Raw genomic sequence first — 144,179 nt, forward strand, 5'->3', positions numbered from 1 at the left:
TAGCATATAATGCAGCCCCCCCCATAGAATATAATGCAGTCCCTAACAGGATATAATACTGTGTGTTTATAGTAACCATATATATATATATGCGTTACACCGTACATACATAGATACACATACATATACTGTACATGCAAACACACACATACTGTACATACATACACACAGATTCACATACATATACCGTACATACATACACACACATACTGTACATATATACACACAGATTCACATACATATACCGTACATGCAAACACACACATATACCATACATACACACAGATACACATACCGTTATACATGCACATACTGAACATACACACACATATACCATATATACAAACTCACACATACTATACATACACACAGATACACATACATATACCATCATACATACACGTACTATACATACACACACACATATACCGTACATACACAGACATACCGTACATACATATACCGTATATACAAACACACACATATACTATACATACACACAGATACACATACATATACCGTCATACATACATATACTGTACATATACACATATACCGTACATACACATAGATGCACACACATATACCGTACATGCATGCACACATATACCGTACAAACATACAGATACACATACTCGTACCGTACAAACATATACACACATACCGTACATACACACTCATATACCGTATATATATATACACATATACTGTACATACACACACAGTTATATACACATATAGTATAGACATACCGTACACACATATACATACACATATACTGTACATACATGCACATAAACATACATATACACCATAAACTGTATACATACAAATATATCTCATATACACAGATACACACATATTATACACACAGACATACACATATACTGTACATGCATACACATACAGTAGATACACACACACTGTACATACACAGATGCACATACATACATCTACAAGCATATACATACACACATGCTAATCTTGTATATCAGGTGATCAGATGAGCCCTGGAGGAGGTCAGTTCAGTTGGAGAGGGCTGCAGAACTCACTGTGGGGGAAAGGGCACAGAGCAGGCAGGACTGATATCAGCCCCCTAGTGCGGCCGTGTGTTGTCCTGTGCAGTGAGCTCCTCCCCATCTCTTCACAGTGAGGAGATGCCACAGCCTGCTGGGAACAGCACATTGGAGGGAGCAGAAGACACACTTTAAAGGTACCTTCACACTGAGCAACTTTCCAACGAGAACGACAGCGATCCGTGACGTTGCAGCGTCCTGGATAGCGATCTCGTTGTGTTTGACACGCAGCAGCGATCAGGATCCCGCTGTGATATCGCTGGTCGGAGCTAGAAGTCCAGAACTTTATTTCGTCGCTGATCACCCGCTGTCATCGCTGGATCGGCATGTGTGACGCCGATCCAGCGATGTGTTCACTTGTAATGAGGGTAAACATCGGGTTACTAAGTGCAGGGCCGTGCTTAGTAACCCGATATTTACCCTGGTTACCATTGTAAAAGTTAAAAAAAAAACACTACATACTCACATTCTGATGTCTGTCAGGTCCCCTGGCGTCCACAGGGTTAAAACTGCTTTCGGCAGGAGCGCTTGCTAATGCTGCGCTGCTGCCGAGAGCTTCCTGCACTGACTGTGTCAGTGACGGCCGTAAAGCAGAGCACAGCGGTGACGTCACCGCTGTTACTGCCGGCGCTGACACATTCAGTGCAGGGAAGCTCTCGGCAGCAGCGCAGCATTTGCAAGCGCTCCTGCCGAAAGCAGTTTTAACCCTGTGGACGCCGGCGGGGGACGTGACAGACATCAGAATGTGAGTATGTAGTGTTTTTTTTTTTTTTTTACTTTTACAATGGTAACCAGGGTAAATATCGGGTTACTAAGCGCGGCCCTGCACTTAGTAACCCGATGTTTACCCTGGTTACCCGGGTGCTGCAGGGGGACTTCGGCATCGTTGAAGACAGTTTCAATGATGCCGAAGTCCTTCCCCTGATCGTTGGTCGCTGAAGAGAGCTGTCTGTGTGACAGCTCCCCAGCGACCACACAACGACTTACCAACGATCACGGCCAGGTCGTATCGCTGGTCGTGATCATTGGTAAATCGTTTAGTGTGAAGGTACCTTAAGTCCTGCTCTTCCTCCACTGCTGTCCCTGACTCCCTGTGTGCTGTGCGGCGGGGCCTCTGACTGTAGGTGAGTACTCACCAGTCACCATTGGGACACGCCATGCAGGAGAACAGAGAGACAGCAGTCAATGAGTACTCTCCTCAGTCTGGCGAGGAAAGCGTTCATTGGCCAGCATCTCTCCCTGCATGACATGCCCCCCTTTGAACTCCTGCACTCCGTGCACAGCTCTCTCCCTGGCACTGGGTGTTAGCATGATTACAGGAGGGAGTGATAGGGGCCCAATGCTACATGATACGGGGCCTGCCTGCAGAGACCACCCTCCACCTCTCGGCCCCAGAGCAGTGGCACCAGCGGTATATCCGCCCCTGGATGGGGGCCCCTAGGGCTGCGGGGGCCCTAGGCAGCTGCCTAGTCTGCCTGCCCCTAACGCCGGCCCTGGGCAGGAGAACTTTAGTGGGATCAACTAAACTTTCCACAACTAGGTTCATGACTCCAGGTTGCAAAGATGTTTTTGCTGGCTAACTTTCTGGCTCCAGTGATGAGTCCCATTCCGGCTGTCCCATTCACACAAAAAGCATGGGTACTTTGTGTATCCTTCTTGCAGCCCAAGGAGCAAAGGGAGAATTTTCAGATCATCCTGTCATGGTCCAGTCCAGAGTTTATTTTCATTTTTCCTCTTTTGTGACTGGTCATGCGGGGGTTAATCTTATCAGCCTCGTTCTTGAGCTAGCTGGGCTATTTCAGTCCCTCACTGCCTGCCTACCACTGTTAGCGATAGTTCATGCTTCCCAGCTTGAGCCCCTGACCTGTATCCTGATCTTGGTGATCCTTGTCCCTCTGTCTGCCCATACCCGTGTATGACTCGATCTGTTCCCTGGACTTCGGCTTTGGTTTTCTGTCTCTGATACCACGTTACCCTCCTGGTTCTGACTTTGCTTGTGTCCCGACTTTCTCTTACGTCTCACAATTTGGTTACCACGATCCCGGTAGGTTCTGACGTCTTGCTTGTCCCCGACTATTCCCTGCTCGCCCCTTCTGTACCACGCTGATATTCTTGTGTATGACTTTAGGCTTGTATGACTTCTCTCGTTACCTGTGACACCTGTGCCTGAGCTCTATGTTACTTAGCTTAATGTTTAACCTCTCTTCCCTCACCAGCTACCACTGGTGGAGGTTTCGTCACATTATCACTAACCAACATTTAAACGGGATTTTGCATTTTTTTTTCTCTGGTCATGGATCCGCTGCATAACTTGGCGGATCAAGTGTCCAATTTGACACAGATGATGCGGGATTTTTCTGTGAGACATCAGTCCCTTGTCACGTCTCAAACCCACCTACAGAAAAAACTGACTGAGACTGTTATGACTGTGCAGGGTAACACCTCTCATGTTGTTAGTCTACCTGGTGACTCTGTGGATGTTGTATTGCACTCTCCAGAACCCTCGGTTAAACTTCCTGACACGTTTTCTGGTGAAAAGGATAAATTTCACATTTTTAGGGAGAGTTGTAAATTATGGTTTTCTCTTAGACCTCGATCGTCTGGGGATGAGACTCAGTGGGTAGGGATTGTTATCTCCCTACTTAGAAAGGGTCCCCAATCCTGGGCTTTCTCTCTGCCCCCTACTGCCCCTGAACGGAGGTCAGTGGATAGGTTCTTTGAGGACCTAGGACTTATTTATGACGAACCGGACCGTGTCAGGGTGGCAGAGGACATCATTATGGATCTGGTTCAGGGGAAGCATTCAGCTGAATGGTACAGTTCCGAGTTCCGTCAATGGTCCACTGAGGTATCTTGGGATGACTCCGCACTGAGATGTCTATTCAGAAAGGGACTATCGGATTGCTTGAAGGACGCTCTGGCTCTCCATCCACCTCCCAGTTCTTTGGAGGAGGCTATGACTCAGGCTATCCGTATGGATCGGAGGCTACGGGAAAGAGGTCATACGCAATGAGGGATTCCGTTGTTTCCTGTTAACCCTGATGTTTTGCTTCCATCTGAACCTATAGAGGGGGGAGCCACCGACTTCAAAGAGAAAGAGAGGAAATGGCAGCGTGATGAAAAGCTGTGTTTTTTCTGCGGAGATCCCGGACACTGGAAAAAAGACTGCCTCTCCTGTCCTTCGTCTAACAAGCGGCTGAGTCTGGGTGATCATCGTGGAGGTCACTCAGACTCTCAGGTACCATTTTCTTCATTTGCAAAGATACTGTTAAAAGTGGATCTTGGTGTGGAGAACAGCTTGGTTCATACTTCGGCTTTTGTAGACTGTGGGTCATCCCTGAACCTTATTGATTCTAAGCTGGTGGCCCGCTGTAGATTAGGGACAGTTAGATTGGAGACTCCCTTAAAAATTGTGGCTATTGACTCTACACCTCGCATAAAGGATGGTCTCCATTTTATTTCTAAAGAATTCACCCTCAGGGTGGGGGCCCTGCATTAGGAACGTATGACATGCTTTGTTTTGGATAACCTCCCTGCTGGCCTGGTGTTGGGGTTTCCCTGGTTGCAACGGCATAACCCAGTTATTGACTGGGGGTCCCGGGATATTGTTAAATGGGGACCTAATTGTTCTGAAAATTGTCTTGCTACTGTGTCTATGTCATCCGTCAGTCTGGAGGGTATTCCGGAGTACCTGAAGGACTTTGAGGATGTGTTCTCCGAAAAGCAGGCTGAGGTTCTACCACCACACCGCCCATTCGATTGTGCCATTGATCTTGTTCCCGGTGCCAAATTGCCCAAAGCCCGTTTGTACAATCTCTCCGGCCCTGAGCGGGCTGCTATGAAGGAGTATATCTATGAAAGCCTCCGTAAAGGGCATATTCGGCCATCTGTCTCTCCCGTGGCGGCGAGGTTCTTTTTTGTTAAAAAAAAAGATGGCGGTTTACGCCCATGCCTGGATTTTCGAGAACTGAATAAGATCACTGTGAGAAACACTTATCCTCTCCCACTTATACCTGATTTGTACAATCAATTGTCGGGGGCTAGGTGGTTTTCTAAGTTGGACCTCAGGGGAGCATACAATCTTATCCGTATGCGGGAGGGGGATGAGTGGAAAACCGCATTTCTCACTTCTGAAGGTCTGATTGAAAATTTGGTCATGCCGTTCGGTTTGACAAACGCACCAGCGGTATTCCAGAATTTCATTAACCATGTTTTTTTCTGACTATATTGGGCGCTTTGTGGTAGTTTATCTTGATGATATACTCATATATTCCTCTGATAGACTAAGTCACATGAGTCATCTTCGTGCTGTTCTCCAGAGACTCAGGGAGAACTCACTCTTTGCCAAACTGGAGAAGTGTTCATTTTTCACTCAAGAATTGTCCTTTCTAGGGGTCATTTTGTCCACTGAGGGGTTTTATATGGACCCTAGGAAGGTACAGGCCATTGTGGATTGGGTGCAGCCCAGAGATCTCAAGGGTCTTCAGCGATTTCTAGGTTTTGCCAATTACTACAGAAAATTCATCAAGGGGTTTTCCCAAGTGGTCAAACCTCTCACTGATCTCACTCAAAAGGGGCTGATCTCAAAAACTGGTCAGCTCCAGCTGTGGTGGCATTTTCTTCATTAAAAACCTGTTTCATGACTGCCCCTGTACTGATTCAACCTGATTTATCTAAACCATTTATCATAGAGGTGGACGCCTCTGAGGTGGGGGTGGGAGCTGTGTTGTCCCAAGGTCCCACCACATTAACTAACTTAAGACCCTGTGCCTTCTTTTCGAGAAAATTTTCCTCTGCTGAGAGGAATTATGATGTGGGTAACCGGGAGTTATTGGCCATTACATTGGCGTTTGAAGAATGGAGGCATTTTTTGGAAGGGGTGGTCCATCGTATAACTGTCATTACTGATCACAAGAACCTGTCTTACATCGAGTCCGCCAAACATTTAACTCCGAGACAGGCACGGTGGTCACTTTTTTTTCCCGATTTCAGTTTTCCATCACTTTCAGACCAGGGTCCAAGAATGTGAAGGCGGATGCCTTGTCTCGCAGTCTAGATCCAGTATCACCGCCTGAGCCTCCTTCCTCCATTCTTCAGCATGGGGTGGTGGTGGCTGTGGTGTCCCCGAAATTGGAACAGGAGATTCGTGAGGCCCAATCTCTTGCTCCATCGTCCTTACCTGAAAATAAGCTCTTTGTGCCTGTCCAGTATCGGTTGAGGGTGCTTCAGGAGTTCCACGACTCTGCTTTGAGTGGACATCCTGGAATCTCGGCCACTCGTAAAGCCATCACTAGGCTGTTCTGGTGGCCCTCGTTGACTTCTGACATCATAGAGTTTGTGTCGTCCTGTGAAACTTGTGCTCGTGCTAAAATCTCCCACAACCGGCCGGCCGGGGAATTGGTACCACTGCCAATTCTAGATAAAATTTATGGACAAATGAGTCCATGGTCTATCACTGATCTTCCCTCCTCTAATGGAAAAACTGTGATTTGGGTAGTGGTTGCTAGGTTCAGTAGACAAGCACATTTTGTACCTTTAACTGGCCTTCCTAATGCTGAGCCTTTATCCAAACTATTCATTGAGCATGTTATCCGGTTGCATGGGGTGCCTGTCAGTGTGGTGTCTGATAGAGGGGTGCAATTTGTGGCAAAATTTTGGAGGGCTTTTTGTAAAAGGCTGGGCATCAGTCTAACCTTTTCATCGGCCTACCATCCCGAGACCAATGGTCAGACTGAAAGGACCAATCAGTCTTTGGAACAGATTTTACGGTGTCTTGTTACGTCTAGACAGGATGATTGGTTCTCTGTAATTCCTATAGCGGAATTCGCTTACAATAATCGTGTCAATCAGTCCACTGGTACTTCTCCATTCTTCTGCAATTATGGATTTCACCCTCATTTTGGTCAGTTCTCCTGGCTGGATTCGGGATGTCCAGGGGCTGATTCGGCCTTTCTGCGCTTGGGGGAGATCTGGAGAGAGGTCCAGAGAAACATTGGGGAGGCTCAGGGTAAATATAAATTTTTTGCGGATAAACGACGTTCTGTGGGGCCGGCCTATCAGGTGGGGCATAAGGTATGGTTATCCACTAAAAATAAAAGGCTGAGAATTCCCTCTGCTAAGTTGGACCCCAAGTTTATTGGTCCATATGAAATTTTAGAGGTGATTAATCCTGTGGCCTTTCGTCTGCGTTTGCCTCCGTCTTTGCGGATCCCCAATGTGTTTCATAAGGCACTTCTGAAGCCGTCGGTGCCCTCCTCTGCTGAGTCTCCTTCGCACCCGTCACCTGTTGTGGTAGATGGCCAGACCGAGTACGAGGTGGAACAGGTGGTGGATTCTCGTATGCTCCGCCGTTCACTTCAGTACTTGGTCCATTGGAGAGGTTACGGTCCTGAGGACCGGTCATGGGTGCCGGTGCCTTCGGTCCATGCTGATCGCTTGGTCAGGGCCTTTCACGCTCGTCATCCAGGGAAGCCTGGGGGTCCGGTGGCCCCCCATTGAGAAGGGGGTACTGTCATGGTCCAGTCCAGAGTTTCTGGCTCCAGTGATGAGTCCCATTCCGGCTGTCCCATTCACACAAAAAGCATGGGTACTTTGTGTATCCTTCTTGCAGCCCAAGGAGCAAAGGGAGAATTTTCAGATCATCCTGTCATGGTCCAGTCCAGAGTTTATTTTCATTTTTCCTCTTTTGTGACTGGTCATGCGGGGGTTAATCTTATCAGCCTCGTTCTTGAGCTAGCTGGGCTATTTTAGTCCCTCACTGCCTGCCTACCACTGTTAGCGATAGTTCATGCTTCCCAGCTTGAGCCCCTGACCTGTATCCTGATCTTGGTGATCCTTGTCCCTCTGTCTGCCCATACCCGTGTATGACTCGATCTGTTCCCTGGACTTCGGCTTTGGTTTTCTGTCTCTGATACCATGTTACCCTCCTGGTTCTGACTTTGCTTGTGTCCCGACTTTCTCTTACGTCTCGCGATTTGGTTACCACGATCCCGGTAGGTTCTGACATCTTGCTTGTCCCCAACTATTCCCTGCTCGCCCCTTGTGTACCACACTGATATTCTTGTGTATGACTTTAGGCTTGTATGACTTCTCTCGTTACCTGTGACACCTGTGCCTGAGCTCTATGTTAATTGTGACAAGCAAGATGTATCAAATCAAGATACTTCAAAGCAATCTCTAGTAAAGAATATATGTAAGTAGCCGAGAGAGTCCTTTATAAAATAAACTAAAACATAACCTTTAATACTGCTGTTATAAAAACATTTTTATGGACAATAAACGTGATAAAGTGCAAACAGTGCATACCAGTGCTCAATAAAAAAATGGTTTTGTCTCACCAAGTTAGTTGTTAGTTCCTGGCAGGAGCCTATTGTTGCTTGACGGGGGAGGGGGAAAGAAAGTAATCACTATACTACCCCGGTCGTGCCCCTGTGTTGCTCCTGCCCTGACAAGGGCAGTACCCAAGTCAGGCTAAATGCTTGTACCCACCACACAGAAAAATTTAACTTCCCTACGCGTTTCCTCTCACATCAGTGAGACTCATCAGGGGAACATACAAAATTGTGGGATATTATATTCAAAAGAAATGCCCCTCCATCGGGAGGTGACTGCTATGTGTCCGATGCATCCGGTTCTCGGCATGGACTTATGGTAGGGTGAGACACAGGACGGAAAAGTTCCCCCTTAAATAGTTTCCTCCTTTTGAAAAGATGGTTAAATGGCGTCCTACCTTTGTTTCCATAGGGCCACGTGTTTTTTTAAAAGCAAACGTGGTGTTCCATGGCGTTGTATCACCATAACTGTGAGTATACATTTCCGGTGCCGGAACTGTTGTATCAATCATGTCTGCGTTCTCCAATGCAGTGCGTGCATTCAGGAAAACAATCCGCCGCTACTTCCGGTTTGCGCTCCCCGGACCTCTGCTTAATGCGCATGCGCCATCCAAATAAAGAAAAAGAAAAGTGACTTCCTGTATAGCGGAGTCCCGGTCTCCTTGGTAACGCGCGTGTTCTAGCGCTTAAGGCCATTACGTCTGCATTTACAAATAAACTGATTATCGGTAATACATGAGAACGTATTGTGTGAGCGTTCAACACCTCTAGAGATGTCCCTGTTATTAATGGGTCATTTCTCCTGTGTAAAGTGCATGTATGCTTTATCAAAAAGGAGAGAAGTAAGCTTCTGCTGTTATTGCACTACACATATGGACATTATAGGAAAGATACCTGGTGTAAATAAGGAGGCCCATATATTTATATAATGATCATATCCAAATATTGTTACCTTAATATTAATTATTAATATATCCAGATAATATGTTCTTGTACTTATTAATAAAGTGATATAATAGATAACCCAATGACTCCGATGTTGCTCAGGAACAATGCTCTAAATGTAGCAGCGCCCCAATGTCCATATGAATGCCATTTTAGGCTAAAGGTAAAATATTACACACAATGAGAGTTTGAATCTTAATCGGTAGAGGCACGGTAGTCCTATATAAAACAACTACCTCAACCCCACGGGACAAATCTAGGCTTATGTCTCACGCTCTGATCCTTGAGTCCAACTATATAGGATCAGAATTTGTAAAACAATTTCATTCAAGGGACACGAGGCAGATATTCAATATATTCGAGGAAAACCATATAAAAAGAAGGGAAAAAGACAATCCTGATAAAAATGTCCATAAAAGACACACAATTCTCAATTTATGCCACATGCGTCAGGGCCAGAGATATGGATATGTAAAATATAGCAGTGGCTAATATCTTACTAATTCCGTCCTAGTAGACGATATAGAATCTGTTTCATTGGCTCACCATTCCCAAAAGGACTAGACCCAAAACACCAACCTATAAATTGCAGCAGTAAAAACAGAATTTTTACAAAACTCGCGAGGTATACTGTTCGTATTCAAAGGAAACAGCTGTAGCTCAATTGCTCGTTTAAGCCATGTGGATGACACGTATTGAGGCGAAATATCCACCTAGATTCTCTTTGAAGCAGAATCCTGTCATAATCTCCACCCCTTCTTGGTGGTGTCACTTTCTCAATGCCCATAAACTGTATGGCCCTGACATCCCCAGTATGTAAACCATTGACGTGTCTTGCCACAGATGTATCTCTTTTATTGCGGATGTCGCCCAGATGTTCTCCTATCCTCCTCCTAAACTCTCCTATGGTTTTACCCACATAGGCCTTGCCACATCTGCAAACAATACGATAAATTACGCCCTTAGTTTTACAATTGATGAAGTCTCTGATCTCAAAAGGCTCTCCAGCGCTTTCAAAATTCTTGCCCACCAAAATGTGCTCACAGGCCATGCATTCCCCACAACGGTAGCATCCCTTAGTTCTAGCCGGCAACCATGTTCCCCTAACCGTAGGTGTAACAAAATCGCTATGTACCAATCGATTTCCTATCGTCCGGCTCTTTTTGTAGGTAATCTGTGGTCTCTCGCCCACAAAGTCTTTGATGTCCTCATCCATCTGGAGGATGCCCCAGTATTTCTGGATTACCTCTCTGACCATATTAGCACCGTTATCAAAGGTACAAATAAGTCGAGCTTTCCCTGCCGAATTCTCGATTCTTTTTTTGGGGACCAAAAGTCCTCTCCTATCTTGATTATTTGCATGTCTAAACGCCTCTCTGAGTACACCATCGGGATAGCCTTTACAACGGAACCTTTGACGCAGGTCATCCGCCTTGATTTTAAAATCTTTCTCATTTGAACAGTTTCTTTTCAACCTAAGGTACTGGCCCTTAGGTATACCTTTTTTCAAGGAATAAGGGTGGTGACTGTCCCACTTTAGTAAAGAATTTGTGGAGGTCGGTTTACGAAAAATGGTAGTCTCCAAAGCATCCCCACTTTCTGATTTCGTAATTAGGACGTCCAGAAAGGCCAATTTTTTTGAATCAATTTCATACGTAAACCTCAGGCCCATCTCATTGTGGTTCAAAAGGTCAATAAGCTCCTCAAATTGAGGCACAGTACCCCGCCATAGAATAAAAACATCATCTATGAACCTGACCCAAAGATCCACATTACTAGTCAGGTTCATAGACTTCTCAGAGAAAACGATGGTGTCCTCCCACCAGCCCAGGAACAGATTTGCGTAACTTGGCGCACATGGATTGTCCATAGCAGTGCCCCTGAGCTGGTGGAGGACTTTACCATCAAAGCAAAAATAATTCTGGTGCAAGACAAAATCCAGAAGGGACATGACCAACCTGTTGTGAGGGATACATTGAAGACCTCTTGTAACCAAAAAATGTTCAACACCTCTCATGCCAAAATTGTGTGGAATAGAGGAATAGAGTGCCTCAATATCAATACTGGCCAGGAACACACCTGGTTCTATATTGATATTATCGAGTTTACTTAATAGGTCAGTCGTATCTCTCACATATGATGGTAGAGAGCTCACAAAGGGTCTGAGTATCTCATCAAGGTATGTACCTACATTATGGCTTATACTCCCTATACCTGACACAATAGGTCTACCCTTAAGGGGGCAAACCCCCTTATGCAACTTAGGAAGTGCATAAAAAGTGGCCGCCACCGGATGTTTAGGGAGAAGAAAGTCATATTCTGCCTGACTGATCAATTGATTAGTCTTAGCCTCGTCAAGGATATTTTTCAATTCATTCCTAGTTCTCTCCATTGGATTGTTAGGAACTCTGGCATATGTTGTTGAGTCACTTAACAGGGATAAGCACATCTCTCTGTACCCATCAGTATTCATTATAACTATATTACCCCCCTTATCGGAGGGTTTAATCACTATAGATGTGTCCCTTTCCAGAGTATGGAGTGCTTCCATTTGTTCCTTTGTTAGGTTGTATCTGGTGCGCCCCTCCTCTTTTTGTTTAATCTCATTGGTAGTTAAATTGAGGAACACATCTATAGCGGAAATATCACCCCCTGGGGGTGGCATCTTAGTGCTGGTTTTTTTCAGTAATGTAAACGGACCCTGACCAGTTACAACTGATGGAGATTGGTCCAAATCAGCGAGAAGCTGTACTTCATGGAGCATGTCAACTGGAATATCAAGACCCGCACATATCTTCCTGTTCTGTTGTTTAAAGTGCTTATGCCATCTTAATTTTCTGACGAATAAATTGATATCCTTGATACAATCAAAAGAGGAAAAATTGGTGGTGGGGATAAACGATAGCCCCTTACTCAATACAGTCATCTCCGGCTCACTGATTACTCTGTCTGAGAGATTAACCACTTGTAATTCTAATCCTTGTTGAAAGGATTTCTGCTCCTCAGAGAGTATGTGTTGTCTAAAAAACCGGGCCTGGTATATGAATGAAAACTACCTCCCCTAGAGTAGCCTCTATTTTTACCCCTTTGGCGACCACGTATTTGCCTCTGCCTTGTTTCTGTATCTGAAAACTCGGTGTCTGTGGAGGAAAGGTCTGTTTCTCTTTCCACCCTTTCCAAACGATCTCCCAGGACCTGATAGATTTTATTCTCCTTAAAGTCCTGGAGATCCCTCAAATACTGTTTGTGTTTCCTTTCTTTCAGTTTATATTGAAATTTTTCAATTGAGTTTTGTAATTGAGTTTCCTTAATACTGAAGTCACTTTCTCCTTTAAATTTAGTTACTATCTCAATCTGTTCCTTCAGTTTGATCTCTAATTTTTCAAAATAATTTTTTTCCTCCGTAACTAACAGATTCATAAATCTCAAAGAGCTATTGGTTGCCTCTTTCTCCCAACGGCTCAATAGCTCTGGATTTCGACACCGGGGTGCTGGCAAGAGGGTAATACGTAATCCCCTAGGTACTATGTTGTTTTTGATATATGTGTCTAGGCTCTGGATTTCCCACCACGAGCTCGTATGTTCTTTATATAATTTATTCAAATCTTTAAAAGCTGCTGCATATGTCGGAGTATACTTCTTCTGAGCAAAGGTTTTCTCAGAGAATATCTCTTTGGCCTCAGTGAGCCACAGGTTAGTGTCAGGTCCTGCCGATAAGAACCCGGCCATAACAGAGAAATATAGACAATTGTGACAAGCAAGATGTATCAAATCAAGATACTTCAAAGCAATCTCTAGTAAAGAATATATGTAAGTAGCCGAGAGAGTCCTTTATAAAATAAACTAAAACATAACCTTTAATACTGCTGTTATAAAAACATTTTTATGGACAATAAACGTGATAAAGTGCAAACAGTGCATACCAGTGCTCAATAAAAAAATGGTTTTGTCTCACCAAGTTAGTTGTTAGTTCCTGGCAGGAGCCTATTGTTGCTTGACGGGGGAGGGGGAAAGAAAGTAATCACTATACTACCCCGGTCGTGCCCCTGTGTTGCTCCTGCCCTGACAAGGGCAGTACCCTTGTTTTTATAACAGCAGTATTAAAGGTTATGTTTTAGTTTATTTTATAAAGGACTCTCTCGGCTACTTACATATGAGCTCTATGTTACTTCGCTTAATGTTTAACCTCTCTTCCCTCACCAGCTCCCTCTGGTGGAGGTTTCGTCACAATCCCATATTGACCATGCTTGATCCTCATAGATACTTTTCTTGAGAATAATGTCTTCATTCTCGTAGCTTTCCTTCAATTGAAAACAATGTGATACAGGGACTGAAGCGCCCTTGCTGCCATTGTTCAGTAGAAAAGCTTGTAGACTTTTTTGATGAATCAATAAAGAGTCTCAACTTGTTCACATTGTACAATACACTAGAGCACTGTCTTGAGAAAAGTAAGGAAGGAATTCCTTTTCTCTGCTTTTTCACCATGAAAAACAGGTACCAGGAGCTAGCAAGTTCTTTTCCTATAGTCTAGAGCCTAAAAGTTCAGCAGAATGTTTAGGAAGGTCCAAGTCCCTGACTAAATCATTTAATTTGAATTGTGAAAAAGCTGTGGCTGTTGGGTTTAGCGTGAAAATCTTCCTCAGAATCTTGCTCTTCATGTTCTGAATCTTCTGAAATCAGGTGTATCTTCAAGTTTCTCTGGAGGTGAATGGACAGGTGTTCCTGGACCGTGAGTCACATGGCGAATCGCTGATGGGGGTTCTGGTTATATAATTTCCTTCCTATTTTTAAAGGGAACCTGTCAGCAGGATTGTGCACAGTAACCTACAATGTCAGGTTGGTGTAATGTGAATATATAAAATGGCTATTTTGAGTCCATTTTGAAATATACTGAACGCATTCAGACCATTACAGAGCAGCATTTCTTGTAATACATTTACAGACAGACAATGCTCATTGTGACCCAATCCTGAGAACTGTTTATTTATTGTCTGAAGACCTTTGAGGTTACAAACAGTTTTAAGTTTGTTTGTTATTGTAAAACAAGGTTTATTTAACCTCTGTCTGTGGTAGTTTTATCTAACCCTTGTGGGCTTTTACGTATCTATGGGTTTATGGCCCATTGTCTGATGATTCCATGGTATCTCAGTCTCATCCCACCTTGAAAGCTGGCCACTTGAAGAGCAGGATGAAACCAGAGTTACACATAGTGAAAATCACTATATAAGACCAGAGTAACATGACTAAGACAGAAGCATAAGCTGGTGTACCTGTACTTACATGTACAGTGTTGTGATACCTGCATAATTGGGGACGCCCATGCAGTGTTGTGAATTTTCCAGGGGTTCTCTGTCTTGGTGTTGCTTCTCTGATTTTCCAGACGGATGATGTTTAAAAGCTCCTTGGTGATGGATGATGTGAGTATGTGTACTTAATCATTATATGAATTTAATCCTTATACTGTATGTACTTTGTATCTTAAAATATACAAATGTGTATGCAATCATACTATCCAATCATATTATTCCTTTAATTTTGTATTTTGAAATAAAATTGTGTTATATCACAAATAGTAGCCTTCTTTAAAGCCGTATCCGAACCTTAGTGTTAAAAACTTGGCAATACAGTTGGCGACAGTATACTGATTAAAATGATACCTTAGCTGATGAAATCTGTCTTGTGATTGTTGTTTAATCTTTATTTGCAGCTTTGAGTTAATGATATGCCCGTGCTCCGGGGCGGCCTGTGGGTGATCTTCATGTGGTGTTCTAATTATGTATTCATGTGTATGGCTTCTGACAGGTCACTGAACCTGCTACTGCGCAGGCGGCTTCATCTTGGAGGAGGCAATTTTTTTTTCTCTAGCAAGGTGGCGCCGCAGGCACCTGTGCAGTAGCAGCTATCGGATCGCTGATAGCTGCTACTTCACAGGCGCCAGCAGCGCCATCTTAGTGGAGGCAATTGTTTTTTATCTAGCAAAATGGTGCCATTTTCAAACTTTTGTTTTAATGAATTTATGGATAAGATGAAAGAAAAGGATTGCATACACATTATTCATCATGCTGCAGCGCAGGCGCCACCACCAGCGCCTGTCTGCAGAAGGGGATTATTTTTCAAGATATATACAGCTCTGGCAAAAATTAAGAGACCACTGCAAAATGTTCAGTTTGTCCGATTTTTCTCTTTATAGGTATATTTTTTAGTAAAATGTAAATTGTTCTTTTATTCTATAAACCTCTGACAACATCTCCGAATTTCCAAGCAATAAATTTTGCATTTTTTTTCTGAAAAGGAGAAATGGTCAAATAAAAAAAAAACAAAAAAACAGTGCTTTCAGACCTCAAATAAGGCAAAGAAAACAAGTTCATAATCATTTAGAAACAACAATACTAATGTTGTAACTCAGGAAGAGTTCAGAAATCAATATTTTGAGGAATAACCATGATTTTTAATCACAGCTTTCATGCATCTTGGCATGCTTTCCACCAGTCTTTCACACTGCTTCTGGCACAAAAATGTAAGCAGTTCTTCTTTGTTAATGGCTTGTGACTCACCATCTTCCTCTTGATTACATTCCAGAGGTTTTCACTTGGGATCAGGTCTGGAGATTGGGCTGCCCATGACAGGGTTTTGATGTAGTGGTCTCTTAATTTTTGCCAGAGCTGTATATATGATATTCATTATGCAAAGTAGGAGGCAGGTATCTGAGGGATCAGTGACCTGTCAGAAGCCATACTGATGAATATCTAATCAGAGCACCACATGAAGACCCCCCACAAGCCGACTCAGAGCACGAGCATATCACTAACTCAAAGCTGAAAATAGAGGTTAAACAACAACCACAAGACAGATTTCATCAACCAAGGTATCGTCTTAATCAGTGTCACGTTGTCCACATGACAGTGTCTGTAGATTACTGTCCACAATCCTGCTGACAGGTTCCCTTTAAGGTTGAATCCTTCCACGTTGCACTTACAAAAGTAGCAGTCATGACTATAATTTTGCGGTCAGTGAGTCTTTTAGGGAGTGGATTATCAGTGAATAAAATTCCTTATAGACTGGTTTGTGTTTAATATAAACGACTTGTCAATTTAGGTCCTCAGTGAGTTATAGGAGGTGTGATATAGAGTCTTTCCACTGAGATCTATGGATTAATAAATAAGTATATGCACCCTAAGTACGCACATTATTAATAGACTTAAGTTGTTGGACTAGAACTCCTAAGGGACCACTATTTATAAGGAATAGTTGAACAATTTTTCCTCACTTGTATCTAGAATGTCACTAGTTATTTGTCTTCTGATTTGATTCTTAATAGGAGAATAGAATTTTTTGTATATACTGTATATTTATCTCTTGTTATGGGAGAAGATTTCTGTGAATAATGGTGTAAATAGTAAATATTGCATATTTTAAACTAGATGGGCATTTCCTGAAGGAAATACATGGTGCTTGAACAGCGCTGCCAGCTTTACAGCAGCACTTTTCACACATGGGACCAGGGGGGCCACTTACTTTTCCACACCCGGGACCAGGGGAGCACTTACTTTTCCACACTCGGGACCAGGGGCGCACTTACTTTTCCACACCCGGGACCAGGGGAGCACTTACTTTTCCACACCCGGGACCAGGGGCGCACTTACTTTTCCACACCCGGGACCAGGGGAGCACTTACTTTTCCACACTCGGGACCAGGGGCGCACTTACTTTTCCACACCCGGGACCAGGGGAGCACTTACTTTTCCACACCCGGGACCAGGGGCGCACTTACTTTTCCACACCCGGGACCGGGGCACACTTACTTTTGCACACGGGGCCGGGGGCGCACTTACTTTTGCACACGGGGCCGGGGGCGCACTTACTTTTGCACACGGGGCCGGGGGCGCACTTACTTTTGCACACGGGGCCGGGGGCGCACTTACTTTTGCACACGGGGCCGGGGGCGCACTTACTTTTGCACACGGGGCCGGGGGCGCACTTACTTTTGCACACGGGGCCGGGGGCGCACTTACTTTTGCACACGGGGCCGGGGGCGCACTTACTTTTGCACACGGGGCCGGGGGCGCACTTACTTTTGCACACGGGGCCGGGGGCGCACTTACTTTTGCACACGGGGCCGGGGGCGCACTTACTTTTGCACACGGGGCCGGGGGCGCACTTACTTTTACAGACGGGGCCGGGGGCGCACTTACTTTTGCACACGGGGCCGGGGGCGCACTTACTTTTGCACACGGGGCCGGGGGCGCACTTACTTTTGCACACGGGGCCGGGGGCGCACTTACTTTTGCACACGGGGCCGGGGGCGCACTTACTTTTCACACACGGGGCCGGGGGCGCACTTACTTTTGAACACGGGGCCGAGGGGCGCACTTACTTTTGCACACGGGGCCGGGGGCGCACTTACTTTTGCACACGGGGCCGGGGGCGCACTTACTTTTGAACACGGGGTCGGGGGCGCACTTACTTTTCACACACGGGGCCGGGGGCGCACTTACTTTTGCACACGGGGCCGGGGGCGCACTTACTTTTGCACACGGGGCCGGGGGCGCACTTACTTTTGCACACGGGGCCGGGGGCGCACTTACTTTTGCACACGGGGCCGGGGGGCACTTACTTTTCACACACGGGGCCGGAGGGGCACTTACTTTTCACACAAGGGGCCGGGGGGGCACTTACTTTTCACACACGGGGTCGGGGGGCACTTACTTTTCACACACGGGACGAGAGGGTGTCATAGTCACTTTATTCTGATGTTTGACTTTGATAAATGATCATGTCCTAAAATGGACACCGTACATTTGCATAGCTGCCATCTTTGGAAGGTCAAGTTGGGGGTAATGGAAAGTTCGCCATTATTTCCTATGGGAAATTTGTTTTTTAAAATGCGATTTAAATAAAATCTACATATCGGATCGACTATAAAAGTCATAGCACACCTGTCCCCACCGAGGCCTTCGAAACGCCGCCTGAACGGGGTCTCTGCGCCGAGCGGTTCGGGCCGCATTAATTGCAGAAAACGCGGAGAAGAATAAGAAAATATAAGAAATCGGATTACAATATGTTGCTTGAACCTAGGAGGTTCAAGCACCATAATTAAATATTAAAAGCTATGTTTCAAATTACTCCAATTGGATCAGACAGTGAACTATTAATAATTTTTGGAAACACTTTTTTGATTGATTGTCAGTGAATTGCTCTGTGATGCTTTAACCAAACTCATTGCTGTGCAGCTGTGAGACAGGCTGGTTGGTGTCCAGGATGTGAAGACATGCAATGCTATGTCCGATATACTAAGAGGGGAGTTCAGAAGTAAGATCACCATCTGAAACTTTTTCAAGTAGATAATGTCCATGTTGTAGTTAGGGGTTATCTTCAAGTACAGGCAGTGGCGTACGTAGAAATCATGGGGAATCCCATGAAAGCAAATAAAAACTTTATATTCATTGCGGTCACAGAAGAGAATATCTCACAACTTTACAATCCTTTCAAAGTATTTTTTTTCCTATTGAAGCCCCTAGAATCCCCTTCCATTTCCCCCATAAAGTATGATATCAACAAAAGTGCCCCCTAAACACAGTTTGATAGCCCCACAGTGAATTCCTTCACAGTACCCTACACATGCACAGTATGATGACTCTACTGTACATCCCCCTGCCCACTTCTCAGCAACGTGTGGTGACCCCAACACAGTATGATGCCCCAAACTGTTACCCCAACACAGCCATCCACATAATATGATGACTTCCACACAGCCCTCAATACCGTATAATGATCCTCCATACAGTTTAATGGCCCCCATGCCTGTCCCCACAGTATAATGACCTTTATACAACCCTTCACACAGTATGATGGCCCCAACACAACACTCCACACTGTATAATGGCCCCAACACAGTCAGTGTATAATGGCCCCAACACAGTGGAAATCAGTAAAGCTTTTGACAGGGACACTCAGATACACTGATTTTACTGTCAATACTCCATGCTGTGTTTTTCTTTCTTAGATGTAAATATTATATTGAGTGGCTAAAGTGGATTAATGGATGATTGAGTTTGAATCGAATTTCCAGACATTCAAAATTTCATGTGATTTCAAACATTTTGATATTCGATTCACGGTTCGCAAAAAACATATTCCCTGTCACCATTTCTATGACTTCTAATGGATCATGATTCCTTGAACAGCAATGGTCAGTACCTGGGTCATCATAGATCATGTAGAGCACAGTTTGTATGGCAGAGTCATTTTTGATCTCCAGAATCACTGGGTAAGTCTATCTCACCTGTAGAGTGTAAGCTCTTATGGTCAGCTGGGTCCTCCCTCTCTTCTGTAGAGTGTAAGCTCTTTTGGTCACCAGGGTCCGTGATTTCTCTTCTGTAAATTCTAAGCTCTTATGGTCAGCGGGGTCCTCTCTCTTTCACATGTAGAGTGTAAGCTCTTATGCTCAGCACAGTTCTTACTATGGTCTCCCTCATATATATTCTCCGAGAAATTACAAGTTTTCCAGTAGTGAGATTCTCGCTAATTTATTAACCATGAATTGAATTTTTTTGGCAAAATTTGACAAAGCAAGCAAAGTCTAATTTCATAGGATCCACTCATCTCTTGTAAATATGGATTATGCCCATTCTTATTACCTAAAAATATACATTTATTATTACATTAAGGAATAAAAAATACATACTAAGTCAAGAACAGAATTTCTCAACATTGAAATTGTAACACCAATAAGGAAAAGTCATCAAATAATGAAAATCACTGAATCAATATACGTGGTAATGATATGCACATAAGGAAAAAATTAAAACCCTTTTTTTTTCAAAATATCTTGATTTAATCAGTATCAAGTATAAGCACCAAATGCAGAAATACCTGCATTTACAAGCCTGGCATGTGATCGATAAACTTATTAATGACTACAATTTCAATGTTGAGGAGTGTATATAAAGTTAAATCAATGTGTACACTGTACAATTATCCAATATACAGTGACCACTCTCCGAGAGACACCCTGATCCAGACTTGATTTCCTATGACCTATTTTCAGTTACACGATATATAATGCGTTCTACCCATCCTTATGATGACGACCAGCGCTATTGAAGACCATTTTTCAATGCAATTTTAGATGGTTGTTTCAAAATGGTTTAACTATATTTTCTGTATCAATACCTTATTGTTTTCAACATCTCAATGCATAGTGCCATAAAAGACTACCTAACAACAATCCGACCCATTGGCAGGCTTGCTTTTGGTCTGCGTAGAGTAGTTGATAGCATCATTAATGCATTCATATTATAAATAGTCTCTACTATCCCCTGTAAAATGACATGAAGTTAGTTTGTGAATTAAGATATATAGGGTTAATATTGAGCTCAAGTTCTTGTAGGAATCTTTCAATTTAGGTCCTTAATTGAACAAAAACAGCTTCGGATGTCAGGTCAAGTTACAAACTTCTCCTTTTTTTGTAGTAATGACACTTATGAAATAAATCACCTGTATCTAAGCAACTAATCTCATAGCAACTTGAAGCACCTTTCCTACAAATAGGGTTGGTCATATTTTTTTCCACAGTCAGTATATTAAAGGGGTAAGAACTTCAGAGGCTTTTCAGAGAATGAAGACCTGCCCTTTGCACACAGGTAGGGCTCACTCTCTTTACTGCTGCCTATTCTACTGCTTCCCATTGAAATTGGTATAAATGTTTTTAATCCATTTAAAACTAATATTTTATATCGACTGAGAAAACATTTTTAACATTTTTTTTTCCATTTAAGAACAAAGTATGTTATTGACTTATTATAGAGGTAAGGATGTGTAGCTCCGTAGACAACTGAATACGTTTTTGTTTATTCCTCTCTATATTTTTCTGTATTTTGCTTTCTATAGTTTAATCTCTGAAATCGCTACAGCACATTTATAGATAAATGGTTGCAGTTCTTTTTCAGAGTTGTAATTATTTCTAATGTTTTTTTTATATACATTTGGTTAAAACCAGATATGTTTTCTTTTTAGCAGAACGTTGGTGTGATCTGATCACATTATGCTTTGTAATAGAAGGCATGTATTATAGACATGAAAATATGAAATATTGTGTGCGTAAAATGAAAAAATACATTAGAAATTGGTTATTGTAGTGCAGATTTCAGCAATATGTGCCAAAACTATTTCTTAATTATTATGGAGCTGCTGAGAAGTAGATAGCACAGTCTACAATGATTAAATCAATTTATTCCAGAATATTCAATTACATTTTTGGATAAAGAATGGGTCTAATATTAGAAATCTCATAATTATTATAAATGTTGTGAATATATAATGCACACATACACTCATTTACATTTATACCAATATAAAAGTTATTACAAATTTGATCTAAAAATAAATCACTCACTGACCAACATTGTAGTTTTAGTAGCTACAATAACATTGATCCTGACATTTTTGCATTGACTTCCTCAAAGTGATGCCAATTTACAATAATCTTTTATGCATTTAGTGCAATAGAAGTAATTTTATTTAGTTTGTGATACAGAGTAAAACTATTAACACCTCATTATTACATTGTCTGAGTTTTCTTATATAATCTTTCTAACTTGACCTGAAAACAAAAAACCCAAATCTCATCAATATTCTACTGGGAAGGTTCCAAGAAGCTGAAATATCGACCAGTTTGGAGCATCCTTACACTTCAGATCTTTTTTTTTTTTATCTGGTTCAGTATATATTTAAAAGGACTTCTGATACTTGAACCAAAATTATAGTTTGGGTAAAAAAATCCCCCTTCAAATGTCAAATCTCTGTTATTCTATTCTAATTATTATTCTTACCTTCATCTTTATGATAGCATTAATTGACGCTGTAGGCTTCCCAATGCGTTGCAAGTAAAGAGAAAAAGTGGAAGAGAGGGGTTAGTAGCTATTCCAGATCTATTGGTGGATCTTCCATTAAAATTCTCTCTTGGTACCAAGAGGTCAGCTGAATGGATTTAGTTCTAGAAAAATTACATTCAAGAAATGAATCCATAATCCAGCAATTTAAGTTTATTGACATCACAAACTTGACTCTCACATCCTTCAGGCTAGAAAGTGAAATTTGGACCCCTGCCCCTATATCTCTCACTGGTAGTTTTTCTCCATTTTCTCCAGCATGTATCTAAAGTACTAGATAAAAACTGAGCTCATTCTTCTGCCCCGGGATGGTGCCTAGCCGTCCAGCTCTTTATTTGTTGGACTGGTTTGAGACTCAGATCTCAACTTTTGATGGAAATGCTATCCGGAAAGGGAAAACATCTTATATCATCATGATAATGTAAGACATGCATCATTATTCTTCTGCGTCTTAGTTCTGCTCCTAAACCTTCCTGTATCCAACATTATATTTCACCATGTAATATTATATGAAGGAAATAAGCAGAATAGAGACTTTTTATCAAATTAAATGTGGATTTTATTTTAATGTTCTAGGTGAATTCCTTGATCAATATTTGTAATAAAGTTTGAGGAATTAATATATTTCTGCTATTGAAAAAGCTATAAATGAGAATATATTGTGGAAACGTTTGATGTATGCATAATAAGAAAAACATCATATTACATAACTCAGATTTTTACTATAGACATACTTTTTGAGATTTCAGGACTGGGAGTTGATAACTGTTATTGAGATTTTAGGGTAGGGGGTGTAGTTTTTTTTATGGGACATTTCCACTTTTTAGTTTTTGTGCCTAGAATACATACACTATGTTGCTATTTTATGCATAACACTTTGTGCTTGTGCAGAGAACGTTGAAGTTGGGTCAGAGTTTACCTATAATAGCTTCAATAAATTCTCTCCATATTAATGCATGACAAAACTACTTGAGGAAGAGTCAAAAATCCTTCATCACAATGTCAACTAGAGAGTAAGTAATAAGAGTGCTATAAATCAAAGTGGCAGGAATAAGGTCAGCAGAACAGAAAGAAGTTCTTTAAGACATTTGCGTACTGTTCAATCTATGTATTGCATGCACGCCACTGAGTATATGAGGGCGATACAAAGGAAGCATGAGCTCTTTTCAGAATCTTGGGGAAATCTTACTCAGGGTGACCATTAATTATAATTCTTCGCAGTACAGGTGAGGGAATGGTTTACAGGCACACAGCTATGACACAGTTCTGAGCTGAAGTTGATCACGGTGGTTTTATTCAAGCTTCTTTTCATCACACAGAATTACTTCTCTTCATGCAATGCTTTATCAATATATGAAAGTCTCTTCACAGATAACTTCTCTTGAAACACAGTGTCTTACCGTAAGCAGAACTGTACCTTCCTCGTGCAGTGAGGTGTGGAGAGGAGGATGAGTCCAGTGCTGTAGCTCTCTCAGTTCTATCTTGAGGTAATAAACATGCTCCTGACTGTCCTGACTGCTTCTATGATTACAGCATTCGCTTCCCATGAAAAACTGGTTTATACAGCTTGTCTGATTTCAGTCTGACAGGAAACTCTGTAGCACACAACTTACTCTTAGATGTCCAGGACACAATAACAACTTGCCCAGTATCCCCTAGGGCTGAGCTAACCACTTCCTGTCTGCTATAATCATTTTAACCCCTATAGTTGCTGGATGATTCATAATCAATAGTGCAGCTTATATTTGTCACATATGGAGCTGCTGTTCAGTTTTCTACCAAACTGGCTAGCAAAGAAAAATAAATTAAATTAAAAATGCAAACGTAAAAAAACTTATAAAACGTGTATTTCAATAAATAATTAGGTTTTGTTATATATAAACATGTTTTTATTGACATGTGGAAATTTTACAAACATTTTAATGAAGTAATCAATGTGTTTGACATTGTATTACAATTTCCATTTTGTACACTAACAACCAATGTTTTTTGAGTAAAATTCTTTACAGCTCAATTTAAGATGAGTAATTATTCAAGTGGTAGGAAACAATAGGGGGACAAAAACAAAAGGTTAGGGGGACCTTTGTTTTTCCATACTTCCCAGAGAAAAGTCACAAATACAAATCTCTCTAAAGCTGTGTTCACACTAGGTGTTTTTCAGCTTTTTTAAAATGCTTTTTTTATGCAAATTTACAGCTCAGATTGAACAATGGATGTGGCCCACCTAAGTGTGAAATTAAACAATTCATGAGCATTTAAATGACAGACCAAAGGGTGAAAGTAAGGAATGTCCTGCAAACTCAATGCACTGGCAGTATCTTAGGTGAATTATTAAAGACCAATTTACTTCCCCCAGCTGTTACATTTGCAAAAAATGCACCAAATCCAGGATTTTTGACGCCACTTTGATGCTACGTTTTCTGGCAAGAATGTAGGTTTTGCTGCAGAAAAAAACACTGAAAAATGCTTAGTGTTATTCTAGGTTACTTGTTATTCTTAAATTCATCTTTTCAGTATCATTAATTGATGCTGCAGGTTGGAACTATTCCAGATCTATTCCAGATCTATTGGTGGATCTTCCATTAAAATTATCTCTTGCTATCAAGAGGTCAGCTGAATAGATTTAAAGAAAAATTATATTCCATTTGTATTTATTATTCATGTAGGCATCAAATATCTGCAATTTTTTCCCATCTAGTGCTTTACAATTCAGCAGTTCATATACAACAGTCATAAGCAACAATGTAAAAAGATAATACAATAATTAAAGCAAAGATAGTGGCGACCCTGCCCATGACTCAACTAGAGATTCCTTTACTTAATTTCACCTCTCATCAACTGAGCAGCACCTTCTCTTCCAGTCTTCTCTGTCAACTGGGCATCCATGCTGATTGATAGCCTTCTCCCAGCAGGGAGTGGCTGTTAAATATTTATTTTGCAATCAGCAAGGAGGAAATAGCTAACTGTCACAAGAAGCTCATTGTTGTCTTGAGATGGCCATCCAGAAAGCCATGAATGAGGCAGTAATGCCTACTGTTAATATAAATGTCAATAAAAATTGAATTAGAATTTCCTGATTGTTCTTTCAATAATGATGGCAGCGTGATTCATAAAGATTGATGATTCAGAATTCTTACAGCTAAACATAAAAAGTACAATTCTCCACGAACCAATTTTGTTTCATCACCACTTACCAGTCCTTCTTGATTTTTTGCAATTTGCAACTTAAGGAGTTCTCCAATGCATAGCTTTCTGAACTTCCTCAACCCTGTAAGGAATTGGTGATAATGGTTAACCACAGTCAAGGCTTTCTACCTTGAGAAGTTTTACATCCTTTGTTCAACCTTAAGCACCATTCGATTTTTTTCTTAATCCACAGAGGTCAGATAATTTGTAGTATGTTTCCCTTTAACCGACAGTATTTTCTGGCACAGATCTCTAATATAGTCAGTCTTAAGGCTTAAACTTCTAATGCCAATAGATGAATCCTAAGAGATTATTGCCTACCTTTTGTAAATTGAATTTAAAGCGTTAGTCCTCCACTACTCTGTTAAAAAGATGAGCGGGGCTGGTGACGTCACATCTTCTCGACCTACCGAGAGGCATGCACAATTGGCAGTTATTGTGCACCTGTCCCATTCTAATGTCCCACTTCTCTTTGGATGTGGAAAACAGCAAAGCAGGACTAATGCTTTAATAATAACTAAGTATACAGTTTGATCTCATTAGTGGTGGTTATGTGCATATGAACGATAACTGGATAAGTGACAGGTACTTGGTTGCCAACCATCTAGAGATTACAGGATAGCCCGTAAAAATAGGACACTTTTTTGACCTCTCTGTAAAAAATGTTTAAGGCGTCCTTGATTTTTTTGAAGCTCAAGAAATGTATAAAGATTAGCTCAAGAAATGTATAAAGATTATTTTTACTGTAATTTTACATTCATAGTGAATGCAGATAATGTATTTATATCAGAATTATGGGCTGTAGACATGTATCACTTTTAATTATAATGATTTGTTATAGTTTTCCAATGTGTCCGTAAAAATATTGTCTGTCCATGATTTTTTTAATAGCTGTCCAAAAGAAATAAAAAATCAAGTTGGCAGCCCTAGACCGGTGTTGTCATCTATTCATCCGATCTAGTCCCATCTGCAATAAGGATTCTCCCCTGAAGAGTATTAGATGAAACATGTTGGAAGCATAGTAAGGACACTGTAGGCTGATTGTAGTCGAAGGGCAGCCGGGTATGGGTGTCCCTCAGAGTGGCAGCTATTAGGGTGAGCAGGGATAAGTTTTAATACTGGGCCGATTAGAGACTGTGGTCCTGATCCTGAATGCTGTTCTCGGGGCTCCACCTGATAAATCAGTTTCTCATTGAAGGATTTGGAGGAGACCAAACCAATTCATTTCCTTTGAACATGGATCTAATCAATGCACTGCTCATTATATTGTTTATTGATAATCTGTAATCTGAGTATATTATCTTTTTAATCTTGTGTTGGCCTTGTCCCTTGATGAATTTGATATCTATGATTAACCACGAAATGGTCGCTATAAAGCTTTATACCAATTTTATGACATTTTCACTGACTAGTGTTTTATGAAGGGACTATTAAACGTTAAGTTTTAAAGTGTCTTTCTTCTGGATCTATAGTCAATTTGTTTTGACAGGTTGTTCATTTGCTGGATTAATAGTGGTGTGTAGTCAGAATTTTATAAATGAAAACAGATTGACATGCTTATTAAAAAAGGTGAATATTCACGCTTACATTTTTAGCTATTTTTGTTACCTAGAACACATGAGGATGTGAAATAATAACATTTTGACCTATGAAAAATCTTAAATAATCTTTTTAGGACAGCAAATGTTAAACATAGGCAATAAAGAAGTGTGATATATTTTTTATTCAATAAAAAGATGTAAAAAAAACCCCTCAATAATGTACCAAGTGCTGAGGAAAACTGTCATAGAAGTTCCTCCTTAATTGGTTTGAACTTGAAAATCTTATATGCAAAATTCACAATGCCTTCAGTTGCATCGCTGTAAATGACTTGTCAAGGGCATCGTCCTCCTTCACAGATGGCACATGTATAATCAAAGTGAGATGTGTAGTACAAAGTTGATGAAGGAATGTTATCTTTCTGTTTTGGCTAAATTGTCTTGCTATCAAGCAGATTCCCAAAACATCAAAAGGTTAAATTCCAACACTATAGGGCTTGGATCTAATGTTGTATCATCTGTTTGTTGTCACTTGGGGTTTTTAAAAGTCCAAGGTGATTAGAAGTTAATGCTCTCTACACCTATACATAGGAGAGAATACTGCCCTGGAAAGACATGATTACAGAGGTTCTGAACCCAATGCAGTACAACATCACTGAGGTTATGCCCAGTGTGGCTCCAGCGACAGCTGCTTCCATGGTGGTTTTCATATTTCTGCTTATACTTATTTGGAGTTATGAAGAAACGTCATCAATACCAGGTAAGAGAATTGGGACTTGATGTAAAAAGGTGTCAAATTGCATTACTACCAGCACTGTGATAAATGGGTTCTTTCATGTTTGGAAGTTATCCCGTATCAATCAGATAGGTGATAACTTCCCAGTCGATGGGACCTATCACTGATCGTGAGACTTCGGCTCTGAAGAGCCCCGTGTGAGTTGAGCAGTGGTCAATGAAGTGCACATCCTCTCTATTTATTCATAATGGGGCCGCCGAAGATAGTTGAGTGCTGTGCTCAACTGGTGTTCAGCACACTTATAAAAATAAATGATAAGAATGTGTACATGATTGACCACTGTTCCATTCACATGAGGCTCTCTTGAGCACTGGTTCTTGGGATCGGTGGGAATCCAAACAGTTGAACTCCCAGCGATTGGGAAATTATCCCTTCTTTCATACATTAATAAATGGATATAGCTGCAGCAATGGTAAATTAATCAGATGTTATAGTTGGCAGTCATGGGTCTACTCTGCACTGCAGGTAGACCTACTGTATCATTATATAGCTTGTTTGGGCTTATACATGGTACAATGTATGGACATCCATATATGAGTCTCAAAAGGCAGCTTTTGCCCATCTGTATATTACATAATAGTAATGCTACATGCCCACTGCAGTGGTTGGTGCAGGGAAAAGGTCTCAGAGAAAGTAGAGATGTGGCACTTTGCTGCTCTCTGGGTCAGTTTCTCTATAGAAAGAGATAATTTTTGTGTAACAACCCACTGACATCCACTCAAAATCTGAAAGTGCAGGTGTGACTCCAGTTATGCCATTGTCTGCTGATAATAGTTGTAGGGATTGTCATTCCCTGAAGAAAGAAATAGCAGCCCAGCATGAGAGAAGCAAAACCAGAGCCACTCTTTGTAAAAAAGTCCCATCGCCATCAGTGATAAAGCTAAATCCATCTTAATATGTATCTATCCTGTTACCATTGCACCTTTCTGTTTGCTGGCCAAACCATATTCCCGATTTACTGTAACATTACTTTTTCTATAGGTCCTGCCTATTACCTGGGACTTGGGCCACTCATATCCTATGGAAGATTTCTGTGGACAGGAATTGGGACAGCATCAAACTATTACAATGACATGTATGGAGAATTTGTCAGGGTGTGGATTAATGGCGAGGAAACCCTCATCATCAGCCGGTAAATGTGCACTTGTTATAATTTTGTAGCTATTGCTCAATATACTACAGACATGCATATACATCATCTACTGAATGACAACACATATCTAGATGTTCAGCAGCCACCTAAACCAGAAATATTAATATATATTCAGCCTGCGGGAGATAAAAGCCATCAGTTTCATGCTTTTATTGATGCTTACTTAATATTGTAGGCCAAAATGATTATTTAGGAGATTGGTATTGTCCTAACTAATAATATTGCTCTAAATATCACCCTGAGGTTGACATTTTAAAGGGATTGTACAGTTAAAACAAGTTATCACATACTGTTTCTGCAGGATAGATAATAACTAGCTAATCGGTGGGCGTCCCACTGCTGGGATTCTCATTGCTTGGTAGATCAGGGAAAATTATTCCCATTACAAGATGTTGTGACATGTCAGACGCCCAACAGCCGCTCCATTCATTCTCTATGGCGCTGTTGGAACGTACAGAGCTCAGCAGCCCCATGGACAATAAGTGGAGCACAGGTGGCACATGCGGGCTATGGCTCCATTCTTCTGGGAATAAAAGTGTCCCATTTGGACAATCGATCACCAGTGGTCGGACCTCCACCGATGAGTAAGTTATCGTCTATCCTAAGGATGGGTGATAATTTGTTTTCAGCAGACTAGCCCTTTGAATATTTCTCTATAACTGTTTGCTGCCAGGGAATGGAGATATTCATGGTTTATATACCGTCCTGCTCACACAGCTGCAGTTTGTCATAGTGTTTCAGAGTAGGTGAGTCCATGACCATAGAAAGATATGTGCACATCCTGTATTACCTCACAGAGGATTGCCTACACTGATACACTGTAGCTATATGAGACCAGCCATAGGGTAATGCCTCCCCGGAGGGCCTGTCAGATTCCCAAATGACAGACATCTATTACCCCAGTAAAGGTGGGGCTGCACCAGGTGATTACAAATTAGAAATCCTGCTCCCCATAGATAGGAGTAGATTTATGAAACTCTGTTTGTTGCCCATAGCAACCAATCTCAGTGCAGCTTTCATTTTTCAACAGCAGAATATGAAATTAAAGCTATACTGCAATTGGTTATGAGCAACAAACACAATTTCATTTTAGACACAAATTTCCTCCAGTCCGTCTCTGAGTTCCGTACATTATAGTGGATCCATTCATGGATTCTGTCAGTTTGGGAGAGAGGCCACAGTTGGCCACAAACATTAGAGGAATAGTTGGCCAAATCCACTGATTTTATCTATATTGGACAACTATTTAATCTGTGTACAAGAGTCTGCCCAATGGCAAAAATGAAAACGTTCACATTTACTTGGGCTGCGCTGCAAGAATAAAGAGCCTTGGGATTCCAAATCAGTTTTAATTAATACCAATGCGCTTGTCTGCCGAACTGGCGCTGTTCTCAAGGTATGAAAAATGCGCTGGTCCGGCACGGAAACTAGTTGATATTAAGGAAAACCAATTTGGAATCCCAAGGCTTTTCATTCTCGCAAAGCAGCTGTCACAGGTTCCATTTTTGCCATTATACATCGGAAAGAACTATTTCCTCCGGCCGCAGGGCAGCAGTGGCTTTCCACACTTTTATAGATGTTACGCCTGCACACAACACCATCAGGTGAGTGCTACCATGGCTTCTACTTATCCTTTGCCAGACGGTGTTGCCCTATTTTGTGTGCGCTTCTGCCCCTCTCCAGAGCTTCTCACCCACTGGTATATGTAGGTGGAAATAAAGAACAAGCCTTTTTTATTTCAATATTCACCATTTTTCATACACATGCAGTGCTGATAGGGCATCTGCGCCACTGCTACATCCAAAAATCATCTTATTTCCATGGACTCTTTGCCACAGGTTTTTTTAGCAAGTACATTGGCATTTTTTTTTTAAAAATTTATATTCAAAACGGCGACTATAATGGCGAGAAAGCCACAATAAAATGCATGTATATATGTGCAACAGTAATGTAGTGCAGGCAATAGAAAAACAAGCAGGTGGAGAAATGGTGTCAACTTCTGGGAAACATTAACACATGTGTATATTCAAATACAAGAGGAGTCAAACATTTTCTACACTTCGGTTAAAACATATGTTGGTCGTGCTATCTTATCAGCGTTTTCCATACGAGGTCGCCGTCTTCCCAGTCACTGCTGTGTACAGTCGGACGTGTTATGTCAGTTCATCAGCCAGGGTGGTGAGAGAAACAATGATTGCCACGCTTGTGATTTGCATGAAAGAGGAGCAGCGTGCAGTAATTCGTTTGTTGTCATCTGACAGTGTGTCCGCTGCCAATATTTATCGAAGACTTTGTGTACAGTATGGAGAAGTGTCTTGTCGTGAAGAAGTGTGTATGATTGGATAGAGAGGTTCAAGGAAGTGTCAACCACAAAGAAGGAGTCAGATGCCCATCCATGCGCAAGACTGAGGACAGCATTAAGCGTGTGCGTGAATGGATTCTGTTGGATGTACGAGTGACAGTGGATTATCTCACCTGGATGAATAATAATATGTATAAAGTGTATGGGAGCCTAAAGGCTTTATGAAAGCTTACATTTTTACAGTCCAGTGACTGTTGTGGTCCAGAACAGTCCTTCCCAAACCCCATCCTCATGGACCCCAATACATCATGTTTTCAGGACTTCCTTAATATTGTGCTGCTTTAACCCTTTTATCACTTTAGACATACCCATATGTCTTGGTTGGGAAGAACTTTCCGACCTTGGACGTATGGATACGCCCTGGCGATTTTTCGCGAATAAGAGCCGTGCGTGTGCATGATCAGTATTCAGCAAATCTGACATCCGGCTCTCACTACCAGGAGTGGTGCCCAGACTGCTCCCAGCAGTTTAACCTCCTAAGTACTGCGATCTATATTGTTCGCAGGATTTAGAAGGCAGGGAGAGAGTGGGGGCTCCTTCTCCTCTTCGATCGGCACCCCAGCGAGGTCCTCCTGAGGGGCCGAACAATGCCTTGGTGACCCGACGTTGCCATGACAACATCCAGGTCACTAGGGCTAGCAAGCTAGTTCAATCATGTGCAGTGCATGGTTTAAATAGCTTGTGTCAGTACATCACTGACTAAAGCATTGCAATGCTCGTGCAAAGTGATCACACTGCAAAAAGTGAACGTCCCATAGAGGGACTAAGTAAAAAAGTTAAACAAATGTGTGAAAATATATAAAAAAAAAAATAAGAGTCGCAAAATTATATATTTTTTTACCATTGTTATTTAAAAAAAAATAAATTTTATTTTAACTTTTTTACTTAGTCCAGCTACGTGTATGTTTATAATATATATATATATATATATATATATATATATATATATATATATATATATATATATATATATATATATATATATATATATATATATATTATTACTAGAGTTGAGCGACTTTTACCTTTGTCGGACCGAGTCGGGTTTCGCGAAACCCGACTTTGTCAAAAGTCGGGTCGGGTGAAATCGGCCGATTATTGCGAAAAGTCGGGGGCCGACTGAAACACGAAACCCAATGCAAGTCAATGAGGAATCAAAATGGGGAATCAAAGTCGGCAGTGAGTGGAGGACAGGAAAACACCTACAGTGCCCATTTTAATGCCAAAAACATCAATTCTTATTACTTAAGCTTGTCAATCTTAATTTACTTTATAATAATAGTTAGGCATTGAAAACTGGGGGTCATTTGGCTAAAGTTGTGGGGGGGTAGGGCTGGCTCAAGATTTTCGTGGGCCCAGGAAACGCGGAATACGTCACGGAGGTGGAGCAGGGAGAGGTAAGTATTTCAACTTTGCAAGTGCTGTGATCCTGAGCAAGCAGGGGGGGCCCACTCGTTGGCACTGGCACAGGGCCCCTCATAGTACGGCGATGTGTTTGACGGTGGGTGGCGCCTCCCACTGGCAGAGAGACTTTTGCATGCTATGAGGGGCCCTGTGCCAGTGACATCGCCAACGAGTATGCCCCCTCATCTGATGAAGGAACCTGCACTTTCATCTGCACCTTCCTCTTTGTCCCCGTGTAAGGTGGTATAGTATGCGGGAAGGGGAACCTGACTTTCAGCAGGGTCAGATTCTGGCTGTGTAGAGTGCAAGGGGAATGTAGTGGTCTGGGTCAATGTACCAGCAGACTCATCTAGCAGTGGCTGGGCAATGGGCAGGATGAGGAGGAAACACAGATATAGACCCAAATAATAAAGTAGGCTAAATGCAGTTCAAAATTGGTAACAGGACTAAACAGGCAGCATTGCTTTGTTCAGTGGAGGAAAACTGTAATGAGTGGCAAACACAGTTAGTAGGCCCAAATAATAAAGTAGGCTAAATGCAGTTCAAATGTGGTAACAGGACTAAACAGGCGGCATTGCTTTGTTCAGTGGAGGAAAACTGTAATGAGTGGCAGACACAGTTAGTAGGCCCAAATAATAAAGTGGGCTAAATGTCTGCCAAAAAATTGTTCATAAATAAACAGGTGGCATAGCTAGGTACAGGGGTGGGCTCCTCTGCTGAGTAGCAGACAGTGGTAGTAGGCGCAAAGTATTAACTGGTCTAAATGGAGGCCAGGGCCCCTGTATATTTTAACCATCATCTATCATTTCAACAAATTTGTATTGGCATTGCCATTGAAGGATTTAACAGCACAGACTACACAGTGGTGGAGCAGGGAGAGGTAAGTATTGCAAGTGGTAGAGCACTGTTCGAGCTGGGGGGGAACACTCTCTCGTGGGTGGCGGTACTGGCACAGGGCCCCTCATATTACGACGGTGTGTCTGACGTTGGTTGTGCACCACCACCGTCAGAGACACTTCATTGTACTATGAGGGACCCTGTGACAGTGCCATCGCCCAAGAGTGGGCCAACCCACCTGTCCAGGCAAACGGCACTCGCACGGGTGCTTGCGCCAGGTGGTGACCACGGCCCTGTGGGGGGAGTCAGCCCATTTAGGGAGGTATAAAAATGGCCTATGGTGGACATTCAGCAGCTGCAAATGGAGGAATTGGAGAAGTCAGTAAACAAGGTAGAAGGTGTATATAAACTTGTTGAGAATTTAACCCCTTTACCCCCAAGGGTGATTTGCACGTTAATGACAGGGCCAATTTTTACAATTCTGACCACTGTCCCTTTATGAGGTTATAACTCTGGAACGCTTCAACGAATCCTGGTGATTCTGGCACTGTTTTCTCGAGACATATTGTACTGCATGATAGTGTTAAAATTTCTTTGATATTACCTGTGTTTATTTGTGAAAAAAATGGAAATTTGGCAAAAAGTTTGAAATTTAGCAATTTTCCAACTTTGAATTTTTATGCAATTAAATCACAGAGATATGTCACACAAAATACTTAATAATTAACATTTCCCACATGTCTACTTTACATCAGCACAATTTTGGAACCAAAATTTTTTTTTGCTAGGGAGTTATAAGGGTTAAAAGTTGACCAGCAATTTCTCATTTTTACAACACTATTTTTTTTTTAGGGACCACATCTCATTTGAAGTCATTTTGAGGGGTCTATATGATAGAAAATAACCAAGTGTGACACCATTCTAAAAACTTCACCCCTCAAGGTGCTCAAAACCACATTCAAGAAGTTTATTAACCCTTCAGGTGTTTCACAGGAATTTTTGGAATGTTTAAATAAAAATGAACATTTAACTTTTTTACACAAAGAATTTAATTCAGCTCCAATTTGTTTTATTTTACCAAGGGTAACAGGAGAAAATGAACCCCAAAAGTTGTTGAACAATTTGTCCTGAGTATGCCAATACCCCATATGGGGGGGTAAACCACTGCTTGGGCGCATGGCAGAGCTTGGAAGCGAAGGAGCGCCATTTGACGTTTCAATGCAAAATTGACTGGAATTGAGATGGGACGCCATGTTGCATTTGGAGAGCCACTGATGTGCCTAAACATTGAAACCCCAGACAAGTGACACCATTTTAGAAAGTAGACCCCCTAAATAACTTATCTAGATGTGTGGTGAGCACTTTAACCCATTAAGTGATTCACAGAAGGTTATAATGCAGAGCCGTAAAAATAAAAAATCATATTTTTTCACAAAAATGATCTTTTCGCCCAAAATTTTTTATTTTCCCAAGGGAAGAGAAGAAATTGGACCCCAAAAGTTGTTTTACAATTTGTCCTGAGTACGCTGATACCCCATATGTGGGGGTAAACAACTGTTTGGGCGCATGGGAGAGCTCGGAAGTGAAGGAGCGCCGTTTGACTTTTCAATGCAGAATTGACTGGAATTGAGATGGGACGCCATGTTGCGCTTGGAGAGCCACTGATGTGCCTAAACATTGAAACCCCCCACAAGTGACACCATTTTGGAAAGTAGACCCCCTAAGGAACTCATCTAGATGTGTTGTGAGAGCTTTGAACCCCCAAGTGTTTCAGTACAGTTTATAACGCAGAGCCGTGAAAATAAAAATTCTTTTTTTTCCACAAAAATTATTTTTTAGCCCCCAGTTTTGTATTTTTTGCAAGGGTAACAGTTGAAATTGGACCCCAAAAGTTGTTGTCCACTTTGTGCTTTGTACGCTGATACCCCATATGTGGGGGGAACCACTGTTTAAGTGCATGGCATAGCTCGGAAGGGAAGGAGCGTCATTTGGAATGCAGACTTAGATGGATTGGTCTGCAGGGGTCACATTGCATTTGCAGAGCCCCTAATGTACCTAAACAGTAGAAACCCCCACAAGTGACCCCATATTGGAAACTAGACTCCCCAAGGAACTTATCTAGATGTGTTGTGAGAACTTTGAACCTCCAAGTGTTTCACTACAGTTTATAACGCAGAGCCATGAAAATAAAAAATCTTTTTTTTTCCACAAAAATTATTTTTTAGCCCCCAGTTTTGTATTTTCCCAAGGGTAACAGGAGAAATTGGACCCCAAAAGTTGTTGTCCAATGAGTCCTGAGTACGCTGAAATCCCATATGTTAGGGTAAAACCCTGTTTGGGCGCACGGGAGAGCTCGGAAGGGAAGGAGCACTGTTTTACTTTTTCAATGCAGAATTGGCTGGAATTGAGATCGGACGCCATATCAAGTTTGGAGAGCCCCTGATGTGCCTAAACAGTGGAAACCCCCCAATTATAACTGAAACCTAATCCAAACACATCCCTAATCCCAATGGTAACCCTAACCACACCCCTAACTCTGACACACCCCTAACCCTAATCCCAACCCTATTCCCAACCGTAAATGTACTCCAAACCCTAACCCTAACTTTAGCCCCAACCCCAACCCTAACCCTAACTTTAGCCCCAACCCTAACTGTAGCCTTAACCCTAGCCCCACCCCTAACCCTAGCCCTAACCCTAGCCCTAACCCTAACCCTAGCCCTAACCCTAGCCCTAACCCTAGCCTTAACCCTAACCCTAACCCTAGCCCTAACCTTAACCCTAATGGGAAAACAGAAATAAATACATTTTTTATTTTTTTTTATTTTTCGCTAACTAAGGGGGTGATGAAAGGGGGTTTGATTTACTTTTATATCGGGTTTTTTAGCGGATTTTTATGATTGGCAGCCGTCACACACTGAAAGACGCTTTTTATTGCAAAAAATATATTTTTTGCGTTACCACATTTTGAGAGCTATAATTTTTCCATATTTTGGTCCACAGACTCATGTGAGGTCTTGTTTTTTGCGGGACGAGTTGACATTTTTATTGGTAACATTTTCGAGCATGTGACAATTTTTGATCGCTTTTTATTCCGATTTTTGTGAGGCAGAATGACCAAAAAACAGCTATTCATGAATTTCTTTTGGGGGAGGCGTTTATACCGTACCGCGTTTGGTAAAATGGATAAAGCAGTTTTATTCTTCGGGTCAGTACGATTACAGCGATACCTCATTTATATCATTTTTTATGTTTTGGTGCTTTTATACGATAAAAACTATTTTATAGAAAAAATAATTATTTTTGCATCGCTTTATTCTGAGGACTATAACTTTTTTCTTTTTTCTTTGATGATGCTGTGTGGTGGCTCGTTTTTTGCGGGACAAGATGACATTTTCAGTGGTACCATGGTTATTTATATCCGTCTTTTTCATCGCATGTTATTCCACTTTTTGTTTGGCAGTATGATAATAAAGCGTTGTTTTTTGCCTCGTTTTTATTTTTGCGGTGTTCACTGAAGGGGTTAACTAGTGGGACAGTTTTATAGGTCGGGTCGTTACGGACGCGGCGATATGATATAATATGATACTAAATATGTGTACTTTTATTGTTTTTTTTAAATTTAGATAAAGAAATGTATTTATAGGAACAATATTTTTTATTTTATTTTTTTATTTTTTTTTTGGAATTTTTAATTTTTTTTTACACATGTGAATATTTTTTTTTACACTATAACATTGCCCCGGGGGGGGGGGGGGGGCATCATGTTACAGTGTAAGATCGCTGATCTGACACTTTGCTGTGCACTGTGTCAGATCGGCGATCTCACGTGCACAGATCCAAGCTTCCCGGCGCCTGCTCTGAGCAGGCGCTGTGAAGCCACCTCCCTGCAGGACCCGGATGCCACGGCCATTTTGGATCTGGGCCTGCTGCAGGGAGGAGGAGGTAAGAGACCCTCGGAGCAACGCGATCACATCGCGTTGCTCCGGGGGTCTCAGGGAAGCACGCAGGGAGCCCCCTCCCTGCGCGATGCTTCCCTATGCCGCCGGAACACTGCGATCATGTTTGATTGCAGTGTGCCGGAGATTAATGTGCTGGGGCGGTCCGTGACCACTCCTGGCACATAGTGCCAGATGTCAGCTCACGGGGGGAGCGCGGCCGATCGCATATGACGTACTATCCCATCTGTGGTCATACCGGCCCACCCCACCTCGACGGGATAGTACGTCTAATGTCAGAAAGGGGTTAAAGCTCCCTTTTTTTTGGGGAGACTGAACCAAAACTCAGGCCCTGTGCATAAAACAACACAATGTAAGTGGCAGAAAGTGGCTGGCTGATATACGACAAACTAACAGGACTGAAGTATATCCACTTTGTGAGAATTTGAATCTCACTTTTTTTTTTTGGAGACTGAACCACAACTCAGGCCCAGTGTATAACACAACACAATGTAAGCGGCAGAAAGTGGCTGGAAGATATATGAAAAAATACAAGGACTCTAGTACAATTTCAATTTCCCTACAATGATCTCAGGACAAGTATGGCAGCAATAAAAAGGACTGCTGCTCACAAAAGTGTGGACAAATAAACAAGATAACTGTGCAGAAAGGAGCAACAGGATTTTTGCTTTTAAAAAAGCAGTTGGTTTGCACAGCAGCGGTGCAAACAGCAATGCAGCTATCAGGGAGCCTTATAAGGCAGTTTAATAAGCTGCAGAGCTGATGCACAAAGATATAGCCTCGACTGTCCCTGCAAAAAAAAGGTGGTGTTGGACAGTGGAAATCGCTACAGCACAAGCAGTTTGGGGGTTAATCTTCCCTCCCTAACTATATTCCTTCTTCTGATGAAGCTGCAGCAACCTCTCTCTATGCTAAGATCAGCAGAAGTAAGATGGCGTTCGGCGTTCACGCCCCTTTCTAGCCCCTGTGACCCCGCAGAAAGCAAGCCAATCACTGTCATGCCCTTCTCTAAGATGGTGGGGACCGAGACCTATGTCATCACGCTGCCCACACTCTGCGTCCTCCTTCATTGGCTGAAAAATGGCACTGAAAGCGTAATATGAAACGCTACTTTTGCTCGCAGATTGCCGACCTCATGGCCGATCCCACACTAGGATCGGGTCGGGTTTCATGAAACCCGACTTTGCCGAAAGTCGGCGATTTTTGAATTTGTCCGATCCGTTTCACTCAACCCTATATATTACCATAAATAAATATTTTTCTGAAAATAAATTAACAAAAAAGTACACAACAATCCAACCTATAAAACTGTCCTACTAGTTAACCCTGTAGTGAACATCGTAAAAAAAGAGGAAAACACGATAATTTTCATCATGCCACCGAACAAAAAGGGGAATAAAATGCAATAAAAGAAAGAATGTAAATAAAAATTGTATACCTGAAAATTTCATCTTGTCCCGCAATAAACAAGTCGCCATACAGCTCCATCAGAGGAAAAATTAAAAAGTTATAGCTCTCAGAATAAATCAATGCAATTTTTTTCTGTAAAATAGTTTTTAATGTGTAAAAGCACCAAAAAAATTGTAAATGTAGTATCACTGTAATCGAACTGACCCAAAGAATAAAGCTGCCTTATCAATTTTATCACATGCAGAACGGCATTAAAAACAAAACTAAAAAAACAATTTCTGATTTGCTGTTTTTTGTTCATTCTGCCTCCCAAAAATCAGAATTGAAAGTGATCTAAAAATGTCATGTGCCCGAAAATGGTACCAATAAAAACGTCAACTCGTCGGCAAAAAAACAAGCCCTCACATGACTCCATTGGCAGTAACATGGAAAAATTATAGCTCTCAAAATATGGCAATGCATAAAAAGCGTGTTTAGTGTGTGATAGCAGCCAAACATAAAATACTATATAAATCTAGTATTGCTGTAATCGCACCAACCCGAAGAATAAAGTCGTCTAATCACATATATTGCATAAGAAACGGCAAAAAAAATAAACCAATTCTTCACTGGAGTTTCCGTGTAAATCTCTGAAATACGTGATTCAGATTAAAACCTCGGCAGACGATTCCCTATAATGAGGTAGATGGAGTCACTTTGGATGTTGTCTGGCCTATTATCCGGCCGTGTCCTTTTTAGTCTTGCATAAAAGTGTGGTCGGCCACAGAATTGTGCACCTCTGAAAAGGAGGGGACTGCTGAACAGAGACCAGATGAAGTCCTAAGTAACGCTGCTGCCTCATTTTGAGTAGCTCCCTTGGGTGTTTCATCTGAATCACATAATTCGGAGATTTTGAAAGAAACCCCAATGTAAGTGTTCAGTGTAGAGTGCAGGATAAATGTGATCCCAAATATTATGTAAAATGTTCCCAACTCAATCCACAAAAAATGCAAGTCCCCACTAAGGTCTGACATGTGTTAATGGAAATATAGGGGGCTTCCACGTTACTGGTAGTACGAAGGATCTGGAAAAGCACTATGGCTCCTCACCCCCCTTCAAAAATGTAGAGAATTCTGCACTCCCAAATCCAAATGTCCCTCTCCCTTCGGAGCCGCACAGTTTGCCTAAACCACATTTAGCGTTAACATGTTTGGCATTTTTGTAGTGATAAGAGCCTGCATAAATTAGGGTTGGCGGATTGCACTAAGTAAAATTAATAATAAAATGCAATCGCAACCCAAGGTCCACTGTGCAGAGATGAATAACTGCTGCTTGAGGACAATGACGGAACACACAGCGATTGCTTGTACACACAGAGTCAACGCCACTAAGTGTGAACAGGAGGTGAGTTCCAAGCTCTGTTACTCCACAGAGGGAAACAGCACAAATGAGTACTGAGTGCTGTGTCCAGTTAAACGTCACTGAACAAGCACATGGACTGACCTCACACTGCAATAGAACCATGTCACTCGCACACAGAAATGAAAAAAACAGCTCTGCAACTGAACTGTGCCGCTCGCACACAGAGACGAAAAAGCAGCTCTGCAACTGAACTGTGTCACTCGCACACAGAAAGGAAAGAGATGTTCTAAATGTAATACCTTGACTAGGGTTGTGCTTGCTCTGGAACTCTACTGTGCTAACCGCACACATGTAGGAACCAGATGCTAAGCCAATGGCTAATTGCCCCCACTGATGCTAGCTGCCTACCTACAGTCACTGGCCACTTTATTAGGTACACCTGTCCAACTTCTTGTTAACACTTAATTTCTAATCAGCCAATCACATGGCGGCAACTCAGTGCATTTAGGCATGTAGACATGGTCAAGACAATCTCCTGCAGTTCAAACCGAGCATCAGTATGGGGAAGAAAGGTGATTTGAGTGCCTTTGAACGTGGCATGGTTGTTGGTGCCAGAAGGGCTGGTCTGAGTATTTCAGAAACTGCTGATCTACTGGGATTTTCGCGCACAACCATCTCTAGGGTTTACAGAGAATGGTCCGAAAAAGAAAAAAAATCCAGTGAGCGGCAGTTCTGTGGGCGGAAATGCCTTGTTGATGCCAGAGGTCAGAGGAGAATGGGCAGACTGGTTCGAGCTGATAGAAAGGCAACAGTGACTCAAATCGCCACCCGTTACAACCAAGGTAGGCCTAAGAGCATCTCTGAACGCACAGTGCGTCGAACTTTGAGGCAGATGGGCTACAGCAGCAGAAGACCACACCGGGTACCACTCCTTTCAGCTAAGAACAGGAAACTGAGGCTACAATTTGTACAAGCTCATCGAAATTGGACAGTAGAAGATTGGAAAAACGTTGCTTGGTCTGATGAGTCTCGATTTCTGCTGCGACATTCGGATGGTAGGGTCAGAATTTGGCGTAAACAACATGAAAGCATGGATCCATCCTGCCTTGTATGGAGCATCTTTGGGATGTGCAGCCGACAAATCTGCGGCAACTGTGTGATGCCATCATGTCAATATGGACCAAAATCTCTGAGGAATGCTTCCAGCACCTTGTTGAATCTATGCCACGAAGAATTGAGGCAGTTCTGAAGGCAAAAGGGGGTCCAACCCGTTACTAGCATGGTGTACCTAATAAAGTGGCCGGTGAGTGTATGTGTACAGTCCCAAAGCTAGACAGGCACACAACACATGCAGACAGAGTGGTAGGGTATCCACTGGCAACTGCCACACAAAAGTGATACCTAGTGCACCCCTGAGAGCCTTTTATACACTAGGCTCTTGACCAGTCGAACAGGACCTTGCCCATGGACCAATCCGGAGCTGACACATCATCAGAGCAGCTGACGTCCGTCCACCAATAGGAAGACGCCACATCACAGACATGCTCTGTAAGGTGATTTCTGGACATACTCCAGAGCGTAAGGTCGTCGCTGCCTATCGCTGGTTACTATAGACTTGGCTGGAGAGCAGGCAGTAACAAAGTGAACACCAGAAGCCTGACAGTGAGACCAATTCAAAGCTGAATGGGAGACCGCAGAGGTAGATAGAGCTTGGGATCTATCCCGTGCAGCAGGAGAATCCTGACACCTAACAGCGTGTCTCCAAAAGCATGAGCTGGGCATAACGTAGTGGGCACTATAACATTATGTGACTGCAACGTATGGGCACTGCAATACTAGAGTAGCAATTTTCACTCAGCAGCATCCACTGCTGCTTGTTACTGAAAAACACTCATGGAGTCAAAATTGTTAATACACCTGTAGATAAATTCCCAAAGTAGTGTAAATTCCAAAATGGGGGTATTCTGCTCTTATAGGTCCTTGGGGGCTCTGTATATGGAGTCTGCAAGCTATTCTAGAAAATTCTGCGCTCCAGGAGGCAAATAGCGCTCTTTCCCTCCCAAGTTTCATGAGAGATTGCACAACACATTTTGGGGACCATTTTCTCTTATTACCCTTGGAAAAATAAAAAAAATGGGGAGTTAAATAACAGTTTTCTGTGAAAAAGTAAATTATTCATTTTTTCCTTCCACATTGCATTAATTCCTTTGGAGCACCTGAAGGGTTAATAAACTGCTTGGATGTGGTTTTGAGGACTTTACAGGGTGAAGTTTTTATAATGATGTCATTAGGTATAACACTGGCAGGGGAATACACCTGTATGTTGCAGATACTATAATGCGTTGCAAATGTGGCTTGTCTGTTAATGTAGGTGATGTCTACCAACATGGGGTAGACAGATAAAACAAAAAGACATGACTTTATTCTGGTTATTATACAAATAAAACCAACCTATCATAATTACTGTAAGACATATCAACAACAGAAATATAACATAAAAATCAGTGTAAGACAGAAGGTGTATTTTGGTATTTCTGACTAATTCTCTCCTGAGTTTAATATTTCTTTGTATAATAGCTCATGATTTATTCCCTTTGAATGGATCAGAAAGAATTGCAAAACAGGAAAGGATCAAAAGTGGCAGCATCATGATCTCCCCATGTCTGGCATCAATTGGCACCAATTATATGTATAACAGCAGCAAGACTGCAAAAGAGGAGTAAAAATTATACCAAGTTGTCCTTTACTATTACCGTAATTAAAATAATCAGAGACGCCATAGAGCTCGTGCCCAGGAAAAAACTATGGGGAAGAACATGACGGCCCGTCATTTTGAACTTTGTGCACAATTATTTGTCAATCATCAAATATAAAGGAAAGAATGTGTTAATCTATCTCAATTCCATTTATTTCTAGGATAAACACACCAGTTGCTGAAATTATTTGCCTATCACGACAATGCGGCCTCTTACACATATCCAAACTGTGTGCATTGTGCCTTAAAAGGAACTTATCATGTAAAAAAAATGCTATTAACCTGCAGATATGGGGAGTACTGAAGCCACCCGGTACCGGCACTGAGAGCTCCACCGCCAGGAGAAAATGAACTTTATTCCACCTGGCATCCTTGGGCTTTCAGTCAGAGACTTTTCAGCATTAGGTGCGGCTGTCAGTCAGTGTTGGGTGGTGCAGCTACAGCCGCTGCTCACTATGCACCAAGCGATGACTGAAGCTGTGCTAGCCGCACCTGTCATGGTTCCCAATGGCAAGGGAACGTCAGAGAACTTAAATAACAGACTAGCTCTTGGGTGATGGAATCTCGAGCTGACCGTGAGCTAAACCTACCACACAACTAACAGTGGCCGGGTGACGTACCTACGTTTTATCCCTAGACGCCCAGCGCCAGCCGGAGAACTAACTAACCCTAATAGAGGAAAAAACAGACCTGGCTTACCTCTAGGGAAATTCCCCCAAAAAGGAGACAGAAGCCCCCCACATATATTGACGGTGAGTTCAGAGGAAAAGACATACGCAGTATGAAGGTAGGTTCAGCAAAGCGAGGTCCGCTTACTAGATAGCAAGAAGATACAATAGGGAACTTCACGGTCAGCTGAAAACCCTATTAAAATACCATCCAGAAATTACTTTAAGACTCATGTGTCAACTCATGACACCGGAGTGGTAATTTCGGCCCACAAGAGCTTCCAGCTACAGAAACATACCATAACTGTGAACTGGAACAAAAATGCAAACAAACTTAGGACTAAGAGTCCAACTTAGCTGATAGTAGTCTAGAAGCAGGAACATGCAACAGAAAGGCTCTGGTTACATTGATGGCCGGCACTAGAATAACTGAGCAGCAAGGCTAAATAGGATACTCCCACATCCTGATGGAAACAGGTGAACAGAGAAAGTGAAGCACACAAGTCCAGTACCACCAGCGACCACTGGGGGAGCCCAAAAACCAAATTCACAACAGTACCCCCCCCTCAAGGAGGGGGCACCGAACCCTCACAAGAACCACCAGGGCGATCAGGATGAGCCCTATGAAAGGCACGGACCAAATCAGAGGCATGAACATCAGAGGCTGTCACCCAAGAATTATCCTCCTGACCGTAGCCCTTCCACTTGACCAGATACTGAAGTTTCCGTCTGGAAACACGGGAGTCCAAGATCTTCTCCACAACGTACTCCAATTCACCCTCAACCAACACCGGAGCGGGAGGCTCAACGGAAGGCACAACCGGTACCTCATAACTGCGCAATAATGACCGATGGAAGACATTATGGATAGAAAAAGATGCCGGGAGGTCCAATCGAAAGGACACAGGGTTAAGAATCTCCAAAATCTTATACGGGCCGATGAACCGAGGCTTAAACTTAGGAGAAGAAACCCTCATAGGGACAAAACGAGAAGACAACCACACCAAGTCCCCAACACGAAGACGAGGACCAACACGACGACGGCGGTTAGCAAAATGCCGAGTCTTCTCCTGGGACAACTCCAAATTGTCCACCACCTGTCCCCAAATCCGATGCAACCTATCCACCACAGTATCCACTCCAGGACAATCCGAAGACTCCACCTGACCAGAAGAAAAGCGAGGATGAAACCCCGAATTGCAAAAAAAAGGAGAAACCAAAGTGGCAGAACTAGCCCGATTATTGAGGGCAAACTCCGCCAATGGCAAAAAGGCAACCCAGTCATCCTGATCCGCAGACACAAAACACCTCAAATAAGTCTCCAAGGTCTGATTAGTTCGCTCAGTCTGGCCATTAGTCTGAGGATGGAACGCAGACGAAAAAGACAAATCAAATTCTTGTGATCGGTCAATACCACCACCTGATGTCTAGCCCCCTCAAGCCAATGACGCCACTCCTCAAAAGCCCACTTCATAGCCAAAAGCTCCCGATTACCAATATCATAATTTCGCTCGGCGGGCGAAAATTTTCGAGAAAAGAACGCACAAGGTCTCATCACGGAGCAATCGGAACTTTTCTGCGACAAGACCGCCCCAGCTCCGATCTCGGAAGCATCGACCTCAACCTGAAAAGGAAGAGTAACATCAGGCTGACGCAACACAGCGGCGGAAGAAAAGCGGCGCTTAAGCTCCCGAAAGGCCTCCACAGCAGCAGGGGACCAATCAGCAACATCAGCACCCTTTTTGGTCAAATCAGTCAAAGGTTTAGCAACATCAGAAAAACCAGTTATAAATCGACGATAAAAATTAGCAAAGCCCAAAAATTTCTGAAGGCTCTTAAGCGAAGAAGGTTGCGTCCAATCACAAATAGCCCGAACCTTGACAGGATCCATCTCAATGGAAGAGGGGGAAAAAATGTACCCCAAAAAAGAAATCTTTTGAACCCCAAAAATACACTTAGAACCCTTCACACACAAGGAATTAGCCCGCAAAACCTGAAAAACCCTCCTGACCTGTTGGACATGAGAATCCCAGTCATCCGAAAAAATCAAAATATCATCCAGATACACGATCATGAATTTATCCAAATATTCCCGGAAAATGTCATGCATAAAGGACTGAAAGACTGAAGGGGCATTTGAAAGACCAAAAGGCATTACTAAATACTCAAAATGGCCCTCGGGCGTATTAAATGCGGTTTTCCACTCATCCCCCTGCTTAATTCGCACCAAATTATACGCCCCACGGAGATCAATCTTAGAGAACCACTTAGCCCCTTTTATTCGAGCAAACAAATCAGTCAGCAGTGGCAGAGGATACTGATATCTGACTGTAATTTTATTCAAGAGTCGATAATCAATACACGGCCTCAAAGAGCCATCTTTTTTAGATACAAAGAAAAAACCGGCTCCTAAGGGAGATGAAGAAGGACGAATATGTCCCTTTTCCAGGGACTCCTTAATATATTCTCGCATAGCAGCATGTTCAGGTACAGATAGATTAAATAAACGACCCTTTGGAAATTTACTGCCCGGAATCAGATCTATGGTACAATCGCAATCTCTGTGAGGAGGTAGTGAACCAAGCTTAGGCTCCTCAAAAACATCACGATAATCAGATAAAAATTCCGGAATCTCAGAGGGAATAGATGACGAAATGGAAACCAAAGGTACGTCCCCATGAGCCCCCTGACATCCCCAGCTTAACACAGACATTGCTTTCCAGTCAAGAACTGGGTTATGAGATTGTAACCATGGCAATCCAAGCACCAAAACATCATGTAGATTGTACAACACAAGGAAGTGAATCGTCTCCTGATGGTCTGGATTCATACGCATAGTCACTTGTGTCCAGTATTGTGGTTTATTACTAGCCAATGGTGTAGAGTCAATACCCTTCAGAGGTATAGGGACTTCCAGAGGCTCTAGATCAAACCCACAGCGCCTGGCAAAGGACCAATCCATGAGACTCAAAGCGGCGCCAGAGTCGACATAGGCATCCGCGGTAATTGACGATAATGAACAAATCAAGGTCACAGACAAAATAAACTTAGACTGTAAAGTGCCAATTGAAATAGACTTATCAACCTTTTTTGTACGTTTAGAGCATGCTGATATAACATGAGTTGAATCACCACAATAGAAGCACAACCCATTTTTTCGCCTAAAATTCTGCCGTTCACTTCTGGACAGAATTCTATCACATTGCATATTTTCTGGAGCCTTCTCAGAAGACACCGCCAAATGGTGCACAGGTTTGCGCTCCCGCAAACGCCGATCAATCTGAATAGCCATTGTCATGGACTCATTCAGACCTGTAGGTGCAGGGAACCCCACCATAACATCTTTAATGGCATCAGAGAGACCCTCTCTGAAATTCGCCGCCAGGGCGCACTCATTCCACTGAGTAAGCACAGACCATTTACGAAATTTTTGGCAGTATATTTCAGCTTCATCTTGCCCTTGAGATAGGGCCATCAAGGTTTTTTCAGCCTGAATCTCTAAATTAGGTTCCTCATAAAGCAACCCCAAAGCCAGAAAAAACGCATCCACATTGAGCAACGCAGGATCCCCGGGTGCCAATGCAAATGCCCAGTCTTGAGGGTCAACCCGCAGCAAGGAAATTACTATCCTAACCTGCTGTGCGGGATCTCCAGCGGAGCGAGATCTCAGGGAAAGAAATAATTTACAATTATATTTGAAATTCAGGAAACGAGATCTATCCCCGGAGAAAAATTCTGGTATAGGAATTCTAGGTTCAGATATAGGAGCATGAATAACAAAATCCTGTAAATTTTGAACCTTCGTAGCAAGATTATTCAAACCTGTAGCCAAACTCTGAGGATCCATTTTAATCAGGTGAGATCAGAGCCATTCAAGGATTAGAAGGAGAGAGAGAGACAAAGGCTGCAATTAGAGCAGAAATGCAACTGAGTGAACTATAGAGCAAGCTCAGAAGAAAAAAAAAAAAAAAAAAATCTGCAGACTTCTTTTTCTCTCCTTTCTTCTGCCAACGGTTTTAACCCTTGGCCGGCCATACTGTCATGGTTCCCAATGGCAAGGGAACGTCAGAGAACTTAAATAACAGACTAGCTCTTGGGTGATGGAATCTCGAGCTGACCGTGAGCTAAACCTACCACACAACTAACAGTGGCCGGGTGACGTACCTACGTTTTATCCCTAGACGCCCAGCGCCAGCCGGAGAACTAACTAACCCTAATAGAGGAAAAAACAGACCTGGCTTACCTCTAGGGAAATTCCCCCAAAAAGGAGACAGAAGCCCCCCACATATATTGACGGTGAGTTCAGAGGAAAAGACATACGCAGTATGAAGGTAGGTTCAGCAAAGCGAGGTCCGCTTACTAGATAGCAAGAAGATACAATAGGGAACTTCACGGTCAGCTGAAAACCCTATTAAAATACCATCCAGAAATTACTTTAAGACTCATGTGTCAACTCATGACACCGGAGTGGTAATTTCGGCCCACAAGAGCTTCCAGCTACAGAAACATACCATAACTGTGAACTGGAACAAAAATGCAAACAAACTTAGGACTAAGAGTCCAACTTAGCTGATAGTAGTCTAGGAGCAGGAACATGCAACAGAAAGGCTCTGGTTACATTGATGGCCGGCACTAGAATAACTGAGCAGCAAGGCTAAATAGGATACTCCCACATCCTGATGGAAACAGGTGAACAGAGAAAGTGAAGCACACAAGTCCAGTACCACCAGCGACCACCGGGGGAGCCCAAAAACCAAATTCACAACACGCACCACTATGTCTGAAAGCCCAAGGAGGCTGGGGGGAATAAAGTTAATTTCCTCCCAACAGCGGGTCTTTCAGTAAGGGCATCGGCCTGCTTCAGAATGCTATTAACGTTCAGATTAACCCCATATCTTTAGGTTAATAGCGTTTTTTTAAATGACAGGTTCCCTTTAAGCCCCTTATAGACATTACCTGTTGATTTCAGTGGGATCGGCCAGCAATCTACTGTGTTTGGTGGCCTCCTGGCTCTTCCTCAACAAACAATGGAGATATAAGGATCGGGTGGTATTGATTCAACTGTACAATTCTATTATTCTGCTGTGAAGTAAACTGCTGCCAAATGATTCTAGCAGCAGCTCACTGCATTCTCCCCATGGAAGTCACATGGCCCTCAGATGACAGTTATCTATGGTGCGTGACCAGCTTTAAAGAAACAGTTCGTACAATTTTGTTGTATTTAAAGGCTTTGATATTCAGTCTGCAGTTGCTTGGTACCTTTATAGCACCACTCCAGCATTTATTTTTCAGCGCTGGAATGGCGCTTTAAATGTAAGCACCCATTCATATCCTCACCTTGCGGTGGCTTCACTGTCTTTCGCCACCGCTTCGGTCCCACGGCACCATCTTGTGCCCATAACATCTGACTGGCCGGCAGTCAGAAGTTACATCGCAAGAGATCAATGCAAGTCTATGAGACCCAAATCAAGGCTCTCATAGACTTGAATTGAAAATTGAACTATGCGCAGTTCCATGAAACACTGGAGCGACACTGGAAAAGGATGAAAGCAGCAGCAGGTGAGTATGAGACAGGGGGCACAGGAATTACATTTAAAGCACCACTCCAGCGATACAATAAAAAGAACACTGGAGTCGTGCTTTAGTGTTATGTGTAGTGATGGGCGAACACCGTGATGTTCATGACCGGCGGGTTCGGACGAACATTTCGGCAAAGTTTGGTTCGGGTACCACAGCAGTACCTGAACCTGATCCTGATGAATGGGGAGCTCGAACATCTGTTGTTTGCCAGGCTGTCATCTGCATGACAGCAAAGCAAACAGTACCTCTGATCGACAGTAACATTATTACCAGTGGTCAGAGAGCTGCGGTTCCCACGCTGTCAGATGACAGTGTGAGCCCGGTCACAGAGGCGTCGGCTGATGAGAGAGTACTACTCCCATCGGCCTACACCTGCTGGTGCTAATAACAGCGAGAACAGGCGTGGCTGATGGGAGGTTTCATAAATAAATAAAAAGCCGGTTTAAATAATTAAAAAAAATGGCGTTGGGATTCCTCTATTCTTGAAAACCAGTCATGATGAAGCTGATAGCTGAGGGTTGCAGCCCACAGCTGTTAGTTTTGCCATGTTAGTTATCAAAAACAGAGTGGAACTCACATTTTTTTTATATTTATTTATAATGCCGGCTGATGAATACTCTCAGCAGCTCTGACATTGGAATAAAAATATTGCAAGCACATACCCCTAGGGAACATTCCCACGTTCAGGAATTTCTGCGGTTTTGACGCTGCGTGTTTAAAGCATAGTGAATAGGATTTCTAGAAATGTGCACCTGTGGATCACCTGCGGAAACTGACACGGGGCGCGTCTTTCAGGACTGCTGCATGTCAATTTCTCTTGTGGAGACGCTAGTCCCAGCAACAGATATTACTTCAATAGAATGTATTGAACGTGATAAATCTGCATGGTTCAGTGAACAAATACGGATTTACCTGCGTTCAACAGACTGCAGCGTTTTGGACGCAGAGAAAGCTGCTTCCAAAGCGCTGCTACATCCGGAACGTGGGCACATCGCCTCTATATAGAATTGTTTACATCCAGTAACTTCCCTCTGATATTTTGCCAATTACATCTTCATCATATTGTCAATCCTTCATGTCATCGTCCTAATGCCGTAACTCGGTCACTGCATTGACTGCCGCACTGATCACGGCGCCCCTGAAAATGATAAAACTCACATATATGTACACATTTGTTTCTTGAGTAAGAAATCCCTAGTACTCCAGTCAAAAATAAATTAGTACGGGGAAACCAAATTACTAATCATGTATAATTGCCCCGCAATATATGGGGCAATTATACATCTTGAGTAAGAAATCCCCCCACACTTCACCACTGAATACAAACATGCACTACATCTAATGTATAATTAGTTATTATGCGACACGCCATTCCAAATGTAAACTGATAATCTACCCCTCTGCTCCCCAATAATTATAATTAGCTACATTTACCCACCCAATAAATGTATAAATTAATTAGCCCATGTACTTTCCCCAAATTCATTACCAGTCACTCTCCTATGTCCTCAATGCCCCACCACTTTGCACCTCCTGCTCCCTCAATTCATTATTACGTCCCCCTCCAATTCATGAAGTCATCATGTCCTTTCTCCCATCCTCCACCATCAATTCCTTAACATTTCCTCTCTCCCAACCTCCTCCCTTAAAGGGAACCTGTCATGCAAAAAAATGCTATTACCCTACAGATAAGGGGTTAATCTGCAGGATAATAGCATTCTGAAGCCATACAGCTGCCACACTCACTGCGGGAGGAAATTAATGTATTCCTCCTGTTGGGCTTAGGCTTTCAGATATAGAGACGTGACCAGCATGGCTTCAGTCACCGCTCAGTGCATGGCATTGAGTGGCATCTGTAGCCACACCCCTGGCACTGACTGACAGCCAGAGCAGCATTAGCGCTATCATAAGAGCCAGCTGTCAGTTGGTGCTCTAATTAACCTGCAGATTAACCCCATTTCTGCCCATGTCTGCTGAGTTTTAGCCTTTTTTTCTGTCACAGGTTGCCTTTAATTCACTATACTTTCCTCTCCTCACCCCATACCCTCTATTCATTATACCGCTCTCTCTCTCACCCCCATTTAATTTATTCTATTGCGAAAAAAAAATGCTTTTAATACTCACCTTTCCATATGATCTCCTGCAGCTACCTTCTTCTTGAGGCTAGTGCAAACATGCTGGTGCGGTAAAGTCATTGCGCCAGACCTAGCTGAGGTATTATTATTTATTATTATTATCTATATTGCCATTTTTTCCATGGCGCTTTACGTGCGAAGATATTTGCGCAGGCTGATGTAATCGCACCACCATGTCACAGGAAAGGCGACAGGCTATCCACTAGAGCTGTGCTGCCATTCTGTATTGCCATCAGTGGAGCTTCGGGAAGGATTTGAGCCCCGGGCAGTAGCCCAAGTTGCCCTCATTATAATCCGCCTATGTGACCATGTTTATAAGCTTTTGTGCAAGCTGAAGTACAGAAGCAGAACTGTACAAATAATAACACAAAGGACACTTTTGATACCTGAAACACAAGGTTTTACCACATTGTGATTTATTAAATGGTTTACTACTCACATCTATAACAGCAGTTTTTGCTTCTTCAATCATACATATGTTATATACTGCTGAATATGATACTTATTTCCCCACAGATCTTCAGCAACATGCCATGTGATGAAGCACAATCATTATGTGTCAAGGTTTGGCAGTAAATTGGGATTACAGTGTATTGGCATGAATGAAAATGGGATTATATTCAACAGTAACCCAACTTTATGGAAAGTCATACGGCCTTTCTTTAACAAAGGTAAATATTTGAAAGCAACTGTAGAACAATAATAATACATTTCAAATACATTTTGTTTCAATCTGCTATGAAAAAGGAGCAAAAGAAAATATTTTGGAAAGAGTAAAGCCAAAGAACATTTTACTGATTTCCAAAAGCACCCTCGAAGATAGGACTATGCAAAACATAACTTTCAAAGTTAAAATTTAGGACAAAATGTAAATTAGGAATACATAGCGATACAGACGACTTGATGGACAGAAAGAAGTAAAGGGGTATGACAATGCCACCTGCTGGCAATGGTTGACACTGCAGCACATTCAAGTCAGCGCAGTATATCATATTAAAATCTAGAAAAATAGACTGTAACTATAAAAAGTGCTTGTCATTAAGCAGGGAACCATGAAAAATATTTACAGTCTTATTCAGTATTTTTACTAGTGTCATGAAATCAGATTTACTTGGTGTTTTCTGCTATTGACAAAGTATTGTTAGAGATGAGCGAACCCTAACTATAAAGTTTGGTGTTCATACCAGACACTGAGCAAGGGTGAGAGATTTTCCAGCTCCAAATTTCAGTTCCCCATTGATTTCAATGGCGTTTGGGTACAGTTCTGGTCCCCAAACCGAACTTTGGACTAAAGTTCAGTCCAGAACCAGAACTTCCGTGGCTCCACTCATCCCTATATATTGTAGCTATCAACTGTAGGACAACTTCTGTTATGAAATCTGCTTTCATAGCAGCAATTTTCATGCTTGTGATTCACCACCATTAGCCTGTGCAGAGATCCAGCCCCTGGCGATAAAAACTGATCACTGAGGGGCATTCAGACACCTGATTCATAGGGATTAGCTGATGGCTAGCCCAGCAGGTCTTATCTAACCAAACCTCTGCAGACAGAGAGCACTGCTCTAGGCTAGTTTCACATTAGCGTTTGCAGCAGCTGCGGAGGGCTGCGGACTTCCTCCGTGAAGCCCCGCCCTCGGCCGCTAGCTCCCCCTATTTCTGCATGCGGCCGGCATGCGGCCTGTCTACCTATCTTTAACATTAGGTACGCAGGTCGTGCTGCAGTATGTGGATGCTTCCGCATGCGTCGTTTTGACGATGCGGAGACCAGCGTAGGACGCAGCTTGTAGCAATTTCTTTTTTTTTCCGCATCGTCAAAACGACGCATGTGGAAGCATCCGCATACTGCGGCATGAGCTGCTTACCTAATGTTAAAGATAGGTACGCAGCCCACATGCTGGCCGCATGCAGAAATAGGCGGAGCTAGCGGCTGAGGTGCGGCCTAGGGCGGGGCTTCACGGAGGAAGTCCGCAGCCCTCCGCAGCTGCTACAAACGCTAGTGTGAAAGTAGCCTTATGTGATGTTTGTTAATCCAATTCATATAGCTTTGTATATGTGAGAGCTGACAAAGGGTTCATTTTCTTCAACACACTTTGTCACAGGGAATTTGTGTACCCTGCGATTATGTGTGTTCCTGAATTCCACATAAATATGTTTATAAAACCCTGTTGGCTCTTTCAGACTTTCAGTAGATTTTTCACTTTTCTAGAATTTACCATTTGACAATGAAGCACAAATCATCCGGGAGAGAAGGAGCATAATGCAATCAGCATAGCAGTTGTATAAAGCACCAAACTCACACAAGCCGAGTTTTACCTCTAGTTGGTTATTTGCATTCATAAAATTGAAAAATGTCTTTTCAGAACATTCTCTGATCACTGTATATGCGGATTGCTTTTTTTCTTTAAATGTGAAATGTTTAATAAATTTAGTGGACAACTGAGCAGTCAGTCACATTTTATGGTTAGTTAGGTTAATTTGTTTCCTTATTTGAATTGGTTTTCCAGCCCAAAAAATGAAGCTAAATTTACTTAAATTAGTAACATTTACAGCTTTATAATCGAGTCCACATCTAAAAGGTACCCTGATCTTCACCTTAAAGTGAACCTGTCAGCAGAATTTTGCTAAGTATACTACAGGCATTGTCATGTTGCCGCTGTTACACTGATTAAAATGATACCTGGGGTGAAGAAATCTGTCTTGTGGTTCTTGTGTAATCAGTGTTAGAAGTTTACAGTTAATGAGATGCTCGTTCTCCAGGACGGAACTGTAGGTAGAGTCTTATCTTCCTGCTCTAGGCCAGAGAGACCAAGATGAGACCAAGAAGAGTCCTGCCCACAGGTTACCCCTAACTACAGTCTGTCTCTCTCTCTCTGTGTGTCTCTGATGAGGAACATGTTTGTGCTTCGGGACGGCCTGTGGGCAGGTCTTTCATTGGTTTCTCTGGCTTAGAGCAGGAAGATAAGACTCCTCCTACAGTCCCGCCCCAGAGATTGAGCATCTCATTAGCTGAAAACTTCTAACACTGATTACACAAAGACTATAAGATGGATTTTTTGACGCAAGTGTCATTTTAATCAGTATAACAGTGGCAACATGACAATGTCTATAGTTTAATTAGCAAAATCCTGCTGACAGGCTGGCTTTAAGCTCTGGTTCCTGTGTTGGCACATGGCCAGAGCTGGGCGCAAAAAGGCTGGCTAATTACTAATTTCAATACCTAAGCTACACCCCTTTGTTGCTGTATGTCAGAGAATGGGGCTGAAATGGACAAAACAACTCCCCTTTCACCCCAGTGTTGCACAGCCTACAAAAAAATATTAAAAGTATAATTGCAGATGTCATTCCTTCAAGATTCCATTACAGTGTTGTACTATAATGCCACCACATAGATAAACATTAGCATATTAAATAGAGTTGACCCATGAAATTAAATATGCATATTATGTGACCATTTCCTTCATGGCTCCTTTAGAAATTCAAAATTGATTGGTGGTTGATACAACTGCAACAAAAAATATAATACAGGTGCCCAGATCTAGTTCAGTAAAGTGACCAAACATACACCACTTCCACTGCATGTTTCGGCATTAAAGGGAATCTGTCACCACATTTGACCCATCCAAACTATTAATATGAGCATACAGGTTATATAACGCTGAAAAAAAGGACCACCTGTGTGTCTCATATCTGTTTCTCAGCATACCTTGTGGCTGAGAAATCATCTTTTATCACTTTTTATAATGACCGCAGGGGCAGATGGTGTCTGAAAGATAACTCTGTCCCCAGAGATTATTTTTACATGAAAGGGAGTTATCAGTGTAAGACAAGTAACCAACACAGAACTTGTCTTCTGCTCCTTCCAGGGATCAGGTTTCACACTGGACTCAAACTCACATCTCTGTGTTATAAGGCTGCTGCTCTACCACATTGTGTAACAATTTATTTTTATGGTGCCTGTATGCTGAGGTGAAGAATTTTATTTTCTATAAAAGTAGTAAAAATAATAAGCAATTACAAAAATGTTATTTTTTTTGTGTGTGCGAGTCCCCTCAGTTTCAAACCCACAACCTTAACATTACAGATAGACACTTAAAGGGAGCCTGTCAGCATCAGCAGGATTTTGCTAAGTAATATGCAGGCATTGTCATATTGACGTCGTTATACTAATTAAAATGTTACCTGGGTTGAAGAAATCCGTCCTGTAGTCCTTGTGTAATCAGTGTTAGAAGTTTTCAGTTAATGAGATGCTCGTGCTCCGGGGCGGGACTGTTGCTTGAAAAAAGACCTATTTGGTCGAAACGTTGCTTCACTATGGCAGAATAAACTTATCTTCTTGAATTACTATACCTGGATGGAGCGCTGTTCTTCTACTATGTAGGCAGAGTCTTATCTTGGTGCTCTATGCCAGAGAAACCAAGAAAAGTCATACTTTCAGGTACGAGCATCTCATTAACTGATTACACAAGAACTACAAGGCGGAGTTCTTTTTTTTTTTTTACTTAGCAAAATCCCGTTGACAGTTTGGCGTTAAGTTGCTGACCCACAAGCTCTGACTCTGAAGATGGTAGAATTTTGTGTACTTGATCTGTATTGCAGGCTCTGACTACAGGCAGATAATATTGATAGAAATACACTGATGTGTACAATGTATGTATTTAAGAATAAAATATTTTTTCATCCCATAAAGTCGCTTAAAAATAATGAAACAATTGAATAGGTGTGGCCAGGGGCCTGACGAAAATTTGCTGTGCTTTTTTTAGCATGTCACATGATCTGTCCCTCTTTCTGTTCCTTAAAAGTTGGGAGGTATGCAATGCATATGACACTGGTAACTCCCTCTTATATTTAAAATAAGCTCTGGGGGCAGAGTTATTTCCGGGCACCCTCCTCCCAGGAGCCTGGAAGAGGTCACTTATATAAAGTGATAAAAGATGATTTTCAGCAACAACACAGCTAATATTAGAAACACATGGAGGACTGTTCTCAGCATTCTAAAGCCTGTATACTCATATTAATAGTTTACATAGGTCAAATGTGGTGACAGACTCCCTTTAGGGCTTCATCTGAGCAATAAAATATGGGTGATCCTTTCTAAAGAAAGACTATGCTATCAGTTGAATACCGCCTCTTAAAAATGTACAGTAAGTGGATCCCAAGATACAGTAAAACATTCCTATCCTTTCCATATGAATAGAGCCTTACAGTATATAACCAGGAACCAGTCACTGATAGTGGCTCCTTTGGAGGAATTATCTGGGTACACGGTGTATTGTGATTTTTTCTTTTGTCATAAGGGTGTACAAGGTTATTTAACTCATACTTGTTGATTTTGTTTTTAGCTTTGTCTGGACCTGGACTATTACAGACCACAGAGAACTGCATTAACTCCACCAAACATTTCCTGGCAAAGCTGAGTGATGTCACTGATGATCTGGGCAAAGTAAATGTTCTCAAGCTAATGAGGCTGATTATGTTAGACGTCTCAAACAACCTTTTCCTCAGAATTCCATTAGATGGTAGGTAAATCAGCAATTCTGTACATTGTAAGTCTGTGGGGTTATTCATGAGAACTGATGGTAGAGGTGGAAGGTGACTAATCACCTCACACGGACCTACAATCTGAGTAAAATAAATGTCACTGGCAATAAATGCAATGTATCTGATCCTGTCAGACAGTATATTCTTATCCTGAAGGAATCGTCCCTTTAGTGTTCTTCTCATGAGGCTCTGAAAGCTGTTTCATTTAAGAAGATTTTTGGTGATTTCAAGCATTAGTATTACGGTTGACCGAGCAGCTTTGGATAAGTGCTTATCCGAATAGCTATAGTGCTTCCCGAATAGCTGCCTCAGGAACCCGGATACCTGGAGCGCTCCCGATAATCAGCTGTTCGGGCCGCAGCTGCATGTGTCGCGTCTGTGTGACAGTCACAACACTCAGGCTCCCCATACATGTGCTGTGACAGTCACACAGCCGTGACACATGCAGCTGCGGCGCTGAGGCAGCTATTCGGTAAGCGCTATAGCTATTGGGATAAGCACTTATCTGAAGCTATTCAGTCATCCCTAATTAGTATTCATCTTTGAAGAACAACTTGTGACTATTAATACCCAAGTAGTGAACCAACAGCAATCTGTATTTGTCAAGTAATACACTTAGTGGGCTCATGCAATGAAATAGCTTACATTTCCTCTTTATACATGGGTTCTATCCAAGCCATCTCGCACTGTGCTTGTGTATGCTCTACATTGTAGAAAAGACTCACACATGAATTTTCTGTATACTAGTGATGAGTGACCAAACGTGCTCAAATAAGGTGTTATCTGAGTATGCTTGGGTACTAACGAGTGACTTCGGTGTGCTCGAAAAATATGTTCGAGTCCCCTTTGCTGCATGTCTCGTGACTGCTCGACAGCCACAACACACGCAGGGATTACCTGTTTGTTAGACAATCCCTGCATGTGTTGTGGCTGTTGAACAGCCATGAGACAGGCAGGCGCGGGGACTTGAGCATATTTTCCGAGCATGCCGAAGTCACTTGTTAGCACCCAGGCATGCTTGGATAACACCTTAGTCGAGCACGTTCTCTTATCACCTGTAAATACCTATTAGAATTTAGACCCCATTAAATTCTGTATATTTTAGTTTAGTGCAAAACAAAATGGACAACTGTATATGAAATCATCATTTTCTGAATTTCATTAATTCATCATAATTCCCAATAAAACAAAAAGCTTAAGTTTTAGTAGTACCGTAACTAAATTCCATTGTAGTAACCATGAATCACCATAGCATAACATGGAATGGGTCGCACTCCACCTTCACATGGAAGTCTTAGGATAATCTTTGCATCTACCTTATATCTTATGTTTTTCCCTCCTGTCCTTACCCTACAGTCGTTTATTTTGCATTTATGTTTCCACTTTAGCTGGCATGCCCTCTTACCCCCAGGTGTCTTTCCCATGCTTGCATCTCTATATAAAAATATCAAAAAGAACACAATGGTCACCGATTCATCAAAGCATTTTCGCTAGAATTCTGGCGTAAATTGCTTTGAAAAGTTGCCAAATTTGGGGGCACCTTGGAGTTGTGCAAAAATGTTACGACTTATGGCATTTTAGTAGCAATTTCTCCCATCTCCAACAAAATGGGAGGATCTGGGGTGGGACAGGGGCGGAGCAGGGGCCTAACGCCACAGTTCGTCTAATTCCTAACAAGCTATGGTGTGTACTTTATGGCAGGAATATTACTCCAGTCTCTGACAGGAGTAACGTTTCTGGCATGGCGCACTTAGGTGCATGCCACTGGATAAATGCTCCTGATTCATTAAGAAACATGTACCTCTTAATGAATCAGGAGCGTTTATCTCCTTCACACCCATCATCAAGTCCGGCGAGATGGTGTTTACAAAAAATCCCAGTATGTGGTCAGGTTCCACATGTAGGCAGCATTACTTGTTTCACATAACTAGCGAGCGAGTGATTATTTTATAGCACAAAACAAGAAAATAAATATTTCCCTTTCTGTAATGACCGCATACTGCAGCGATGGAAACCCCGGAGAGTAGAAAAAGGAAAGATTTTCAAACCTGTCTTCTGATTATGGTTTCCTTTTGACCTTCTCCTGGGAACCATTCAGTATTGTACGGTATCTACCATCGACTGGGAATACGAAACAGTGACATTATGTTGAGCTCGAAACGATTTTATGTCAGCTGTACTGAGTGAGTCCATAGGAAGTGACATTTATAATTCCTAGTTGGATGGAGGGGAGCACTCAGATTGGGAATATGCAATCATTGTGTATAGAATCCAATTAATTCCGGCTGGATCTATAAATAAAACTGGATGTAAATGACCCATAGCCATTGTTTCTGTTAATGAATATAGCTGCCATAGTAACTGAAACTAATCTGAGATGCTAAAAACGGTGCCTTTCCAGATACTCTATCTGCTGTGATCGTCTTGTGGAAAAAGCAGTCTGATGCCCTCAGTAATGGCTGGCATTGTGTCAGAATGCGACTGGTGGAGGATTCATATAAAAAATGGAGCTCACAAAGAGTCTTGATATAATGCTGCACAACCACTACTGCAGTCTGTGTCAGACTGGGGTCCATCATTAATGCTAGGGTCACACGAGTATATATATATATATATAGTCATGGCCAAAAGTATTCACACCCCTGCAGTTCTGTCAGATAATACTCAGTTTCTTCCTGAAAATGATTGCAAACACAAATTCTTTGGTATTATTATCTTCATTTAATTTGTCTTAAATGAAAAAAACAAAAGAATTGTTCTAAAGCCAAATTGGATATAATTCCACACCAAACATAAAAAAGGGGGTGGACAAAAGTATTGGCACTGTTCGAAAAATCATGTGATGCTTCTCTAATTTGTGTAATTATCAGCACCTGTAACTTACCTGTGGCACCTAACAGGTGTTGGCAATAACTAAATCACACTTGCAGCCAGTTGACATGGATTAAAGTTGACTCAACCTCTGTCCTGTGTCCTTGTGTGTACCACATTGAGCATGGAGAAAAGAAAGAAGACCAGAGAAATGTCTGAGGACTTGAGAAACCAAATTGTGAGGAAGCATGCGCAATCTCAAGGCTACAAGTCCATCACCAAAGACCTGAATGTTCCTGTGTCTACCGTGCGCAGTGTCATCAAGAAGTTTAAAGCCCATGGCACTGTGGCTAACCTCCCTAGATGTGGACGGAAAAGAAAAATTAACATAAGATTTCAACGCAAGATTGTGCGGATGTTGGATAAAGAACCTCGACTAACATCCAAACAAGTTCAAGCTGCCTTGCAGTCCGAGGGTACAACAGTGTCAACCCGTACTATACGTCGGCGTCTGAATGAAAAGGGACTGTATGGTAGGAGACCCAGGAAGACCCCACTTCTTACCCCAAGACATAAAAAAGCCAGGCTGGAGTTTGCCAAAACTTACCTGAAAAAGCCTAAAACGTTTTGGAAGAATGTTATCTGGTCAGATGAGACAAAAGTAGAGCTTTTTGGGCAAAGGCATCATCATAGAGTTTACAGGAGAAAAAAAGAGGCATTCAAAGAAAAGAACACGGTCCCTACAGTCAAACATGGTGGAGGTTCCCTGATGTTTTGGGGTTGCTTTGCTGCCTCTGGCACTGGACTGCTTGACCGTGTGCATGGTATTATGAAGTCTGAAGACTACCAACAAATTTTCCAGCATAATGTAGGGCCCAGTGTGAGAAAGCTGGGTCTCCCTCAGAGGTTATGGGTCTTTCAGCTGGACAATGACCCAAAATACACTTCAAAAAGCACTAGAAAATGGTTTGAGAGAAAGCACTGGAGACTTCTAAGGTGGCCAGCAATGAGTCCAGACCTGAATCCCATAGAACACCTGTGGAGAGATCTAAAAATGTCAGTTTGGAGAAGGCAGCCTTCAAATATCAGGGTCCTGGAGCAGTTTGCCAAAGAAGAATGGTCTAAAATTCCAGCAGAGCATTGTAAGAAACTCATTGATGGTTACCGGAAGCGGTTGGTCGCAGTTATTTTGGCTAAAGATTGTGCAACCAAGTATTAGGCTGAGGGTGCCAATACTTTTGTCTGGCCCATTTTTGGAGTTGTGTGTGAAATGATCAATGTTTTGCTTTTTGCTTCATTCTGTTTTGTGTTTTTTCATTTAAGACAAATTAAATGAAGATAATAATACCAAAGAATTTGTGATTGCAATCATTTTCAGGAAGAAACTGAGTATTATCTGACAGAATTGCAGGGGTGTGAATACTTTTGGCCATGACTGTATATATATATCTACTATATAATTGTCTAAGGGTACTTCCGTCTGTCCTTCTGTCTGTCACTGTTATTCGTTCGCTGATTGGTCTCGGCAGCTGCCTGTCATGGCTGCCGCGACCAATCAGCGACGCGCATAGTCCAGAAAAAAATGGCCGCTTACTCCCCGCACTCACTGCCGGCGCCCGCATACAAACGCTCACACAGGGTTAATGCCGGCGGTAACGGACCGCGTTATGCCGCGGGTAACGCACTCCGTTACCGCTGCTATTAACCCTGTGTGTCCCCAACTTTGTACTATTGACGCTGCCTATGCGGCATCAATAGTACAAAATGTAATGTTAAAAATAATAAATAAAAAAAAAAAACCTGCTATACTCACCCTCCGCCGCCTCTCTCGCTCCTCGCCACGCTCCCCGGACCGCTCCATTACAAGCGTCAGCTTGCGGTGCGGTCCCGTCCCAGGGCTGGTGTGCGGCAAGGACCTGCCGTGACGTCACGGTCATGTGACCGCGACGTCTTCATAGGTCCTGCTCCCTCCAGCCCTGGCACTTGCAATGGAACTCGGCTTCAGGAAAATGGCCGCCGCGATCTCGATCTGCGCACGCGCAGCATCCAGCGGCCATTTTCCTGAAGCCGACCACTAGCACAGGATCCCAGGAAGAGAAGAGGCAGGACGCAGAGGAGCAGCGACAAGAATGGTGAGTATGATACACTACAAGGGGCCCTCGGATCGTTAGGTGAGTATGTTTATTTTTTATTTTTTGGCCCTATACGTGCCTCGGTAATATACTACGTCACTGGGCAATATCCTACGTGGCTCTGCTGTATACTACAAGGCTGGGCAATATACTACGTGGCTGGGCAATATACTACAAAGCTGTGCAATATACTATGTGGCTCTGTGCAATATACTACGTAGCTGGGCGGCAATATCCTACGTCGCTATGCTGTATACTACGTTGCTGGGCAATATACTACGTAAATGGGCAATATACTACGTGGACATGCATACTCTAGAATACCCGATGCGTCAGAATCGGGCCACCATCTAGTATATATATATATATATATATATATATATATATATATATATATATATATATATATATATATTTGATCCCACTCTCATCCTGGTCATCAGTATACAATCCATTTTTTACTCAGCAGCCATTAACCTTTTACAGGAGCATTTACAGTCTCCCATCTTACAGAAAAGCAATATATAAATAAAATTGCCAATGCTATACTGTAGCTCCATATGACATCCAATTATTTTCCTGCACCCATCTGATTTCGGAAAGAAATCACGGCATGCGGTGATTATTTTATCACACTGAATACAGGTGAGAAAAAATACACAGATCTGCACTGCGTCATTCAATATCATTGGTCCGAGTGCGATCCCTTTTTTATCAGATTGCACTTCCTGATTTATACGGTCATGTTAGCGAGCCCTTACATTCTGGGGGGCCACTTTTTAGTTACAAGTAAATATTACCTGACCCTTTTTCACATATTCCCGGACCAACACATTCTCCATACTTTTAATTGGAAAGTTGGTTGCATATGTTGCAGTTTTAAACTGTACAGTTAATAGTTGTGTGATTTTACAGATAGACAACAGTTTTGGCAACAAATTGCACGTCAATTAACAATTTGAAATCCACAATGTTTTGGGATGAAAGCACATGTCAGTACGGTTTATCGCCACATCATGGATTATTGCGATGTGGCCACTACATTTAAAGTTTAAATGATAATTTCATACCAGACAACCCATTTAACCTCTTTCCGACATCGGGTGTAATAGTACGCCGATGTCGGAATCCCTCCCTTTGATGTGGGCTCCGGCGCTGAGTGAGCATTTCTGCTACATACAGGCAATCTGATCATCACCTGTATCCCGATCAAAGTACTGCAGTTTTTAGTCTCCCATGGAGACTATTGGAGCATGCAAAAAGTAAAAAAAATGTTTTTAAAAATATTAAAATCATAAAAATATAAAAGTTCAAATCACCCCTTTCGCCCCAATCAAAATGAAACAATTAAAAAAAAAAATCAACCATACACATATTTGGTATCGCTATGTTCACAATCGCCCAATCTATCAATATACAAAAAGAATTAACTCGATCGTTAAATGACATAATGAGAAAAAAAGTCAAAACTCCAGAATTACGTCTTTTTGGTCGCCGCAACATTGCATTAAAATGCAATAACACGCAATCTAAAGATTGTATCTGCACGAAACGGTATCATTAAAAGCGTCAGCTCGGCGCCAAAAAATATAAGCCATCACCTAACCTGAGATGACGAAAAATGGAGACGCTACGGGTATCGGAAAATGGCACAATTATTTGTTTTTAGCAAATTTTGGAATTTTTTTCACCACTTAACTAAAAAAGAACCTAGACATATTTGGTGTCTATGAATTCGTAATGACCTGGAGAATCATAATGGCAGGTCAGTTTTAGCATTTAGTGAACATGGTAAAAAAAACCATACAACTGTGGCATTTCACCACACTTGGATTTTTTTCCCATTCTCCAGTACATGATATGCTAAAACCAATGGTGTCGTTCAAAAGTACAACTTGTCCCGCAAAAAACAAGCCCTCAAATGGCCATTTTGTCCAATAAATAAAAAAGTTATGGCTCTGAGAAAAAGAGGAGCAGAAAATGAAAATGCAAAAACAAAAATACCTCTGGTCGTTAAGGGGTTAAAGGTCATATGAAATACAGATAGGAAGCTTCTGAAACCTTAAAGGATCTTTCCGGTTTCTTTGTTAGGCTACTTTCACACTAGCATCGTGCAATGCGACGTGCCGACGCAAAAACGCTAGCGTTGAAAGCACCGCACAACGGGGGCAGCGGATGCAGTTTTTCAACGCATCCACTGCCCCATTGTAAGGTCCGGGGAGGAGGGGGCGGAGTTCTGGCCGCGCATGTACGGTCGGAAATGGTGGACACGTCGCACAAAAAAACGTTACATGTAGCGTTTTTTGTGCCGACGGTCCGCCAAAACACGACGCATCCGTCGCACGACGGATGCGACGTGTGGCAATCCGTCGCAATGCATCGCTAATGCAAGTCAATGGAGAAAAAACGCATCCTGCAAGCACTTTTGCAGGATGCCTTTTTTCTCCAAAACGACGCATTGCGATGGAGGCCAAACGACGCTAGTGTGACAGTAGCTTTAGGCTGCAGTTTGCTTTTTAAAATAATAAACTGTTCTCAACTGAGCTTCCCCAGGTCCAGCACTAAGTCTCTGCTGCTGCTCCCGGTGTCTGTTTTTTTCTGCAGCGCTGCAGTCAATGAGTGAGTTTAGCTGCTCTAAGCTATTTGTGCCATCGACTTGTGCAGTGCCGCTGAGCTCAGTTGATCTCTGCAGAGCCTATCAGCAAGACATCAGCTCTGCAGCCAATAATGAACCCCAGGAGCATCAGTGGAGATTCAGCGCTGGACCCGGGAAGGAGAATAAAATGCAGCTTTTGGTTTGTTTGTTTTTTTTCAAACCATCTGCAGGTGGAGAAGAGGATTTTTTATTTGGGCAGAGAACTTGAAATTTAATGTAGATAAACGTGAGGTTATGTATTTGGGAAGATTAAATAAATTGTATTATGATATACTAAGTGGTAAAACACTGGATAAAACTCACTGATAAAGACTTTGGCGTATGGGAGGACAGAAAACTCCACTTTGATCAGTGTCAGGCAGCTGCTGCCAAGTCAAATAAAATAATAGGATGCATTAACCCCTTTCTGCCATTAGACATATCCCGTCGAGGTGACCTGGGACTTAATTCCCAGGAACGGGATAGTACGTCATAGGCGATCGGCCGCGCTCACAGGGGGAGCGCGGTCGATCGCGGCCGGGTGTCAGCTGATTATTAAGGCTGACATCCGGCACGGACCGCTCCCGGCACATTAACCCCCGGCGGCATAGGGAAGCATCGCACAGTGAGGGGGCTCCCTGCGTGCTTCCCTGAGACCCTCAGAACAACGCGATGTAATCGCTTTGTTCCGAGCATCTCCTCCGTCTTCCTCCCTGCAGGCCTCGGATCCAAGATGGCCGTGGGGGGCCTTCTGGGTCCTGCAGGGAGGTGGCTTGCAAGCGCCTGCTGAGAACAGGCGCCGGCAAGCCTGCAGCACTGCCTGTCAAATCGCTAATCTGACACAGTGCTGTGAAAAGTGTCAGATCAGCTATCTGACACTATACCATGATATCCCCCCCTGGGACAAAGTACAAAAGTAATAAAAAAAATGTACATGTGTAAAAAAAAAAATCCTAAATAAAAAAAAATATATAACGTATATACTCGAGTATAAGCCGAGATTTTCAGCCCAAAAAAATGGGCTGAAAGTGCCTCTCTCAGCTTATACTCGAGTCAAGGAAGGCAGGAGGGTCGGTGGGTGAGGGGGAGCGATGCCTGTCAAATACTCACCTACTCCCGGCGCTCCTGACGCAGTCCTTGCATGTCTCACAGTGTTCGGCGTGGCAGCTTCAAGTTCTTCCCCTCTTCAGCGGTCATGTGGTACCACTCATTAAAGTAATGAATATGGACTCCACTCCCACAGGGGTGGAGCCGCATATTCATTACTGTAATGAGCGGTACCATGTGACCACTCACTACAGGAAGAAGCTGCCGCACCGTACACCGTGGGACATGCAGGGAGTCGGGACCGCGTCGGGAGCGCCGGGAGTAGGTGAGTATATTTACCTTCCCTCGTTCCACTGAAGCTCCGTCTTCCCGTCCTCTTGCTGTGACTGTGCAGGTCAGAGGGCACGATGACGTATTAGTGTGCGCGCCACCCTCTGCCTGAACAGTCAGTGTGGAGAGACGGGACGCTGAGGAGCAGCGGGCAGCGGCGAGAGGTATGTCATTTTTTTTATTTTTTTTAGTGCAGCAGCAGCATTACATGTGGCACATTGTTATATGGAGCATCTATGGGGCCATAAAGAACTGCATGGAGCATTATATGGGGCATCTATGGGGCCATAACTTCATGGAGCATCTATGGGGCCATAACTGTATGGAGCATTATATGGGGCATCTATAGGGCCATAACTTCATGGAGCATTATATGGGGCCATAACTGCATGGAGCATTATATGGGGCACCTATGGGGCCATAACTGCATGGAGCATTATATGGAGCATCTTTGGGGCCATAACTGCATGGAGCATTATATGGAGCATTATATGGGGCCATAACTGCATGGAGCATTATATGGGGCACCTATGGGGCCATAACTGCATGGAGCATTATATGGAGCATCTTTGGGGCCATAACTGCATGGAGCATTATATGGAGCATCTTTGGGGCCATAACTGCATGGAGCATTATATGGAGCATCTTTGGGGCCATAACTGCATGGAGCATTATATGGGGCATCTATGGGGCCATAACTGCATGGAGCATTATATGGGGCATCTATGGTGCCATAATGAACTGCATGGAGCATTATATGGGGCATCTATGGGGCCTTAAAGAACTGCATGGAGCATTATATGGGGCATCTTATGGGGCCATAAAGAACTGCATGGAACATTATATGGGGCATATTTGTATATGGAGCATCTTATGGGGCCATAATGAACTGTATGGGTATGGAGCATTATATGGGGCTCCTGATTCAATATGGATATTCAAAAACACTTAACCTACTGATGTCTCAATTAATTTTACTTTTATTGGTATCTATTTTTATTTTTGACATTTACCGGTAGCTGCTGCATTTCCCACTCTAGGCTTATACTCGAGTCAATAAGTTTTCCCAGTTTTTTGTTGCAAAATTAGGGGGGTCAGCTTATACTCGGGTCGGCTTATACTCGAGTATATACGGCAGGGGTGTCAAACTGCGTTCCTCGAGGGCCTCAAACCGTGCGTGTTTTCAAGATTTCCTTCTCATTGCACAAGGTGCTGGAATCATTCTGTGCAGGTGATTAAATGCAGTTTGACACCCCTGATATACAGTATATTGTTCCAATAAATACATTTCTTTATGTAAATAAAAAAAACAATAAAAGTACACATATATAGTATCGCCACGTCCGTAACGACCCAACCTATGAAACTGTCCCACTAGTTAACGAGGCAAAAAACAATGCTTAATCATCATACCGCCGAACAAAAAGTGGAATAACACGCGATCAAAAAGACGGATATAAATAAACATGGTACCGCCGAAATCGACATCTTATCCCGCAAAAAAAGAGCCACCACACAGCGTCATCAGCAAAAAATTTTATAGCACTCAAAATAAAGGGATGCAAAAATAATTATTTTTTCTATAAAATAGTTTTTATTGTATAAAAGTGCCAAAACATAAAAAAAATGATATAAATGAGGTATCGCTGTAATTGTACTGACACAAAGAATAAAACTGCTTTAGCAATTTTACCAAATGCAGAACGGTATAAACCCCCAAAGTAGTTCACAAATTGCTGTTTTTTGTTAATTCTGCCTAACCAAAACCGGAATAAAAAGTGATCAAAAAAGTCATGCGCCCGAAAATGGTACCAATAAAAACGCCAACTCGTCCCGCAGAAAATAATACCTCACATGACTCTGTGGACCAAAATATGGAAAAATTATAGCTCTCAGAATGTAGTAATGCAAAAAATATTTTTTGCAATAAAAAGCGTCTTTTAGTGTATGACAGCTGCCAAACATAAAAACCCGCTATAAAAACCCACTATAAATAGTAAATCAAACCCCCTTTATCACCGCCTTAGTTATGGAAAAATAATAAAATAAAAAAATGTATTTATTTCCATTTTCCCATTGGGGTTACGGTTAGAGTTGGGGCTAAAGTTAGGGTTAGGGCTAAAATTAGGGTTGGGGCTAGAGTTGGGGTTAGGGTTTGGATTACGTTTACGGTTGGGTTAGGGGTGTGTCAGGGTTAGGGGTATGGTTAGGGTTGGGATTAGGGTTAGGGGTGTGTTTGGGGTGTGGTTAGGGTTGGGATTAGGGTTAGGGATGTGTTGAGGTTAGGGATATGGATAGGTATGTGTTGGGGTTAGGGTTGGAGTTAGAATCAGGAGGTTTCCACTGTTTAGGCACGCCAGGGGCTCTGCAAATGCAACATGACGTCCGATCTCAATTCCATCCAATTCTGCGTTGAAAAAGTAAAACGGTGCTCCTTCCCTTCCGAGCTCTGCCGTGCACCCAAACAGTAGTTTACCCCAACATATGGGGTATCAGCGTACTCAGGACAAATTGGACAACAACCTTTGGTGTCCAATTTCTCCTGTTATCCTTGGAAAAATACAAAACTGGGGGCTAAAATATCATTTTTGTGGAAAAAAAAGGATTTTTTTATTTTCACGGCTCTGCGTTATAAACTGTAGTGAAACACTTGGGGATTCAAAGTTCTCATAACACATCTAGATAAGTTCCTTGGGGGGTCTAGTTTCCAATATGGGGTCACTTGTGGGGGGTTTCTGCTGTTTAGGTACATCAGGGGCTCTGCAAACGCAACGTGAAGCCCGTAGACCATTCCATCAACGTCTGCATTCCAAAACGCCACTTCTTCCCTTCCGAGCTCTGCCATGCGCCCAAACAGTAGTTTTCTCCCACATATGGGGTATCAGCGTACTCAGGACAAATTGCACAACAACTTTTGGGGTCCAATTTCTCCAGATACCTTTGGGAAAAATAACAAAAATTGGGGGCGAAAAATCAATTTTGTGAAAAAAAATAAGATTTTTTATTTTTACAGCTCTACATTATAAACTTCTGTGAAGCACTTGGGGGTTCAATGTGCTCACAACACATTTAGATAAGTTCCTTAGGGGGTCTACTTTCCAAAATGGTGTCACTTTTGGGGGGTTTCCACTGTTTAGGCACATCAGGGGCTCTCCAAACGAGACATGGTGTCCTATCTCAATTCCAGCCAATTTTGCATTGAAAAGTCAAATGGCGCTCCTTCCCTTCCGAGCTCTGCCATGCGCCCAAACAGTGGCTTACCCCCACATATGGTGTATTGGCATACTCAGGACAAATTGTACAACAACTTTTGGGGTCCAATTTCTCCTGTTACCCTTGATAAAATGAAACAAATTGGATCTGAATAGTGTTGAGCATTCCGATACTGCAAATATCGGGTATCGGCCGATATTCGCTGTATCGGAATTCCGATACCGAGTTCCGATATTTTTGTGATATCGGAAATCGGAATCGGAAGTTCCTATAAGTTCCCAGGCGTGTGCGGTGCGTATGGTTCCCAGGGTCTGGAGGAGAGGAGACTCTCCTTCAGGCCCTGGGATCCATATTCATGCAAAAAATAAAGAATAAAAATAAAAAATATGGATATACTCACCCCTCCGACGGACCCTGGACCTGAGCGGTGCAACCGGCAGCCTCCGTTCCTAAGTATGCAGTGAGTGTAGGACCTGCGATGACGTCGCGGCTTGTGATTGGTTGCGTGACCGCTCACGTGACCGCGACGTCATCGAAGGTCCTTCACTCTGCATTCTTAGGAACGGAGGCAGAAGCTTGCAGCGGTGACAGCCAGGGCTCGTCCGAGGGTGAGTATATCCATATTTTTTATTTTTATTCTTTATTTTTTACATGAATATGGATCCCAGGGCCTGAAGGAGAGTATCGGGATAGTATCGGGTATCGGTATCGGCGATATCCGATATTTTTTGGATATCGGCCGATCCAATCCGATACCATACCGATACTTTCAAATATCGGAAGGTATCGCTCAACACTAGATCTGAATTACATTTTTTGCGAAAAAAAGTTAAATGTTCTTTTTTTAAAAAAACATTCCAAAAATTCCTGTGACATACCTGAAGGGTTAATAAACTTCTTGAATGTGGTTTTGAGCACCTTGAGAGGTGCAGTTTTTAGAATGGTGTCACACTTGGGTATTTTCTATCACATAGACCTCTCAAAGTGACTTCAAATGTGATGTGGTCCCTAAAAAAAAATGGTGTTGTATAAATGAGAAATTTCTGGTCAACTTTTAACCCTGATAACTCCCTAACAAAATAAAATTTTGGTTCCAAAATTGTGCTGATGTAAAGTATACATGTGGGAAATGTTACTTATTAAGTATTTTGTGTGACATATTTCTGTGATTTAAGGGCATGAAAATTCAAAGTTGGAAAATTGCAAAATTTTCATAATTTTTGCCAAATTTCCATTTTATTCACAAATAAACTCAAGTAATATCAAGAAAATTTTACCACTACCATGAAGTACAATATGTCACGAGAAAACTGTGTCAGAATCACCGGGATGCATGCAAGCGTTCCAGAGTTATAATGTCATAAAGGGACAGTGGTCAGAATTGTAAAAATTGGCCCAGTTATTAACATGCAAACCACCCTTGGGGGTTAAGGGGTTAAAAGAGTCTCAGACGCTCATAGTTTTGCCCTATATAAGTCACTTGTGTGACCACACTTAGAATGCTGTGTATTTGCGTTCCCGTTTATAAGAAGGACATAGCTGAACTATAGCGGGTGCAGAGAACAGCAACCAAGGTTATTAAGGAAATGGGTGGACTGCAATATCAAGATAGGTTATTAAACTTGGGTTTTTCAGTTTAGAAAAATGAAAGCTTAGGGGCGATCTCATTATAATGTACAAATATATGAGGGGACAGTACACAGATCTTCCTAATGATCTTTTTATGTCAAAGTCTGCAATGGGAACAAGGGGGCATTCTCTTTGTCTAGAGGAAAGAAGACTTTATCATAATCACAAATGTAGATTTTTTACTGTAAGGGTACTGTCACACTCTGCAACTTTCCAACGATCACGACCAGCGATACGACCTGGCCGTGATCGTTGGAAAGTCGTTGTGTGGTCGCTGGAGAGCTGTCACACAGACCGCTCTCCAGCGACCAACGATGCTGAGGTCCCGGGTAACCAGGGTAAACATTGGGTTACTAAGCGCAGGGCCGCGCTTAGTAACCCGATGTTTACCCTGTGTAAGGTTTCTCTTACTGAGAGTGTTGGGGGACACTCACTTGGCCGCGATATTCAAGCACACGGGCACGGGTTTGTAAAACAAAGCAGTCCATGCGGTTTATTAAGCCTCATAAACCGGGTTACGCACAGTTCATAACATGAAACACAACAGGCACCAACTGGTGATATTTACTTGCAGCTTCAAACACTTCAGTGTACGGCTTTGCCTCACGGACACTAACGTGCTGGGCCTCTCACTTCGCCCAGTTACCAGGGTGTCCGTACGCCGTACACTACACCAACGTCCCAAGTCACAGACAGCACATGTGACTCCGGGTTGTCGTCTCTAAACACGCTGGTCCTCCCTTAACCAGTTCCCAAGGGAGACCACACAGTTCATAGAACTTCACAAGCACTACCGGCCTGTACGATACCTGACGGGAGCTCCGGCTCCACCTGCTGGCTCCTTGTCAGTGCACTTCTCCGGGTAAACTGCCTAACAGGGATCACCGACTTGCCTGGCCGGCACACATTAGTCAGTCCAGACCCACGGAAGGACTGTAGCTTCCCCAGTTCCACTGTGCACTGCTCCGGGATCCGGTCCTCCTCCTAGGACCTCCCACTCCAGCAGGTGCTTTCCAGGAAGCCTCCTCCCAGGCTTCCAACACAGGAACACACCGAGCCCTCAGGAACTCCCTCAGGGATTTTGCACTTGGACCCTTCAGGTCCAAACACTGGAACCACACAGGAACATGTGACCACACTCTGGTCACGTTATGTACCTGTAACCACACCCACAGCAATGGATCACATGGGCTGGTCACGTGATCCTGACATCACTGCAGGTCAATTCTCACGGCCTCAATACAACTCCGTGCACATCCCGGGGAGACCATGCAGCGCCCCCTACCTGTTACAGGGGTTACTGCATCACATATATCACATATCCCCCCCCTCTGTTCACACCTGTAGGGTTGAACACCTGTCATACACGTGGGAACACAGGATATGTCATGCACGTTGCCTTGCCCTACCTGTCGAGAGAACCGTCTCAGTCGGTTTTGAGCATCACACAGACCCATCCAGTTGTTGAGTTTACCCCGCCCCCAGCGGTCAACATGTAGGCCTTGAGCTTTGGCCCTTAAGTTACAGTCTGTCCGTGTCACCAAACCTTTAGTCAAGTTTGTCTCTTTACTCGACCTCTCTCTCCAGGGTCGCCACCCACGGTTGGTACGGACGGACATTAGTCCCACTTACAGTCGAGACTAGCAACTGATCAGAGTCTGACCCTCCATCACTACGTCTACTACTGTACATGTCCTTTTTGTTTCCTTTTCCTTGGGAAGAAGGCGGCCGCCACCTTATGTTCTGCAGCTGTTTATTGACCTGCCATCTGTACAGTCTTAGCTGCTCTATTTCTCTCAAGTAGGCCTCAGGAGCATCCGGATATTCGCTAGACTCTCCTTGGACCCGACAACCAGGAATGACACCATTCCATCTTCACCCACCTGGGCCTCGTCTTCAGCCGGAATCCTCAGTCTCTTCACACCTGACACATCCACCATCTCCTGCATCGTTTTTCCAAATCGGCCAATGAGCTTCGCTACCAGAGCTCTGGGCACTTGGACTGTGTCCTCTACCAAGCCCAGACGACTTTGAGCTTTCCTGGCTTGCTCCAAACAACGAGTGGCCTCACCATTCCCCAACAGGACCCTCTGCTTCGTGCGGAGGCACCGTAGGTGCATGTCCCTCAGGACAGCCACCCTCTTCACTGTGACTTCCTTAGTAGACAGTACCACCAACTGTTTCGTCTCCAGTGCCCAGTGCACACTACACGCTTCCACTGCCTTTTTAAAGGCCTCATGCACACCCTCGCGGGTACATGCATCTTGCGCCTCTACGGGTACATCTATCACGCACTTGAAGAGCGGAGTCTCACTTCCTTCAAGAACAGATGGCTCCTGCCTTGCCATGGACCTTTCCATCAAGACACCTGTCACAACCGGGTGACCATCTTGTTCTGCTTTTAGCGCCAACTCCTCTTCAGCTTTACTCTCATTACCACTCTGGTACTGGCACGAGAAGTCTGCGACCACCACCTCTTTTCCTTGTAGAGGGCCTTTTAGTGCTTCTCTAAGCACTACAATGTCTTCCTTTAGGGTCTGATACACACTTTGCCATCTGAACAGGTGGCCTCTGAGCTCAGAGACTTCCTTCTCTAGCTCATCCACTCTGCGCTCAGCCGCTTGTCTCAGGACCCTTTCTCGTTCGACATGGTCGTTCACCGTCTCTATAACCAATTCCATCTCGCTTCTCCCATCCTCCGGACTGGTGAAACATCCATCACTTGAGGAGGTATTCACTTCCGGCACCATCACCTTGGTGGCCTCCTCCACTTCCGCACCCTCCGACTCTGCACTGTCAGGGTCGGCCCTCTCTTGGGTCTCAGCGGTGACGTCATTAGGTTCGTCCCTTTTCCCTGGGACTTCAGAGTACTTCATACACCCCAGGTCCTCAGCATCTTCCGTCAATTCCTCACACGGAGCAACGAGTTCAGCCCCTTTGGCTCTTTTACGTCTCCGGCGACGGGAGGAAGAATTGCCTGAGTCAACCTTATTACACTCTTTTCCACTGGCGTCACCGTCTGAATGGGAGTCGCCACCAATCGTCACCACAGGTCCTGGACCCCATCCTCCACCCGTCAGCACAGGTCCTGGACCCCGTCCTCCACCCGTCACCATAGGTCCTGGACCCCGTCCTCCACCCGTCACCACAGGTCCTGGACCCCGTCCTCCACCCGTCACCACAGGTCCTGGACTTCGTCCTCCACCCGTTACCACAGGTCCTGGACCCCGTCCTCCACCCGTTACCACAGGTCCTGGACCCCGTCCTCCACCTGTCACCAGGGCATATGCGCTTGTTACTGGCCATGACTTGTCACAGTCACCCCCAGAATCTGTGTCACACCCCACAGTCTGATGACCCTGCAAGTCACTCTCTGTCTGGGTGTCAGCTCCACGTGTTTTATCCAGCAGACCACTATCAGTCGTATTGTGGCACACTTCAGGTGACGTCAGGTCAGTTAGTTGGACAGTCGCACCTTTCCCTCTGGTCAGGCCTGCCTTCTCAACATTACTAACTGACATCCACATTATATCCACAAACACTTCAGCCTTTTCCCACAGTGCTACCAAATCTTGTCCTATTACCATAGGATACGGCAAGATCGGGTCTACAGCCACCTCATGGTATGTGGAAACCTCCGCTGCGACAATGTAGATAGTGGTTACCTGGAGATATTCAGTGTCGCAAGGTGACACAGAATCTCCTGGACGGGTTCTCAGCACAGACGCTTCTCTCCCCGGGTCTATCAACCCTTGCACACACTTTCCATCCAGCCAAAAAGGACACAGTCGTGACACCTCACTGATTGCCGCCCCTTTTTTGGCTCCGCCCCTTTTCTGGGCAAGTGCTCCGCTTTTTGATACCACCCCGGTTCGAGATTCAGCCCCCCTTCGGGATTCCACCCCTTTTTGGGCCATTACCCCTATTTGGGTTACCGCCCCTTTTTGGTTCTCCGCCCCCTTTTGGGCAACCATCCCCCTTTGGGCCACCGCTCACTATTAGGGATACTCCCCTCCTTGGGATACACCCCGTGAACTTCCCCACGGCACTCAGGCCCCAGTTCACACAGTACACCCCTTTGTCTCTGGGGTTGTACTGGCCCTTTAAGAGCCTGCACAAAAAGAGAAAATTTTTATTTTTTTTTCTCTATGTCACTTCACCAGCTCCTGCTGGTACCGCCACAGCTCCTGCTGCAGTCACACACAACCGGCACCTCCAGGTGCTGCCAACCATAAGCCACTACAGCTCCGCCTGCTGTGGAACCTCTCGCTGCAACCGCGGCTCTGCACGGCTCCACCGCTGCCGCTTGTCACCTTCGTGACCCCGCCGAGTCACAGCAGACGCTTGTCACTTTCGTAACCCCGCCGAGTTACAGCTAGACGCTTGTCACCTTCGTGGCTCCGCCACAGCAATTAACTCCACGTGTGCCAGCTGGATCGTTGCCAAAATTCTCCACCAATTGTAAGGTTTCTCTTACTGAGAGTGTTGGGGGACACTCACATGGCCGCGATATTCAAGCACACGGGCACGGGTTTGTAAAACAAAGCAGTCCATGCGGTTTATTAAGCCTCATAAACCGGGTTACGCACAGTTCATAACATGAAACACAACAGGCACCAACTGGTGATATTTACTTGCAGCTTCAACCACTTCAGTGTACGGCTTTGCCTCACGGACACTAACGTGCTGGGCCTCTCACTTCGCCCAGTTACCAGGGTGTCCGTACGCCGTACACTACACCAACGTCCCAAGTCACAGACAGCACATGTGACTCCGGGTTGTCGTCTCTAAACACGCTGGTCCTCCCTTAACCAGTTCCCAAGGGAGACCACACAGTTCATAGAACTTCACAAGCACTACCGGCCTGTACGATACCTGACGGGAGCTCCGGCTCCACCTGCTGGCTCCTTGTCAGTGCACTTCTCCGGGTAAACTGCCTAACAGGGATCACCGACTTGCCTGGCCAGCACACATTAGTCAGTCCAGACCCACGGAAGGACTGTAGCTTCCCCAGTTCCACTGTGCACTGCTCCGGGATCCGGTCCTCCTCCTAGGACCTCCCACTCCAGCAGGTGCTTTCCAGGAAGCCTCCTCCCAGGCTTCCAACACAGGAACACACCGAGCCCTCAGGAACTCCCTCAGGGATTTTGCACTTGGACCCTTCAGGTCCAAACACTGGAACCACACAGGAACATGTGACCCACACTCTGGTCACGTTATGTACCTGTAACCACACCCACAGCAATGGATCACATGGGCTGGTCACGTGATCCTGACATCACTGCAGGTCAATTCTCACGGCCTCAATACAACTCCGTGCACATCCTGGGGAGAGCATGCAGCGCCCCCTACCTGTTACAGGGGTTACTGCATCACATATATCACACCTGGTTACCAGCGTAAAAGAAAAAAAAAAAAAAAAACGTACATACTCACATTCCGGTGTCCTTCAGGTCCCTTGCAGTCTGCTTCCCGCTCTGACTGAGTGCCGCCGTAAAGTGAAAGCAGATCACAGAGGTGACGTCACCGCTGCGCTCTGCTCTTACTTTCCGGCCGGCAGTCAGTCAGAGCGGGAAGCAGACGGCAAGGGACCTGAAGGACACTGGAATGTGAGTATGTGCGGTTTGGTTTTTTTTACTTTTACGCTGGTAACCAGGGTAAACATCGGGTTACTAAGCGCGGCCCTGCACTTAGTAACCCGATGTTTACCCTGGTTACAAGCGAACGCATCGCTGGATCGCTGTCACACACAACGATCCAGCGATGACAGCGGGAGATCCAGCGACGAAATAAAGTTTCAAACGATCTGCTACGACGTACGATTCTCAGCAGGGTCCCTGATCGCTGCTGCGTGTCAGACACAGCGATATCGTATGGATATCGCTGGAACGTCACGGATCGTACCGTCGTAGCGACAAAAGCGCCACTGTGTGACAGTACCCTAAGAGCAGTGAGATTATAGAACTCCCTGTCACATGATTTACTAGAAAAGTACAAGGATTGTATGGATGCCTTTCTTGAAAAATCTAATATTACAGGCTAAGGGTACTATATTCTGTGATGGGGTGTTGATCCAGGGAACTGGTCTGATTATCGTCTGTGGAGTTGTTAAGGAATATTTCCCCTAATATGGAGCTATTAGTGTTTGCCCCATGGGGTTTTTGCCTTCTTCTTGGATCAACATGTTAGGCCATAGGTTGAACTCCATGTACTTAAGTCTACCTTTAACTTTAAAAACTATGAAACTATGATGAAATTAAGGAAAATCACAGTATTAATACATTTAAATCATAGACCAAGCCATAGACCAATACATTCCTATTATATTTAAAGGCATAGGTGTAAAATCATACAGTGTTTTGGTGACAAATGTTCCTTAATCTATGAATAGTTCTAGATTTCATGTACATCTGGGTTACATGCATAATTGTGGGATACAAGGTTTGCTTTCTGTAGACCTAAGCGTCGGGTGTTGTGTCATGCTCTCATCATTTTATCATTGTTGTTTCCAGAGAATGACATTGTTGTGAAGATTCAGAAATATTTTGACGCGTGGCAGGCTCTTCTGCTGAAACCAGACATATTCTTTAAAATTTCCTGGCTCTACAAGAAGTATGAGAAATCAGCGTGAGTTCCCTCTGACTAATCAATGCTTTCCCCACTGTGAGTGTAATTGTGTATGAACCCCCCAAAATTTAGCAGATTGTGAGTAAGTGTCTTCTCTTGGTATTTCAGCAATGATTTGAAAGAGGCTGTTGAAATTCTCATTGAGCAAAAGCGACGGGAGCTTTCCACTTCAGACAAGCTGGATGAGACTATCGATTTTGCAACAGAGCTCATTTTCGCACAGGTGTGTAAGTAAAGACCTGTATAAGTAAGTGTGCAGAGAAGTAGATGATACCTTGCTTACAAATCTAAGAGCTGAATGCTAAGAAGGATCTGATATCTGAAACATCTCATGCACACAAATACTGTATACCTGGAGCACACTGCAATCCATAGTTCAGATTGTACAGCCTCGTTGCTTTCCAGGCACTGCCGGACGGTGCGTCCAGGAGGCAGGATGTACTCGCCTACAGGCAGTGCCTCCGGGGCTACGTTGCCACTTTGAGTACAGATTTTCGGCACCAATTAGCTAATGTAGGTTACTTGTGAGTCGCCCACTAGGGCAGAGTACTCGGTACCGGGTCCGGTCGGCTATTAAAGGGGATGTCACAGTGGCTGCGACCCGGTCCGTGGCCCTGGGACTCACTGTAAAAAGGAACGGTCTTTTAAGGGAAAAGTGTTTATAAGTCTGTCGTGACGCCACCTGTGGTGTTCGGTCAATAATGGGACCAACGTTGCGTTAAAGGGGTCCTCTGGGGGGTGTTATTGCAGCACTGATGGTACACTTCCCACAGGTGAAGCGGGGTCCCCAGGGGTCCTAAGGTGTATGGTGGTGGTGACGGTTGCCGGTAAATGAGTAAAGGACACACGTTGTAAGTCTTGAATGACTTGAAAATTGTGCGGGAGCCCACGTAATTTTTTTCCATTTTTTTTATTTATTTAAACAGATATTGCGTTTAAGGCCGGGGTCACACTTGCGAGAAACTTGCACGAGTCTCGCACCTCAATACCCAACACTGCCGCTGACACTGGGACCGGAGTGTGTGGCTGTATGTATTTCTATGCAGCTGAACGCTCCGGTCCGAGTGTCGGCGGCAGTGCTGGGTATTGAGGTGCGAGACTCGTGCGAGTTTCTCGTAAAGTGTGACACCGGCCTAACGCAGATTTTTCTCTATCTATAGATCTATCTATCTATAGCTCTATCTATCTATCGATTGATATTGATATATCTACAGATAGATAGATCGATAGATAGATACATCTATAGATGAATAGACAGATCTATAGATAGATATATCCATCTATCTATATCTATCTATAGATGTATCTATAGATATCTATCTATCTCATTCCTTCTATCTAACTATCTATCTATCTATCTATATATCCCATATCTATCTATCTATCTATCTATCTATCTATCTATTTATCTCATATCTATCTATCCCATATCTATCTATCTATCTATCTATCTATCTATCTATCTATCTATCTGTCTATCTATCTCATTCCTTCTATCTATCTATCTATCTATCTATCTATCTATCTATCTATCTATCTCATTCCTTATATCTATCTATCTGTTTATCTACAGTATCTGTCTATCTATGTAATGGAGTGTGGGTTGGACAAATGTTAAAGAGGAGGTTGGACCAGAAATGACATCACAATTCTTTTTTTTTTCAATAATAGATCTTTATTTAGCTTTCAAAAACGCATACAAATCTGCATTAAAAAAACGCATCAAAAAACGCAGCAAATCCGCACCTGTGTTTTCTGGCAAAAGAGGGAAGAATCTGCACAGAAAATTCCACAGGCAAATCTACAACGTGTGCACATACCCTTAACCTGTTAAATGATGCTGTCAATCTCAGATAGTGGCATTTATAGTGTGCTAGTAGGGGGTGCAACATTCCATGTGCTCATCAGCGCCCCAGTGACGTGATCGCATAGCGCCACTGAGTTGCCATAGAAGCCGGGGTAATGCTTAAAAATGTATTTTAAAATATAAAAATTATATAAAAATTTCAAATCACCACACTTTTACCCCATTAAAAATAAATTAAAAAATACACATATGTGGTATTGTTACATCCATAAAAGTCCAGTCTATCAAAATATAAAATGAATTAACCTGATCGGTAAATTATATATTATGATTTTTCGGCTGCCACAACAATGCAAAAAAAAACATAATTTCTTCCACAAAATGGTATCCATAAAAACATCAGCTTGGGGTGTAGAAAATAAGCCTGCTCACAGCCACGTAGGCTAAAAATTGAAGGTGTTATGGGTCTTGGAAAATGGCAACACAAGGAAAAAATATACCGGTACATATATCAAAAAATGTATATATATAGCAAAAAAACTTGGAACAGTACCGTATAGATAAATCATAGGTGCAAGGCCCCCAAATCAAACATTCGTTTGTAATGATAATGGCAGTGTAAAAATCAGTTGGGTGCTGCCTGCTTTTTGTACTGATATATATATATATATATATATATATATATATATATATATATATATATATATAGATACATATATATATATATATATATATATATATATATATTTTATTTTATTTTACACATTTAAATTTTTTTTCGCTGCTTAAATGAAAAAACAAACAAAAAAAAACACTAGTCACTTTTACCAAATGGTGCACATGGTAAATAAAAACAATGCTAGAATTGCACTTTTTTGCAATTTTCCACACTTTGAATTTTTTTTCTCACTTTCCAGTACATGACATGAGAAAATGAATGGTGTCACTTAAAAGTACTCATTCCACAAAAAACAAGCCCTCATATGGCTATGTCGACAGAAAAATATAAAAAATGACGGCTTTCAGAAGAAAAAGAGAAAAAAAAATACAATAATGGAAAATAGCCATGTAGGGAAACGGTTAATGAATACAAAAATTCCACTGTTGCTACAAATGCAGAAAACGTGAGATACGTAGTTAACATTTTTTTATTAGAAATGTATAAGTCCTCCTTAGCAACAGAGTTCAAGATGCAGACTTCAAGTGAACTGAGAAAGAAATAGTATCCAGCTTAGCTTTAATACAAATCTGTTTGGGAAAGATGGGTGGATAAGGAATAAGGGTGCATGGCCGAGGGGGACGTCACCTGCCCCATCAATGCAGCAAATATTTAAAAAATGCTGCCCTCCTATAGTATTAAATTAGAAAGATGAAGGGTTAAAAGATAAAAATGAGCATTTATTGAAAAAAAGAACAGTCCAAATAACAAATGTAATTTTAATTAATATTTTCTTTCATCCAAGAACCAAGGAGATCTCACTGCTGAGAACGTGAACCAAAGTATCTTGGAGATGCTGATAGCTGCTCCTGACACCATGTCTGTCTCTTTGTACTTCATGTTTATCCTCATCGCTCAACATCCAAAAACTGAAGAGATGATCAGAAATGAGATCAACATGGTGATTGGTAAGTAACACATGACAAGAACACTGACATTTCTGGGATATCTCCAGATAGACAGCTTGGATATCTGAACTTTCATTTTACTTTAGGTGTGAAGTGATAAAAATACATTTTAAATAGGTTGTCTCAGTAAGACACTGTTAGCATATTACTATGATATGCCAGCAATCGGCAATTGGCAGTGCCAGTGATCTAACCACTGTAATCCCTATAAATTGCTAGTATTCGGCATGGCAGTGGCACTAAGAAATCAGCACAAAATTTTATTCAGCCAGCCAGCCATGTGATTGGACTTTGACGACATAATAAGATAACTAATGAGGCCTTTGAAGAAAGCAGCAACAAGAGGTAAAGCAACATAGTAACATAGTGTGTAAATAATGAGTAATATAGCTTGTCCTACAAACTCACACACGTACAGTATAATGCAGCCCCACAGTATTTCACACAAATTATAATGCATACATGTAACAGAAAGGGGCTTAAGCCAGCTCACCAGCAACCACCGCAGGTGCTCGGAACTCCGTGCAGATAAACGTAGAGTCCTTGAAAATGATGTTTAGTTCCAGCTCCTTAAAAATAATATTCTTTATTGAATCATATTTAAAATACACATGGCTTTGACAAAGATTGTTCTGATCGAAACGCATTGCCTCTGTCCGTGTCATGGCATTGGTTGAGGGAGAGCATGTTACCATGTGTATTTTTAATATGATTCAATAAAAGATTATTTTAAGGAGCTGGAACTACACATCATTTTCATAATGCATACGTACACACACACAGTATAATGCAGCCCCACACTATTACGCACACAGTATAATACATATATAAACACACAAACACAGATAGTATAATGCAGGTATATACACTGCAAAAAAGCATATACATACACATTATAATGCAGCCCCACAGTACAGCAGTATTACATACATATACACACAATACTTACCTCTCCCTGTTCCCCCACTGCTCTGGTTTCATAGAGTATAATGCAGCCTAACTCATAAAGTATAATGCAGCCTCCCTCATAAAGTATAATGCAGCCCCCATAGAGTACAATGTGGCCACCCCATAGAGTGCAATGCGGCCACCCCATAGAGTGCAATGCGGACACCCCACAAATTGCAATGTGGCCATCCCACAGAGTACAATGCGGCCACCCCATAGAGTATAATGCAGCCTCTCTGAGAGTATAATGCAGCTCCCCTCAGAGTATAATGCAGCCCCTCTCATAGAGTATAATGCAGCCCCAACACACACATTATAATGCAGCGCCACACACGCAAAAAGTATAATGCAGCCCCCAACACACAGTATAACACAGCCTGTAATAATTATAGGGGATAACTCAGGAGACTCTTTGTGTGGAACAAGACAACTACAGGACACAGTTTTATAAGTGGTAAAGTCTATATAATCACACGGTGATTCAAACAGGTGCAGAGAGAAACTCAAGTCCACAACACTTGGTGCAAATAATAAACGCAGCTTAGCAGTCTATAGGAAACTTCAGAGGAAAATGCAATCAAGCAGAAAGTCTATGAAGCACAGTTATTCTTGAGGATACTAGACACGAATAAATCCTTGTCTTAGTCCAGACACAGATAGATATGCTTATTAGGCAGTTCAAATCATATCTTAGCTCAACCAGGGAGGCCTGGTTAATAGTCTCAGGTTATTGCAAAGCAGCATGTCATGTCCAGCAAATGCAGATGGAAGTAAACACGAGCAGCAGATAAAGGAGGATTACTGGAAACTTGTGTATGCAGCAGGAACTCAGAGCAGAGTAGCAGGATCACCACACAGGTTCACAGAAGCAGGTGTATAGCCAGGGAGTAATCAGAGGTCAGGAGCTGGATGCAAGGCAGAATACTCTAGCACAGACTGAAGGCTGGGGTGGAGTTTTATAGCAGGAAGACTCAGTGCACATGAGACCAAAGATGCCATCTTGGAAAAGGGCAGTAATGCACAAAAGGTAAAAAATGTTCAGAGTCCTGACACAGCCCCACACACAAAAAGTATAATGTAGCCCCCACACACATAATAATGCATACACACAGTATAATGCAGCCCCACACTATTACACACACAGTATAATGCAAATATAAACACACAAACACACATAGCATAATACAGCTACATACACTGTAAAATGCATATACATACACACTATAATGCAGCCCCACAGTCCAGCAGTATTACACACACACATACACACAATACTTACCTCTCCGTGTTCCCTTCGCTCTGTCTTCATAGAGTATAATGCGGCATAACTCATAAAGTATAATGCAGCCTCCCACATAGAGTATAATGCAGCCCCCATAGAGTACAATGTGGCCACCCCACAGAGTGCAATGCAGCCACCCCATATAGTATAATGCAGCCTCCCTCAGAGTATAATGCAGCTCCCCTCAGAGTATAATGTAGCCCCTCTCACAGAGTATAATGCATCCCCAACACACACAGTATAATGAGTATAATGCAACCCCCCACACACAAACAGTATAATGCAGCCCCCTCACATACAGTATAATGCAGCCTCCTAACATAAACAGTATAATAAAGTTCCACAGACACAGTATAATGCATGTATACCTACCTACACACAGTATAATGCAGCCCCACAGTATTACACACACAGTATAATGTATACACATACACACAGTATAATGCAGCCCCGACACAGTATAATGCAGTCACCCACACACAAAGACACAGTATAATGCATGCATACCTACACACAGTATAATGCAGCTCCACACTATTAAACACACAGTATAATGCATACATACACACAGTATAATTCAGCCACACACTGTATAATGCATATACATATACACTATAATGCAGCCCCACAGTCCAGCAGTATTGCACACACACATACACACAATACTTACCTCTCCCTGTTCCCCCCTGCTGTCTTCATAGAGTATAATGTGGCATAACTCATAAAGTATAATGCAGTCTCCCTCATAGAGTATAATGCAGCCCCCATAGAGTACAATGTGGCCACCCCACAGAGTGCAATGCAGCCACCCCATAGAGTATAATGCAGCCCCCTTCAGAATATAATGCAGGTCCCCTCAGAGTATAATGTAGCCCCTCTCACAGAGTATAATGCATCCCCAACACACACAGTATAATGCAACCCCCCACACACAAACAGTATAATGCAGCCTCCTAACACACACAGTATAATGAAGTTCCACAGACACAGTATAATGCATGTATACCTACCTACACACACAGTATAATGCAGCCCCACAGTATTACACACACAGTATAATGCATACACATACACACAGTATAATGCAGCCCCCGACACAGTGTAATGCAGTCACCCACACACAAAGACACAATATAATGCATGCATACCTACACACACAGTATGATTCAGCCATACACACTGTATAATGCATATACATACACACTATAATGCAGCCCCTCAGTCCAGCAGTATTACACACACACACATACACACACAATACTTACCTCTCCCTGTTACCCAGCTGCTCTGGCTTCTGCAGCTCATCTCATCAACTCCACTGCTGTCACAGCATGGCACAGAGGAGAAGTGATGGGAGAGAGAGGGTCACCTGATTCTGTCTCCGCCATCATTGCTTTCATTGATGTCGGTGTCTATGATGCCGATAAGTTGAATGTGTGATGTGGAGGGAGGGCTGTGCCAGGCCCCTTTTACTCCCAGGCCCCTTAGTGGCACACTACTGGCTGGGGGCCCATGGGAGAGCGGGAGCCCATGGCAGCTGCCTGGTCTGACTGCCCCTAATGCCGGCCCTGAATATCTGAATGTGACATGCATTTGTGTTCAGCCCCCTGTAGTCTGACTGATACCCCTAAGTAAAATTGTCACTGACCAATTAGTCACACAATTAGTAAATTGAGTCCACCTGTGTATAACTCAGATTTTATGTGAAGGCCTGAGAGGTTTGTTTGAGAACATTAGGGATCATGAAAAACAAGGAACACAGCAGACAGATCAGGGATAAAGTTGTAGAGAAAAGTAAAACAGGGTTTGGCTATAAAAAAAATAGCCTAATCTCTGAACATCTCACGGCGCACTATTCAACGCATGATACAAAAATGGAAGGTGTATGGCATGACTGTAGACCTACCAAGACACAGCCATCCTTCTAAACTGATATCCCAAGCAAGGACAGCACTAATTAGAGAGAAGCTAAGATGTATATGGTCACTCTGAAGGAGCCTCAGAGATCCACAGCTCAAGTGAAAAAATCTGTCCACAGGACAACTATTAATTGTATACTCCACAAATCTGGCTTTTATGAAAGAGTAACAAGAAAAAATACATTTTTGAAACCAATCCATGAGAAGTCCTGTGTGCGGTTTGTAAAATTTCATTTAGGGGGACACAGTTATTATATGAAAGAAGGTGCTCTGGTCAGGTTATACCAAAGTAGAACCTTTTTGGGCTAAATGCAAAATGCTATGTGTGGCAGAAAACTAACTCTGCACATCACCCTGAAAACACCATCCTCACCATTAACCCCTTTCTGACCTCGGACGGGATAGTACGTCCGAGGTTAGATCCCCTGCTTTGATGTGGGCTCCGGCGGTGAGCCCACATCAAAGCCGCGACATGTCAGCTGTTTTGAACAGCTAAACGGCGTAGCGAGAAAAAAATTCGAAATGCCAAAATTACGTTTTTTTGGTCGCTGCGACACTGCATTAAAATGCAATAACGGGCGATCAAAAGAACATATCTGCACCAAAATGGTATCACTAAAAACCTCAGCTCAGCATGCAAAAAATAAGCCCTCAGCAGACCCCAGATCATGGAAAATGGAGACGCTACGGGTATCAGAAAATGGTGCAATTTTTTTTTTTTTTACCAAAGTTTGGAATTTTTTTTCACCACTTAGATAAAAAATAACCTTGACATGTTTGGTGTCTATGAACTCGCACTGGCCTGGGGAATCATAATCGCAAGTTAGATTTAGCATTTAGTGAACCTAGCAAAAAAGCCAAACAAAAAACACCCATGGGATTGCACTTTTTTTGCAATTTCATCGCACTTGGATTTTTTTCCCCATCTTCTAGTACACATCATGGTAAAACCAATGATGTCATTCAAAAGTACAACTCGTCCTGCAAAAAATACGCCCTCACATGGCCATATTGACAGAAAAATAAAAAAGTTATGGCTCTGGGAAGGAGGGGAGTGAAAAACGAACACTGAAAAACGGAAAATCCCAAGGTCATGAAGGGGTTAAACATGGTGATAGCAGCATCATGCTATGGGATTGCTTTTCTTCAGCAGGGAAGTCATTTAGGAAAACCTGTTAAATACTTTAAAAAAAACTTGCTATTGGGGTGTGGGTTCACCTTCAAGCAGGACAATGACCCTATGGGCTCATTTCCACATGCGAGTCACACGTCCGTATCTCGCATGTGGAAATCAAGCTGTGGAGCCGGCACTCCAGAGCGGAGCGTGCGGCCACATAGGAACACATGGAGCTGCACGCTCCGCTCCTGAGTGCCGGTGCCAGAGCTTGGTTTCCACATGCGAGATACGGACGTGTGCCTCGTATGTGGAAATCAGCCCTAAGCGTACTTCCAGAGCTACAATTGAAATCTGTAATTCCAGATCCCTGGACAAAGGTTAAAGGATGATGGCTACGGAAACCATTGGGATCTGTAAACAGAGTGGCTTGTGCTAAGCCTGTCCTTTGAAGCTTTATTTACTCTAGAGAGAGTATAAAGGAGGGCAACAAAATTAATAAAGGGGATGGGAGAACTACAATACCCAGATAGATTAGCGAAATTAGGATTATTTAAGGTACCGTCACACTAAACGATATCGCTAGCGATCCGTGACGTTGCAGCGTCCTGGATAGCGATATCGTTGTGTTTGACACGCAGCAGCGATCAGGATCCTGCTGTGATATCGCTGGTCGTTGATTAAAGTTCAGAACTTTATTTGGTCGTCAGATCGCCGTGTATCGTTGTGTTTGACAGCAAAAGCAACGATGTCAGCGATGTTTTACAATGGTAACCAGGGTAAATATCGGGTTACTAAGCGCAGGGCCGCGCTTAGTAACCCGATGTTTACCCTGGTTACCAGTGTAAAATGTTAAAAAACAAACACTACATACTCACCCTCTGATGTCTGTCACACGTCCCTTGCCGTCCGCTTCCTGCACTGACTGTGAGCTCCGTCCGGCCGCAAAGTGAAAGTACAGCACAGCGGTGACGTCACCGCTCTGCTGTTAGGGCCGGCACTCAGTCAGTGCAGGAAGCGGACGGCGAGGGACGTGAAGGTGAGTATATACTGTTTGTTTTTTTACATTTTACACTGGTAACCAGGGTAAACATCGGGTTACTAAGCGCGGCCCTGCGCTTAGCAACCCGATGTTTACCCTGGTTACCCGGGGACCTCGGCATAGTTGGTCTGTGTGACAGCTCTCCAGCGACCAAACAGCGACGCTGCAGCGATCGGCATCATTGTCTGTATCGCTGCAGCGTCGCTTAGTGTGAAGATACCTTTAGTCTAGAAAAAAGACGACTGAGGGGCGATCTAATAACCATCTATAAGTACATAAGGGGACAATACAAATATCTCGCTGAGGATCTGTTTATACCAAGGAAGGTGACGGGCACAAGGGGGCATTCTTTGCGTCTGGAGGAGAGAAGGTTTTTCCACCAACATAGAAGAGGATTCTTTACTGTTAGGGCAGTGAGAATCTGGAATTGCTTGCCTGAGGAGGTGGTGATGGCAAACTCAGTCGAGGGGTTCAAGAGAGGCCTGGATGTCTTCCTGGAGTGTAACAGTCTATAATATAACGCTGGGAGCGTCACTCTGTCCGAAGCCTTTATAGACTGCGCAAGCGCAAGCGTCGGCGCAGTCTGGACCCCACAGAGCGACGCTCCCAGGAGATCGCGGTATGCGTAAGCGCTGAACGCACACCGCGATCTCCAACGGAGAAGCAGGGACAAGCCAGGAGGCGGAGGGTGAGTATACTTACCTGTCCAGTTCCACCGACGCGATTCCGGGCCATGAATGTCCCCCTGCTCCCGGAATCGGCGCCTGCGCAGTCCGCGCTTTCCGGCGCCATTTTATTGAAGACAACTTGCAGTGTGTCTTCAAGAAAATGGCGCCGGAAAGCGCGGACTGCGCAGGCGCCGATTCCGGCACCAGGAGGACACAGAAAATGGCGCCGGAAATGAATGAGGTAGCGCAAGTAACAAATTGCTGTGCCATGAGGCTGTGGCACTTAATGCCACAGCTATTTGTTACTTACACCACCTGATTCATTTCCGCCGCCATTTTCTTGGTCCTGCTCCCGGAATCGGCGCCTGCGCAGTCCGCGCTTTCCGGCGCCATTTTCTTGAAGACACATTGCAGTGTGTCTTCAAGAAAATGGCGCCGGAAAGCGCGGACTGCGCAGGCGCCGATTCCGGGAGCAAGACCAAGAAAATGGCGGCGGAAATGAATCAGGTGGCGACAGCCGCCGCACCCAGCACAGCCGTCCACAGCCGACGCAGCCACCGCACCCAGCACAGCCACGCACAGCCGCCGCACCCAGCACAGCCATCCACAGCCGACGCACCCAGCGCAGCCACCGCACCCAGCACAGCCACGCACAGCCGCCGCACCCAGCACAGCCGCCGCACCCAGCACAGCCGCCCACAGCCACCCACAGCCACGCACAGCCACCTACAGCCACGCACAGCCGCTGCACCCAGCACAGCCACCGCACCCAGCACAGCCGTCCACAGCTGCCGCACCCAGCACAGCCACCCACAGCCGCCGCACCCACCACAGCCACGCACAGCCGCCGCACCCAGCACAGCCACCCACAGCCGCAGCACCCACCACAGCCACCGCACCCAGCACAGCCACGCACAGCCGCCGCACCCAGCACAGCCGCCGCACCCAGCACAGCCACGCACAGCCGCCCACAGCCACCCACAGCAACACACAGCCGCCTACAGCCACGCACAGCCACTGCACCCAGCACAGCCACCGCACCCAGCACAGCCGTCCACAGCTGCCGCACCCAGCACAGCCACCCACAGCCGCCACACCCACCACAGCCACCGCACCCAGCACAGCCACGCACAGCCGCCGCACCAAGCACAGCCGCCGCACCAAGCACAGCAGCCGCACCCAGCACAGCCACGCACAGCTGCCCACAGCCACGCACAGCCGCCTACAGCCACGCACAGCCACCGCACCCAGCACAGCCGCCGCACCCAGCACAGCCACCCACAGCCGCCGCACCCACCACAGCCACCGCACCCAGCACAGCCACGCACAGCCGCCGCACCCAGCACAGCCGCCGCACCCAGCACAGCCACGCACAGCCGCCCACAGCCACGCACAGCCGCTGACAGCCACGCACAGCCGCCTTCAGCCACCGCACCCAGCACAGCCGTCCACAGCCGCCGCACCCAGCACAGCCACCCACAGCCGCCGCACCCAGCACAGCCACCGCACCCAGCACAGCCACCGCACCCAGCACAGCCACGCACAGCCGCCGCACCCAGCACAGCCGCCGCACCGAGCACAGCCGCCGCACCCAGCACAGCCACGCACAGCCGCCTACAGCCACGCACAGCCACTGCACCCAGCACAGCCGCTGCACCCAGCACAGCCACCGCACCCAGCACAGCCGCCGCACCCAGCCACGCACAGCCACCCACAGCCGCCCGCACCCAGCACAGCCGCGCCACATACAGCCGCCCGCACTCAGCACAGCCACATACAGCTGCCCGCACTCAGCACAGCCGCCCGCACTCAGCACAGCCGCCCGCACTCAGCACAGCCGCCCGCACTGATGGGGGCGCAGGATGGAGCAGCACGTGATAGGATGGGGGCGCAGGATGGGAGCACATGACAGGATGGGGATGCAGCATGGAGCAGCACATGACAGGATGGGGGCGCAGGATGGAGCAGCACATGACATGGTGGAGCAGCACATGACAGGATGGGGGCGCAGGATGGAGCAGCACATGACAGGATGGGAGAGCAAGATGGGAGCAGCACATACCAGGATGGAGACCATATACCAATATAAATGCTCGCCACCCGGGCGTAGAACGGGTTCAATAGCTAGTATAGTATCTTACAGTTATTAGGTTCTGTAGAAGGACGTAGATCTGGGGATTTATTATGATGGAATATAGGCTGAACTGGAAGGACAACTGTCTTTTTTCGGCCTTACTAACTATGTTACTATGTTACTATGTCAGGCTTCCACATGCAGTGCTATTGTGATACATACAAATACCAAATTATCCAGAGAGTTAGCAGACTTTAATTAAGGGATACATTTAAAACATAAATTTTTTTTCTATCTATTAAAAGTGGTAAGTAAATTTAAAAAATACACTAGTGTGACAGTGTTATCTCTCTACTATTGATAATCTATAATTAATAAGGAAAAATGTGGTACTGAATTTTAAAGCCTTTTTTACGCACCGTAGGTCCATTGGAGGCCAATAGAATGACTACCAATCAATATCCAATAAGGCACTACTGAATAAGTCAATCATATTCCATGGTATATACATACCCAGTCATATCACTATAAATTTACCACTCCTTTAATTTTTTTCCCTAATTCATTATAGTCCCAGCACCCTGATGAAGCCCTTGTGGCGTAACTTGTTGGGGCGGCTATGTGATTGTGGTTTAGCTAACTCTAGAGAGACCAGTGTATATCCTAAACAGTGAGAGAATTGAGCTACCTTTAATCCCTAAACTGCAGTCATTACAATATTGAAAATGGAAAGGTTGCTCTGTGAAGTAAGGAGATCCTAGAGATTATCAATAGTAGAGAGATAAGACTGGCACACTATTGTGTTTTTAAATTTACTTAACACTTTTAATAGATAGAAATAAAAGTCATGTTTTCAATGCATCCCTTATTTAGTGTCTATTTATCCTCTTGGTAATTTGGAACTTGTATTTGTCATCCCTATAGGGGTGTATACACCTAATGGTTGTATTGTGACACATATGCCTTACTCGAATGTTAAACAGAAGTCAAGGAACATCAATCTCTTGAATGTATGGAGGACCCAGAAATAGGTACACAGTGCACTTTTCATTCTTGGGAAGTGTGCTACTCCTCTTCAACTACTGCATACAGAAGGTTGGAGTTCCCCAAAAATATCACAGAATGCCGTATGGGGTCTCTTGGCCACAGGTTATGCACCCCTGATACATACATACAGTGGGGCAAAAAAGTATTTAGTCAGTCAGCAATAGTGCAAGTTCCACCACTTAAAAAGATGAGAGGTGTCTGTAATTTACATCATAGGTAGACCTCAACTATGGGAGACAAACTGAGAAAAAAAAATCCAGAAAATCACATTGTCTGTTTTTTTATCATTTTATTTGCATTTTATGGTGGAAAATAATTATTTGGTCAGAAACAAAATTTCATCTCAATACTTTGTAATTTATCCTTTGTTGGCAATGACAGAGGTCAAACGTTTTCTGTAAGTCTTCACAAGGTTGCCACACACTGTTGTTGGTATTTTGGCCCATTCCTCCATGCAGATCTCCTCTAGAGCAGTGATGTTTTTGGCTTTTCGCTTGGCAACACGGACTTTCAACTCCCTCCAAAGGTTTTCGATAGGGTTGAGATCTGGAGACTGGCTAGGCCACTCCAGGACCTTGAAATGCTTCTTACGAAGCCACTCCTTCGTTGCCCTGGCGGTGTGCTTTGGATCATTGTCATGTTGAAAGACCCAGCCACGTTTCAACTTCAATGCCCTTGCTGATGGAAGGAGGTTTGCACTCAAAATCTCATGATACATGGCCCCATTCATTCTTTCATGTACCCGGATCAGTCATCCTGGCCCCTTTGCAGAGAAACAGCCCCAAAGCATGATGTTTCCACCACCATTCTTTACAGTAGGTATGGTGTTTGATGGATGCAACTCAGTATTCTTTTTCCTCCAAACACGACAAGTTGTGTTTCTACCAAACAGTTCCAGTTTGGTTTCATCAGACCATAGGACATTCTCCCAAAACTCCTCTGGATCATCCAAATGCTCTCTAGCAAACTTCAGACGGGCCCGGACATGTACTGGCTTAAGCAGTGGGACACGGCTGGCACTGCAGGATCTGAGTCCATGGTGGCGTAGTGTGTTACTTATGGTAGGCCTTGTTACATTGGTCCCAGCTCTCTGCAGTTCATTCACTAGGTCCCCCCGCGTGGTTCTGGGATTTTTGCTCACCGTTCTTGTGATCATTCTGACCCCACGGGGTGGGATTTTGCGTGGAGCCCCAGATCAAGGGAGATTATCAGTGGTCTTGTATGTCTTCCATTTTCTAATTATTGCTCCCACTGTTGATTTCTTCACTCCAAGCTGGTTGGCTATTGCAGATTCAGTCTTCCCAGCCTGGTGCAGGACTACAATTTTGTTTCTGGTGTCCTTTGACAGCTCTTTGGTCTTCACCATAGTGGAGTTTGGAGTCAGACTGTTTGAGGGTGTGCACAGGTGTCTTTTTATACTGATAACAAGTTTAAACAGGTGCCATTACTACAGGTAATGAGTGGAGGAAAGAGGAGACTCTTAAAGAAGAAGTTACAGGTCTCTGAGAACCCGAAATCTTGATTGTTTGTTTCTGACCAAATACTTATTTTCCACCATAAAATGCAAATAAAATGATAAAAAAACAGACAATGTGATTTTCTGGATTTTTTTTTCTCAGTTTGTCTCCCATAGTTGAGGTCTACCTATGATGTAAATTACAGATGCCTCTCATCTTTTTAAGTGGTGGAACTTGCACTATTGCTGACTGACTAAATACTTTTTTGCCCCACTGTATATATGTCTGTGACTTTGTCCAGTCTGATGACTAAAGAGCCCGGAGATGGTAAATATGTCACATTACATCTGTCTAATGTTTTAAAATTTAGACAATGGATGATTCTAGTTCCACAACTCGTCAATGTCAAAAGGCTGCCCTGATTCTCGCTGTACTTCTGGCAACATGTTACATAAATAATAATGATTAGTTTGTGAAATAAAGGTCTTTAAATGACATTGCAAAGCTGAAGCCACCTTCAGTCTCACAGTGGAATGCAATCATTGCCATCTATATACTGTATAAATAAATATACAGTATATATATATATATATATATATATATATATATATATATATATGTGGAAAACTGCAATTATTAAGGAGCACTTATAATATATACCGTATTTGAGATATAAATCTTAGAATATATGCCTTTGAGAGCTAAAAAATATATTGTATTTGCAAACATGAAGACTTTTGGTTATAGAGTATATAGTAAACTATATACAGGTGATTCTCACAAAATTAGAATATCATCAAAATGTTAATATATTTCAGTTCCTCAATACAAAATGTGAAACTCATATATTATATAGAGTCATTATAGTGATCTATTTCAAGTGTTTATTTCTGTTAATGTTGATGATTATGGCTTACAGCCAATGAAAACCCCCAAATCATCGTCTCGGTAATTTAGAATACTTTATAACACCAGCTTGCAAAATGATTTTAAAGTCCGAAATGTATGTTCAGTAAAGGCACTCAATACTTGGTAGGGGGGCTCCTTTTGCATCAATTACTGCATTAATGCGACATGGCATGGAGGCGATCAGCCTGTGACACTGCTGAGGTGTTATGGAAGCCCAGGTTGCTATGTTGACAGCCTTCAGCTTGTCTGCATTGATGGATCTGGTGTCTCTTATCTTCCTCTTGACAATACCCCAAAGATTCTCTATGGGGTTAAGATCAGGCGTGTTTGCTGGCCAATCAAGCGCAGTGATACTGTTGCTTTTAAACCAGGTATTGGTACTTTTGGCAGTGTGGACAGGTGCCAAGTCCTGCTGGAGAATGAAATTTCCATCTCCAAAAAGCTTGTCGGCAGAGGGAAGCATGAAGTGCTCTAAAATTTCCTGGTAGACGGCTTCACTAACTTTGGTCTTGATAAAACACAGTGGACCTACACCAGCAGATGACATGGCTCCCCAAACCAACACTGATTGTGGAAACTTCACACTAGTCCTCAAGCAGCTTGGATTGTGGCCTTTCCACTCTTCCTTTAGACTCTGGGACCTTGATTTCCAAATGAAATGCAAAATTTACTTTAATCTGAAAACAACACCTTGAACCACTGAGCAACAATCCAGTTCTTTTTCCCCTTGACCCTGGTAAGACACTTCTGGCGTTGTCTATTGGACATGAGTGGCTTGACATAAGGAATGTGACACTTGTAGCCCATGTCCTGGATATTTCTGTGTGTGGTGGCTCTTGAAGCAATGACTCCAGCAGCAGTCCGCTCCTTGTGAATCTCCTCTAAATTTTTGAATGTCCTTTTCTTAACAATCCTTTCAAGGCTGTGGTTATCCCGGTTGTTTGTGCACTTTTTTCTACCACACTTTTTTCTTCAACTCAACTTCCATTAATATACTTGGATACTGCACTCTGTGAACAGCCAGATTCTTTAGCAATGACCTTTTGCGGTTTACCCTCCTTGTGGAGTGTGTCAATGACTGCTTTCTGGACATCTGTCAACACTTATGAAGCCTTTGCAGGTTTTTTTTGTTAATTATTCTAATTTACTGAGATAATGACTTTTGGGTTTTCATTGGCTGTAAGCCATAATCATCAACATTAACAGAAATAAACACTTGAAATAGATCAATCTGTTTATAATGACTCTACGTAATATATGAGTTCCACTTTTTGCATTGAAGAACTGAAATAAATTAACTGTTTGATGATATTCTAATTTTGTGAGAAGCAGCTGTATTTAGGTACAAAGGATGGCTTAATAGCAAAGCTCATTGGCTAGGACTTTTGGATTATTATGGAGCTAGGATACAGATCAGATTAAAAACAGACTCACCAAGACCACTGGACAGAACATGGTACATTACTAAATATCTTCCTTATTATTGCAGGTGATCGGGAAGTACTGAGTAGTGATTTGCAAAAACTTAAAGTTACAGAGAATTTCATCTATGAGAGCATGAGGTACCAGCCTGTGGTAGACTTGGTCATGCGCAAAGCTCTGGAGGATGATATCATAGATGGGTATTATGTTAAGAAAGGCACCAATATCATCTTGAATCTTGGACGTATGCACAGAGTTGAATTTTTTCCAAAGCCAAATGAGTTCTGCCTGGACAATTTTGAGAAAACGGTACGTCCTCATGATGATGATGAATTGAAAAAACGCATCTAAATTAACTGATATATTCACATGAAGTGTTTCTGCTCATCACCTTGGGCATATTTAATGTTAAATTCATATATATTGCTACTCTAGAAAACAGTAGCTTTTCTATGTAAGAAAATGCCATTAAATGGATTTTTCCACTAAATACATTTTACACCTACTCTCAGGATAGGTGATATATGTACCATTGTTATTGGTCTTACCACTGGGACCTCCACCATTCACAGGAAAGGTGGTCTTAGGCCATGTGCACACGTTAAGTATTTTTTGCGTTTTTTTCGCGTTTTTTCGCTATAAAAACGTGATAAAAACGCGAAAAAAACGCTTACATATGCCTCCTATTATTTTAAGTGTATTCTGCATTTTTTGTGCAAATGTAGCCTTTTTTCCGCGAAAAAATCGCATCGCGGAAAAAAAAGCAACATGTTCATTAAAATGCGGAATTGCAGGGGATTCCGCACACCTAGGGGTCCATTGATCTGCTTACTTCCCGCACGAGGCTGTGCACACCATGCGGGAAGTAAGCAGATCATGTGCGGTTGGTACCCAGGGTGGAGGAGAGGAGACTCTCCTCCATGGACTGGGCACCATATAAGTGGTCAAAAAATAAGAATTAAAATAAAAAACAGTCCTATACTCACCCTCGATGTCTTCCCGCCTCCACTGCATGCTGTCGCTTCGGTTCCTGTAGCTGATGTGCGGTGAAGGACCCTGCCGATGACGTCACTGTCCTGTGATTGGTCGTGAGCGGTCATGTGACCGCTCACGTGACCGTGACGTCACGGAAGGTCCTGTGCGCACAGACCAGCTATAGGAAGACGAACGGACGCCGCTGAGGAGATGTCTGGGTGAGTATAAGCATTTTTTTATTTTTTTTATTATTTTTAAACATTCTATCTTTTACTATAGATGCTGCATAAGCTGCATCTATAGTAAAAAGTTGGTCACACTTGTCAAACAGTATGTTTGACAAGTGTGACCAACCTGTCAGTCAGTTTTCCAAGCGATGCTACAGATCGCTTGGAAAACTTTAGCATTCTGCAAGCTAATTACGCTTGCAGAATGCTAAAAAAACGCGAAAAAAACGGAAAAAAAACGCAAAAAAAAAAATGCGGATTTCTTGCAGAAAATTTCCGGTTTTCTTCAGGAAATTTCTGCAAGAAATCCGCAACGTGTGCACATACCCTTAAAGTCTTCCGTGTAAATAGAGCAATAGTGGGCATCTGTGACTACCACACTGTTCATTCATGTAGGAGTTATAAAGATAGCCATTCTCTCACTCCAATATAAGTGAATAATTAAAAAAAAATAAAACAATCTACCCGCATCCTAGTGAAATAATAAAGACATACTTGATAAAGTCCCCTGCATGGATACATATACAGGCCCCAATTCATCATTGCGGTTTCTTCACTTCTCTGGAGTAATTTGCTCCTCTTTAGTGACTTTTGTATTTGTGCCTTTATTCTCTATAAATTTTGCGTCATGCTTTAAGTCTTTCTTTTTTCAGTCTTATTTTAATTTATCCCCGATAACTTTGCTTATGCTGATGTTTTAGACAGATTCATGAAATGCGATTTTTACCAAATTAGAGCGTTTATTATTTTGCACCAAATTCATGACCCATATGCGCCATTTCAAAAAAAATTGAAAAAAACATAATACAAATAAAAGAAAAGTGACTTCAAGAAAATCGCAAATGGTGAATCGGAGTCACGGTGTCTAAGTGATACCAATATAAGAAGTCACATGGATGCTGGTGGATTTGTTTTAACTTTTTCGGGTGTTATTATATATCAGATTACAACGATAGAGTTGGGTTACATCTATGAGACACACCAATAAAAATGTATTTATACATATATGAATTAATGCATAATGTATGCACAATATATGAATAATAATAATAATAATAATAATAATAGTAGCATAGATGAGATGAGGTATGTGAATTTTATCCTAATGTCACATTTCTATTAAAATGTGATCTATCCCTGACACTTTGACTGACAGCCTGCTCATCAGTGTGAGAGTGCATAGCAGGTTGTCAATGGAAGTGTGAAGAGTGAGTAATTCATCTTTATATAGTGAGCATTGACTGTAATCACTTCCTTCTCTGCCCCAATGACTGGAAGCAAGCGTTTTTATATATACATCAAGAGAATGCCAAGAGTGTGCAAATCAGTCAGCAAAGCAAAAGGTGGCTACTTTGAAGAACCTAGAATATAAGACATAATTTCAGTTGTTTCACACTTTTTTGTTAAGTATATAATTCCACATGTGTTAATTCATAGTTTTGATGCCTTCAGTGTGAATGTACAATTTTCATAGTCATGAAAATGCAGAAAAATCTTTAAATGACAAGGTGTGTCCAAACTTTTGGTCTGTACTGTAAGTTCATTTTCTCCTATAGGGTCAGCTCCAGGAGAGTAGCCAGGCAGGATTTTAAAGGGGATCTGTCAGTAGGATCAACCCTCCTAATCCCATCTACATGGACATGTAGGTCATAGGAAGCTGAATAAAATGATATATTGATATCTGCCATCTGATGTCTTGTTCCTGTTTTTCTTAATATGTAAATGAGCTGTTAAGATCTATGGTTCAGACACCGATCTATATGAGAATCTGTCTCCATGGGGCGTTGCCAGTGTGAGATATGTATTGACTGACATTTTGCTTTCAGAATCATACACAGCTGTACAGTAAGATCAGGACTAACACTGTACATCAGAAGTGAAGTTTGCTTCATTACAAACAGCAGTAGCACTTGCCATCTCATAGTGCTGGTAGCTCTGCTATGCATAGCTGTGCCTTATTATAATCAACTCAATACAGCAGAGTTGAACTTTGTCCTTTTGCAAACACATTAGCAGTCATGTCAGCTCTCCTGTAGTCCACCCTCCATACAAACACACACCACTGCAGCTGCAAATGTGTTAATACAACAGAAGAGCATGAGAGTAGACTGTTGGTCATTACATGTCTCACACTGGTATCTCCCTCTTTCATTTAAAATTACCATAACTCTGGAGGCAGAGTCTCATACAGATCTGTGTCCCATAGCCTGGAACAGCTCATTTTCCTATAAGGTATCATTTTATTATGCATATTATGACCTTCATGCCCATATAGATGGCTATTTATTTTCAGATTGACCTTATATCTGAAGGTAATTAATATTTTTTTACATGATAGGCTCACTATAACAGTGATCTACCCACAAATATCATCTGAATGTACTCAGTGCATCATACATCACATTCAACACCACAATTTGAAATGTTTCCCTGTAACTCAACCTGACTTATGAAAGGAAGCTGTCATGTCAAAAACGGACATTAACCTGCAGATATAGAGTTTATCTGCAGGTTAATAGCGCTCCGAAGTCGTGGGACTGCTGCACTGAGAGACCCACTGCTGTGGGGAAATGAACTTTATTCTTCCCAGAAGCCTTTAGCTTTCAGTCATAGAGGCATGGCCAATGTGGCTTCAGTCACTGCCTACTACATAGAGAACAGTAACTATAACAACACCCCGGCACTGGGGTGTGGTTACATCCACCACCTACTATGTACTTAGTGGTGACAGAAGTTCGCCTCTATGACTGAAAGCTGGAGGCTGCCAGCAAGAATAAAGTTAATTTCCTCCCAGCAGCTGAGCTTTCAGTCTGGAGGGCCCATGGCTTCAGAACATTAATAACCTGCACATATTATCCCCATATCTGCAGGTAAATAGCCTAATTTGATTTGACAGGTTCCCTTTAAGTGAAAAAAATGTCAGTAGTTTCCTTTTAAACTATAATGCAAACTCCAAAAACTAACAATTCATCTTAAAAAGAGCTCCGAACACTGTTTTAATCTGATTCTATTTTCTGATTTTACTTTAGGTTTAGTGATTACTGTCATGCAGTAAAATTAAGGACAAGCACATTTACGTTTTGGGAGCAATATAGTGGAAATAAATACTGTAGGACAATCTCATAGATGCCCTTTTTGAAAGTGCATCTCTGTCATAACAGTGACATTTTAAGTTGAAAATACTCAAAAGGGACGCAAATGCTGTGGCTAGTTTCAATTGTTACAATATCTTATTAAATACTGTAACCCCAGTGATAATTGCATGTTGTTCTGAGCACATCAAACTTATTGAGAATTTCACAAGAAAAACAATGGTGTGCTTGGTTTTAACTTAACTTTATTCTTTCATGAGTTATTTACAAGTTTATAACCACTTATAAAATGTGTTCAAAGTGCTGCCCATTGTGTTGGATTGTCAATGCACCCTCTTCTCCCACTCTTGACACACTGATAGCAACACCGCAGAAGAAATGCTAGCACAGGCTTCCAGTATCTATTGTTTCAGATGCTGCACATCTCGTATCTTCACAGCATAGACAATTGCCTTCAGATGACCCCAAAGAAAAAAGTCTAATGGGGTCTGATTGGGAGACCTCGGTGGCCATTCAACTGGCCCACAATGACCAACCCACTTTCCAGGAAATAATAAAGTTATGTTAAAACCAAGCACACCATTGTTTTTCTTGTGAAATTCTCAACAAGTTTGATGTGTCACATGACCCTCTTCCCATTGATAAAAATAAAGTTGGATCCAAAATGGCTGACTTTGAAATGGCCGCCATGGTCACCACTAGTGTTGAGCATTCCGATACTGCAAGTATCGGATATCGGCCGATATTTTCTGTATCAGAATTCCGATACCGAGTTCTGATATTTTTGTGATATCGGAAATCGGAATCGGAAGTTCCCAGTGTATGGTTCCCAGGGTCTGGAGGAGAGGAGACTCTCCTTCAGGCCCTGGGATCCATATTCATTTAAAAAAAAAAAGAATTAAAATAAAAAATATGGATATACTCACCCCTCCGGCGGCCCCTGGACCTTACCGATGTAACCGGTGCCTCCGTTCCTAAGAATGAGGAGTTTAGGACCTGCGATGACGTTGCGGCTTGTGATTGGTCGCGTGAGCGGTCACGCGACCAATCACAAGCCGCGACGTCATCGAAGGTCCTAAACTCCTCATTCTTAGGAACGGAGGCTGCCGGTTACATCGGTAAGGTCCAGGGGCCGCCGCAGGGGTGAGTATATCCATATTTTTTATTTTAATTCTTTATTTTTTACATGAATATCGATCCCAGGGCCTGAAGGAGAGTCTCCTCTCCTTCAGACCCTGGGAACCATCCAGGATAGCTTCTGATACTTGTGTCCCATTGACTTGCATTGGTATCGGGTATCGGTATCGGCGATATCCGATATTTTTTGGAAATCGGCCGATCCCATCCGATACCGATACCTTTGAGTATCGGAAGGTATTGCTCAACACTAGTCACCACCCATCTTGAAAAGTTTTTCCCCTCCATATACTAATGTGCCACAAACAGGAAGTTTATATTACCAACCATTCACATTTTATTTAGGTGTATCCATATACATTGCACACCCTGTATAAACCTCTGACAACATGTCTCTGAATTTCCAAGTTATAAATTTTGAATTTTTTTTCTGAAAAGGAGAAATGGTCAAAATTAAAAAACAAACAAACAGTGCTTTCATACCTCAAATAATGCAAAGAAAACAAGTTCATAATCATTTAGAAACAACAATTCTAATGTTTTAACTCGGGAAGAGTTCAGAAATCAATATTTTGTGGAATAACCATGATGTTTAATCACAGCTTTCATGCGTCTTGGCATGCTTTCCACCAGTTTTTCACACTGCTTCTGGCGTAAAAATGTAAGCAGTTCTTCTTTGTTTGATGGCTTGTGATTATCCATCATCCTCTTGATTACATTCCAGAGGTTTTCAATGGGGTTCAGGTCTGGAGATTGGGCTGCCCATGACAGGGTTTTGATGTGGTGGTCTCTTTGTTGACTTATCTATATATGTAGTGGCACCAATGCAAAATCTCCAAGTCTCCCATTTATCCCAAATATCAATGGGCTTTACTGGTATTGGACTTCTTATTTGGGCCAAAGGACACTTTTGGGACCCACCCAGGTTCCAGTGCCCAAGTAGAACCGAAACTCCCTGCTCCCGCTATAGCTACCCCGCTGTGTATACATTTACATATACAAATTCTCTTCTGGCACGTTCAAAAAGAAAACAAAAATAGCATTTCTAGATGCAAAAGTTTAAATTAAAATGGTTAGTAAATGAAGTATGGCATAAAGAGGTGTAAAATAAAATGTTACATTATTATTTCACCAAAATTCTGATGATTTATTAAAAGATTTAGTATTATGTTAAATATAGTTTTGAATTATCTTCTCATTTAGTCAAAAAAGCCTAAGAACAAACAGTATGTTCCATTTAATCAGATGGTTTCTATCAGATTTCAGATTCTCAATTTTTCACTAGTCATATAAGATGATAGTTTATAGACATGAACCACAAAACAAATGCTAAATTAAACTATGGCACACCACCATCTCTCGCACATGACCATACTATGTCTCAAAACCAATTCTGCATGGATTTCAGCACGTTCAGACACTACATACTCTGAATGCTAAAAAAATAAAGACAGAAACATAATTGAATACCCTGCAGTAAATAAACAACAATAGTGCATGAAAATGACATGCTTACTTAGCATGTTTTTTGATCCAAAAAATGTAAAAACCATCCCGCCACTTCACGGTGACCCTAATCGGGACTAACTCTAACATTAAAAACCTTACCGTTTGTCAAGTGACGTGCATGTGGATAAGAGCTGAGAAGAACTGGGCCCAGCTAGTGGACTCTGAATGCTGCCAGATGCAATACAATTGTTCCAAGCCCCATAAGATGCTATGTGGACAATTTATGTTCCTAGAGAAGTCAACTGTCACTGAACTGACTAGACACCAGAAACCTACAGGTTTTGTATTAGTCCCTCTTGCCACCTTCACCCACCAAACATTGATTTAATGGATAACTGTTTTTGAAGCAGAAAACTATTAGACCCTGATGCCCCGTAATTTGTAGGAAAGCACATGAAGCTCATAAACTACATGTAACAAAGACTGTAAGAAACTATATGGTGTATAAATAAGGAAACATACAAATAATGTACAGATGTTGGTAACATATGGCATTTGTCTGGGTTATTAAGGATTATACGATACTGGATTAAAGAGGTGTCTCTTTTAGTACTAAATTCATTTGTATACTAGTTATTAAATACTGGGAGTGCTGCATACTCTTACATTAAACTCTTCTAAACTGCCTACCCTGATGATTCCAGGTCCCACATCGCTACTTTCAACCCTTTGGATTTGGTCCCCGGGCATGTGCAGGAAAATACATAGCAATGGTGATGATGAAAGTGATCCTGGTGACTCTACTGAAGCAATACAAGGTGCAGAATCTGCATGGACGATCCTTGGAGAACATTCACAACAACAATAATTTGTCCATGCATCCTGATGAATCCCAGTCCTCGTTAGAGATGATCTTCATTCCTCTCCACACAGATCAGATCACACACTAGCACACGACATATTCATTTATGCCAAGTCTGGAACTCTGAATTGTGAATCATCTAGGCACAGTGTTGGTCTGTGTTAAATCTTGATTAAGCTCTTGCCATTGGTTGATGGCTGTCATTGTCAGTGACATGGTCTATTTTATGTATATTTAACAATATTATTAATAAAATATTCTGTTTATTTTCCATATTGGAACCATTTTTTTCAACAATTAAGCAGTGCTCAGCCCTTGTTCTAGTAGACATTAATGGGAAGGACTATGTGCAGAAGTAGTCACCACTCTATTGCTGGACTGCTGCCTGCATAGGTAATGAACAGTGGTTAATGTGCATTTGCATAAGACAATGCTGGGCAATAAAAAGGGATCCTGTCATGTTAAAAACCGCTATTAATCTCCTGATATAGGGTTGATCTGCAGGTAAATAACGTTCTAAAGCCATGTGTCCATTGCACTGAAAGCCCAAGTACCCAGAGGAAATTAACTTTATTCCTCCCAGCAGCCTTCAGCTTTCAGTCAGAGACACAGCCGACACGGCTTCAGTTACCGCTCAGTACATAGGGAGCAGTGGCTGTAACCACAACCCGGCACTGACTGACAGCAGGCTCAACAGTGCATCAGTGCTGAACTGGCTGTCAGTCAGAGCTTGGGTGGGCTTACAGCTGCTACTCACTGTGAATTCAGCAGTGACTGAAGCTGTGCCAGGCATGCCTATAGGACTGAAAGCTAGAGGCTGCTGAGAGGAATAAACTTTATTTGCTCTCTGCAGCCATGCCTTCAATGTGCTGGCCGTATGGCTTTAAAATGCTATTAACCTGCAGATCAACTCCATATCTACAGGTTAATAGCATATTTTGTCATGATGACAGGATCCTTTTAAACAACCACTGATTGCAACATGTTTTCCAGTCCTTAGTCATTTTGTACCCTGTTTACACAGGCAGACCATGCTGCAGATGCGTACAGAACAATTAGTAATAGACCAATCAGTGAGCATAGGCTGCCATTGTTCTCTGCAGCACAGGCTCTGTTTACAAATGACGATGAGCTGCCAAGAAAGATGATCTTTTCGTCAAACCAAAGGATCATTTCCCCCATTGAACAAATATTTTGCTTATCTCTTGGGAGATTGTCAGCCTGTTTAGACTGCACAACAAGCATTACAAGGAACACTTGTTCCCAATTATCATGCAGTGTAAATCTACCTTATTCTGTGGATATGCCATAGATATGTCAAGCTAGGAATATCTATTTACTACCTAGACATTCTTAAAAGTCTACTTGTGTATACTGCTTTATGAATTGTCTTTATAATTTGATGAAACGTACAAAGCTCACACTTCTGTTTTGGTTTCTGATTTTATGATTCAAGTTGGATAGGATTTATCAATTATGATCCATTTCAAAGATAGAGAAGACTAGATTATTCCTGCCATCATAACAACAATGGAAACCTAATGGAATGGAATTTTGGGGTATGTACACATCTTTTTCAGACAGGTTTACCCACTGAGTTTTTCAATAGGAAGATGTTTCAGGAAACACCATTGTCTTTTTTTGCGTTTTTTTTTTTTTTTTTTTTGCTGTTGCTTATTGAGCGCTTATTTGACATGGTTGATCTGTGCCTTTTTTTTAGTGTTTTTTTCCAGCACGTTTCAGGCATCTTTTTTCCTGGCATTTTCTAAAACTCCATTCAACAGTAAAAGAAACCACTAGTGTTTTTTCAAACAAAAACACTGCCAAATTGCTCAAAAAGATGCCCTTGGTCATCTGGGCTCTTTAAGCCATCCCATTAAGATTCATTATAAAGTATAGAGCATCTTCAGAGAGCGGAAAACATCAGAAGAACAGTCAGCTCACTTTTTATAACTGCTTTGCCAAGCTGAGGAAACTGTATTTGGGAATGCTATTCATATGTCACTGTATATTGGGGCACATTAGATCTCAGATCTCTGGTTTGAACATTTTTGATTGTTTATGGGACTGCTCTTCCACTTGTGAGGTGGGGCCAGGTGAATAGGCCATGGAAGCCTAGCCAGTGGACTCATCAAAAAGCAGAAAAGACTGGTGCATGACTTAGAGCTCAGACAGCTTGGATGTTTTGCAAAGGGGTTGGGTGGAAGAAAGATAACCATGGTCCTCAGGTGCCAACTCTGCGCTTTATGCAAGGGAACACGTGGAAGACAATGCCAAGGAACTGGAGCCACTGTCAACTGTCCAATTTAGCATCTTTTCAACATCTTGTGGCCTAATCATTTTGCCAGCATTAATCGGGCCTATGAAAAGATGCAAAATGTCCTGTCGCCTGCATTGACCTGAAGAAGGTGTTTCACTTGGGCATATCACAGGCATAGAATGACCATGTCCTCTCCTTGCAACAGGCCCACCATCACCACCAGTAACAGCATGGCTTCATCCTTTATTTGATGCTCTCCTATTTACAGGCACTATGCACCGGGCTGTACATGCACTATACAAAGGGATATACTGGCACTCTGGACAATGCTGTATCTTCACTGTGTACTAAGTTGTACGGGCACTAATAATCAGGCTGTAAAGAACAGAATATAAGGGCTGTGTGCAACAGGCTTTACGGCACTCTTTTCTCTTGTCTAACAATGCTGATAATGGCCACTCAACCCATGATCCGGCCTTTATACAGGCTGAGCTGCCCGATCACAGCCATGCCAATACTTGGCATGCCTGCAATGCAGAAGTTAGTGACCACAGTCATAAAGCTTGGTGATTGGCTGTGATGCAACCTTTCTCCAAGCTTTATTAGGTGCAGCCAGTACCGAAGGCTAAGACAGATTTCCGATTTGAAGTCTGTGTACGGGGTTCTGTGCACACAAGGTGTTTGGATTATGGCTCTTTGCAGTGAGATATATAATTAGTGTAGTGCGTGTGTAGTTTTCTTTCCTTGTATTTATTGAATACATAATTTGAAAAATGCCATGAGGTCCTCTTTAGTTTTACCAACCTGCTAAGGGAAAGTAGATAGCTGGGGGCTGGTGTTACTATTCTGGGTAGGTGTCAATATTCATAAAGCTTCTCAAGTTATTAATTATCAGCTCACAGCTGTCTACATAGCCTTTACTGGTCATTAAAAAGGGGGGACCATAAAAAAATGACATGGAGTCACCTCTATATTTAATAACCAGCAATGTCTAAATAGAAAGCTCCGGATTGATTTTAGTAGGTTGAGAAGGGGCCATGGATATTGCCACGCTGCCAGTCTAAAAACCATCAGCCCTCAGCCACCCCAGAAATGGTGCATCCATGGTGCAGGAGTGAGTACACAAATAACTCTCTCCTCACAGCTGACATCACTCACTACACACCTATATGAGACAGCATCAATGTCTTCCAGGCAACTAGTAGGGTATATGCATACAATGTCTTTAAACTCAGGCAAACCCACCAAGTTTTTCAGTTAGAAGGCGCTTCAGGAAAACATCAACAGTATTTTTCCTGAAATAACTTCCTCGTTTTTACGCAGTGGCTCTGCGTATCAGTGCAGAGATGGCTGTCAGTCAATGTGCTACAGCATGCTTACGGCTGCCGTTCACTGTGTACTGGACCAGAGGCTGCCAGGAGGAATAAAGTTAATTTCTTCCCAGCAGCTAATCTGTCAGTACGGCAGCCGCACAGCTTGTGACAAGCGTTGACATCAGAAAGCTTTTTGCAGTTCATAGCCAATGAACTGCGGTAACTTTACTGATGTCGTTCGTCAGAGCAGCCAAATTCACACCCTAGTGTCATTGTGTTCCAGCCACCATGTTGAGCCATCACATTACTGATGTCACCATTCAGCACTGCATCTGGATTTAGCCGAGCCCGAGATCATCTTGGGACGTGTGATGGATTTACAGCACAACCCTTTGGATTATTTTATTTTTTAAAGGTAATAAATGGGTAAATGGGGATTTCTTTTTACATTTAAAGGACTTTTTTCTCTGTACGTATTTATTGCTTTTGACTACAGGGTTACTGATGAGGTTGTCTGATTGACATCTCTCCATTACTAACTCTGGGCTTGATGTCAGAAGACATTACACAGCTGACATCAACCCCCAAACCATTACCCCACTTGCTAACACACCAGGGCAAGCAGAAAGAGCTGAGGCTAAGAGCCAGAATTGGCACATTTAATGGATGTACCATTTCTGAGGGGTTGAGGCCGGTGTTATTAGTCTGGGGGGGAGCCAATATCGATAACCCCTTTTCAGCCTATTAATATCAGCACACAGCTGCCTGCTTAGTCTTTGAGCAAGCACTAAAATGCTCAGGTGCTCGTTGCTCGGGTCGAGCAGATTGGAATACTCGGGTACCCCACCCGAGCAACGAGCCCAATGTAAGTGTATGGGAGACCCGAGTATTTTTACCGTGATCCCCCCCCGGGGGGGTCCTTTTAAGGTCCAAAAACGTCTGAAAATGATGGAAACACTGCTCAAATGACACAGGAACACCAAAAACACACTAAAACGAAACCAAAACGGATTTTGCTGGGAAATATGTTAAGGTACATCCTTTGCAGGTTAATGACTTGCCTGTAAGGCCAAATTATTAACCCCAGGAAGAAAATTTCCTCCCCCACTTAGGCTTAGTTCAGACGCAGCGTTTTTGCTTTAAACCACTACAAATGCGTTCACTGGGAAATGTCATTGTAACATTTAACAACCCTAGCTGGCCATGTGGTGTGTGCCCAATTCCCAATTCATGTCCAATTCCCCAATGTGGGGTCCTTTTTTACAAATTAAAATAGTGCCATTACAGGCCTCTTGCCCAAAATGCACCATACAGAGCACGTTCACCCTGGTGATCTAGTGGCAGTTAAAGGACACATTGCAGGAGACAGAATGAAGAAGTAGGCCCAATGTAATGTCATGCCCAATTCTCCAATGTGGGGTCCTTTTTTTTTTTTACAAATTAAAATAGTGCCATCACAGCCCCCTTGCCCCGTATACCCATGTGTGGTTGTGAAGAGGTGCATGAGAATACACCTTCCCAAAAGAGAGAATGTATTTGAGGTTATGTTTCGCTGTTTTCACTTGGTGTATAGAAATCTTTCCCTATCCAGCCCTTGTTCATTTTTATAAGAGTCAGCCTGTTGGCATTTTCAGTTTACAGGCGGATGCGCTTATCTGTTATAATTCCACCAGCGGCACTAAAAACCCACTCTGACAGAATGCTAACAGCAGGGCAGGCCAGGACCTCCAAGGCGTAGAGAGCCAGTTCATGCCACGTGTCCAGCTTCGATACATAATAATTAAAAGGCACAGAGGAATCACGGAGAAAGTTTGTAAGATCTGCAAGGTACTCCCTCACCATGTTCCCAAACATTGCACTTCTTGTGACAGCACCCCTTGCCTCTGTGCCATCACGATGGGACGGTCTGAGAAAACTGTCCCAGAACTTTGCCATTGTTCACCTGCCTGAGCAGGATTGTACTTCTGTCTCTCTCGCTTGGACTCCTTGGTTGTACAACAAACTCTGACGTCTGTTGCCAGCATTCTCACATGGGAATTTTCGAAACAATTCCGCTACAAGGGCCCTCTGGTACTGCAACATTTTAGTACACCTCTCTGTCTCTGGTAGAAGAGATTGAAAGTTCTCCTTGTAGCGTGGGTCTAGAACTGTCACCAACCAGTAATTAGTGTCAGGCAAAAGTTTTATAATGCGAGGGTCAAGTGAAACGCAGCACAACATAAAGTCAGCCATGCGTGCCAGACTGCTAACAGGAAAGACTTCTGGGTCCTCACCAACAGGACGACTAACCATGCTGTCCTCCTCCTCCTCATCCTCCTCCCTGTCCTCAGGCCGTCCCCACTGAACAGATGATATGACAGCTGTATTTGTAGTACCGTCTGTAGCGCATGAAAGTAGCTCCTGTTCTTCCTCCTCCTCCTCATTGCCTACCAATCCACATTGAGAAGACATGAGGCTGGGCTGAGTGTAATCCCGCTGTATGGTTCCTTTCTCCATGTCCTCGTGCTCTGCCTGCAATGCATCCTCTTTAATTGTGAGCAGAGAGGATTTCAGAATGCTGAGAAGAGGGATGGTGAAGCTAATTATGGTGTGATCGCCGCTCACCATTTTGGTGCAGTCCTCAAAGTTTTGGAGGATGGTACATATGTCGGACATCCATGTCCACTCCTAAGGTCTTATGTGTGGAGTCTGAACTGAATATCGACGGCCTTGTTGATGTTGGTAGTCAACAACTGCCCTCTTCTGCTCACAAATCCTTTCCAACATATGCAGCGTAGAGTTCCAGTGCGTGGGGATATCACACACCAGCCGGTGAGCAGGAAGCTGCAAACGCTGCTGAAGCAAGGCAAGGGCGGCTGAAGCTGAGCTGACTTTCTAAAATGGGCAGACAGATGGCGTTCTTTCACTAGCAGATCCGGCAGATCCGGGAAGCTTTCCAGAAAATGTGGAACCATGAGGTTCAGCACATGGGACAAGCAAGGTATGTGTGTGAGCTCACCTTGCCTCAGAGCCGCCACCAGGTTATGGCCATTGTCACACATGGCCATGCCTGGCTGTTGGTTCAGCGGTGTCATCCAAACCTCTGACTGCTCTTTCAGTGCTGTCCACAACTCTGCTGCATTGTGCGGTTCGTCACCTATGCAGATTAGCTTCTGCCACTTGGCTGAGGCAGTGCTGTAGTGCTTCCAGCTTCTGACTGATGTGTTGATTTCAGAGATGGAGGATGAAGAGGAGGAGGTGCAGGAGCTGTAGACTGTGGGGGCAACCCTGACTGACATAGGGCCAGCAATCCTCGGCGTGAGGAGGATGTGTTCCATCCCAAGGTTCGACTGGGTCCCGGCTTCCACTATGTTAACCCAGTGTTCTGTCAGTGAGATGTACCATCCCTGCCCACAAGCACTTGTCCACGTGTATGTGGATAGGTGGACTTTCCCTGTAACAGCATTGTTGAGGGCATGGGTAATATTGTGGGACATATGCTGGTGTAATGCCGGTACGGCACACCAGGAGAAATAGTGGCAACTGGGGGCCGAGTACCTTGGGACCTTGGGACAGGTTGCGGAAAGCTTCCGTCTCAACAAGCCTAAAAGGCAGCATTTCTAGCGCAAGCAGAAGAGAAATATTAGAAATGAGGACTGTGGCCAGTGGGGCGTTGGCTGGATATTTCCGCTTGCATTCCAAAGACTGGGTTATAGACAACTGAAGGCTGTGCTGAGACAAGGACGTGGATGGGTTTGATGATGGTGCTGCTTGACTGTGGGCCACAACAGGTGCAGGGCTAGAGGCATCTTCACATGCACGGTGTACAGAGGATTGGCTTCTACACAAAACAGTGAAAGAAGCAGTGGTGTGACCTGCAGGCAGTGGTCCTAGAGCCTGGGGCTCACAAAGTCGGGTGCTTGGCTGCCATGTGCCTGATCATGCTGGTGGTGGTCAGGCTGGTTGTTTTGCTATCCCTGTTGATGCGGGCATGGCAGGTGCTGCAAATGGCCTGTTTGGGGTTATCGGCAGAGTCTTTAAAAGATAACCAGACTCGGGAAGATCTAACAGTTTGAATGGCAACTTCCCTCATGTTGGTGTTACGGGGAACAGATGCATGCCTTCTGTTTGTGGCCACCACACTGCTTCTTCCTGCCTGTTGGGGTAATATGCCTCCTTCCCCATGTGTGCTGCTGCCCTCGCACTGCATGTCCTCCTGCGAGGTTGGGTCAGTCACTATGTCATCCACCACCTCGTCTCCCACATCTGCACCCTGCTCCTCCTCCTGACTTTCTGGAAATTGTGTCTCATCATCGTCCACCTCTTCAGACACTTTCCCACATCGCCGTTTTGTGTACGGGGCTGGTCAAAGCTTTGGGCATCTCTACATGCAATCTCAGCTGTCACCACTTCAAGTTGACTGGCCGAGAGTTTTGAATCTTGAAATGGAAAGCTGAACAGCTGTTCAGAGTGTCCAAGTGTGGGATCAGTTGTCTCAGGGCACTCGGCATGGTGGGTTGAAGGAGGATCAGGGTGAGGAATATCCGGGCCACACTCACGGCTACTCATACTTGACAGTGTGGAAGACATGGTGGTGGTGGTGGTGGCTAAGTGACTGGAAGCATTATCCGCTATCCAACCAACAAGTGTTTCACACTGCTCTGGCTTCAATAGTGGTGTGCTGCGGTCCCCTAGAAACTGGGACTGGAAGGTCGAGCGAGAAGATGTGGGTCTTTGTTGTGACCCACTTTCACCTTGCCCACGGCCTCGTCCTCTGCATGCACCATCATCATCACGTCCACTTCCCCATCCCTTGCCCCTTGCCTTGCCCATTTTAAATGGACTACTGCACTATTTCAAATGTTCAACACAAATATATTTATTAGTAGCGAAATAATATCTGATCAGTATGCCTGCAAATCTACGATTTTTCAAACCCAAACACCAGGCAGACCTCAGCCTGACATAACAATTTTGGGGGGCTTTTTTGTGAAGTTAATTTATGCAAAATAGTGCTGTATATAAATAGAGTAACAGACAGCAAAAAAAGGGGTACACAGGCCTACAATGACCAAACTTGGAACACGCAGATATATGAGGGCTGTCACGGAAATACCACACTGGCAAATATGTGGCCTTTTTATATTTTTTTATGCTAAATAGTGCTATATATAATTAGAGTAACAGACAGCAAAAAAAGTGGTCCTCCGGCCTACAATGACCAAACTTGGAGCATGCAGATATATGAGGGCTGTCACGGAAATACCACACTGGCAAATATGTGGAATGTTTTTTTCAAAATGCCAAATAGTGCTGTATATAATTAGAGTAACAGACAGCAAAAAAAGTGGTCCTCCGACCTACAATGACCAAACTTAGAGCACGCAGATATATGAGGCTGTCACGGAAATACCACACTGGCAAATATGTGGCCTGTTTTTTTCAAAATGCCAAATAGTGCTGTATATAATTAGAGTAACAGACAGCAAAAAAAGTGGTACACCGGCCTACAATGACCAAACTTGGAGCACGTAGATATATGAGGGCTGTCACGTAAATACCACACTGGCAAATATGTGGCCTTTTTATATTTTTTATGCTAAATAGTGCTGTTTATAATTTCAGTAACAGACAGCAAAAAAAGTCGTCCTCCGGCCTTCAATGACCAAACTTGGAGCACGCAGATATATGGGGTCTGTCACGGAAATACCACACTCGCAAATATGTGGCCTTTTAATATTGTTTTATGCTAAATAGTGCTGTATATAATTTCAGTAACAGACAGCAAAGAAAGGGGTCTTCCGGCCTACAATGACCAAACTTGGAGCACGCAGATATATGAGGGCTATCACGGAAATACCACACTGGCAAATATGTGGCCTATTTTTTTTTAGACATGCCAAATAGTGCTGTATATAATTAGAGTAACATACAGCAAAAACAGTGGCAAAACTGCCTAAAGTGAAAAAACTTAAAGCACGCAGATATATGAGGCCTTTTTTGGTGAATATAAAGCACCAAAAAAAAAAGTGGCACAAGGCTAGCACACACAACTATACTACGTATGCCTGACAAACTATGATTTTTAAACAGGCCTCAGTCTGACAGAACACACTGTATATTTGTTTTTTGGGGGGGTGAATTTTTTGGAAAAAAAATGCAACTATGCAACTAGGTATATAGTAAAGAAGCTGCAGCATCAGCAGCAGACAGTTATGGAGGTTTGAGAAGGATGCAGTGGGAGCAAAGGATGTACATACAGTGCCTGCAGGCCTTGCACTGATATGCATATTCTGTGCCCTGCCTACCTAGCGCTGCGATTTCGGGACCCACGAATTAGCCCTAAAAAGGACTGTTGGTTTCTCAGGAGTTGTGGATTTAAGAATTGCAGACCTACACTAACTCTACTAACCACAAATCTAACCCTATCTCGGCAGCAGCTCTCCCTGAATCTGGAGCAGGGCGGGCCAGGTCTCATATACTCGGGATGATGCTGTGCAGCCAAGCCGATCACTGCATGACCACAATAAAGATGGCTGCGGCGTTTCATGGCCTGGCAGACAATCCCTGCAGCGTGATTGTGTCTCTAAAGTCCGCCAAAAATGCTGGGTGGAGACTCCAGTTACCAACGAATAATCCCGGAAATGCTCGGTGCTCGCCAAGTACACCGAGCATAGTGATACTCGGGCGAGTAATGAGCAATGGCGAGCACGTTCACTCATCACTACTAGGAACATTAAACTTAAAGTGCCGTCGGTGAAGTTGGGTTCAAAGTTTGAGATCCTGGAGGTGGCCAATCCGCTGGCATTCAGAAAAGCTTCCTCCATCCCTTCGTATCCCTAACGTGTTACATAAATCTCTATTAAAGAAGTTTGTCCCATTAGCATTTTCTTCCTCATCCCCATCTCCTCCGTATTCGGTCAACGGTAGTGGAGCGCCCCCACATGTAAGGACAATGGGATACTCGGTACTGGGTCTATCTCTCTCGGTTCTGGGGATGTCACAGTGGCCCTACCCGGTCCGTGGCCCTTCTGAGGGGCATCCACTTAAAGGAGTAGTTGTTTGTACGGTGTTTCGTGACGCCACCTGTGGTATTCGGTCAGGGTGACCGACGCTGCTAGGGGTCCGCTGGGGTGATGGAATGGCAGCTAGATGGTATACCTTCCCACAGGTGAAGTATGTCCCCAGGGCTTCCCAGATGTGTAGGTGGTGATGGTGGACGTCGTAAGGCGCAATGAAAAACGAGGACACAAAGGTTGCAGTCTCTTTACCTTTTACTGAAGACTACAGAGTCCACAGTCCAGAGTACCATTCACAGGGCAGGCTGAGTCCGGCCGGTCCGAAGGCACATCCAGAGTTCCCTTATCCAAATGGAAATCAGTAGCCTTCCTACTAGCGCCTGTGTGTTGTAGTACCTCCCTGCTGAGCACCACAGGATAGTCCTCACAACTTTCGTGGATGTTTCTGATGTTCTCTCTCTCTCTGTCCCCCAGATGATATGGATAGGACATCCCATATGACGGGGTAGGCCTGGAGCTATTTTATAGGGACCCTAGAGAAGCCCCTCTCCCACAATTTGCCTCCGTGTCTTCATAGGTATTAAGGTCGGGAAACCAACTTGGAATTGACTGTCCTGACGGTCTCTGAAGCAATGCGTAGAGCCTATTACTCCCTCGGTGTTCCGGCCACCGGCTACGCGCCTCAGAAGGAGGCTGCCGATCTTGGGGCAGAACTCCTCCCGGTATTATCTCCTTGTGCTGTGACTTAATTTCTCACTCTCCACAATATACTTCGCTTCGTGTCCTTTCTTAGGATGCTGCCGCAATGAAGTGCAGGCGCAGCTCCGTAACGTTCTATCTCGTGCTTGGCCTCTGTCAGGATCCCACCCCTGACAGGGACCCTAAGTCTGCAGCTCAGATGTTCCTCCTTCTCCCCCTGTCTGCCTGACAGGTCCTCTCTGGGTCTAACCCAGGCAGCTTCTCTCTAACTTCCTATCCAACCCACCAGTGTGGGTGAGGAGTGGCCTAGTAGATAGTACCTTTGCTCCCCCTGGTGGACTGGAGTGTGAAGTGTAGTATGTGACTGTGATACCTGGCAAGGTGAACTCCTTTAGTACCATCAGACGTAATATCACTCCCCCTGGTGGAAGAGCGACATTACTGCAATGACCAGGACTCTGGGGCGCTGCAGTAGCTTGGAGTATGAGGTTTAGATTTGGATTCTCATAGGGTCCAAAATTCTCGCCAATACCTTGTGCACTGGAGGGGATACGGACCTTTGGACAGATACTGGGTACCAGCTTGAGATGTGAAGGCATTAGTCAGAACCTTCGATCTAAAATTCCTGTGAAACCTGGGGTCCGTTGGCTCCACCCTAGAAGAGGAGCTAATGCTACGGTTCCGTGTCTGTGATGCAGTTACTGACAGCTCAGCAATTCAATCTGGTACAGGGGTGTGTGTGCTGAAGCTGGCAGTACTATGCTTGACAGCTCAGTCATAAAGTCTGGTGCAGGGGTGTGCTGAGCTGTCAGTGTGTAGATTGACAGCTCAGCAGTCCAATACGAGACTGGGAGGCAGTGTGTTCAGGTGTTCATTGTCCCAAGTGATTGCCAGGCTACATAACTTGGCTGTTACTCTCAGACCTCTACCAGATATACAGTACATTCAGCTAAGTGTGCTCTGTTTGTAGCTCTTTTGCTGCCTGACCTTGGACCTCGTTCTGACATCCGTCTGTTGAACCCCTTCTGCTCTAATCCGCTATCCTCCTGGTATTCTAACCTTAGAGCATTACCTGACTTTGCCTCTTCTTTCTGTTTATGATGTACCTTCCTGGCTTTTGACCTCAAACTCCTTGACTATTCTGTCTCACGGCTTGGCAGTGAGAAGTGACTCAGGGTCACAAATGGAAGAAACACAAGATGACCGTCAATCTTCTTCAATCTGGGGCTCCATGCAAGATCTTGCCTTGTCAGGAATCACCCCAGAACTACATGGGATTACCTGGTCAATGACCTGAAGAGAGCTGAGACTACAGTCTCAAGCATTACCATTAGCAACACACTATGCTGTCATGGATTAAAATCACGTAGCCAGACACGAATTACAGACTACGTCAACATAATCCCCAAAAGTTATCATCCAAGGTTTTACATCCCCTCCTTCCATTTTTTCCTCCCCCTTTCTTCTTCTCTTTTTTCTTCAACTATTACAATGTAGTTAAGTTTATACTGATGTAAATTCATTTTGTCTAGCTAAAATCAATAGGTCAACGATACTGTATCAATACTATTTACATTGTTATACTTCCCCCTGCGAGGGGTTCCTTGTACTTCATATTCCATGTCATTCATGCTATTTTGATGATATCTGCAATAAAACTTTTGAAACTAAAATCAAGTAGCCAGAACATGCCCAGACCCATTGAAATTCGCCAAAGACCATCTGGATGATCCAGAAGAGGCATGCGAAAAGGCCATGTGGTAACATGAGACCAAAATAGAACTTTTTGATATTAACTACAGTCGCCATGTTTGAGGAAGAAGTAGGATGAGTACAACCCTACGACCACCATCCCAACCATGAAGCATGGTGTGAGAAACATCATACTGTGGGGGTGCTTTCCTCAAAGGGGATAAGATTACTGCACCGCATTGAAGTGAGGATAGATGGGGCCATGCATCACGACATTTTGGCCAACAACCTCATCAAAAGCAAACTAATGTAAATATCATACAATGTGATTTTCTGGAGTTTTTAGTTATTGTCTCTCACAGTTGAAGTGTTCTTATGACAAAAATTAGACCACTCCATTCTTTGCAGGTAAAGAAACTTGCATAATCGGCAGTGTATCAATTAGTTATGTTCGTTCGTGTGTGTGTGCATACATATATATTGTGACAGAGCAGTGTATTAAGGGAGATATGTGTCACTGCGCATACTGTGGTCAGTGATTTAGAACAAGAATATTTTTGCCTCCAGCACACTAAGTGCTGAGAGGGTTAATGGAAAGCTATGTTATGGGCTGGTTATAGTGGACCTCCATAGAGTAGGCGGGAGGAGGACCACCGTATCTCCACCTGCAGAGACCTGACCTGTGTGATGTCAAGGTCATGTAATCATCACATGGATTGTTAAATACCTGGACATGAAAGTTAGGCTGTGTTATGCCTTGGGAGTGGAGGATCTCACACGTGGCTCCCGGAGGAGCTGAGGACATTGTGTATGTTACCTGTGGGTGAGCCCTGCATACTCTTTTGGACTTTATCTTTGCTTTTGTTTTACCATTCTGCCAGAAAGGCTCCATTTATTTTGCTGAACCCTGCTATGGTTTTATGCTGTCCATAATAAACCAGCAAGTGAACTACTACCAGAACTGATTTCTGTGTCTACCTTGTGAAGCAGCTAAGGCTGGTTTCATGTTAGTGTTTTTTTGCGCAGCATAGGCCTGCGTATTGTCCACATGCGTCTTGCGTACCTATCTTTTACCTTGTGTACGCAGGGACATGCGTTGGCATCAGTTTGTATGCGGATGCGTCCCCGTGCGATGTTTCGCGGTGTCCGGCGAATGCAACAAGTTGCATTTTTTGAGGCGTCAAATATGCGCAGACATACGCATGTAGTTGAGTGCGTGTAAACAACACATTACTGTCTATGGGAATGCATTGGTACACAAGGTCATGTGTACGCATGCGTTCGATGCGCATGTGAAACAACCGCCAGGGCCGTGGGGTACTCGGTACTGGGTCCGGTACTTAAAGGGATGTATCATGGTGGCGGCAACCCGGTCCGTGGCCCTGGGTGCCCATGTTAAAGGGACTGTCTTTAAAGGGGTTTGTGAAATAATACAAGTTCATGATGCCACCTGTGGTACTCGGTCAGGGGTGACCGACGCTGCTTAAAGAGGTCCTCTGGGGTGATGTTATGGCAGCAGGGATGGTATGGTTTCCCACAGGTGAAACTGGGTTCCCAGGGCTCCCGGTGTAATAGATGAAGATGGTGATAGGTAGTGTAGTAAGAAATGGAAGACACAGGGTTGCAGTCTCTTAACCTCTTTACTTCGTTTGCCTCTTCTTTCTGTTTATGATGTACCTTCCTGGCTTTTGACCTCAAACTCCTTGACTATCCTGTCTCACGGCTTGGCAGTGAGAAGTGACTCAGGGTCACAAATGGAAGAAACACAAGATGACCGTCAATCTTCTTCAATCTTGGGCTCCATGCAAGATCTTGCCTTGTCAGGAATCACCCCAGAACTACATGGGATTACATGGTCAATGACCTGAAGAGAGCTGAGACTACAGTCTCAAGCATTACCATTAGCAACACACTATGCTGTCATGGATTAAAATCACGTAGCCAGACACGAATTACAGACTACGTCAACATAATCCCCAAAAGTTATCATCCAAGGTTTTACATCCCCTACTTCCATTTTTTCCTCCCCCTTTCTTCTTCTCTTTTTTCTTCAACTATTACAATGTAGTTAAGTTTATACTGATGTAAATTCATTTTGTCTAGCTAAAATCAATAGGTCAACGATACTGTATCAATACTATTTACATTGTTATACTTCCCCCTGCGAGGGGTTCCTTGTACTTCATATTCCATGTCATTCATGCTATTTTGATGATATCTGCAATAAAACTTTTGAAACTAAAATCAAGTAGCCAGAACATGCCCAGACCCATTGAAATTCGCCAAAGACCATCTGGATGATCCAGAAGAGGCATGCGAAAAGGCCATGTGGTAACATGAGACCAAAATAGAACTTTTTGATATTAACTACAGTCGCCATGTTTGAGGAAGAAGTAGGATGAGTACAACCCTACGACCACCATCCCAACCATGAAGCATGGTGTGAGAAACATCATACTGTGGGGGTGCTTTCCTCAAAGGGGATAAGATTACTGCACCGCATTGAAGTGAGGATAGATGGGGCCATGCATCACGACATTTTGGCCAACAACCTCATCAAAAGCAAACTAATGTAAATATCATACAATGTGATTTTCTGGAGTTTTTAGTTATTGTCTCTCACAGTTGAAGTGTTCTTATGACAAAAATTAGACCACTCCATTCTTTGTAGGTAAAGAAACTTGCATAATCGGCAGTGTATCAATTAGTTATGTTCGTTCGTGTGTGTGTGCATACATATATATTGTGACAGAGCAGTGTATGAAGGGAGATATGTGTCACTGCGCATACTGTGGTCAGTGATTTAGAACAAGAATATTTTTGCCTCCAGCACACTAAGTGCTGAGAGGGTTAATGGAAAGCTATGTTATGGGCTGGTTATAGTGGACCTCCATAGAGTAGGCGGGAGGAGGACCACCGTATCTCCACCTGCAGAGACCTGACCTGTGTGATGTCAAGGTCATGTAATCATCACATGGATTGTTAAATACCTGGAAATGAAAGTTAGGCTGTGTTATGCCTTGGGAGTGGAGGATCTCACACGTGGCTCCCGGAGGAGCTGAGGACATTGTGTATGTTACCTGTGGGTGAGCCCTGCATACTCTTTTGGACTTTATCTTTGCTTTTGTTTTACCATTCTGCCAGAAAGGCTCCATTTATTTTGCTGAACCCTGCTATGGTTTTATGCTGTCCATAATAAACCAGCAAGTGAACTACTACCAGAACTGATTTCTGTGTCTACCTTGTGAAGCAGCTAAGGCTGGTTTCATGTTAGTGTTTTTTTGCGCAGCATAGGCCTGCGTATTGTCCACATGCGTCTTGCGTACCTATCTTTTACCTTCTGTACGCAGGGACATGCGTTGGCATCAGTTTGTATGCGGATGCGTCCCCGTGCGATGTTTTGCGGTGTCCGGCGAATGCAACAAGTTGCATTTTTTGAGGCGTCAAATATGCGCAGACATACGCATGTAGTTGAGTGCGTGTAAACAACACATTACTGTCTATGGGAATGCATTGGTACACAAGGTCATGTGTACGCATGCGTTCGATGCGCATGTGAAACAACCGCCAGGGCCGTGGGGTACTCGGTACTGGGTCCGGTACTTAAAGGGATGTATCATGGTGGCGGCAACCCGGTCCGTGGCCCTGGGTGCCCATGTTAAAGGGACTGTCTTTAAAGGGGTTTGTGAAATAATACAAGTTCATGATGCCACCTGTGGTACTCGGTCAGGGGTGACCGACGCTGCTTAAAGAGGTCCTCTGGGGTGATGTTATGGCAGCAGGGATGGTATGGTTTCCCACAGGTGAAACTGGGTTCCCAGGGCTCCCGGTGTAATAGATGAAGATGGTGATAGGTAGTGTAGTAAGAAATGGAGGACACAGGGTTGCAGTCTCTTTACCTCTTTACTTCGTTCAAGGCAGCCACAGTCCAGAGTACGGGATCATGGATGCTGGTGTGGTCCGGCCGACTTGGAAGCGAATTGGGAATCCCTCTAACCAGGTGGGGTTGGAAGCCTTCCTTCTAGTGCTGTGGTGTTGTAGTCCCTTGCTGCCTTAGGCTTCACACAAGGTCCTCACATTTTCTCTCTGTCCCCCTTTGGGTAGGACACTACCCGTACGGCAGGTAGCTTGAGCCTTTTTACAGGATGTCTATCATGACCCGGGCTCTATTTGCTACTGTGTCCTCGGGTGTTAGTGGTGGAAAGGAAACTCGCAATCAGCTGTCCGACAATTTCTGACATGGGGCATGAAGTTGCCCCCACAACTTCGGTCTCCTGGCTACCGGTATCTGCGCTCAGCGTAGAGGAAGCCCAGTCGCAGCTTCTCTCTCCAGCTCTTCACTCTCCTGTGCTTCTTGTCCATCCCAGTCTCCTACAGACTGCTCTGCTTTCGTTTTCCTTCCCAGGAGCCACAGAATCATTTGTCTCCATGGCCCCAGCTTTCTTTCTTCTCTCCTCACTCTCCCCTCACTCTAACTCCAACTGACTAGCAACTGCTTAGCAACTGACTCCTCCTCCCGACCAGAGAGAGCAACTCCCCTGAAGTCGGGTGTAGAGCTCCCCCTTCTGGCCTGGAGTCAGTACGATGTTGTATGTGCTGATTACCTGTCAAAGGGATCCTTCCTTGCTCCCAAGAGTGACATCACTCTCCCCGTGAGGAAAGCAAAGCCACTGTAACAACCGGTTACCTGGGGTGTTACACATGCATACTACAAACTGAGCATGTCGAGGAACTGATTAAGACACGCCCATTGTGCCTGGCTTGTGTAAAGGAAATTCTACTGGAAAAACATACACAAATTCTCCTGGAAATAACGAACGCATGCGCATAAACAACGGAAATGCATGCAAAAACGGATACAAACGCATGCACATATCCGCATCATCTTACGCATGACGCCAAAAAAACGCTGCATAAGCATGCATTTAAATGCATTTTGGCATGCGCTTGCACATGCAGATGATACCCTGTGAACAGATATGCTAATGTGTGCTTAAGCTAAGTGAGTCAACCCCTTACAATATATCAAATATAATTTTGGCCTCATTCACACTAGCATATAATTCGGATGTTTCATCAGAAAACACTCGCTCCGATGTTATAATATGGAGCAGTGCCAACTAGCATTTATTTTCTCATGCTGAGTTGGCATGAGAAAACATAGCTGCATGCTCGGAATGGCGTGCACCCATACAAGTCTATGGGTAAGTGCAAAACATCAGACTACACTCGGATACCAACTCATAGAATGGAGAAGATGGAGAAATTAAGTTTTCGCAAGAGAATCGGATCAAAGTAAAACAACATTCGACTCCACGCCTGCATCAGAGTCTGAGACGAGGGTCATTTGCACATAGCATCTGATTGACTCAATAGAATGAATCTTTAATAAAAAAAATAAACACCATAGTTGCTGGCTATGTCATCTTGGGAATGACTACAGGACTTTGCCACAATTGTGGTTTTAACAGACCCAGGTTAACGATTATACATAAGACACCAGCCTATGCTGCATCAAGGACACTGGTAAAGCTTGCATGAATTTCAAATGGAATTAAAGCTCAGAAAGAACCATGAAAAACTACGTATTTTTGCATTTCTCAGCTGCTTTTTATGTGTACAGATGGAGCAGTACTATGGTTTATACAATAAACATCAGCGTTTTCCAAATAACAGGATGCCCAGATAAGAAGTGCTGATTCTGCGGTGTCTAGCATTGTTCAGTGTAATGATGATTTATGAATCTGGATGTATGCATGTTGATTACTATAAACCATCGCTACCAAAGGCTACATAGAAAATAGATAAAATACTTTGATTAGGACACTGGAGAACTATAATTTAGTTGCGGCTTTGATAACACTCAGTTCAGTAACATCTACTGAAAATAGCTAAAATAAACCCAATACCCATAGAAAAAAGTGGGGCAAAATCACAGTATCCTTATCGGTCTTCGCGAAGTTAGGGTGATGGCTACAAGAAGTAGTGTAAGATTGGTATCCTCAGGTTACAAAGGAAAACACGAAAGCTATGTTTAAATTTAAGAGCTTGAACACTTTTCACATTTCTCAATTTAAGTCTAGGAATTTATAGATTTCTTTACAACACCAAGTTATTATTGTCACCCTTTCTGAGATTAAACTTAAGGTACATCAGTTTCCTGTTCTCTAGACTTGATGAACATTTTAGATAAATGCTCTTTACACTGCATTCAAAAATGTATTTAATAATGTAGATTATAGGCATAGGGAGATGTACCTTTGGATGGGAAGAATGAGGAAGGGGTATTATGAAGAGTAAAATGGATTTCTCATTATGACAACTTCTATTAAAGTGGATATGTCAGGTCATTTTTGTATACTATACTAATGGTATCCTGAAATGGGCTTGTACAGTTCTTTTAGGATATGTACAGTACAGTATATCATAAAAGTGAGTACACTGCTCACATATTGGTAAATATTTGATTATATCTTTTCATGGAACAACACTGAAGATCTGACACCATGTAAAGTAGTCAGTGTACAGCTTGTTTAACCCCTTAATCCCATTTGACGTACTATCCCGTCAAGGTGACCTGGGACTTAATTCCCGGGGACGGGATAGTACATCATAGCGATCAGCTGCGCTCATGGGGGGAGTGCGGCCGGGTGTCAGCTGACTATTGCAGCTGACATCCTGTACTATGTGCCAGGAGCGGTCACGGACCGCCCCCGGCACATTAACCCCTGGCACACTGCGATCAAACATGATCGCAGCGTTCCGGGGGCATAGGGAAGCATCGCGCAGGGAGGGGGCTCCCTGCGGGCTTCCCTGAGACCCTCGGTACAAGGCGATGTGCTCACCTTGTACTAAGCGTCTCTTCCCTGCAGGCCCCGGATCCAAAATGGCCATGGGGCTGCATCCAGGTCCTGCAGGGAGGTGGCTTACAAGCGCCTGCTCAGTGCAGGCGCCGGGAAGCCTCCCTGCTGTGCCTGTGTGATCGCTGATCTGACACAGTGCACAGCAAAGTGTCAGATCGGCGATCTATCACTTTACTGTGATGTCCCCCCCCTGGGGCAAAGTAAAAAAGTAAAAAAAATATATTTACATGTGTAGAAAAAAAAAAAAATCCTAAATAAATAAAAGAAATAAAAATATTGTTCCAATAAATACATTCCTTTATCTAAATAAAAAAAAAAAAACACCTCGGCGTCCGTAACAACCCGACCTATAAAACTGTCCCACTAGATAACCCCTTCAGTGAACACCGTAAAAAGAAAAAACGAGGCAAAAAACAACGCATTATTATCATACTGCCAAACAAAAAGTGGAATAGCACGCGATCAAAAAGACGGATATAAATAACCATGGTACCGCTGAAAACGTCATCTTGTCCCGCAAAAAACGAGATGCCAAACAGCATCATCAGCAAAAAAATAAAAAAGTTATAGTCCTCCGAATAAAGCGATGCAAAAATAATTATTTTTTCTATAAAATAGTTTTTATTGTATAAAAGCGCCAAAACATAAAAAAATTATATAAATGAGGTATCGCTGTAATCGTACTGACCCGAAGAATAAAACTGCTTTATCCACTTTACCAAACGCGGAACGGTATAAATGCCCCCCCCCCAAAAAAAGAAATTCATGAATAGCTGTTTTTTGGTCATTCTGCCTCACAAAAATCGGAATAAAAAGCGATCAAAATATGTCACGTGCCCGAAAATGTTACCAATAAAAAGTCAACTCGTCCCACAAAAAACAAGACCTCACATGACTCTGTGGACCAAAATATGGAAAACTTATAGCTCTCAAAATGTGGTAATGCAAAAAAATATTTTTTGCAATAAAAAGCGTCTTTTAGTGTGTGACGGCTGCAGTCATAAAAATCCGCTAAAAAACCCGCTATAAAAGTAAATCAATCCCCCCTTTATCACCCCCTTAGATAGGGAAAAATAACAAAATTTTTAAAATGTATTTATTTCCATTTTCCCACTAGGATTAGGGTTAGGGCTAGGGTTAGAGCTAGGGTTAGGGCTAGGGCGAGGGTTAGGGCTAGGGTTAGGGTTGGGGCTAGGGTTAGGGTTAGGGTTTCGATTACATTTACGGTTGGGATTAGGGTTGTGTCAGGGTTAGGGGTGTGGTTAGGGTTATGGTTGGGATTAGGGTTAGGGGTGTGTTGGAGTTGGGGTTAGGGGTGTGGTTGGGATTAGGGTTAGGGGTGTGTTTGGGTTAGGGTTTCAGTTAGAATTGGAGGTTTCCACTGTTTAGGCACATCAGGGCTCTCCAAACACAACATGGCGTCCGATCTCAATTCAAGCCATTTCTGCGTTGAAAAAGTAAAACAGTGCTCCTTCCCTTCTGAGCTCTCCCGTGTGCCCAAACAGGGGTTTACCCCAACATATGGGGTATCAGCATACTCAGGACAAATTGGACAACAACTTCTGGGGTCCAATTTCTCTTGTTACCCTCAGGAAAATAAAAATTTGGGGGCCTAAAAAAACATTTTTGTAGGTTAAAAATGATTTTTTATTTTCACGACTCTGCGTTATAAACTGTAGAGAAATACTTGGGGGTTCAAAGTTCTCACAACACACCTAGATAAGTTCCTTGGGGGATCTAGTTTCTAATATGGGGTCATTTGTGGGGGGTTTCTACTGTTTAGGTACATCAGGGGCTCTGCAAATGCAACGTGACACCTGCAGACCAATGCATCTAAGTCTGCATTCCAAATGGCGCACCTTCCCTTCCGAGCTCTGCCATGCGCCCAAATGGTGGTTCCCCCATATGGGGTATCAACGTGCTCAGGACAAATTGGACAACAACTTTTGGGGACCAATTTCTCCTGTTACCCTTGGTAAAATACAAAACTGGGTGTTAAAGATAATTTTTGTGGAAAAAAAGATTTTTTATTTTCACGGTTCTGCGTTATTAACTGTAGTGAAACACTTGGGGGTTCAAAGTTCTCACAACCCATCTAGATAATTTCCCTGGGAGGTCTAGTTTCCAATATGGGGTCACTTGTGGGGGTTTGCTACTGTTTAGTTACATTAGGGTCTCTGCAAACGCAATGTGATGCCTGCAGACCATTCCATCTAAGTCTGCATTCCAAATTTTTGTGGAAAAAAAAAAAACTTTTTATTTTCACGGCTCTGCATCATAAACTGTAGTGAAACACTTGGGGGTTCAAAGCTCTCACAACACATCTAGATAAGATCCTTAGGGGTCTACTTTCCAAAATGGTGTCACTTGTGGGGGTTTCAATGTTTAGGCACATCAGGGGCTCTCCAAATGCACCATGGCGTTCCATCTTAATTCCAGCTAATTTTGCATTGAAAATTCAAACGGCGCTCCTTTCCTTTCGAGCTCTGCCATGCACCCAAACAGTGGTTTACCCCCACATATGGTGTATCAGTGTACTCAGGACAAATTACACAACAACTTTTGGTGTACAATTTCTTTTGGTACCCTTGGGAAAATAAAAAATTGTTGGCGAAAAGTTCATTTTTGTGAAAAAATTTTTTTTATTTTTACGGCCCCACAATATAAACTTCTGTGAAGCAATTGGTGGGTCAAAGTGCTCACCACACATCTAGATAAGTTCCTTAAGGGGTCTACTTTCCAAAATGGTGTCACTTGTGGGGGGTTTCAATGTTTAGGCACATCAGTGGCTCTCCAAACGCAACATGGCATCCCATCTCAATTCCAGCCAATTTTGCATTGAAAAGTCAAACGGCGCTCCTTTCCTTCTGAGCTCTGCCATGCACCCAAACAGTGGTTTACCCCCACATATGGGGTATCAGCGTACTCAGGACAAATTGTACAACAACGTTTGGGGTCAATTTTCTCCTGTTACCCTTGGTAAAATAAAACAAATTGGAGCTGAAAAAAAATTAAATGTTCATTTTTTTAAAAACATTCCAAAAATTCCTGTGAAGCACCAGAAGGGTTAATAAACTTCTTGAATGTGGTTTTGAGAACCTTGAGGGGTGCAGTTTTAGAATGGTGTCACACTTGGTTATTTTCTATCATATAGACTCCTCAAAATGACTTCAAATGTGATGTGGTCCCTAAAAAAAAATGGTGTTGTAAAAATGAGAAATTGCTGGTTAACTTTTAACCCTTATAACTCCCTAACAAAAAAAAATTGTTTCTAAAATTGTGCTGATGTAAAGTAGACATGGGGAAATGTTACTTATTAAGTATTTTGTGTGATATATCTCTGTGATTTAAGGGCATAAAAATTCAAATTTGGAAAATTGTGAAGTTTTCAAAATTTTTGCCAAATTTCCGTTTTTTTTCGCAAATAAACGCAGGTAATATCAAAGAAATGTTACCACTATCATGAAGTACAATATGTCTTGAGAAAACAGTGTCAGAATCACTAGGATCCGTTGAAGTTTTCCAGAGTTATAATCTCATAAAGGGACAGTGGTCAGAATTGTAAAAATTGGCCCGGTCATTAACGTGCAAACCACCCTCGGGGCTTAAGGGGTTAACAGTGTAAATTTGATGTGCTGTCATGAATCCCCAATGGCTAGGGATAGCACAGGACAAGCAAGGTACAAATAAATAACGGACGAGCTCTAGGGTGATGGAACCTAGGCTGACCGCTGCCCTACGCCTGACAAACACAACTAGAGATAGCCAGGGAGCGTGCCTACGTTGGTTCTAGACGCCACGCACCAGCCTAAGAGCTAACTAGTACTGCAGAGAAAATAAAGACCTCACTTGCCTCCAGAGGAATGAACCCCAAAAGATATAGTTGCCCCCTCACATGTATTGACGGTGAAATGAGAGGAAGGCACACACATAGAGATGATATATATATAGTTTTAGCAAATTGAGGCCCGCTGTAAACTAGAAAGCAGAACGATACAAAAGGGGACTGAGCGGTCAGCAAAAAACCCTAATCAAAAAAACCATCCTGAGATTACAAGAACCCATGTGCCAACTCATGGCACATGGGGAGAACCTCAGTCCACTAGAGCTACCAGCTAGCATAGAGACATAATAAGCAAGCTGGACAAAAAACCAAACAACTGAAAATCAGCACTTAGCTTATCCTGAAAGATCTGGGAGCAGGTAGGCAGGAACCAAACAGAGCACATCTGAATACATTGATAGCCGGCAAGGGAATGACAGAAAGGCCAGGTAAAATAGGAAACACCCAGCCTCTGATGGACAGGTGGAAACCAAAGGCCGCAACCCACCAAAGTCACCCAGTACCAGCAGTAACCACCAGAGGGAGCCCACAAACAGAATCCACAACAGTACCCCCCCCTTGAGGAGGGGTCACCGAACCCTCACGAGAACCCCCAGGGCGATCAGGGTGAGCTCTATGGAAGGCGCGGACCAAATCAGTCGCATGAACATCGGAGGCGACCACCCAAGAATTATCCTCCTGACCATAACCCTTCCACTTAACCAAATACTGGAGTTTGCGTCTGGAAACACGAGAATCCAAGATCTTCTCAACAACATACTCCAATTCTCCCTCCACCAGCACCGGAGCAGGAGGCTCAACCGAAGGAACAACGGGCACCTCATACCTCCGCAACAACGACCGATGGAACACATTATGAATAGCAAACGATGCTGGGAGATCCAAACGAAAAGATACAGGGTTAAGAATCTCCGAGATCCTATAAGGACCGATGAACCGAGGCTTGAACTTAGGAGAAGAGACCTTCATAGGGACAAAACGGGAAGACAACCACACCAAATCCCCAACAAGAAGTCGGGGACCCACGCGGCGACGGCGATTAGCAAACTGCTGAGTCTTCTCCTGAGATAACTTCAAATTGTCCACCACCTGATTCCAAATCTGATATAGCCTGTCCACCACCACGTCCACTCCAGGACAATCCGAAGACTCCACCTGACCAGAGGAAAAACGAGGATGAAACCCCGAATTACAAAAAAAAGGAGAGACCAACGTGGCAGAACTAGCCCGATTATTAAGAGCAAATTCGGCCAGTGGCAAAAAAGCAACCCAGTCATCTTGATCAGCAGAAACAAAACACCTCAAATAAGTTTCCAAGGTCTGATTAGTTCGCTCCGTCTGGCAATTCGTCTGAGGATGGAATGCAGACGAGAAAGACAAATCAATGCCCATCTTGGCACAAAACGTCCGCCAAAATCTAGACACAAACTGGGATCCCCTGTCAGAAACGATATTCTCCGGAATCCCATGCAAACGAACCACGTTCTGAAAAAATAAAGGGACCAACTCAGAGGAGGAGGGCAACTTAGGCAAGGGCACCAAATGAACCATCTTAGAAAAGCGGTCACACACAACCCAGATAACGGACATTTTCTGTGAAACCGGGAGATCAGAAATAAAATCCATGGAAATGTGCGTCCAAGGTCTCTTCGGGATGGGCAAGGATAACAACAACCCACTGGCCCGAGAACAGCAAGGCTTAGCTCGAGCACACACTTCACAAGACTGCACAAAGGTACGCACATCCCTAGACAAGGAAGGCCACCAAAAAGACCTGGCCACCAAGTCTCTAGTACCAAATATTCCAGGATGACCAGCCAACACAGAAGAATGGACCTCGGAGATGACTCTACTGGTCCAATCATCCGGGACAAACAGTCTTTCTGGTGGACAACGATCCGGTTTATCCACCTGAAACTCCTGCAATGCACGTCGCAAGTCTGGGGATACGGCGGACAATATTACCCCATCCCTAAGGATACCAGTAGGCCCAGAGTCTCCAGGAGAGTCAGGCACAAAACTCCTGGAAAGAGCATCTGCCTTCACATTCTTTGAACCTGGCAGGTATGAAACCACGAAATTGAAACGAGAAAAAAACAACGACCAACGAGCCTGTCTAGGATTCAAACGCCTGGCAGACTCAAGGTAAATGAGATTCTTGTGATCAGTCAAGACCACCACACGATGTTTAGCACCCTCAAGCCAATGACGCCACTCCTCAAATGCCCACTTCATGGCCAAAAGCTCCCGATTACCCACATCATAATTGCGCTCGGCGGGCGAGAATTTTCTAGAGAAGAATGCACATGGCTTCATCACCGAGCCATTAGAACTTCTCTGTGACAAAACCGCCCCCGCTCCAATCTCGGAAGCATCAACCTCAACCTGAAAAGGAAGTGAAACATCTGGTTGACACAACACAGGAGCAGAAGAAAACCGGCGCTTAAGTTCCTGAAAGGCCTCCACGGCCGCAGGAGACCAATCAGCAACATCAGCACCCTTTTTAGTCAAATCAGTCAAAGGTTTAACAATACTGGAAAAATTAGCAATGAACCGACGATAAAAATTAGCAAACCCCAAGAACTTCTGAAGGCTCTTAACAGATGTAGGTTGTGTCCAGTCACAAATAGCCTGAACCTTGACGGGATCCATCTCAATAGTAGAAGGAGAAAAAATGTACCCCAAAAAAGAAATCTTCTGGACTCCGAAGAGACACTTTGAGCCCTTCACAAACAGAGAATTGGCCCGCAGAACCTGAAACACCTTCCTGACCTGTAGAACATGAGACTCCCAATCATCAGAAAACACCAAAATATCATCCAAATACACAATCATAAACTTATCCAGATATTCACGGAAAATATTGTGCATAAAGGACTGAAAGACTGACGGAGCATTGGAGAGTCCAAAAGGCATTACCAAATACTCAAAATTGCCCTCAGGCGTATTAAATGCGGTTTTCCACTCATCACCCTGTTTTATCCGCACCAGATTATACGCACCGCAAAGATCTATCTTAGTGAACCACCTAGCCCCCTTAATGCGAGCAAACAAATCAGTTAATAATGGCAATGGATACTGATATTTGACTGTAATCTTATTCAGAAGGCGATAATCTATACAAGGCCTCAGGGAACCATCTTTCTTTGCCACGAAAAAAAAACCTGCTCCCAGAGGGGACGAAGATGGACGAATATGTCCCTTTTCCAAGGACTCCTTAATATAATTCCGCATAGCAGTATGCTCTGGCAGTGACAGATTAAATAAACGACCCTTAGGGAACTTACTGCCAGGAATCAATTCTATAGCACAGTCACACTCTCTATGAGGAGGGAGCGAATTGAGCTTAGGCTCCTCAAAAACATCCCTATAGTCAGACAAAAACGCAGGGATCTCAGAAGGAGTAGATGAAGCGATTGAAATCGGAAATGCATCATCATGAACCCCCTGACATCCCCAGCTTAACACAGACATTGTTTTCCAGTCCAGGACAGGATTATGAGTTTGTAACCATGGCAGACCAAGCACTAGTACATCATGTAAATTATACAGTACAAGGAAGCGAATCACCTCCTGATGAACGGGAGTCATGCGCATGGTCACTTGTGTCCAGTACTGCGGTTTATTCATAGCCAATGGTGTAGAGTCAATTCCCTTCAGAGGAATAGGAACTTCCAGAGGCTCCAGACTAAAACCGCAGCGTTTAGCAAATGACCAATCCATAAGACTCAGGGCAGCGCCCGAATCCACATAGGCATCGACGGAAATGGAAGACAGTGAAAAAATCAGAGTCACAGACAAAATGAACTTAGGCTGCAGAGTACCAATGGCAAAAGATTTATCAACCCTTTTTGTGCGTTTAGAGCATGCTGATATAACATGAGCTGAATCACCACAATAAAAACACAATCCATTTTTCCGCCTATAATTTTGCCGTTCACTTCTGGACTGAATTCTATCACATTGCATAGTCTCAGGTGCCTGTTCAGAAGACACCGCCAACTGGTGCACGGGTTTGCGCTCCCGTAAACGCCGATCAATCTGAATGGCCATAGCCATAGACTCATTCAGACCTGCAGGCGTAGGGAACCCCACCATAATATCCTTAATGGCCTCAGAAAGACCATTTCTGAAGTTTGCAGCCAGGGCGCACTCATTCCACTGAGTAAGCACCGACCATTTCCGAAATTTTTGACAATATATTTCTGCTTCATCATGCCCCTGAGAGAGGGCTAATAAAGCCTTTTCAGCCTGAATCTCCAGGTTAGGTTGCTCATAGAGCAATCCCAATGCCAGAAAAAACGCATCCACACTGAGCAATGCAGGATCCCCTGGTGCCAATGCAAATGCCCAATTCTGAGGGTCGCCCCGCAGGAAAGATATTACAATCTTGACCTGTTGAGCAGGGTCTCCAGAGGAGCGAGATTTTAAAGAAAGAAACAATTTACAATTGTTCCTGAAATTCAGGAAGGTAGATCTATCTCCAGAAAAGAACTCTGGAATAGGAATTCTAGGTTCAGACATGGGAGTGTGAACAACAAAATCCTGTATGTTTTGAACTTTTGCCGCGAGATTACTCAGGCTGGAAGCCAAACTCTGGACATCCATGTTAAACAGCTAAGATCAGAGCCATTCAAGGGTTAAGAGGAGGTAAGAAGCAGCTAGACAGCAATTAAGGGCTAGGCAGCAAAACTCTGAAGGGAGAAAAAAAAAAAAAATTTCCCTTAAACACTTCTTTTTCTCCTGCTTCAGCCCAAACAATTAACACTTTGTGGGCCGGCTATACTGTCATGAATCCCCAATGGCTAGGGATAGCACAGGACATGCAAGGTACAAATAAATAACGGACGAGCTCTAGGGTGATGGAACCTAGGCTGACCGCTGCCCTACGCCTGACAAACGCAACTAGAGATAGCCAGGGAGCGTGCCTACGTTGGTTCTAGATGCCACGCACCAGCCTAAGAGCTAACTAGTACTGCAGAGAAAATAAAGACCTCACTTGCCTCCAGAGGAATGAACCCCAAAAGATATAGTTGCCCCCTCACATGTATTGACGGTGAAATGAGAGGAAGGCACACACATAGAGATGATATATATAGTTTTAGCAAATTGAGGCCCGCTGTAAACTAGAAAGCAGAACGATACAAAAGGGGACTGAGCGGTCAGTAAAAAACCCTAATCAAAAAAACCATCCTGAGATTACAAGAACCCATGTGCCAACTCATGGCACATGGGGAGAACCTCAGTCCACTAGAGCTACCAGCTAGCATAGAGACATAATAAGCAAGCTGGACAAAAAACCAAACAACTGAAAATCAGCACTTAGCTTATCCTGAAAGATCTGGGAGCAGGTAGGCAGGAACCAAACAGAGCACATCTGAATACATTGATAGCCGGCAAGGGAATGACAGAAAGGCCAGGTAAAATAGGAAACACCCAGCCTCTGATGGACAGGTGGAAACCAAAGGCCGCAACCCACCAAAGTCACTCAGTACCAGCAGTAACCACCAGAGGGAGCCCACAAACAGAATCCACAACAATGTGCCCTCTAAATTACGCCACACACAGCCATTAATGTCTAAAGCGCTGGCAAGTGAGTACACCCCTAAGTGAAAATGGCAAAATTCTGCCCAATGTGTCAATATTTTGTGTAGCCAACATTATTTTCAAGCACTGCCTTGGGCATGGAGTTCACTAGAGCTTCTCGAGTTGCCAATGGAATTCTCTTCCACTATTCCATGACGATATCATGGATCTGATGGATGTGAGAGACCTCGCACTCATCTTCCTTCCATTTCAGGATGCCCCACAGATGCTCAAAAGGGTTTAGGTCTGGACACATGCTTGGCCAGTCCAGCACCTTTACCCTTAGTTCCTTTAGCAAGGCAGTGGTTGTCTTCGAGATGTGTTTGGGTTCATTATCATGTTGGAATACTGCCCTGTGGCCCAGTTTCCATAGGGAAGGGATCATGCTTCAGTATGTCACAGCCCATGTTGGCATTCATGATTCCCTCAATGAACTGCAGCTCCCCACAGCTGGCAGCATTCATGCAGCTGCAAACCATGACACTCCTGCCAACATGCTTGACTATAGGCAAGACACACTTGTCTTTGTACTCCTCACCTGGTTGCCACCACATATGCTTGACACCATCTGAACCAAATAAGTTTATCTTGGTTTCATCAGACCATAGGACTTGGTTCCAGTAATCTATGTCCTTAGTCTGCTTGTCTTCAGCAAAGTGTTTGCAGGCTTTCTTGTGCATTATCTTTAGAAGAGGCTTTCTTCTGGGATGTAACAGCCATGCAGACCAATTTGATGCAGTGTGTGGTGTATGGTCTGAGCACTGAGAAGCTGACCCCCCACCCCTTTAACCTCTGCAGTAATGCTGGCAGCACTCATTCATCTATTTTGAAAAGACAACATCTGGATATGACTCAACTTCTTTGGTCGACCATGCTCTGAGTGGAACCTGTCTTGTTAAACCACTGCATGGTCTTGGCCTCCATGCTGCAGCTCATTTTCAGGGTGTTGGCAATCTTCTTATAACCTAGCGCATCCTTATGTAAAGCAACAATATTTTTTGTCAGATCCTTGGAGTTCTTTGGCTTAAGGTGCCATGTTGATCTTCCAGTGACCAGTGTGAAAGAGTGTGAGAGCGATATCACCAAATTTAACACATTTGCTCCTCATTCACACCTGAGACCTTGTAACACAAATGAGTCAAATGACACCGGGGAATGAAAATGGCTAACTGGGCCATGTTCACTTAGGGGTGTATTCACTATTATACAAGCTGTACACTGACTACTTTACATTGTTTCAAAGTGTCATATCTTCACTGTTGTTCCATGAAAAGATAAAACAACAAATTTACAAAAATGTGAGGGGTGTACTCATTTTTGTGATGTACGGCAACTTTTATTTATGTACATGGCCCCGTTGTCTTGCTGTATGCCCCGGACAAAATTTATTGCCGCTTGGCGGCAAGTCAAGCATATGTAAATTGCAAATGAATATTAACTCTTTCCCAAGCCCATAATCCCACCCACTACTCTGAACTGGCATCACTGACTCAATCAGACTGCCATATGCCCAAGTATCGCATCACAATCTTTGGACAGGCCATCGGCTCTCCTAACCCGAGAGTGACAGTTGCATAAAAATACACGTTGTCATGCTCATGTCAAGAGGGCAGATGGGCAGTCTGAGGATTGCGATGCGATCTTCGGATGGTAATATGGCAATTTGACTGAATCAGTGATGCTGCTGTAGTGGGGTGGGCAGGATTATGGGTGGGGGAAGGGGTGGATATTCATTTTACATTTACATGTGAGTGGGCAACTCAAGCATATGAAGCTCAACTGAACTCAAGTGTATGAAATTAATATTCACCCCTTCCCCCTCCCATAATCCCGCCCACTCCTCCTGGCCAGCATCACTGATTGGATGCAGTCAGACTGCTGTGACTCTTGCCCAATGATTCCATTGCAATTCTCGAACTGGCCATTTGTCCTCCTGACATGAGCGTGACAGCATGTATTTCTATACAGAAATCACTCTCAGGTCAAGAGAGCAGACAGCCAGTCCAAGGACTGCAATGCAATCCTCATGCATACGGCAGTCTGACTGAATCAGTGATGCCGGCCAAGAGGGGTGGGTGGGATTATGGGTGCGGAAGGAGTGAATATTCATTTGCAATTTATGTATGCTTGACTTGCTGGCGCGCGACAATACATTTTTCTGGGGCTTACAGCAACACAACAGGGCGTCATAGAGAAATAAAAGTTGAATATCCTGAAAGGGCTGTCCAAGCCCTATTTTCAGGATACTATTAGTACACTACACAAAAATCACCAGACAGATTCCCTTTAAGATCTAGATTCATAGAATTGGATTCTGCTGCCAAGCAATCTAACTTGCGCATACCAAACCCTCTGTAAGGTGCATTCTGAGAATGCATGGACAGGTAGGAGGGGACCCAGACAGACATGTCCATTTTTATGTATGAACATTTCTGTTAGTGAAACACCTCGACATATCCCAGTATGTCAATTTACAAGAGCTCAATCACACGAGCTTGAACATCAGACGAGTACTATCCGATGTTTTATCGGACAGCACTCAGCCCAATATTATACTAAGGGGCAGTGCTGATCTGTGTTTTTTTGCTCATATTGATTCGGCATGAGAAAAATAGCAACATGCTGCGCTAATTGGATCACACTCACCCATTCAAGACTAAGGTTGCGTGGAAAATGTTGGACTGCACTCAGATGACATCCGAGTGCAGTCCGATTTCTGGGGACCCAAACAATGGAGAAATCTTGTTCTGCATCTTATCCTCACCTGTGCTGAAAGAATCGGATCACACTAAGTTGACACTCGACTCAAACTATGATCAAAGTTTGATCCGAGTGTCATTTACATAATCCATTCAATTCTTTTGCATGAGAGCATCTGCGCTAGTGTGACCCTGGCCTCACAGTAATTTTGAAAAATTCAGCTATAGTTAATTTTTTTTTAAAGTTAAAGTTTTTCTATGGAAGCTACAGAAATACCATGGCATATAACCACAAAAGAAAAAGATGGTGTACCAGTCCTAGTGTAGAACAAAATCAATTTTATTTAATTTAAGCTATAAAACATGAGACAAGTCAAAACAGTGACAGTAATGGGTTAAAACCGGCGCACAGGCCATAGCTGCAACAACAGAGGAACAGCACGGCACCCATCATGTGAAACATAAAGGAAGGGACACCCGAAACGCGCGTCGGGAGGAGGGGGACATCACGGCGCCTGCTGTACATCCATCTTTCTACTTACATCGGTATGGTTTGGCTCCTTTACTGTTCCGTTCACATGCGTTCCTACAATTGGATTATGGAATTTACATATACTGTTAGCCTGGGGATGGTTTCCATATGAGCCTGTACCTTTATGTTTCACATGATGGGTGCCGTGCTGTTCCTCTGTTGTTGCAGCTATGGCCTGTGCGCCGGTTTTAACCCATTACTGTCACTGTTTTGACTTGTCTCATGTTTTATAGCTTAAATTAAATAAAATTGATTTTGTTCTACACTAGGACTGGTACACCATCTTTTTCTTTTGTGGTTATATTATTATTCGGTGTGTCCTGCACACTTGTTTCCATTTAGGTTTCCCTGCATGGTACCATGGTGGTTCTATTGTCTGGGAGCCTTATATGCTTTCTACAATTTCACAGAAATACCATGGCGTATGGGCACTGTAGACTTTTGTTACAGCTTTTTCCTTCAGAAAGACAAAGCAGTAATTTGCTAATGGCTCATTGAGACATAAGTGATTTTTCTCATATGCAAAAAACTGACCGATTTACATGACAGATTTGGCTTACATTTTCAGTGTTTGCTCAGTGTGTGAGTTTTTACCATTCAAGCTTCTCCTACAGAAAAACATCAATTTTTCGTGGATCCATAGATTTGTAATTGATGAGCTTGATCCATGGTTAAAATGGGAAATGTCTGTGTTTTTGTGCTCACTGCTGGATCTGCAAAAATACACAAACATGTGAACAGTTCTAGAAATTATAATAGACTATCTGCTGTCATTCTCAAGAAAAGAAAGCCTTTATCTTATATAGTGTACAGCTTGTTTCCATTGAGCTTGGCCACTATTGCCAGACCTTGACTGAGAGTGCAAAAATGCAAGGTAGTGACATTTCAGGAGAGGGATTAAAGGAGTTATTCCACGAACAACGTTAATTTTAATCAATGTTTAATCAACAGATGTTTGAATAATAATAATTTTCACAATTGGATGTGTTTAAAAAAATATTCCTGTGCCGAGATAATCTTATATATGTGCCCCTGCTATGTACTGTGTAATGGCTGTGATTGACCCTGCAGGAACATGGTCTGATCATACCACAGCTCCTGGGCGGGGGGGGGGGGGGGACACAAAAGAGTATTCAGGCAGGAAAGCACGAGATCACAGCTGATTCTTTCTTTGAGGTAAAACATTACTTAAAACAGGTAGAGAAATGTTTTGCCTCAGAAAAAGAATGATCTGCGATTCCATGCTGTCCTGTCTGTATACTCTTTTTTGCTTCCTTACCTGCCCAGAAGATGTGGTATGATCAGACCATGTCCCTGTACGGTCACACACAACCATAACATAGTAGGAGCAAATTTATAAGATTACCTCAGCACAGGAACATTTTTTAACACATCCAATAGTGGAACATATTATTGCTTGAAGATCTATTAAAGGGAACCTGTCACAGTTTTTAAGCTAGTAAACTGGCCCCAGTGTGTTGTTAGTAATGCAATGTGCATCACTAAGGGTGTGTGTCCACGGTCAGTAAACGCTGCTTGTTTGACGCTGCGCAGAGCTGCAGCGTCAAACACGCAGCGTCCAGATGTTCCAGCATAGTGGAGGGGATTTTTTGAAATCCCGTGTCCACTATGCGTGGAAACCCGCATCCGACTTCCCTGCGACTCCGGACATGCTGCGCATCTTTTCAGATCGCAGCATGTCCGTACACCTTGCGGGGACGCAGCGTCCCCGCAAGGCATATCACAGGGCGCTATGGGAGGGGGGCGATGATCCCGGATGTGTACAGTTAACACATCCGGCATCATCGCGTCCCAGAAGGGGGCGGGGCTTAGCGCCGAGCGGCTTCGCCGCTCCGGCGATACCGCCGGCCATCCTGATCGTGGACACGCAGCCTAACATGGCTTTCTCAAAGAAAAACTCCCAGTATTATGTTTAAAAAAACACTTTATATCAGTACAGCCGAGGTCACACTTGCGATTTCAATGCGAGAAACTCGTGAGTCTCTCGCATCAAGTTCTGGCACTACCGCCGGCGGTTTGCACCAAAGCTTTCAGCTGCATAGAAATACATGTAGCCGCACACTCCGGTCCCGAGTGCCGGCGACAGTGCCGGGTATTGATGCAAGAGACTCATGCGAGTTTCTCGCATTACTCACGCAAGTGTGACCCCAGTCTAAAGGATTGACTCACATACCTTTTCTTTCGGTCAGCATGCGCACCACCCATCTGCACCCGGGCATGCGCACTGACTCTGAGTGTATAGCCCCAGCTTCATATCAGATGTGTGCAAGCTGGGGAGCCGCTGTGAGTCAGTGGCAATTTGACACGTGAGCACGCAAACTATGCAGGCCACTGTGTCCCCTCCACTATGCGCTCCGGAGCATGCACACATCTGATATGAAGCGGATGGGCAGTGCGCACGCGCAAGATTTGCTAGATGGTTGCCGTGATGTTGGGCCGGTTCTGCAATAAATCGCAATGCTGTGGGCGTGCATAATTTGAACAGGACACTGACTGATCCTTGACTGAAATGATAAAAAGCGCCACCCCTATGACTGAAACAAAAGGTATGTGAGGCAATCCCCTAATGATATAAAGTGTTTTTTACACATAATACTGTGAGCTTTTTTTAGAAAACTATGTCAGTGATGCATATTGCTTTACTAACAGCACACAGGGGCCAGTTTAACCCCTTCATGACCTTGGGATTTTCCGTTTTTCCGTGTTTGTTTTTTGCTCCCCTCCTTCCCAGAGCCATAACTTTTTATTTTTCCATCAATATGGCCATGTTAGGGCTTATTTTTTGCAAAACAAGTTGTACTTTTGAACGACATCATTGGTTTTAGCATGTCGTGTACTAGAAAACAGGAAAAACATTCCAAGTGCGGTGAAATTGCAAAAAAAGTGCAGTCCCACACTTGTTTTTTGATTGGCTTTTTTGCTAGGTTCACTAAATGCTAAAACTGACCTGCCATCATTATGATTCTCCAGGTCATTACAAGTTCATAGACACCTAACATGATTAGGTTATTTTTTATCTAAGTGGTGAAAAAAAATTCCAAATTTTGCTAAAAAAAAAAAAAAAAAAATTCAGCCATTTTCCGATACCCGTAGCGTCTCCATTTTTCATGATCTGGGGTAGGTTGAGGGCTTATTTTTTGTGTGCCGAGCTGGCGTTTTTAATGATACAACCATTTCGGTGCAGATACATTCTTTTGCTCGCCCGTTATTGCATTTTAATGCAATGTCGCGGCGACCAAAAAAACATAATTCTGGTGTTTTTAATTTTTTTCTCGCTACGCTGTTTAGCGATCAGGTTAATGCTTTTTTTTATTGATAGATCGGGCAATTCTGAACACGGCAATACCAAATATGTGTAGGGTTTGATTTTTTTATTGATTTATTTTGAATGGGGCGAAAGGGGGTGATTTAAACTTTTATATTTTTTTTATTTTTTTCACTTTTTTTTTACTTTTTTTTTTTACTTTTGCCATGCTTCAATGAGATAACCTCATTAATATTGCAGGGGTAAACAACACCTTAAAACAAATTAGACTTAAAGGGAACCAGTCAGCAGGATTGTGCATAGTAACCTACAGACAGTGTCTGGTCGGCGCCGTTATGCTGAATGAAATGATACCTTGGTTGATGACATCTGTCTTGTGGTTGTTGTTTAATCTTTATTTTCAGTTTTGAGTTAATGATATGCTCGTGCTCTGGGGTGGCATGTGGGGTGGCTTCATGTGGTGCTCTGAATAGGTATTCATAATGCAGACTGCTGACAGGTCACTGATCTCTCAGTGACCTGCCCCCTATTTTACATTATGAATATATGTACATATGTACATATTTTAGAGAAAAAAAAAGCTCTACAGGGAGGTGCCAGCCGTGTCACATGTGCTGCAGCATAATCAATGTTTACTGTGTAGTTAATAAATGTGCTTGAGGGTGTTCTGAGTAGTATAGAAAAAAATAATTTTAAAATGGAGCCCGCTGTGCCTGCGCAGTAGTAGCTATCGGTGTATATAGAGGTGATCGCCGATAGCTGCTACCTCGCAGGTGGTGCCGTCTTGGAAGAGGAATTTTTTTTCTCCAGCAAAATAGCGCTTCCTGCGCAATAGCAGCTATCGGATCACCTCTATATACACTGATAGCTGCTACTGCGCAGGCACAGCGGGCGCCATTTTAAAATTATTATGCGCCATTCAAAAAAAATGTACTCCTCAGGAATCAGGATAACCTCAAGTACATTTAACCCCTTAACAACCGCCGATACGCCTTTTAACAGTGGCAGTTAAGGGTACTTAAACCACAGTGTCGTTAATTAACGGCGCTGTGGAAAAAGTGAATAGCGCCCCCCAGAGTCGGATTTTCTCTGGGGTCTCGGTTGCTGGGGTAGCCGAGACCCCAGAGAACATGATTCGGGGTGTTTTTTACCGACCCCCGGGTTGCGATCGCCGGTAATTAACCATTTACCGGCGGTCGCAAAAAAAAAACGCGATTTCCCATGTGATCGCACATCAGAGGACAGAGAACTGGGGTCCCTGATAGCCCCCCGATACTCACCTGTCTCCCCTGGCGCTCCTCGTGGCTCCCGATGGGCGCCGCCATCTTGTTCTGGCCAAAAAATGGCGGGCGCATGCGCAGTGCGCCCGTTGGCCAGCACCCGGAAGATCTTTGGGGTCTTGGCTGCAGGGGGTAGCCGAGACCCCAAAGAACATGATCGGGGTCGGTTTTTACCGACCCCTATTTTGCGATTGCCGGTAATTATCTGTTTACCGGCGGCCACAAAAAAAACTAAATGATGTGTCATTCTCTGTCCTCTGATGTGATCGCACATCAGAGGACAGAGAAATAGGGGGATTCGGGGACCCTGTTATACTTACCGGTGTCCCTGGGTCCTCCAGCGTCCCCTCCTGCCGGCCGGCTTCTTCATCCGGTAAGAAAATGGCGGGCGCATGCGCAGTGCGCCCGCCATGATCTACCGGCCGGCAGCTACAGGAGTTGGGGCTAAATTTAGGGTTAGGGTTGGGGCTAAATTTAGGGTTAGGGTTAAGGTTGGGGCTAAATTTAGGGTTAGGGCTAGGGCTAGGGTTAGGGTTAGGCTTCTTTCACACTTACGTCAGTACGGGGCCGTAGCAATGCGTCGGCCCGACGTACCGACGCACATTCTGAAAATTGTGCACAACGTGGGCAGCGGATGTATTTTTTCAACGCATACGCTGCCCAGTCTATGTCCTGGGGAGGAGGGGGCGGAGCTACGGCCACGCATGAGCGTTCGGAAATGGCAGACGCGACGTACAAAAAAAATTTCTACTGTTTAGGTACATCAGGGGCTCTGCAAACGCAACATAACGCCCACAGACCATTCTATCAAAGTCTGCATTCCAAAACGGCGCTCCTTCCCTTCCGAGCTCTGCCATGAGCCCAAACAGTGGTCCCCCCACATATGGGGTATCAGCCTACTCAGCATAAATTGCACAATAGATTTTGGGGTCCAATTTCTCCTTTTACCCTTGTGAAAGTAAAAATTTGAGGGTGAAAATTCATTTTTTATGGAAAAAATATGAATTTTTTCTCTTCATGGCTCTATATTATAAACTTCTATGAAGCAGTTGGGGGTTCATAGTGCTCACCACACATCTAGATAAGCTCTTTGGGGGGGTCTAGTTTCCAAAATAGGGTCACTTGGGTTTCTACTGTTTAGGTACATCAGGAGCTCTGCAAATGCAACATGACACCTGCAGACCATCCCATCAAAGTCTGCATTCCAAGCTGCGCTCCTTCCCTTCCGAGCCCCGATAGGTGCCCAAACAGTGTCCCCCCCCACATATGGGGTATCAGCATACTCAGGACAAACTGATCAACAGATTTTGGGGTCCAATGTCTCCTGTTACCCTTTAGAAAATAAAAAATTGCAGGCTAAAAAATCATTTTTGAGGGAAAAAAAAAGGATTTTTTATTTTCACCGCTCTACTTTATAAATTTCTGTGAAGCACTTGGGGTTTAAAGTGCTCACCACACATCTAGATAAGTTCTTTAAGGGGTCTAGTTTCCAAAATGGGGTCACTTGTGGGGGGTTTCTACTGTTTAGGCACATCAGGGGCTCTCCAAACGCGACATGGCGTCCGATCTCAATTCCAGCCAATTCTACATTGAACAAGTAAAACGGCACTCCTTCTCTAACAAGCTCTGCGGTGCGCCCAAACAGTGGTTTACCCCCACATATGGGGTATCGACATACTCAGGAGAAATTGCACAACAACTTTTGTGGTCTAATTTCTCCTGTTACCCTTGTTAAAATAAAAATTTGGGGACAAAAAGGTTATTTTTGTAGAAAAAATGCGATTTTTTTATTTTCACGGCTCTACGTTATAAACTTCTGTGAAGCACTTGGGGGTTCAAAGTGCTCACCACACATCTAGATAAGTTCCTTAAGGGGTCTAGTTTCCAAAATAGTGTCACTTGTGGGGGGTTTCCACTGTTTAGGCACATCAGGGGCTCTCCAAACGTGACATGACGTCCGACCTCAATTCCAGCCAATTCTACATTGAAAAAGTAAAACGGCACTCCTTATCTTCCAAGCTCTGCGGTGCGCCCAAACAGTGGTTTACCCCCACATATGAGGTATTGACGTACTCAGGAGAAATTGCACAACAACTTTTTTGGTCTAATTTCTCCTGTTACCCTTGTGAAAATAAGAATTTGTGGGTGAAAATATCATTTTTGTGTAAACAAATGCGATTTTTTATTTTCATGGCTCTATGCTATAAACTTCTGTGAAGCACATGGGGGTTTAAAGTGCTCACCACACATCTAGATAAGTTCCTTAAGGGGTCTAGTTTCCAAAATGGTGTCACTTGTGGAGTGTTTCCACTGTTTAGGCACATCAGGGGCTCTCTAAACGTGACATGGCATCCGATCTCAATTCCAGTCAATTCGGCATTGAAAAAGTCAAGTGGCGCTCCTTCTCTTCCAAGCTCTGCGGTGCGCCCAAACAGTGGTTTACCCCCACATATGGGGTATCGGCGTATTAAGGAGAAATTGCACAACAAAATTTATGATTAATTTCTGTTTTTACACTTGTAAAAATAAAAAAAATGGTTCTGAAGTAAAATGTTTGCAAACAAAAGTTAAATGTTCATTTTTTCCTTCCACATTGTTTCAGTTTCTGTGAAGCATGTAAAGGGTTAATAAACTTCTTGAATGTGGTTTTGCCATATTTCCGTTTTTTTCATAAATAATCGCAAGTAATATCGAAGAAATGTTACCACTAACATGAAGTACAATATGTCACGAAAAAACAATCTCTGTATCAGCAGGATCTGTTAAAGCGTTCCAGAGTTATAACCTCATAAAGTGACAGTGGTCAGAATTGTAAAAATTGGCTTGGTCATTAAGTACCAAATTGGCTCTGTCACTAAGGGGTTAATAACTACACAGTAAACATGTTATTATGCTGCAGCGCAGGTGCCACATCTGACATCTTCCTGCAGAAAGTTTTTTTTCATGTACATATGTTCATTATGTAAACAAGGGGGCAGGTCACTAAGGGACCAATGAAGCCATACTGGTGAATACCTAATCTGAGCACCACATGAGCCCCCCCCCCCCCCCCCCCTTCCCACCGGCTGCCCCAGAGCACGAGCATATCATTATCTGAAAACTGAAAATAAATATTACACAACAACCACAACACGGATTTCATCTCCCAGGTATCATTTTAATCAGTATAATGACGCCAACCTGACACTGTGTGTAGGTTACTGTGCACAATCCTGCTGACAGGTTCCCTTTAACAAATTTCAGTGATCTGTCGCCTTCCATCCTTTTTGAAGTACACAGCTGCAATCTTCAGAAATATATCTACAAAGCCATAATGCTGAAACTGCAGTGATCACATAGTCATAGTGGTCAAATTGCTGGCTTCAAGAAGGTAGACCTCCTTCTGAGGAATATTATAATTGCAAAGGGTTTCTTAGGTGGAGATGAAAGATTTTTTAAATTTAACATGTAAATTTCAAAAGGCTGAGAAAATTTAACAGTGATCGAGGCCCAATAGATATAGAGTTAAGTCCTCTTTTTCTCAGAAGAGGCAATTTGCATATTTAAATTCCCAGAGGAGCATTGTACGGCAAATAAGCCTCCTTACCTTGACAAGCCAGAGATGGTATGTCACTCTCCATAAGGAGAAACGATACCCCTTAGACCCCAGTCCAGAGCCTCTCACCTAGCCAAATCAGTTCTCATGCTTCGCACTGACGAGGGCCAACAGCCCGAAACACCGTGTCTGCGAATTGAGATACTGATTTGGCTTTTATCCTAAGTCATATTGTACGACTCGTTAAAGGGTTGATACCCCTTAGACCCTGAGGCCCAAGATGTCTCTGTCAATTCCCTGTGTTTTTTCGATAAATAAAACAACTCATAGTTAACACAATGGTGTTAATATTATTTAAATATAATACTACATTAGAAATCTCTAAAGAAGAAGGTTTGCATCCTTCGAAACGCGTTGTGTTGTGAATTCCGTTCTCGGGCTCCCTCCTGTGGTCGTGAATGGTACTTTGGTGAGTTCTGTCCTTGGACACCCTCTCGTGGCTTTGAGTGGAACTGCTGATCTTTGAGGTTGGCTTTCTCAGCTGCCCTCGTTTATTGCTTCTACTTGCTTCCCTATTTAACTCTGCCCAGGCCGTTAGTCCATGCCAGCTGTCAATGTCTCAGTATTGGTTCAGATCTCTCTTGGATTTCTCAGATGACCTGTCTACTCCAGCAGAAGCTAAGTCCCTGCTAGTTCATTTGCTGTTCATTGGTTTTTGAATATATTTCTCAGTACATGCTATGTTTCTAGTCCAGCTTGCTATTATGTTATTTTCTTGCTAGCTGGAAGCTCTGGGGGTGCAGAGCTGCACCTCCACACCGTGAGTCGGTGTGGAGGTCTTTTTGCACACTCTGCGTGGTTTTTGTAGTTTTTAATACTGACCGCACAGTTCCCTTTCCTATCCTCTGTCTATTTAGAGTAGACTCGGCCTCCTTTGCTGAAACCTGTTTCATTCCTGTGTTCGTTACTTTCCTCTTAACTCACAGTCAATATTTGTGGGGGCTACCTTTACTTTGGGGAATTTCTCTGAGGCAAGTTAGGCTGCTATTTCTATCTTTAGGGGTAGTTAGCTCTTAGGCTGTGAAGAGGCGTCTAGGGAGAGTTAGGCACGCTCCACGGCTATTTCTAGTGTGTGTGATAGGATTAGGGATTGCGGTCAGTAGAGTTACCACCTCCTCAGAGCTTGTCCCAGGTTTCCTGTTTTAAC

At 43.5% G+C, this 144,179-nt stretch overlaps 1 protein-coding gene across 2 annotated transcripts; it reads left to right on the top strand.

Annotated features, from left to right (window-relative positions):
* Positions 1-20,943: 20,943 nt before the first annotated feature.
* On the top strand, positions 20,944-102,657 carry CYP19A1 (cytochrome P450 family 19 subfamily A member 1). Of its 2 annotated transcripts, XM_077260951.1 has the most exons (11): positions 20,944-20,994; positions 23,614-23,729; positions 27,558-27,726; positions 28,744-28,894; positions 51,883-52,037; positions 56,706-56,882; positions 77,214-77,328; positions 77,437-77,551; positions 80,599-80,761; positions 94,711-94,952; positions 102,228-102,657. In XM_077260951.1, the coding sequence occupies exons 3-11, from the start codon at positions 27,582-27,584 to the stop codon at positions 102,471-102,473; spliced, it is 1,509 nt and encodes a 502-aa protein (XP_077117066.1). In that variant the 5' UTR covers positions 20,944-20,994; positions 23,614-23,729; positions 27,558-27,581; the 3' UTR covers positions 102,474-102,657. The 2 variants fall into 2 exon arrangements, with proteins under 2 accessions (XP_077117066.1, XP_077117067.1); XM_077260952.1 differs by lacking the exon at positions 20,944-20,994 and having other exon boundaries at positions 23,590-23,729.
* The last annotated feature ends 41,522 nt before the right edge of the window (positions 102,658-144,179 follow it).

Source organism: Ranitomeya variabilis, chromosome 5 (genome assembly GCF_051348905.1).
Source record: "Ranitomeya variabilis isolate aRanVar5 chromosome 5, aRanVar5.hap1, whole genome shotgun sequence".
In the NCBI taxonomy this organism is placed as follows: Eukaryota; Metazoa; Chordata; class Amphibia; order Anura; family Dendrobatidae; genus Ranitomeya; species Ranitomeya variabilis.

Excerpts from the sequence above, each read along its gene's own strand:
- CYP19A1 (XM_077260951.1), top strand. The coding sequence starts at position 27,582 with ATGATTACAGAGGTTCTGAACCCAATGCAGTACAACATCACTGAGGTT. Across the intron at positions 27,727-28,743 it reads AGAAACGTCATCAATACCAG|GTCCTGCCTATTACCTGGGA; the intron begins GTAAGAGAATTG and ends CTTTTTCTATAG. Across the intron at positions 52,038-56,705 it reads ACGGCCTTTCTTTAACAAAG|CTTTGTCTGGACCTGGACTA; the intron begins GTAAATATTTGA and ends TTTTGTTTTTAG.